Source organism: Mixophyes fleayi, chromosome 8 (genome assembly GCF_038048845.1).
Source record: "Mixophyes fleayi isolate aMixFle1 chromosome 8, aMixFle1.hap1, whole genome shotgun sequence".
Classification (NCBI taxonomy): domain Eukaryota; kingdom Metazoa; phylum Chordata; class Amphibia; order Anura; family Limnodynastidae; genus Mixophyes; species Mixophyes fleayi.
The window spans coordinates 112015191-112159369 of record NC_134409.1 but is presented as its reverse complement, the minus strand read 5'-3'; the positions used below and the strand labels follow the sequence as shown (position 1 = coordinate 112159369).

Here is a 144179-nt window from a genome sequence, read left to right as displayed (position 1 = left end):
ACTAACAGTCATACATGCATGTTTCGGTAAGTCTGCATGAGCCACGTTTGCGTAAAAATGCCTTAGCCAGTTTAAGAAAGGCCCTTTCCTTCCCCTGTCCCGCCTCTTCAGGCGCAGGCAGGAGTAAGTGCCAGATACATGTAAGTCTGCATAGGCACACATGGGGCAGCACGGTGGCTAAGTGGTTAGCACTTCTGCCTCACAGCGCTGGGGTCATGAGTTCAATTCCCGACGATGGCCTTATCTGTGTGGAGTTTGTATGTTCTCCCTGTGTTTGCGTGGGTTTCCTAGGGGTGCTCCGGTTTCCTCCCACACTCCAAAAACATACTAGTAGGATAATTGGCTGCTATCAAAATTGACCCTAGTCTGTCTCTCTGTCTGTGTGTGTCTGTGTGTGTGTGTTAGGGAATTTAGACTGTATGCTCCAATGGGGCAGGGACTGATGTGAGTGAGTTCTCTGTACAGCGCTGAGGAAACAGTGGCGCTATATATTATAGAAATAGACTTATGTGTTCAAATACTTAAACAGCCCTTCACTTATAATTCCTGTGCATGAGCAATGCGAGAACATTGCTTATACCTTGTGAAAGCATCAGTGCAATGTTGTGATCTCATCGGTGTATTCTTGCTGTGTGTATTCCGGCTGTGAATGTCTGACTGACATCTGACCTGTCCACTGACCGCAGTTCTGTGCTGCCTGTACCCACATCTGCACAGTAACTTGCTCCTGTCAGTGCTCTTACTTACCTGCCTTCCGGCAGACTCATTACATTGTACTTGCCAGCAGACTAAACTCTTAGTAAATGTCTTAGTAACCTCACTTTTACCAAACCTAAACATTCAAGATGAATGTTTCAACAAATAAAGTAAATTAGGAAAACAAACGGCACAAATTTCACAAAGGCGATGCAGAAAAAAACATAAGTGTAACATTTAGAACAGGATAACAGGCCCCACAAACCTTCCATTATAGGCCTTATGAGACTCATTAGACATACGTTGTGCTCTTCTAGTCACCTCTTCAAGAGGAATTACAATCACAGGAAAGCTTAACATTTCTTTCCCACAGCAAGTCAACCAACTAAAACCTCACAGCTCTCTTTACAATCAGACGACCACACTCGCTCTTCCTATTCCTATAGATAATATACAGATCCCTACAGGCTTGAGGGGATCTTAGAAACTCCCTTATATTAGATGCCATAATTACTTTGTAAGTTTCATTTAGTAGAGAAACTGAATTACTCTGTATAACATTGTACATGCTGTACACGTTAGTGTGCATGCTATAAAAGAAAATACAATAAAAACCCTCTTGTGCCATCCTGTGCTCTGCAACCGAGCATTTGATACAGACATCTCGCTGTTGCATTTCTTAATACAATATTTATTACAATTGTATTTATTATCTACAATCGGTCCCTGACATTCCCTGATTACAGTGATCCAAAATCACTGCAATCTGTGTTGTCTGACCTAAGCCTGTACTTTCTCCCTGTTGGTCCTGCTGGTCATTTACTAGCTACCTATCTGCTCCTGTTGCAGTCTCTGAAGCTTGCTCAGACCTTAAAATTCACACCTTGTTTTCTTATAGATCAAACAAGTTAAAACAGCTATATCCATTTTGCAGTTACTTTAAGAGCATCAGTAGTCCTAAGTATGTTAAAATAATAATTGTGAATGAATGATTTTAGGTGATAAAAAGAGGACTGTCTTAGGAGACCTTAGAAAGCCCTAAGCACATTTAGCTTTTGACTGATTATGTCCATTTGTACTTATGAATCAGGCCCCGCCTACTTTTGACATATGACCTATTGTGAGCGTGTTCTATAATGAAAAGCACAACTGTCAGTGGTGGCAAACCCTACAGAGATAGATCACCATACAAACTTGGCATCATGAATTTTGTACTCTCATCTGAAATAGTATAGGATAAATCCAATATATGTCTGTGTCAATATGCAATATTTCCCAAGCAGTCACAGTATTAAACATTATAATAATATAAATGCATTTAAAAGATAATTTGTAGACCTATATTAATAATAGAAATGCATTAAAGGACAGCAGTTCTATGGAGAATCTCAAACAGAAAAGAATTCCTTAGGCAAGAACAATTTCCACCATGCTGTACTGTCCTTTCAACCCTTATAGGACTAAATATTTCTATATAAATAATTGACTTCATATTCTCTACCGCATAAAATAAATTCTGGACATGAACCATTTTAGTCATTTACATTTTGGCACTATTCATTAAAAACAATAAACATGTTATACCCCTAAATATTGTAGTGCATATACTATATAAAATTATTTATTTTATTTTTAAGTAGTAGACATAAATACCATTGCACAACAAAACATAATTCACCAAATGCTGTTTGTAATTTACATAGTTTTCTTAATAATATTAATTATATAGAATTTTTTTGGGAGATATATCTGTATATACATATATTTGTTATACTCATTTTGATGGTCCCTGCTATTGTTATCTTTTGTTTATAAAGTTCCAAAAATGACACATCTCTGTACGTTTATTTAATACTGTTACAAACAAATCACATGCAATGACATTAAAACAGAATGTAAATAGGATCTTGTACAAACTATCTTAAAATCTAATCAAATATTCACATGACTTAGGTTAAATCATATGAAGATATAAAAGAAAAATAGCAAAATAAATTTTTCATTTTTCCTTGGTTATTACTGTTCTATATAAAATATTAGAAACAATAATCGTTCTGCAATAATCAGTTTATATATTCCTATTTACTTTATGATCTACTGCCATTTTCAATTATCATTTGACTATAAATAAAGTACCTTTAAGTGACTATTTTAAGATAAACACTGATTAGGTTTATATATATGTATTGTGGTATTATTACTTTTATTTATTTATTTATTTATTTTCAGTTTGTAGTGTTAAAACATATTTATAAATGTGGCACATTGTCCTGTGAGATAAAACACAACCGAGAAAGAGCAGTTAGCAATAATGTGTATTTGCAAGCAGTTTGATGAAGCATTTGGCAATTGTGCCCCTGAGCTATGACCCTGACAGGTACTGCAGAAGGGCGATTATCCCGGCCTGTTTTTACTCCCGGTACCTGACCTGCATCTGGATGCAGTTGATACTGACCTTGGTGCTATTTTTGGCCATCCCCAAGCACTGCGGGGCATCTGGAAAGGGAAGTTAGCAGTTTCTAACCATCTTCTGCAATCCTGTGCTCCATTTGTTTCTCGCTTGTTGACTTTGCTCCAAATCTTCCTGCTCTTTTTTTTTCCCCCCCTTACCCTTTTTCCTCGTGGGTTCCCTTCGGAAAAGTGAGGCCTGTATTCACTTTCTAGCTCAGGGCATGTGAAATTCAGGAAACCTCTGTCCTGGACGTGCAAGGTGTTTGGAAAATGTGACAGCAACATTTGTATGAATGGAACATTAATGTTTGGGGAAGCACGGGGGGACTGAACAGTATAGTCGATGTTAAACATTACTTGCACTGTAGTACAGATGCATAGAATTGCTTTAAATACAGACTGTAGCTGTAGAATAGTATTTTGTAAAATAAAAAAAGAAAAAACAACTTCAGCAAAAAAAAAATATTTTCCTTTGTGTTATATGAAATAATCACCAGCTTTATTTTTATATTTGGTAAACATGCATAATTACAGGCACCAAAGATAATATAACTATTTAAAACTTGGGAATAGAATTTAGTCAAATAAAAAAATATTATATGGAGGAAAGAGCTTCTAAATTCAAATCTGGATGCAAAAATAATAATGAAATGCTTTGAATAAAACTGAGAATTAAAACCAAAATGTTGAAGACCTCAGTTCAATTCCTGGGGGTATGTTTTCTAAACTGCGGGTTTGAAAAAGTAGAGATGTTGCCTATAGCAACCAATCAGATTCCAGTTATCATTTTGTAGCATGTAGTAAACAAACGATAACTAGAATCTGATTGCTTGCTATAGGTAACATCTCCATTTTTTCAAACCCGCAGCTTAGTAAATATACCCCTAGTGACAGCAACTTGTGTCCTTGGAGAAGGCACCTTGCTTCTCTTGTGTTCCAGGCACCAGAATCACGATTGTAAACTTGTCTGGGCAGGAAAACTGTGTCTATCAATCTCAGTGTATACAGCACTGTGTAAAAGTTGTATGAGGAAATCAAAATTGAAAACTTTGTTGCATAGTGAACAAAGAACATTTCACCATTCTTTGCAGGATGCACTTTTAATGTAGAAATAGAATGAATGAGGCAGCTGCAATTTGCAGAGCATATTTAAAATGAATAAAGGTTCAGGCAAGTTGTGCCTTACCATCATGCTGGGAGTTGTAGTTCCACAACAATTGGATGCCTGTAGGATACCTACTTCTCATTTAAATCAAGGATTAAAATAAAACAAAAATGCTCGTTTTATATTTTTTCCTGGGATTTTGCCAAGGGGCAGCCGCTCATTATACAGTAAATATGCCAAACCTATTATTAAAGGGGTTTCCCATTCATTCTCAATACCAGTGGTTTAGTTGCCCCCTCCCCCCCTAGGTTCAGCTGCAGAAAATACAGAAAAATAAAATAACTATGAATCTAGGCAAATAAACAATGAAAATGTTCCACTTTGTGAAAGTGTGAAACAGACAACATTGTAATCTTTTGATACGCTACAATGGAGAATGGACCCAACAGTATAAAAATAGCCAAGTGCCTTTATAGCTTTACCACATCTTGTACTGCTACTTTCATTATGGGTTCTGCAAAGTTCTTAGTACAATAGGTTTTGTTTTACCCTATATAATACCATTTTTATTGAAACCAAGCAATGGAGCCATATTTGACATGTAGCATATTAAAAGCGATTATTATTTTTTTATTAATTTTGAAAAAATATTACATTTTAAGGTGAAATAGGTAATATGTGATATTAGTTTAAAAGCAATTCTTTTAAGAACTAATTGCAATCGTCTGACTTGTTGCAAAACTGGATACATTAATTTTTAGAAACTTAATACATTCAAAGAGTTCAACTTAGCCTACAATACATATCAATTTAATGCATTTTTGTCTTTTCTTTTTTTGGAATTTTCTTCAGTACGTTTGTCATTTAACAATGATTTAAGTGTTACATTTTCATTACACATTGTGATGTTTTTTCCAACTAACCCTGTATATTTAATTCCAAAACCAGATAATAAAGGAATTTTAACGGCATTCCAATGAAAATGGGTTCTGCTTACAATATCCGGGATCAAATATCCTTCTATCCCAAAGTTGTTGGTGTAGGTGTCTATATGTATAACCTGCAATCTCTCCCTGATTTTATGTACTTGACCAGTTGTCCTGTATGCTGGGCATGTCCCCAGTGTGTTTCTTGATTTGTATGTACTGCATAATACCAGTTCTTATGTTGTGCATGCTGGATGTAATTGTATGAACAGAATTGTAATTATCTCCATTTGTTATGTTAGGGGCTTCACGCAAGTAATTGATATATATGTTAGGGGGATTCTCATCTCTAGGGGTAGATTCACTAACCTTCTAAACCAAAAAGTGGAGGTGTTGCCCATAGCAACCAATCAGATTCCAGCTATCATTTTCTAAGAGGCACTTAATAAATGATAATCAGAATCTGATTGATATGGTCAACACTTCCTCTTTTCTTTTTAGAAGTTTAGTAAACCTACCCTCTAGACTCCAAGTACTCCAAATAGGTCATAGATTGAGGATTTCATTAATCATGAACGCATGAATTAATATGTTTGATTGGGACAATAGTTATCATGTCTAGAGGTATATCCCCAAACCATGATCTGTTGATCTGTGGGTACTTGAGAACTGGAGTTAAGAAATTGTAGTATATAGTCATCCTTTTAGCAGCAATGCTATATAGCCATCTAGGGGTATATTTACTAAAATGCGGGTTTCAAAAAGTGGAGATGTTGCCTATAGCAACCAATCAGATTCTAGCTGTCATTTATTTAGTACATTCTACAAAATGACAGCTAGAATCTGATTGGTTGCTATAGGCAACATCTCCACGTTTTCAAACCCACAGTTTAGTAAATATACCCCCTAGAGTGCAATGTAGAGTTACCAGTCTGGTAGCAACTTGTCATTGTCAATTGTATTATAATGAGGGGGCAATAAAATTGTCAACTCCTTTCAAGTTGATGTAAGTAGCAATGTAGTGTACAGGAAAATCAATAGCGTATTCATGACATTCAACTAGCAGGTTCCCTGCACTGCTCTTGTTACATTTCCCCATTTGCAGCAAGTCTTTTAACAGAAGTCATTAATTTGAATGAGGACAGCAACTAAATTGTATGCAGACCTGCCAGGGTGGCTGGGACTAGATAGAAGTATCACTGTTTGGTGCACAAGTAAACATTAATGATAACACTGCTCTTATGTCAGTCTTAGCAGGAGAATGATCAATCACACAGGTGCCAGGGATTAGCATAGAACAACAGGGCTCATGCACATCAGGAGCCTGATTCTGTAAGGATCTTAACTTGAGAAACCTCTTATTTCAGTCTCCTGGACAAAACCATGTTACAATGCAAGGGGTGCAATATTAGTATTCTGTTTTGCACATAAGTTAAATACTGACTGTTTTTTCATGTAGCACACAAATATCAACTTTAAATTTCAGTGTACAAATAAGCTATCAAGTATTTGTGTGCTACATGAAAAAACAGTCAGTATTTAACTTATGTGCAAAACAGAATACTAATTTGCACCCCTAGCATTGTAACATTTTTGTTCAGGAGACTGAAATAAGAAGTTTCTCAAGTTAAGATCCTTAATGAATCAGGCCCCAGATACCTATGATTTTTTTGAGCCATGGGGGATTCTATTAAATATTTAGTATCGGTATGAAACTGTCTTTATAGCATTTAGTTACATTATATACTGAAATATAGCAATGAACAATCAAGAAAATGTGAGGTATGAAATGAAATATCTACAAAGTTTGAATAGATTAATGTTGTACAAAACCCATGTACAGTCAAATATTGCAGACATTTGTATTAAATGTTTTGTGTATAGTGAATTGTTCTCCATCAGGTTGTTATTCAATGTTTTACTCCTTTTTTTTTTGCAATTTCTACACTGCAATACGTAGCAATAGATCGCAGTTAAACCATTTAATATTAACTTGGTCCTTTTTAAGATGCAACATATATAAATAATATTTACCAATATTGTGTGTTGTTTTGATAACTAGTATGCAGCAATTATCAGTGTGACTCTTTGACTATACACGTTTGCTAACATGGAATTACCACTTAATCAGAAATATATGTGATGATTTAGTAGCAAAATATGGATTAGCACACTCATTATAACAATAATATTAATTACCATTATTATTACTCTAATCTGTGTTGCACCAAAGAGTGACCTGTCACAGTACATCACATATAATTCTAAACTGATATTTAGTTGTTAACATTGCCTGATTTAGGAGCAAAGCAAAGAAAAGGAGCAAATTTGCACCTGGACAAACCATGTTACAATGCAAGGGGTACAAATTGACTTATTGTTCTGCACACAAGGAATATACTGGCTGTTTTTTCATGTAGCACACAAATACTTGATAGCTTTATTATTACACTGAAATTAAAGTTGATCTAGGACATGCTGTATCCCACCTATAAATCTGTCCCTACATTATAAATTTACCTCCCCCTCCAATGCAACATGGTTTTGCCAAGGTGCTAATTTGTTCCTTTTCTTTGCTTTGCTTCTAACTTAAAATCAGGCCCATAGTATATAAACAGTGCAAAACGATAACATATAATTGATCTGTTCTTTACAATCTCCCATTCTTTATTGCAAATGCAAAATAATTGACTGTTGCTTATAAATCCACCATTTTCACTACACAATTAAGTATAAACCTAAAATGATTATACAATCAATTGTGTTATCTTATGCAATGCTTTTTTTTCTCTCAAATAACAACTTACTGTTGGTCAACGGGACCTTATACAAAACTGTTCCTTTTCTTACTGTAATCACTTCTTACAAAACAAATTCCTATTTTCCACCATATGAAGGGAATAGGTCTCTGCCTTAAGACTATACACTTACACTTGTTAATATTTAAAATACCAGCATCAACCAACACTGGATATATGCTCACGGTATAAGTGTGTGTCACAGTATTAAGAAACTGGTTCAACATTGATTCTGATATTTAGTAAGAGGAACTATACATTCAAGTAACTGTACTGAGAACCCTCCTTGCAGAAGAAGAAATTGCCAACTTAAGGATTTGCAGAACTATCAAGGTTGTGTCATTATGTTCTATTTTCAAAGACTAATGTTATGGCTCCCTCTTGTGGCATTATTGTAAAGAAGCAACAACAACATTGAAATAATGTGCATTTGTTCACTGTATCTTGAAAGGTTTGCTCTGCTGTCACTTTTAATAAACATTTAACTTATTGGACACTGGAGCAGTATTTGCAGACGTGTGCACACCGAATAAATGTATAGACATGTTGCTAAACTACTTTCCTTTATAAATACTGTAAGGTATTAGTTATATTTTTCCTAAAATACACTTTAGTCATTGCACTTAGATTTTTTTTGGCAGCAAAACATGGTTACAACACAAATTCAAACGACTTTCTGCATTTTCTAATAAATGCTTATTCTAACGTCTGTTACTTTTGTTAGAGTTTAGAAATTCTCTGAAATACCACTGGTTAAAACAATAGCTATATAAACACCACAAAACTAAGATTAAAATCAATAAAATATAGTGCAATGTTATTGAATAATTGTTGTTATTCTAAAGAGTATTTTCTATCAACGTTCTAACGATGAAATTGTATCATTGAATTGTAGTCAGTCAATATTTTTTTTTTTTTTAAATCCAGTATTTTTATTGAAATTTTTTAAGATATTGGACACTGGAGCAGTATTTGCAGACGTGTGCACACCGAATAAATGTATAGACATGTTGCTAAACTACTTTCCTTTATAAATACTGTAAGGTATTAGTTATATTTTTCCTAAAATACACTTTAGTCATTGCACTTAGATTTTTTTTGGCAGCAAAACATGGTTACAACACAAATTCAAACGACTTTCTGCATTTTCTAATAAATGCTTATTCTAACGTCTGTTACTTTTGTTAGAGTTTAGAAATTCTCTGAAATACCACTGGTTAAAACAATAGCTATATAAACACCACAAAACTAAGATTAAAATCAATAAAATATAGTGCAATGTTATTGAATAATTGTTGTTATTCTAAAGAGTATTTTCTATCAACGTTCTAACGATGAAATTGTATCATTGAATTGTAGTCAGTCAATATTTTTTTTTTTTTTAAATCCAGTATTTTTATTGAAATTTTTTAAGATATAAACATACTAAACAACAAAAAGAAAAGAAAAACAATCGCATACATATCGGAATTAAATGACGGAATTTACAAGATTACATTAAAGCATAATAATAATAAATGTGCTATATTATTTCAGGATCATACATCGTAAATGCTTATACATAAGTATGTTACACATGCAGGGTTTATTACATGGACTCAGATACTTATTATAAGAACTGCGGTAGCCATACATTTAAGTAGATAGAGCATCTGTACTAGATGACATAGGATAGAATGGAGACTCTAACCATCTGTACCATATATTCTCAAATTCCTTCAGAGCCTGTCTGCTAGTATAAACAAATCTCTCGTGCCTTATGGTAGTATTGACCAGTGCCTTCCAATTTTTAACCGTGGGACTCGTCGGGGCCAACCACAGCCTCGCTATACAGACCTTAGCCAACATCAATAACTGTGAAATGTACATTTTTGTCAGTTAATTAACTTTCCCCTTCATTCGGAGCCCAAAGAGACAAGTGGCCGGTGAACTAAGAGACACTTCAATTCCAGTAACCTGAATACATCTCCTGATCCTTCGCCAGAAGATTTGTATACATGAACACTCCCATAGAAGGTGCCAAAAGTTAGCATTGATCGAATTGCATTTCGGACAGTTAGGGGTAGCATCCGGGCGAAATTTTGCCAATCTAATAGGGGTAAAGTAGGCCCTGTGTAAGATAAACACCTGTATTTGTTGACATTTTAATGATGAAGTATAACCTTTAGTACTGTCTGTAACCATTTCTACATTTCTATAGTCAGTCAATATTTATAGAACTAAGGTAAAATTGAAACTTTATATAGGTTTTTCAACATTGGTTTTATATGCTAATACTACGATTACTGATACCACCTTCTCGTTTACTAAAAATTCCATTTACTGTAATGAAAAATGTTTGTTTTGTTATTTCATTAATTTATTTTTCAACTCCCTTTTCATGGAATATAATGCTTATGTCTAGATTTTTTTATATATAATAAACCCCAAAATGTATTCATATTTTCGAAAAAAGTCTATTTAAATAAATGTTAAATAAAAGTGACTAAAAACACTACAGAATATTTTATATGTTTTGTTCTGATGATGTTGCTCTTTAAAGCTGAACTACCATATATTGTTAAATTTAACCTATTTAATCCTTTTACCCCCTAGAGCCCTGGGAGGACTGCCCTATGCAGCCAGTTTTTCAGGGCTCCATGGTTCAACTCACAGTCAAAAAAATGGGGCTGTGTGACACTGAGGGGTATATTTAATAAACAGCAGGTTTGAAAAAGTGGAGATGTTGCCTATAGCAAGCAATCAGATTCTAGCTGTCATTTTGTAGAATGTACTAAACAAATGATAACTAGAATCTGAAACACTACAGCTTCTGATTGGTCCTCTCACTCACACACGCCCTCCACAACCATTTAAAACTGTCAAATTTCAATGTTTTGCCTGCAAGATGGTAATTAAGCTTTAAAATGTGTTCTTTTATATGGTGGGTATTTAGACACAGTGTAAACTCGTTCATGGATAACAGTAGCAACATTGACACTTCCAAGTTAAAGCATAGTGGGCCTGATTGCGTGTCACATCCTGTGTGAAATTTCTCTGCGCATGGTCAGAGACTGACTTTACGTCAGTGAATACAAGTGCATACAATTCATCTGTGAGCGCAAGCGACACTTCCTTCTGCCTACAACTCGAAAGGCGGAACGGGGGCAGGAAGGGGGTTAAACACGTCGGCTGTGTACAGTAAAGATCGAGCGCACACACATTCATTGGATTCAAGCTCTGGGCATCTCTCAGGTATGTGACTTTTAGCCATATCACTTGCACCAACTATAGGGCAGGTCTAAGTACCAATCTATAGGGATGAAAGATCAGTATGCATGCTAGAGCATGTCAATAGAAATAGAAAAGACTGTCAGCGCTCAGTAATCAATAAAGCTGCCGAATATCGTGGATAGAACAGGGTACACAGACCTATCAGATAGTTTGCAATTAATAGAAAATTCAGATTATCGGCGCTAAATTGTACCCAAGGATCTCAAAAAAATGTTAAAGAAAACTCTAAAAAAACAATATATCAGGATGGGCAAGATATGAATAACAAAAATAACAATAAAAATAATACAATAACCATCTAATTCAGTTCATTATAAACAATCTTCGCTGTTGAATAGTGAAGATTCATTCGTGATGCAGAGGTATAAATGGTTTTCACTTCACCGTCACATTCATATAGAAAAGTAAGAAATCAATTCTTACCAGAAGGTGTTTGATAATAGGCACATAGCAAGTTCTTTATTGCTTTTCTCCGTTTCCTCCTGAATAGTGATGACGAAATCTCTCGCTAATTCATGTTTCCTTCTTCATGATGTCTCTCATAATATTATCATAAAAATAAACAAAAAATGGACATCTAGCATGATAACGTTTAAAAAAGACAATTTTATTGTTGTCCCATATCAAATGTGGCAATGGAATACATGTCGAAATTCATTCATAGATTAGTCTGGACTTCAACGCGTTTCAACCGTTAATACGGTCTTTTTCGAGAAAAGACCGTATTAACGGTTGAAACGCGTTGAAGTCCAGACTAATCTATGAATGTGACGGTGAAGTGAAAACCATTTATACCTCTGCATCACGAATGAATCTTCACTATTCAACAGCGAAGATTGTTTATAATGAACTGAATTAGATGGTTATTGTATTATTTTTATTGTTATTTTTGTTATTCATATCTTGCTCATCCTGATATATTGTTTTTTTAGAGTTTTTTTTAACATTTTTTTGAGATCCTTGGGTACAATTTAGCGCCGATAATCTGGATTTTCTATTAAATGCTAGAACATGTGTTTACAAGTAAGACAAACTGTCAAAATTAATTTTGTGTACAGTAGGCATTAAGAACATCCTGATATATGTATTTCATATATAAACAATCAAATGTATATTTATTAATGATTATAGTATTAAGAGTTGTTAATGTATATGTATTTTATTCTTGTATGCATTCTGATGGAACATTATATTGTACATATGCATTGTGCGTATCCTGCAGTGTGATTCCTTGAGAAAGTCAGGAAACAGACGAAATGCGTCAGGGTTCACATCTACCCTTGTGACAGTTATTGATTATTTTGTTTTTGGATTATTGTCATCCATAGCATGATAACATCATTGTTAATGTAAGTTTAACCTGAAACTAGCATTAAAGCATTGTGTGAACATACTTCACCATGTAGCTGCAATTCCTTTGTTCCAAGCTCCCTAACCCGTACTTGCATGGAAGAAGCACCTACCAACATGAGACCAGGCACCAGCTACTGAAGCAGGAGATCGTGAGCATCTGAATACTGACCCGTACTCTCAACACGCGAACCAACCATCAATAAGGTAATTACAACCCCCGACTATACGCAGGGAAGCTGCTCAAGGTCCACCAGTCCACCCCCAGGAATGTACGGCCAGCAACCCGCGGCCACCATGAGTGACTTACCATATCCACTTGCAGACCTTTACGTTCAGTGCATCTGCTCGGCTACACGGAAATCAGCTGTTCAAATCCGGACACTTGCACTGAGGACCCCTCTGATCGCACCCACAATCACCTGGTATCAGGTCCTGTATACTGTAATCGGGCCCTGATTTACCACTAGTCCTTATATCTTACTGTCACAGCATTTTTCATTGTGTATTTTCCTCATTATTCATTATTTTTCACTATTGTCCATTGATCCCACATCGTCACTGCCATTTATCTACTTCAGTACACTATTTCCATACCTCCAATCAGGTCTGATTGTTATTCGAGCGCTGTGTTCTTTCGAAAATTGTTTCACTAGAGGATTGGTTTACCTCACACACTTGCTGCTCTTACGATACTGGTTCGATACCAATAGTGCATCTACCACTCCATTCTACAGTGTGTTGTCTCTGTCTGCATATGGCAAGTACCCGTATTGAAACTTTTCTTGAGATCTGCTTGTACTTAAATATGGGCGTATGTGCTTGCGTTTTCAATCCGATGTTATAAAACGCATACATACATGTATAGATACACACATTTTTCCAAAATCTATTTTTCTGATTTTGGGTAAGGCTAAAGGGCCTCATCCCCTTCTGCTTCCTGAAGGGACTCTTGTACACTAAATCCTCCTCTCTATAGCGCTGATCACCCGTCACTTACTGCAGGATGAGCAAGCTGACTGACATGGTGAGAGGAGTAACAGCAGAAGAGAATAAGTACGTCCTCTCCTGTCGCTAATACTCTCATGCTCAGTTGCCACACTCGCACCTGCGGTGGTGGGTGAGGTGGGAAGAAGTATGTTTGGTTGCCATGGGCAGAATGGCTCTGGTTAGGACAAGCATTCTACAGCATTCTCACAACATTCAAAATAGCACTATAGGAGCATTTTATGTCAAAGCTATTTTTCTACGTGCATTGACAGACACATAAATACACGGGTGGGGTATGGCATATCGATGCCGAGAACTCCGACAAGACTTACCCCGACCTGAGGATTCCGAAAGGCTCTTTCCCGACTGTCAACGATGACGACTCCTCTTCAAACCGACTTGAGGCAATCACGATGAAGTAAGAAGACGGCTCCAGTTGATGATGTCGTTCAACATGCCAACGGGATTATCACTGTTGTTAAGGGGGTAATGTAAGTATACATCCATGTACAATATAGAAGCCTTTGTAAAGTACATTGTGCATGGATGCATTTTAAATTACCCCATTAACAACAGCGATAATCCCGTTATCATGTTGAATGACGTCATCAACTGGAGCCATCTTCTTACTTCATCGTGATTGGCTGAAGTCGGTTTCAAGAGGAGTCGTCATTGGTGATGGTCGGAAAGGAGCCCTTCGGAATCCTTAGGTCGGGGTAGTCAGCATCGATATGCTGACAACCACCCAAATACACCTCTGCAGACTTTCAGATGAGCTTCTCCATTGTAACTCTCCACTATTCCCCTGGAGAGCTACTTAGAATGCACGCAGGGCCGGACTGGCCATCTGGCTCTTCTGGCTTTTGCCAGAAGGGCCGATGGCTGTATGGGCCGGTCCGGTCCCTGCGCTTCAAGTCCCGCAGCTTTTTCTTCTTTTTTTTTAACTTCCGCACGGCTGCGCGATGTGACGTCACGCAGCCGCCTAGGAGCCGTCGGTCTGTTGAGGTCGCAGGGTGTTGAGGTGAGTTGGTGTGTCTAGGGGATAGTGACAGGTACTGCAAGGGAGGGGGGAGGGGAATGAGTAAAAATAACTGCACGGGAGAAGTGATTGAAAATGTCTGCAGGGGGAAGGGGGGGTTGAGTGACAATGTCTGCAGGGGAAAGGGGGGGTGTGAGTGACAATGTCTGCAGGGGAAGGGGGGGTTGAGTGACAATGTCTGCAGGGGGAAGGGGGGGTTGAGTGACAATGTCTGCAGGGGGAAGGGGGAGGTGTGAGTGACAATGTCTGCAGGGGGAAAGGGGGGTTGAGTGACAATGTCTGCAGGGGGAAGGGGGAGGTGTGAGTGACAATGTCTGCAGGGGGAAAGGGGGGTTGAGTGACAATGTCTGCAGGGGGAAGGGGGGGTTGAGTGACAATGTCTGCAGGGGGAAGGGGGAGGTGTGAGTGACAATGTCTGCAGGGGGAAAGGGGGGTTGAGTGACAATGTCTGCAGGGGAAGGGGGGGTTGAGTGACAATGTCTGCAGGGGGAAGGGGGGGTTTGAGTGACAATATCTGCAGGGAGAAGGGGGGTTTTAGTGACAATGTCTGCAGGGGGAAGGGGGGGTGAGTGACAATGTCTGCATTGGGAAGGGGGGGTCTGAGTGACAATGTCTGCAGGGGGAAGGGGGGGTTAGTGACAATGTCTGCAGGGGGAAGGGGGGTGAGTGACAATGTCTGCAGGGGGAAGGGGGGGTGAGTGACAATGTCTGCAGGGGGAATTGGGGGTGAAAATGTCTGCATGGGGGGCAATGGCTGTAGGAGGGGGAAAATAAAAAATGGCCAATCTGTGTGGGTGGACAGTATATGACTATAATGTGTGTGGGGTGGACAGTATATGACTGTAATGTGTGTGTGGGACAGTATATGACTATAATGTGTGTGGGGGACAGTATATGACTATAATGTGTGTGGGGGACAGTATATGACTATAATGTGTGGGGGGGATAGTATATGACTATAATGTGTGTGGGGGGACAGTATATGACTATAATGTGTGTGAGGGGATAGTATATGATTATAATGTGTGTGGGGGAGGGTATATGACTATAATGTGTGTGGGGGACAGTATATGACTATAATGTGTGTGGGGGGATAGTATATGACTATAATGTGTGTGGGGGGATAGTATATGACTATAATGTGTGTGGGGGACAGTATATGATTATAATGTGTGTGGGGGACAGTATATGACTATAATGTGTGGGGGGGATAGTATATGACTATAATGTGTGTGGGGGGACAGTATATGACTATAATGTGTGTGAGGGGACAGTATATGACTATAATGTGTGTGGGGGGATAGTATATGACTGTAATGTGTGTGGGGGGACAGTATATGACTGTAATGTGTGTGTGGGACAGTATATGACTGTAATGTGTGTGGGGAGGACAGTATATGACTGTAATGTGTGTGGGGGATAGTATATGACTATAATGTGTGTGGGGGACAGTATATGACTATAATGTGTGTGGGGGGATAGTATATGACTATAATGTGTGTGGGGGGATAGTATATGACTATAATGTGTGTGGGGGACAGTATATGATTATAATGTGTGTGGGGGACAGTATATGACTATAATGTGTGGGGGGGATAGTATATGACTATAATGTGTGTGGGGGGACAGTATATGACTATAATGTGTGTGAGGGGATAGTATATGATTATAATGTGTGTGGGGGAGGGTATATGACTATAATGTGTGTGGGGGACAGTATATGACTATAATGTGTGTGGGGGGATAGTATATGACTATAATGTGTGTGGGGGGATAGTATATGACTATAATGTGTGTGGGGGACAGTATATGATTATAATGTGTGTGGGGGACAGTATATGACTATAATGTGTGGGGGGGATAGTATATGACTATAATGTGTGTGGGGGGACAGTATATGACTATAATGTGTGTGAGGGGATAGTATATGATTATAATGTGTGTGGGGGAGGGTATATGACTATAATGTGTGTGGGGGACAGTATATGACTATAATGTGTGTGGGGGGATAGTATATGACTATAATGTGTGTGGGGGGATAGTATATGACTATAATGTGTGTGGGGGACAGTATATGATTATAATGTGTGCTATTAAGTGAATGCGGGGCTGTTTGGGGAAAATTAGGTATATTTATTAAATGAAATTATGAATTATTTAATGCCTGAGATGGTTGTGGGAAATGGTTATTTTTATTAAATATAAATGCTATTTAATTTCTTGCTGGGGTTGCTTGGAGGGAGGGAAAGCGGTTTATTTATTAAATGGGAATACTATTAATTTAATATTGGGGCTGGTTATAGGGAAATAGGTCTATTTATTAAATGTATATGCTATTTAATGTCAGGGCTAGTTGGAGGGAAATAGATGTATTTATCAAATGTGAATACTATCATTTTAATGTTGGGGCTGGAGTAAGGCCTAATTTTAAAACGTGGGTGTTATATTGATTTAACACCGCGGCTGGTTGGAGTTTTCTAAATTTCATGTAACCATTTTTTTTCCAAATAGGGCCCCCAACATTACAGGATCCAGACAAGCTGCAACTCATCTAAAGACACCAGCAGCCACAAGTGGAGACAATGACAAGACAGGTAGGAGAGACCAGGACATTCTGCCAACTGTCCTGAATTTGGTGGGTGACTGTCCCGCTTAGTCAGGATTTGGTCTGACTACAGGGACAGTTGGAAGGTATGTCCTACTTCACATTGTACTGCTTGTGAAGGCAGAACTGTGTGCACCTAATAGTAGTGCTCACAGTATTGCCTGTGTATTTGTTGAAAATGTGTCTAATAACCATATTACATCATAGGAATCCCCCTATCTTAAGTGCCTAGGGCCCCCCGAGCCTTAATCCAGCTCTGGTTAGCAGGAGGGAGCGGATAGCTACTCCCAGTTCCTGGATAGGACACAGCCTGCAGAGCAAGCCGAGGAGCTCTAAGTCTCATGAGATTTATTAATCTTGTGAGACTAAGGGGGGTATTCAATTGTTAGCGTTAACAAAAAAAAACAAGCGCTCAAAAAATATTACCGTTTATACGGTAATATTGCGCGCGAAAAGCGTTAATACGGTAGTTTACCCGCGGAATTTCAGCTCGCCGATCAGGGAGCTGCGAGCTGAAATTCCGCGAGTAATTACCGTATTACCGCAGCGGCACACAGTTTTGTCCTGCTCATCAACAGAGATGGGCCTGTATGCTTGAAATGCCAGGGCTGATTTTTAGTCCCAGTCCGGCCCTGAATGCACGTATTTAAGCTTTGCGTGCTGACAAATCTATCAAGGCACGGATCTCAAGATACGTGCACTGTTGAATTCGGGTGTTGGTCTGCTGTGCTCTACTACATAAGATGCTGCAGGATACTTCCAATACCTATGTGGATTATAAATTATAAAAAAGAATGAACAGGAAAATTAAAAAAATATTGAATTAATGTCACCTGGTAATAAGAAAGGCATTAAAGATAAAACAGTTAAAAAAGTGTATTTTTTTTATTTATTTTTAAAAAAAACATTTTTCTTTTCTATGAAATACATTTATTAGAATGTTGTTAATGTCTACTGAACATAGAAATACATTTTACATTAGCATGCATACGGTAATGTCATCACTACTGATAAGAACTTAATCTAGCGGAGTGATTTTGCATACTAGCATACTATACGCTCAATATCACCAAATACGTGAAGTTGAAACAAATTTCAAAGATAACAACAAATTGAAAACATATATATTATAAATAACTTTTTATACGTTAACATGTTTTTAAACCACCACTTCTGTTTTAATTATTTCAATTTTAAGAGAGAAATCGATTTGGCAAAAACTGGACACTGGGTTTGACATTGTGAATTTATCTAAAAACTGAAACACACGGGTGGGTCTTGCTCATCACTGTGCAAAGTATTTGGCTCTGCCCTAAGTATAATGTCCCTGTCTTTTTCTAAAGTACAGAGGGTTGATCAGCAAACTGAGTACACTGTTAGTGCCTGATCTCCAATTCTGTATATATGGGGCTATGTCCTGGATATACCGCTAAGTGCATAGTACAGGGTTTCCCAAACCCAGTCCTCAGGGCTCCCTAACAGTGCAGGTTTTCCATATCTCCTTGCTGGAGCACAGGTGTATTCATTACTGACTGACACATTGTAACAGATCCACAGGTGGTCCTAATTATGTCACATGTGATCCAGAAAACCTGCACTGTTGGGGAGCCCTGAGGACTGGGTTTGGGAAACCCTGGCATAGTATATGGTTGACCAGCGGAAGCTGTTCATGTTTCTTGCCCAGGTATGGAGAGGTACCATCTGCACCCTGAGTGTAATGTTGCAGTGTGTACCCCAGGTCTACAGCTCATATGAACAGTTTCAGTCTATTAAATCTTAAGATCACATTTTAACCTCAAGCTACGTTCGGGTCTCTTGTCTGTACAACCAACTACAGCAGATTATGGTTTATATGTTTATAAATTCCAATCACCAATCAAAAAACATGGAATTTTCTCTAAGCAATCATTGAATAGATGAATTATGAATTTCAAATCTAACATTTTTTAAATGTACATATTGTTTTTCTGCATGCCAGGTTATGAATAGCTTGTTGAGAATATTGAGCTATTCTTCTACAGTCATGCATGGAAATCACACCAAGGACACTCTCAAGGCCTCGTAGATTTACTTTGTGTTCATTGAAGGAGAAACAAAGAGTGTGACTGTACCATTAATCAATGGACACAACACATTCATTCCAGGCTGACATGGAAATCAAATCTGGTAATAAAATACTTCCACACCTGCAGTGACTGTTTTCTCATCCCAGCTGTAATGTTTTACAGCTTGAGAGCAGAAATGTTGAACATATAGTGAAATTGAAAACAAGGTAAATCCATCCGCATGCAGCAGCAGAGCTTGCTCACCTTCCCCTTCCTTACCTAAGTGTATATATATATATATATATATATATATATATATATTATATTAATTTACAATCTATTTGTACATATGATTTCAATATTTCAATGCTTCCTTGTAGGGGTTCCTCCGGTTGGGATGCAATATGATGTAGCACTTGCCCTTGTGTTTCAAACTCCCATTGTTCCATAGATTGTAAGCTTGCGAGCAGGGTATTCTCACCTCTCTGTATGTATTACCCAGTACTGTTTTATTAATGCTTGTTACCAATTGTAAAGCGCTACAGAATATGCTGGCGCTATATAAATAAATGATGATGATGAGAATAGAGGTTTGTCTTGTTGCCGGGTCCTGAGCAGATGAACTGTCCACGTAAGAAGCACAGATTCTTCCAGTTGATCTCGGTCTACTTTGAAGGACTGACCCTCACTCAGAATTGTTGATGGTGATGGCAAAGTGGTGAATGCGGATCTGCAGGCACTTGAACTCAAAGGAGTAATCGCTAGACATGAGTCATATGGGTGGTATGAAAACACACCGCCCTTTAGCACAATCTGCTTGGAGACCTCTATGACATGGCGTTTCAAGCGGCACACTTCACTCCATTGCAGAGTTGTGTGGCGTCGAGGTTCTGCAGCAACATAGACGGGACTACAGTGTTCAATATATGTTTGTGATAAGGTGTGAGGACAGCGGAGTAGAAACCATAGTTCTCTAGGTTCACAGATCACACAAGGAGGCAAGAGATAATAACCTCTCTTTATTTATCAAATGTGTACACACAAAGTAGAGGCAACAGTGTCCCCCAAGGAGAAATTCATTCCCCCACCAAATATAATAAAGTGTCAGTAACTTCACCAGTGTCAGCAAAAACCCCAACAGGCTACAGCTCAGAGTCCAAACAGTCACAAACTCCTGGCAGCAAAGACCTCAGTTGAATAATCAAGGTGGGCCAGGGGTTCCGATCTGGTCGGTGGGTCTGTGTACTTGCTGATCCCGGCCCACTCTCCACCTGCTTGGTGGAACTCTGGGTATCAGTCTACTCTCCATACGGATGTAGGTTCACTAATTCCCCATGGTCTACGAAAAATCAGTGCCAAAGATACAGCACCTGATCTGACTGATCAGGTTCTTAGTTGAAATGATCTCCCCTAGCACTGATAGAGTATGACGACTCAACATCATTCCAAGTCCTTCTCCAAGAAAATCCCTCAGCAACATCCATGATGTCCCTCCAGGGTTCTCTTTTTAATGCCTTTCAAAATCCCCCTGTCCTTGCTCCATCCCTGGGCCATGATCCCTTTTCATTGGCTGGGTGTCAACGGGGTGGAGGTAGAATATGACCTTAGTAGTAGCCCACCTGCTGTTTCCTTGCTATCAAGTCTGGTTTTGGAACATGCTGGGACAATGGCCAGTCAATAATCAAGTCCCACCTCCTGATCTTAGATAGAGTGCAGACCCTCTCGTGCTTAACCCCTTCCACTACTTTGTGATGTGTCAGGGTCCCCAGCTGTTTCATACTTCCTGTGGGCAGCCTTCCCCTTCTTATTCTGTCACAAAGCAATGCTGGATCCAACCACCGGGCGGCATTTAATAAACTGGGTGGGCAAATGTAGCCCAATTGGCCCACTGTCTGACAGACTGGATTGGCCCAATATTCCCACTGTGGTGCCCGCTCCCAACACATAATGTATTCCTGGAGGATTAAGAGAGTTCAGGAATCCCACTGGGTTATTGACTGAGTCGTCATCATTTGTTGTGCTGTCCACTCCACTGACCCCCCCCCTCTGGTGGTGTTGAGTTTAGCTCCACTAGACTAGTATGTTGTACTTCCTCTACTTATAAAACCTTTTTTAATATTTAAGCCAGTTGAATTTTTTAAGGCTGTTGTAATATTCTTTATCTTTATCTATGATATTCCATTTTCTAACTCTATTGAGCTGTATCCAAACTGTGCCCCCATTAACCACCACACTCATATCACCTTATGTTCTGCTATGCTTAGTCTTGTTGCCATGCATATTTATTCTGTATGTTGCATCAGTGATTATGTACTTGTTTCTTGCGTGTTATTCTGTGTGAAATATATTAGACATTTCTGGACATTATGTTCATAACACCGAATAACAACACACAGTCATTCTGTAATTCTGAATAACCATTTATGCTTTAAAGCAGTTTGTAATTATAATTTACTCATTAGTTGTACTGGCATAAAAAGCGTAATTAGCATGTATTTAAATTTGATGGGAAAGTGCCAGGGAACACAGTATTCAATGTGCTAATGACTTTAATTTTACCAGTTAAATTATTCTATTTACACAGATAATAGACACAGCAAGTTTTGTAATGTTTTGAGTTTAAAAGGGAAGTGTAACATTTGTAAGCGATATCTGTTTAGTCTTGTATACTGTATTTAATAGGCATGCTGCAAGGTTCTGCTGAGGATTGAGCCCAGGAACTCTGAGCTTCAGTGCTTTTAAGCTATTGGAGTTGGTGCTACGGTATTATCCCTGTTTATAGTCTCTTGTTGTGTTTCTCCATTCTAAGGGCTAGATTTACTAAACTGCGGTTTTGTAAAAGTGGAGATGTTGCCTATAGCAACCAATCAGATTCTAGCTATCATTTATTTAGTGCACTCTACAAAATGACAGTTAGAATTTGATTGGTTGCTAGAGGGAACAGCTCCACTTTTTCAAACCCGCAGTTTAATAAATATATCCCCAAGTCTGTTTTCTCCGACCTAACAAGCTCACCTGTAGCTAGTTTCCAGCAACCTCCAGGAGTATAAAAGGTAAGTAAGAACACTGGAGATTGCTGGAGTCCTTAAGCCTGATTCATTAAGGTAAGTAAGCCAAAAAATTGAGTAAGTTTTTTCCAGGACAAAACCATGTTACAATGCATATAAGTTTATTATTTTGCACATAAGTTAAATACTGGATGTTTTTTCATGTAGCTTTATTTTTACACTGACATTTAAAGTTGATCTAGGACATGCCTTATCCCAACTATAAAACTGTCCCCACATTTTAAATTGACCTCCCCCTCCAATGCAACAAGGTTTTGCCAAGGTGCAAAGTTACTAAATTTTTTTTGCTTGTGTCCATCCTTACTTTGTATCTTGATCTGTACTCACCGTGTGTCACTCTTAGGAGGGAATTCAATTAGCCACGATGTTCCTCAGAACATCGCTGCTGCGCATTTTTACCGTTACTATCGTCAATTTCCCTTGAAGAAAAATCAGCGATTTCTGTAAAAATCCTGCGGCCAGGATTGAATTCCCCCCTAGATTGTTGCCTTGTGCCTTCTGTTTTGGTTATCCTGTATCCCTTGTCCATTGTTTAGCTTGTGTCTACCCTGATCTACTGCTGTTGCTAGGATTGCTTTCTTCAAATGTCTCTCTGTCTCCATTCTGTCACCCTCAGTTAGCCCTGCTGTAGTTCCCAAGCTCCTTGTGCTATCCAAGTACGGGTGCAAGCTGTTAGAAATCACTGTGGACCTGATTCAAGTTTTAAAAAAGTGCACAGAACTTGAGTGTAGTTTCAACCGTATTCAAATCCAAGTGTATCACAAGATATGTTTCGAGTTGAATCTGGCTGGAAATGCATTATGCCTAAACAGTACTTGCCGTATGTAGACACACCCAACAGACGACAGTATACGTACCTGCGTACAATAAAAGGTCACATCAGGACGCTTACAATTTTGATATAAAATAACTGTTAGCAGTATAATCATTTATATAAATATGTTTTAACATTAAATAAAGATGCTTGCAATGTGTACTGTACATACATTGTGGTTTTGTAGTCTATCTTACTTGCATGCAGTTGTCCTGTGATATCTAGTGGCACAGATACATGTACTTTTTACATCAAAGACAATGCTGTGACAGTTATCACTATCATTCAGCACTTACACCTGCCCTGTAGTGGGTGCAAATGATACGCTCAGAACAAGAGCACTTATCATCACCATTTATTTATATAGCGCCGCTGATTCCGCAGCGCTGTACAGAGAACTCATTCACATCAGTCCCTGCCCCATTGGAGCTTACAATCTAAATTCCCTAACATACACAGAGACACACACGCGCACACACACACACACACACACACACAGACACAGAGACACAGACTAGGGTCAATTTAATAGCTGCCAATTAACCTACCAGTATGATTTTGGAGTGTGGGAGGAAACCGGAGCACCCGGAGGAAACCCACGCAAACACGGTAAGAACATACAAACTCCACACAGATAAGGCCATGGTCGGGAATTGAACCCATGACCCCAGTGCTGTGAGGCAGAAGTGATAACCACTGAGCCACCGTGCTGCCCACTTATGAGAAACCCAGGACTTGAATAGTCCGCATCTGTGTCGGAACCCCTTTACTGTACATGGTCTACGGTAGTCTGCCCTTTCTCTCTTTGGTTACAACTCTTAAGTCATAGACAGTTGCAAATGTCATTTGCGTTCGAACAATGAATTGCACTCAATTGCGTTCTTTGTTGCAAGATTCGTTTCTGAGAACGTGCAGAGCTATTTCACAAAAGATACGCTAAGCAAATGGACGGACGTCTAACATGAATCAGGCCCTGTGTGTTCAGCTGAACAATTGAAAGAGGAGCCAAAGTAGGCGAAATATTGATGAAGTTTATTATGTTCAACACATGTGATGACAGGTTAGCAGAGCTCTAATGGGTGGAGAGTAAAACACAGCAAACAATAGTGCACAGAAAACAGTCCAGGATATGGAACAAAATGATAGCAGAGCCATAAAGTAACAGTAGTGCAGGTAAAATAACATCTTTTAATAATAATATAACGTAACCAGGCTTACAGAAAAACAACTTGGCAGGCTTGCATGAAAAGATGAAACTCTCTGAGAATCAGATTTGGAGCCCAGCACGTATTGTTTTGTGGGTAACTACATAGATGAAAGAGCTAGAAGGTGCTATGGCAGTGGTTCCCAAACTGTGCGCCTAGGCTCCCTGGGGTGTCTTGGAGCCCTCACAGGGGTACCTCGGCCAGGGCCTGTTGTAAGCAAGGCGGGGGACTACTTGGTTATTATTTTGGAGACCCTAAGGGTGTACTGAAAAAGTTTAGAATCCTCTGTGCTATGGTATAACAGTCCTGGGAAATCATAGATATAGAACAAAGCTGAAATCAAACAGAAAGTAGCCAGAATTAGGACCCCAAAGAGATGCAGGGTACCAGAATACAAACTGCTAGAACACTGGAACAAAGGATTGATATGCTGGAGTTTAGGGCAGCAGTCTGTACAAAGGAACAATGACCAACAATGAGCAATGCAACTGGGAGGAATATAAAGACAGGTAGGTTAGTTAACTACTAACAAACTGACTCTTCTGTGTGTGTGAATTTAGACTGTAAGCTCCAATGGGGCAGGGACTGATGTGAATGGCAAAATATTCTCTGTACAGCGCTGTGGAATTGATGGCCCTACATAAATAAATGATGATGATGATGCAAGCAGGTAATCAGGTAGCGAGAGGTGATTTAACCCCTCACAGGTAAAGTCCCCAGGTAAGGCACACAAAGTCCAAAACAGCAGCACCTCTGTTGGAACAGATTTTATTAACCGTATTATGAAAAGTCAGTTGGTTCGGCAAAAGGCCTGGAAGTGATGGTAACTGAAGAGAGATGTAGATGCCCTAGAACAGTATGAAGTGGCAGTACAGATCTGATATATTACCCTTTGGGTTTGTACATTTATTTTTAATTAACAAGGAATGAGGACCCACCTTAGAATATAGTCAACAAATTCCAACAGAGAGGACATGCAGGTCTTTATGACAGACTAGATTAGACAAATAGCACAGGCAGACGTATATACCAAGTACATACCCCTACATTAGTCCCACGTACATGTAGCAGGGGGTACAGGTACCACGTGTCCTGGTTTCCTAGGACAATCCTGGCTTTTGCCATTGGAGCTCTGTAACTTAGAAAGATTATTCATCCAAAAATCAGATTCATGATGCATCAGAATAAACAGATTTTTTTTTTCCTGGGTATACAAAATAAAGGAAACTATAACTGAGCCACTGAAGTCTGTCTCTGCTAGCACACAATTGTTGCATAAAGCAATCTCCATACAACAAGTATATTCTGGTTTTCTGTTTAGAAAACTAAACTATTATGTCTTATTAAGGTTTATTGAATAACATGGTACAGCAGAAACCATAGCAACCAATTAGGTATTAGCTTTAAACTAGAGAGGACAAAGTATAAAGTAGTATGCTCTTTAATGTACCCGCTGTGTAGAAAAATGAGTGGATTTATTTTCTTCATTACTTGAATCTTTATAATAGAATAATTATGTCATCACAATTATTTGGTGGGTTTTAGAACAAGTAGCTATTTGTGCTAGTGAATTTAAATGGCACAAAACTGGGTGCAGGGCATATGCAGAGGGACATTGAAGAAGCAGACTCTGAACTAGGTAGCCAGTTAGATACAATTTGCTTTACAGTATATCTAACCAACAGATATGGTAGATATTTTATTTACAAAACAGATCCCTTGGTTTATTTTATACATTCCTACATATATATTTTTTCTTTTAAATAAAAGGTTGTGATCCATTAACACAAATAACCCTAAATATGATACATAAATATATACCATATAATCCCATCTGGCTGAGTTGATTGGTGTATTTATAAAGGACTAGATATGTTTAAACTTCTTTTGTGATACAGCAGTAATGCCTGCAGTGTTTTATTTTATTTACAACATTTCACTATTAACGAACAGTCTTGACCAAGGTTGAATTCCTCTTCCAACATTATTGGTTTGTCTTTACGAACGTGTATCAAAGAACATCATCTGTGCAGATCAAAGGGGACGATGGGATGTAAAACTGCATATTTATTTTTAAAAGATAATTAGTCTTTATTTTTATGATGTAATTCACCTTTAAACTACCACCAACTTTGTGCATTGCAAAATACATACTGTACAGAGTTCTTTCTTACAGCTGTTTATTTCTTTTGAAATAGTTTCTCTGTACATCTATCAATAAATCAAAAAAATAATCCTCATTTAGCCAATGCAGAGGGAGAACTAAGTATCTTTCTAAAAAGTTCTAAAGATCTCGAAACTTTGCAATTAGAGTAAGTGAAGGTTTAATTGTAACATCCTTGACATTTTCAGATACTGAGAGATGCTGTATGTATTCTGGACTGCGTTCAATTCAATTTCCTTAAGATCTCTCACAAAATGATCATCGGTTCTTACAGGTTGAATAACTTAATTTGGTTGTGTAATTTTACAGTCTAAAGTGATTAGTCTTGAGTGATATGAATGTGCCACATCTCACTTGTCGTTAACCTATCATAGACTGCAATCAGGATTTAGTTACTTGGGGTCTAATCAGCGCAGAACACCAGCATTGACTGACAATATTATTTTAGTAATGTGCTTGGTTCTTTGCCAAATTTAGCACACGCCACTAATATAAATAATCTAATTTGACTTGTGCTGGAGAGGTTTTAGTAACAATGAACTTCAACCTTCCATGTAATATAAAAAGGAAAGGTTAAACCTGCCCTAGACACAATCTTAAGGCACTATTCATTAAATAAAACACTGGGCAATAATAATAATAAATAAAAACACACTTGTGAAAGTACTTAAATACAGGTTGGCTTACAATAAAAAACTACTAATAACACTAATATATATATATATATATACATATATATATATATATATATATATATATATATATATATATATATATATATATATATATGTGTAAAAGGTTCATAATGAAAGATATTTTAGATAAGGTTGTGGAGGAAGATATTTTTCTACACACAGCAGACATCCTGTCAGTGAACCCAATAAAGCAATCTGAATAGTATAATACCATAGAATAGGTAGCACTCCATTGCATAATGTAAATATAAGGCCTCACTTAGAATTGGATGTACATCTATTTATGAGGCATTAATATATACATTTCCGTACTGTACATGCATAGCAAAATGCATCCATAATTATATTTGATTTTGTCTTAGATTTATGGCCCCTTACGCCTTGAGAGGTGGAACGGGACCGTACACAGGGCCGGTGCAAGCTTTCTCAGCTCCCTAGGCAAAGTGTCAAACCCCCACTACATCACACTATTCTACTGCATCACACTGCTCCCCCTACATCACACTGTTCTCCTGCATCACACTTCTCCCCCTACATCACACTGTTCTCCTGCATCACACTGCTCCCCCTACATCACACTGCTCCCCCCTACATCACATTGTTCTCCTGCATCACACTGCTCCCTCTACATCACACTGTTCTCCTGCATTACACTGCTCCCACTTCATTACACTGCTGCCACTACATCACATTGCTCTCCCTTCATCACACTGCCCCCTACATCACACTGCTGCGCCTTCAACACACTGCTCCCCCTACATCACACTGCTGCCCCTGCATCACACTGCTCCCCCTACATCACACTGCTCCCCCTATATCACACTGCTCCCCCTTCATCACACTGTTCTTCTGCATCACATTGCTGCCCCCTGCTATACAATGTCTCCCCTAAATCACACTGTTCTCCTGCATCACACTGCTCCCCCTTCATCACACTGCTCCCCCTACATCACACTGCTCCCCCTACATCACACTGCTCCCCTTTCATCACACTGCTCCCCCTACATCACACTGCTCCCCCTACATCACACTGCTCCCCCTGCATCACACTGTTCTTCTGCATCACACTGCTGCCCCTGCTATACAATGTCCCCCGTAAATCACACTGCCACCCCTGCACCACACTGTTCCCCTTTCATCACAATGTCCCTGTGCATCACATTGACCCTCCTTCATCACAATCTCCCCCTGCATCACACTGTTCCCCCTTGATCTCAATATCCCTCTTCTTTACACTGCCTCCCCCTTCATCACAATGCCCCCCTGCATCACAATGTCTCCCAGGCATCACACTACTGCCACTTCATCACAATGTCCCCCTGCAGAACACTGCCCACCGCATCACATTTTCCCCCTCTGCATCCTCTATGTCTGGCTCTTCACTGGGAGTGTCGGGACGTGATGATGACGTCATGCTCGACAGTCAATGAAAGAGGAGGAAGGAGAATGTAGGAGGGAGCAGGGATAGTGTGCCTTATGGCGGGGGCGGGCAGGCCAATCAAACAAATCTTTTGCGGTTACTGATCATGATGATGACGCCAGCAACACTATTTAGCTGCTTCTGGTTGGTTGTATGCTATTAGTACTGCATTCATTAGCATTACAGCTATATTATGTTAAGTTCCGTTCATCTATTCACATTTTTTTATGGACTAGACATGCTGGTGTTTACATTTAATCACATTTCTCCTCCTGCACAGAAATAATGCTGTGGTTTGGGATGTAAATATTGTGAGACACATACGACTCTGTCAGGCGCCATCCCTTTCGTCTCCAGGTGGTGTGTGGCTTGTTGCTAGGCAACAGAATGCAGCTTTCAAAAAAATTATCGGCAGTCAGTGTGATGTCACTGACCACTGGAAATGCTTTTAGCACAGCCTATTTAAGGCAGCCTGTGGCACTGTTACAGTGCCAGAATGTTGGATCACTCCTATTTCTGTTCTCGGTTCCTGCCTGTCAGTGTCTGCACCTTTGATCCCTTCATTTTGTACTTCCTTTTACCGATTTGCTTGTTCCTGACCATTCTTCAACTTCTCGATTCTGGTTCCGTGTGGATCCCTTGTTTGACCTGGGGAATCCTGAGTATTCTTCTACCACTGGATTCTGGCCAAGTTTAGATTCATGGCTTGACCTAGGCTACCTCAACTATCCTTCTGCATCACATTTCTGGCTTCACTTGGATTCCCTAGTATTGACTCAGCTAGCCCACAATGACTTCAGCTAACTCGCTAGCGAATGGCTCTGAGTCCCGCGACCTGCATGTTCCACGCAGCTAAGACTAAATCTCTCTGCATTGGTCCCTGGTGAAAACTGGGAGTGTTTTACACTATGCGCCTCTTTGCTCAATAGCACCAACTTCTAGCAGGTGTTCGTTCACTTTACCAGTGTGATTTGTGACAGACTCAATATACAAACTTAAGTTGCAAAATAGAATCTCTCAACATGCTGTACTGTAACATCAGAAACATATGCAACAATGTTTATATCGTTTTAGGCGCATTAATCTAGGAGACCAGAACCTCTTGTATTCTATGCATTTCTGTTGCGCTCTCTGCGCCGTTTTACTCACTGTCCAGGACTCTACAAAACTGCATTGGGAGGGAGGGAAATTTATATAATACCAGACCTGCCGTACTAAAGGATCAATTTAGTTTGCTGCAGTTTTACTTTAGCATTGTTTTGCATAAAATGAAGGTATTTATCATCATCACCATTTATTTATATAGCGCCACTGATTCTGCAGCGCTGTACAGAGAACTCATTCACATCAGTCCCTGTCCCATTGGAGCTACAGTCTAAATTCCCTAACATACACACACAGATAGACTAGGGTCAATTGATAGCAGCCAATAAACCTACTTGTATGTTTTTGGAGTGTGGGAGGAAACCGGAGCACCCAGAGGAAACCAATGCAAACACGGGGAGAACATACAAACTCCTCACAGATAAGGCCATGGTCGGGAATTGAACTCATGACCCCAGTGCTGTAAGGCAGAAGTGCTAACCACTTAGCCATCGTGCTGCTCATTGAATTGGCATCAATTCTATGCCATTAGAGCAAAAATTATATATGTAGTAAATGGTACACTAACATGAATCTACATCTACTAATGTGTTATGGTGCATGAAACATGCTGCCAAAATTTTACATTAGTATGTTACTACAGCAAAGATTAAACTGCATTGTACACTTGTGTACTATTGTGGAAAAAATATATCTGACATGCATGGTTTGACAAACACAAGATTTACTTATTGCAGCATAGATAATGAATGTAATTTAACTTTGTTTTATTCTATTATAAAATAAGCGTAAATCTGAATATGTTTATTGTTCCTCAGTATTAGCTTATTATTTTTTATTTTTTTTTTAGGGTTTTATTTTTGAAAGGTCACAAACAAGCATCAGTCCAATACAGTATCCGTAACAATCAAGTCAAACAAGTTCAAGGACCTATACATTCAGTGTATATCATACAGAACATAAACATGATATTGACCAAATTTTAACTGTAAGGAGAGAAGAGAGAGGAAACAGAGAAAAGAGAAGTTGGTCAGAGAGAGATAAACCAGATAGACTAGGGGGGCGGTGTGGCTAAACCGCCAATAGAAGAAAAAGAGGGGCAAAGCAGGAGAAAGGAAGAAGAAAGAGAGAAGGGGAAGGCAAGGGAGGGGAGGCGGTAAAGAATTGAGGAAGGATATCAAGTGGAGTGTTGTAGGGGAGTCAAATGGCAAAAGGAGTTTGGACTTGAAAAAATGACATCCACGGTGCCCAAATTTTGTCAGTATTAGCTTTTTAACGGAGTTCTAGCTCTTCTTTTACCCATTAGATGTGATAGGTCGATTTGGGTGCAAAACAGAGACAGTTAAGAGATGTATCTGTGCAGTAAGTGTTAAACTGGAGGACATATGGGGGAAATTTACTAGAGAGCGGATCAGTTAAACCGCTGTTTATACAGCAATTTCTTGGTGGCTTTCAAACTGCTAGATTTACTAAAGTCCAAATTGGTCCAAAAACGCTATCCCAATTTAATTACACGCTAAGAATACAAAGCATGACATTTGCCAGTAAAAAATAAATGGTTGTGAGAGGCAAGACAGCTGAACCCGCTTCCTGTTTGAGCTATATGGACATTCAGAACAAACGAGGGGGCACAATATTTATTAATTAAGCGTACCCATGTGCATTCTGACATCTGTAGTGACACAAGTGTGTACTATAAATGGTGCCCACATCAGGAAATAATAAATTATTATTGCCCCGGCTATAAATCAAATAGTATTGCCCCCCATAATAATTATAAAATAATATTGCCCCAAAAAATATAATGTTAAAATATAATGTTAAAATATTGCCCTCTTAATATAATTCTACATTATATTGTCATCATCATCAACATTTATTTATATAGCGCCAGCAAATTCCGTAGCGCTTTACAATTGGGATATTGTTGCAACAAATATATTCATAAAATAATTTTGTTACCCTAAGATCAATATAAATTATTTCCCCTCCCCTTAATCAACAAATAACAAATTAAACTCATAATTAATAAATGTTTTGTGCCTCCTCTTATGTTCTGACGTTTTGTCTGAACATTTTGTTTCCAACATATTTTTCTGACAGTAATATCTGTTTTGGGACAATTCAAACCGCTACACAATGCTGGCGATTTGAGTTTCCACCCACCAAACTGCTTGAAAGTAAATCCTGTGGATTAGAGATGAAAACCGCTGGTGATGTGTGGCGGTTTTAAAACCACCAAAACAGTGCTTGCTGCTTCGTAAATCTCCCCCATGAAGTTATTTTACTCTAACATTGGTAAATATGGCTGCTAAAATAGGATATATCATCGAATAATACATGCAGGGTAACTAAGTATATACATCATTTGTAACCGTGTTGCATTAAGCGATAAAATGATTTAAGTCATTTAAAATAGTTCTCAAGAATTAATTTATATTTTAATCTCAGGGAGCTGCAAAGCAAATATTTATTTTACGACTAGTGATTTAGTCCATCTCGAACAAAAAGATCAGTGTTTTCCATATCACTCAACTTTGCAAGCTATCAATAAGTCATAGACCAACAAACAGATAGGAGCAATGAAAGATAAACACCGTCTAACAAAACAACCTTTCTAACAGTCAGTGACTTGTACAGAACCAGCTTTTAGGCAAACATTATTCAAACTCAATTGCAACATAATAACCTTCCTGGTAGTTGTTTCAATATCTTTTGTTATTATGCACTTTAAATTTCAAGGTCTTCTCCTGCTCTTTTAATACATATGTACTATATATATATATATATATATATATATATATATATATATATATATATATATATATATATATATATATATATATACACACATATATATATATATACACACATATATATATATATATATATACACACACACAAGTAATTTAGTTCACCTCTCACATACCTTGCAGCATATAGCATCTTAATAGTTAGGTCCAGCTGAGGGTACGGTCCACAGTGTATAGCTCTGTGTGGATTTACAGTACATTGTGGAACCAAAGTGAAAGACTGACCTATAAACTTATTTTAATAGTCCCCTTTGTCCACTAGGAGGAGATATAACACCCTCGGTGACAAGATGTTGGCAAGGAATATGTAATTTATATTTTAATATTTTTTCTTGACTTTCAGAAAGTAGGAAAAGCCAACACTTATATAGATTATGAGAATAATGTGGGGTCTCCATAAATCTCCTAGGGAGGTCTGATGAGGACAAATATTGTATCAGCTGTCAGCATGGAAGTTTCATTCACTTTTATAAAGTTAATTTCTGATAGCAATGCATTACATGGTATTAAACTATGCCTTTATCTCTCAAATTCACATAGGAAAAAATGGAACCCCCCCAGAAAAAATAAAAATGAAATGTGATCGAAAACCTGAGACAGTATAACATTTGAATCATAACAAAAAAAACAGGTATGATATGGAAACGGAATGCTCGGGGTGACGTATATAATAATGTATGACAATAATCTAGGGGTCTTAAACTGGCAGCTGCCTCAACATATGTAATGCCCATTGCTCAGCCCACTAAAGTCATCCCTTGGTTTCTGTTCAATTTTATATGTATTAAAACACTTATAAGCGCCTTTATTTATTAAGATTTCCAGTGGCAATATTTGGGACTGTACGGGGAGCCTTACACATGGGAAATGTGAATCCAGCTGCATATGCCAGACAGAATTAATAAAACAATACTGAATTGAATGTAAATAATAAACTTTGTCTATTACTGCTTACAATAGGGGAGCTGACCTATTGGAACTAATTGTTATTACCAAAATATCAATATGGGGCACAAAAGTTAGAAAGTAAGACATATCTCTGTAGTAGAGGAAGAGTCAAATATTTATTACTAACAATTATTAATGAATATAATATTTTTTTACAGAATGTGCATGATTAGTACTTTAAGTGGGAGAGTGAATTAGCTGCTAGACACCTTGTAGTGGAGATTTGTCAGAAATCTCCACTCATTTTTCCTTGCACCTCTAGATGAGCGGAGATTTCTACCGTAATTGTCTTCAATATGTGCGGTGTGATATCCACGCGCCACCTCGACACCGTTTGAATCTCCCCCTAAATCATACTTGTCTACTTTCAGGCAGTGCAGTCCGGGAGAGGGGCGTGACTAGAGGGCGAGAGGGGGCAAGGCGCTGCCAATTCCATAATTTTGGCTGCGCCCCCCACTGCAAAAATGCCATTTTGATGCGGGGGGTGGGGCCAACATGACGCGATTCACTGTGAATCGCGTTATTTTGACCAGGGAATTGTGGGATGCAGGAGACTTGCCTGCTGTCCCGGGAGTCCGGGAGACCGACCCGAATTTCAGGAGTCTCCTGGACATTCCGGGAGAGTTGGCAAGTATGCTCTAAATATAGGATTGGCAAAGTTTCTGCTGTAAAGAAAAAACACGCACAGAAACCCTGTAGTTATAAATATTCATGCAATTATGAGTACTATAAAAAATTATGTTATACCAGCATAAATAGATATAAATAAACTTTAATATTTGTAATGCACATATCAGATGTGTTCCTAAATAGGTGCTTTGGACATCTGGTATTATGACACTCCGCAACAGATTAATTAATATTCTGGTGGAAATTGAGGGAAGTTACCACTTGTACCATAAGACGTTCCAGCAACAACATGCAAAGCATATATAAAATAAATATGAAAGGAAAGGAAAGGGGCCTTTTGTTAAGTTTAAAATGTGTCTGTGCAAATCGGTATCCAAAAGTAACAGCAGCTGCTGTACACAAACAGTAGTAACATTCTGGCACTGGATACGTCAGCATAGACTCACCTGGCACGTCTGAGGACACAGCCTGGCAGAGACTGCCACATGCATAGGACAGAAAATAGATTAAACAACTCCACAAAATAAAGCTCATAGACAGTATCAGGACAAGGAGAAAGCATAGAATCACACTACAAGCATATTGGTTTACTGACCTTGTGATCTCTTTCTGTAGACTTGGGACTAGATTTACTAAACTGCGGGTTTGAAAAAGTGGAGATGTTGCCTATAGCAACCAATCAGATTCTAGCTGTCATTTATTTAGTACATTCTACAAGATGACAGCTAGAATTTGATTGGTTGCTACAGGCAACATCTCCACTTTTTCAAACCCGCAGTTTAGTAAATGTAGCCCTTGGTCTTATTCCCAAAGCGAACTGAGAAAGCAACATTCTTATCTCACTACATAACTATGCTGGGGATTCTCTTCACATCCCATGCCAATTGGCGATTTTTTTGCCAGATACCTGTTGTCCAAGTCAGGGGCGTTGCCAAGCCCAAACACCAGCAACCTAGGATCTGGGTCTCATGCACACGGCTCTTTTCCATTATTAGATTATTATGAATGAATTTAGGGGTCTAATTTAATATAATAAACAGACATTTCCTATTTATCTGTGTCACTTGTAACTTTATACAAAAGAGCATTTCTGAACTTGGGGGTTTGTACTGTGGTTTTTCAGAATCTACCAATGCCTCTGGTCAGTGTTTCAAATGCCTGACAATAGTTCTAATTTTGGCATGAAGATCTAGGTTAGTAAAACCCAAAGGGGTGGAGCTTACTGTGGAAGTGAGCATCAATTACATCAAATCTGGTTGTTGTTGGACACATTGGGTGAGTGGTAAAGAGTGGAATATGAGTAGATCAGAGGAGTGGCTTATTTTTGTCCAAATGTTGTACTATTAAAAGTTGGAAGGTGTGGTTTCATAGAGTCAATCTGGCTGGCTACGTATTAAACAATAAATGTTATCAACAGAGGCTACTAATGCATGTAAGAAGCCCTGTAGGATCATATTTGGCCGTAGCAGCAAGCTGGTCTGACCTAGGGTTCACCATATACAATGTGTAAAGACCTGCAAGAACCGTGACCCAAATTCACATCTCACACTTTAAATTGTACCTCTCCATCTTGCATAAATATTTAATTTTTTTTAGTTCTATATACAGTTTTTTGTATGACCACAGCCACCTGCAGCTCAGCGGGGAGCTATAGTTTCAGTTGGAGACAGACAAGAGTTCTGTCCCAGGAGACCTGGATTCACCTAGGCAGAGTGTTGCAACCAAAACGCAGTTTATTCAGTAGATGGCAATACAGACAGGTGGACATACAATCACCAGACAGAGGAGAATATTTGCAGCTACAGCATACACATGTGACCAGGGCCGGTGCTAGGGTCCTTGGCGCCCTAGGCGCACTGTCTAGATAGGCACCTCCCCCCCCCCGGCATACTGTCAAAATCGCCGCCCCCCCCCCCCCCCGCAGGCACACTTTAAAAATCGTTGCCCCCCCTCGCCGCAGGCACACTTTAAAAATCGGCGCCCTCCTCCCTTCTCCCCACGTCTTTCCTTACCTTGCCTCAACACCGCCGCCTCTCTGCTCCGTCTCCTCCCCTCCACTCCACTCACTGACACTGTCGTGCCCTGATGATCATGTCACGCCCGACAGTCAGTGAGTGGAGGGGAGGAGACGGAGCAGAGAGGCGGCGGTGTTGATCAATAGCCCCTTCCCTCTTCCCCGTTGATTTATCTGAACGCTGTGCGGCGGCCGTGGAAGGTATGGTCAGCGGTCACCGTACAGTTTTAAAGTAATTTTATTTCTAAGGTGCCCTCCAGAGCTCAGCGCCCTAGGGAAGTGCCTAAAGGGAGTGCCAGGCCTGCATGTGACGGAAGCACAGTTCCTAGTTACCAATGCACAATCACACCAGTCAAAAACACAGGTTATTTCCCTTTCAGTATTCCCACAGTGATGGGCTAGTGATGGGCGTATTAGGGGTGGTAGCCAGATTGTGATAGGTGGGAAAATTAAAAATGTAACTCTGAGTGTTCTCTCCCATGGTGGTTGGAGACCATTGGCTGCCTGTGGGGAAAGTGCCTAGGAGGCTAATCCAGGGTACTGTATAACCATGACCTTGTTGGCTAAACATGAAAAGGTTGATAGTAGTATATCAACATACACCGATACTGAGTAGTTGAGATCTAATTACTGGGAATAGCCTGTGAAGGGGAAAAAATGTAGTAAGGTTTTAATCTTGACATATTCTCATGGTTAAGGCTGAAGACAATGAGTCATCTTTGGGCGGGCATTTGAAGATCATCATCATCATTAATTTGTACAGCACCAGCATATTCCATAGCGCTTTACAATTGGGAACAAACAATACTCGGTTATACAGTCAGACAGACGGGTAAGAGGGCCCTTACAAGCTATAGACAAAGCGAGTAGGAGAGACATGGGCACGACATCCCCACATCTATCTTAAACATGAGCAATGCTCCTTCATGCTACGTTCCGCTATGCTGGATTTGAATGAAAACGAAACGAGTGACAGAAGTTTGATACAATAGAAAAGTTTGATGAGAACTGGTACTTGGTTCAGAGCATTTCATTGCACATTTTAAATGAAAACTATTCACTGTAAGCTCTTCAATGAAGTGTTCTAGCCCGATAGCGGCTTCACGTGTTATACAAACTATTAAACAGTGAGGTTGACGACTATATTTATTTTATTATTTCATACTATTAATCTATGTTTCTATAGCACTGAAGGCCGTAAAGGAAATTAAACATTAGAATAAAAATCCAATTTGTATCAGCAATTAATAATCTTATCTGTAGTCATATGTGTAGGTTACAAATACTACATCTATAGCAAGCACACATTATACTTAACCTGCCCTAGGAGGCTCTAAAATTAATTCTTACCCACAAAAAGGAGCCTTTGCAGTTTTTCAGTGCTAGAAATTAGCATGCATCATATTTTATGCTTCATAGGCCTTTTTTAAAAAAATTATTTAGTATTTAGAACCAACAGTTATACTAGACAAATATTGTCACCCCCTTGATATTGATTATGCATTTTAAAACCTAGCGTACGGCTTGAATGCATTACTATCCATGTCAGGAACAATTATTTAGCTGTAACTGTGCTTTATATTTTCCAAAGGGATGATATATATATATATACCTAAATGTACACATTCTCTTGGCAGCTCACAGCAAATGACTGTTGTGTTTACATTTAACATAATCCGTCTCTTGGCAACTTTGTTGGTCCATAAATTTGTCTGAAAAGGAAACTTAGGTTTTAATTATCTGCTTATTTAGGCATATGAGAACTGGCAGCTGAGTTCACTTCAGTATCTTTGCAGTTAAGCATCTGCTTATTCAGAAAGATGGAATTGTTGAGATTTTATAGAACTTGCTAGAATACATAGCTTTTACGATTGCTTCTTTTTGGATCTGTGTGGAGTTTGTATGTTCTCGACAGTGGAGCACGCAGGGGGGTTTCTGGGTCTCCAGAAACCCCTCCCCTCCTCTAAAAAAGTGCCCTATATAGCGGCACTGTACTATACAGCAGCCGCGGTGCTGTCAAAGAAGCGTCCGCGGCGATGCTGCCTAAACGGAGCTGCTGTGCATGCGCGGCAGCTCTCATGCTTTTTATTTTTTCCGGTGGAAGGGAAACCCCCCCTTAAAAATGCTCCGTGCGCCCCTGCTCCCCGTGTTTGCGTGGGTTTCCTCCGGGTGCTCCAGTTTCCTCCCACACTCCAAAAAAAACCATACTGATAGGTTATTTGGCTGCTATCAAAATTGCCCCTAGTCTCTCTCTCTCTGCATGTGTGTGTGTATATTAGGGAATTTAGACTGTAAGCTCCAATGGGGAAGGGACTGATGTGAATGAGTTCTCTGTACAGCGCTGCAGAATCAGTGGCGCTATATAAATAAATGGTGAGGATGATAATAACAAAAAATATAATGTGAACTATTTTATTCTAATAGGTCAACTATTGGCCAGTAAATCGGTGGCAGTTGTTACAGGTTTTGTGTGGTCCTCAACTCCTTTAAAAAGCTCCATAACTTTCTCCAAGCCATTCAGGATTTCCACCATAACCCATCATCTTTGGTCTTGACAAATGGCCCGTATCCCTCCATGTTTGGTATAACCAATGGGACTAGACAACGATGCCCCCTTCCTAATTTATGCACTATGTACTGAACCGCTCTCCGCGAGGATTAGACTGAACCCAGATGTAAAGAGAATCCAAATGTAAAACCGACAATATAAAATCTCTTTGCGGATTATGTACTTTTAACTTGGGCCTCACCTCATGTTTCTCTCCCTAATTTGTTTTGTAGAACTTAAGAAATTTGGTTTACTCTCCAGTTATAAAGTGAACTCCAAAACTGAGGGGCTTGGTCTTCACCACCCTCCTCACACTAAGGGCTAGAGTTACTAAGCTGCGGGTTTGAAAAAGTGGGGATGTTGCCTATAGCAACCAATCAGATTCTAGCTTTCATTTATTTAGTACCTTCTACAAAATGACAGCTAGAATCTGATTGGTTGCTATAGGCAACATCCCCACTTTTTCAAACCCGCAGCTTAGTAAATCTAGCCCTAAGTAATTATTGGAAACCACTTTTGACTTTCTTTGGCATCCCCTAGCAATCTGATATTTAGGCGTTTAAAACTTATGACCAATTTTTCCAAGCTAACTACCCTCCTTTACTGCCACATATTAACCGTGAGCTGCACAATTGGAATTAAGGTGAATGTGTTGCCCAAGCTGATGTACGTGTTTCAACTTTGCGAGTAAAAGTCCCGGATTCTTTCCTTCACTCCCTCCAATCCCTATGAAACAAATTCATTTGGAATGGCATAAAGCCTACACTTAGTAACGCTTGCATAGCTAAATTCAATCATAATGGTGGTGTTGGACTTAGAGCAGCCTCGGTTTGCACTGTACCCTCTGTCCGGTTCACACTGGAGATTTAGGATAAATTAAACATTTTGAGCTGACTCAATATCCATAATCTTTTATGCCACACATTCTCTTTTTCCTTTGCCGTGTACTGCAACTTTTGCCCAACCTAGGCTATCAGTGGGATTGGACAGATTTATCCACATAATGGATAAAATGCTCAACACTCCTTTTCGGAACTGCACGACAAATATAACCTCCCCCATTACCTTCAATTTTATTATATCCAAATAAAAAGCTACATAGAGGCCCAGATACAATTATCCAAGCTCAAATCCCCAACACCTATCTGTATCTAGTCGTTGAGGGTATATCTCACTACTATATAGTTTTCCTTTGTCTTCCTCTTCCCCACTTGTGGAGCCATTTGAACAGGCATGGGAGTGGGACCTTGGAATCACTCTTGGTGAGGAAGGACAGTCACTCAATCGCCAACCAATCCAACCTTCAATGGCATAACTGCAGGCAAAGAGGAACCTTCCTACCTGTCAGGTGGGATTGTTCACTCATATCTCGAGTCCATATTACTCTGCCAACCAGTCAGTCTGATAGCACTAGGGCTCCTCCCACACCCTTGGGCAGTGGGGTAATATAATTGCTTTAATAATAAAAAACATTTTGTCCCTTGTGCACTACAAGTCCTAGGATGCCCAGGCTGCCAATAACTTGCAGTATATAGTTATAGAGAGCCCACGGTTGGTCTATTTCCTACAGCTGCGCAGACAGTGACACAAGATAGTTAGTGCACTTTCACCTGTGATAAACAATACCAGGCTGCCATTAAGTCTTTGGGCATGCCAGCACTTGTAGTACTACCAGCCAGCACCAGCATACCCACGGCTACCAGGGCATGCTGGCACAAGGGGAACCACAAGTGCCAGCATGCCCCGGGACCTGTAGTGCACCAAGAAAAATGTAAATAAAACGCATGAGCAGACCCGTATTTTATAGATTTTCCAGGTCAGCCATTGGCTGATCCTGGTATCCAGCACTATATACTTCTCAGCTAATCCTGGTATCGTGCATTCGTTCTTATTCAGCAGATCCTGGTATTAACACTGAAATGTATTTTGATCATATGTATAATTATTATGCACATTAACATTTTCTTTTGTTGTGTTATAATCTGAGATTGCTGGACCTGAAGCAAAAGTTAAATTCTGATAACATATCACAGGGGCCTATTTATCAAAGATTGAAGAGCCCTATATGGTTTTCGATGACGATAGGGCATTTTATCACTAAGTGGGAGAGAAAGGGAAGTGCGGTGGGAGTGCCATGTTATTGTCACGTCCCAGGTGCCATACTTATATGCCTTCTGCTACTGCATAATATCCACTGCTGGACCCAAGAATCAAATGTATACCTGCCAACATTCCCAAATGGAAAATCTAGACTTGCCACAAAGCTACCCATGCCCGGCTGAGCCCAAACCAGGTTCATTTTGGACAATGTCACGATCATATTCTGAGAAGTCATACCAATTCTGCTATAAATGAGGACTGTTAGCATGTATTATAAAGTCACTACACAATAAGCTCTGTTGATTTTAATACAATGGGATATTTACAAAAAGTTCTTCATGGGAAAATATGAAGAGAAGGTAGGGTTAGCCACAACCACCAATCAGATATTTGATTTAATTTTGTAAACTGTATCTGCTATGGCCAACACCAGCTTTTCTATACTGTTACCAGTGGAATGGTTTTCATAAAGTCCCCCCAATGTAATTTATGACGTACCAACATAGTATAATCTAAATCAGTGGTCGAATTGGAATTTTCGAAGTGGCGGTATGAAAAATGAAATGGGAATGTAAGTGAATGGAATGTGATAGTGTTACAATGAAGGCAGTAGTAGAAGTGTTGGTACGGCATACCACCATATACACCCCCACTTCCACCACTAATCTAAATACAATTAAGCAGCACAGTGGCCTAGTGGTTAGCACTTCTGCCTCACAGCACTGGGGTCACAAGTTCAATTTCCGACCATGGCCTTATCTGTGTGGAGTTTGTGTGTTCTCCCTGTGTTTGCGTGTTTCCTCCGAGTGCTCTGGTTTCCTCCTCCTAGTCTGTCTGTCTGTATGTGTATATGTTACGGAATTTAGACTGTAAGCTCCAATGGGGTAGGGACTGATGTCAATGAGTTCTCTGTACAGCGCTCTGGAATTAGTGGCGCTATATAAATAACTGATGATGATGATGAACATACAATATCAATTTGATTATTGAATGGTTTACCAAGCATTAAAGATAATGTAATAGGAAATGTTTTACAAATAGATCTCATTGAAAATACAACTTATACTTATTTTAGAGTAGAGTCTGTCTGATTTAAAAATTTACAAGACCATGCTAAATTGATGACTTTCTATCGCTGCTAATAAAATCATCATCGTCTACTTATATAGCGCCACTAATTCCGCAGCGCTGTACAGAGAACTCACTCACATCAGTCCCTGCCCCATAGGAGCTTACAGTCTAAATTCCCTAATATGGACACACACACAGAGAGGGAGAGACTAGGGTCAATTTTAATAGCAGCCAATTAACCTACCAGTATGTTTTTGGAGTGTGGGAGGAAACCGGAGCACCTGGAGGAAACCCACGCAAACACAGGGAGAACATACAAACTCCACACAGATAAGACCATGGTCAGGAATTGAACTCATGACCCCAGTGCTGTGAGGCAGAAGTGCTAACCACTAGGCCACTGTGCTGCCCATAAATAAAATCATTGTCTGCACAATTTATCATTAAAATATCACGGGGCAGCAGTGAAAGGCTCAGCCCTCTGGTGACAATGGCCGACAACAGTGAGGGGAGTTTTACCGATCACCAGGCCAGGGTTCCTCTGCGCTTACGTGAGCCGGCACGATGGCTCGCGCATATGCACTGGAACAGGATTCACGAACTTTGGCTTTCAATTCCAGATTCAATCAAAAAATAAATAATAAAGTTAAAAAAAGAAAAAATAGAAAAGTTTATTAAAAAAGAAAAAATACTTTATATAACTAAAAAAGTGTATTTTATTGTGTACTGGTGCTGCTATCGCCATACTGAGATGGCGCTAACTATGGGAGGACAGCAGTGGAATTGTATTGTAAGATTTGCAACAGAATTTACCCAGTCTATATGACCATCACTGGGATCACATATTTCTGCCTTGTTAATCTGGATTCAACAGGAGTTTAAATTATGGGAAAATATGTATTGTAAGTAAAAGATTTTGGGTGAGGATACTGGGACACTGGGCTGTATCTAAATGTACTTGTGTGTGAACCTAAAGGGCCTGATGCTGAATTGGACGTATGCTCATTTGCACACAGTAAAATCTGCAAGCTTATTAGGCGCACACCCACAGAAAAAGCTGCATGCATAGGCACGTATATCAGGGCCATCTTTCTGACTGGGCACGATGGGCAGGTGCCCGGGGGCACAGCGGGCAAGGGGGCCCAAGGCTGGATGAAAATAAAAAATCCTAAAAAACATTAAAAAAGGTCGGGCGTGATGACGTCATCACGCCCGACATTCACTGCGAGTGCAGCACGGAAGAGGAGAGAACACCGACAGCGACGACTCAGAAAAAAGAAGAGAAGGGGATCGAACTCAGAGAACAAGGCGATTGAAAGGTCAGTTAAGGGGGATTTGATTCTCTAGCCGAGGGGACGCTGAGTGAGCACATGTAAAAAAATAGTGAGATATATCAAATATATAAAAGCCTAGCGGCGTGTGTGTAAAAAACTACCGGGTGACAGAGTGCTCAAGCTGCAGTGCCACCTGCTGGGCGGAGTTATATACTACACTGACCTACTAAATTCTTAGCATTATCTTCTAATATATAAAGGCCTAGTGGCGTGTGTTAGTGTGTGTGGAAAAAACTATTTTCTCAGAAAGGGCTCATCCAATTGACCTGAAATTTGGTATAGTGACATTATTTGACAAAAAAATTATAATAGTGAAGTCAGTTAACTTCCATCATCCCCCCTTCCCCCCGTGGGAGGGGTAGTAAAGGCTAAATTTACAAGTTGAGGGCTCAAACTCATTTTTGTGAGGTAATTTTACCTCATGAACACACATGCTGTGTTAGTGTGTGTGTGTGTGTGTGTGTAGAAAAAAACTACCGGGTGACAGAGTGCTCAAGCTGCAGCGCCACCTGCTGGGCGGAGTTATATACTACACTGACCTACTAAATTCTTAGCATTATCTAATATATAAAAGCCTAGCGGCGTGTGTGTGTGGCGATAAAAATGACGAGAACTTTTCTAACACCTTAAGTAGCTTGATTTGACTAGAATGCATGAGTATCATGCACGGGTTAACTTGTATATATATATATATATATATATATAGGGGTATGTACCTTGTTGTTTGATCTAATAATGCTTAAAAACACAATACTTGCCCTTTAAAGTGCACACAGCTCATACACAAATTGTGTTAGTAGTTTGTGTTTTGGCTGCGATGAGTGATGTTTCAGTTGCAATCTTAGGCAGAACAAAATCTAATCACTCCTCTGTTCCTATGTTATTATTCTGCATGGACAGACATGTCATTGTCAGGATATATTTAAGTTTATATCAATAATAAGAGACCTTTTCCGACTACTTTAACATAATATCACTGTAGAAAATTTTAGGGAAAACAATTGCATTAATAAAGCACTGCGTGTATTATCTCAGTAATGCGTTGGGTCCTGTGTTTGGAATGTTATATAATGTGAATAGTCCCATATGATTTACCTGTTGCTAGGATACCAAATGCTTCTTTCCAGGAATAATAATGTCATCATGTGACCAGCTGTCATGTTACATTGCTGTATCAGTTTGTTTGTTGGTGATACAGTAGTTGAGCAATAGCATGCTAAAGTTGCTCAATATGCTGCTACTTACTTTTCAGATTTAAAAGGGGAAGACTGGACACTAATATATAAAAGGCTGTGTATTTTAATGAGATTAATAATATACATGAACTAACTGGTGAGTTTATACTTAACTAAATATCTCTGGTATGCTCTCTTTCACTAATCTGCAGCAGGTTGTCATGTTAGGAGGAAGGTGTTGCTGTAAGTGAATACGCACACAGTATTGTGTACGTATTCTGACAGCTTCCTTGCATTGTGGGTTAGTTAGTTCATGTACATTCAATTTTTTACCTAAATCAGATCCCATCAAGACACAGTCCTAAAGATATGGGAGTATTTGCAGCTGTCTTCAATGGAGTGAGAAGTTGATAGTTTACTTTTTAACAGACATGCAGTGGAATGTCAGGTTAACTTTGCTCAATGTATTGTACTGTCATGGTTCATATCAATTTTGGGTTCTAGTCCACACTTTCCACTCTTCGCCTCCAGGAGGTCCTGGAGGGGAGGTAAAGTGTGAGGACGTAGGGGCATGGAAGTCCTCATCCTGCCCATTTCACTAGGAAATGGGCAGGATAAGGGAAAATAGCCTACTCTACCGGGAGTGCTGGAAACCTACCCAGAATTCGGGAGTCTGATGGGCATTCCGGGACAGTGGGGAGTATGGTCTAGTGGTCCTTTTAAAATGTTTGCATGACACTCACTTGTAATAATGAAATCTAGCCCTTCTATAGAACACACAAATTAATTAATATTTACAAATGACATACAATATTTAGCTCTAGATAGGTTACATAGCTGCAGTTGGGAAATAGGTTGAAAAACAGTGATTGACCATTGTCTTATGGGTAAAACTGGTCACATTTGAAGTAACGAATTCACAGTATGTATTATTATATTATATGATATTCATTTACTGCACAAACAAACCTCCAAAGAAAGAGACAGGTAAAACAAAAAAAAGAAAATGCCTGTGCCCACCTTAGATGCCAGACAGCCTTGGGTGCCTGGTGAGCTGGGTTTGTGAGTGTGCACACCAATGACCTCATTGAGAGTCGGACGCAAAGTCTGTTTTAGGCGCATCCAACAAAAAAACCACTACCACGCATGTGCAGAAAGCACCAAATCCGCCTGCATCTTGGACGCAATTAACACTTGCGACAGCTTGCGACTCACTGCAAGAGAATGGGAGGAACACGGAATTGTGGAGGCGTGAGCATGTAAATATATCCTAGTCGCAGTGAGGCGCAGTCGCAACACACGTCAAAACAGGGCTAAAACTGTGCGGCAGGAATTAGGTGGCGCAAGCGTTAGGTAGCTGCAGGAACTGCTGGCAGCTCCATAAGGTATTAAGAACTGGGGTTGCTTGTCACTCGTAATACCCTACCAAGCTGCGGCACACTCCCACTCCTACACTTTTTAAACGGACTTTGCGTCCGACTCTAAATGAGGTCTAGAATGTATTAGTGACCTGCATGCAGGCTTTCACGCAACACATTTTCAGGATTTCTCTCTGCAAAAACAGGTGACCCAGCCAATAGATTAACTCACCTGATTAAAGAAATCCTGAAAACATGACTTGTTGGTCTGGACTTGGGACATCTCTGCTCTACACCCATGGTTGTCAACTGTCTGTAAATTTACTGACAGTCAGTAAAGCAGTAGTGAAACCTTTGCTGTCATTTAGAAAAATATAGATATCAGTAAAAATAATTTGACAGCACTAAATTTCACAGGGCATTCATCATACCAATGTTATGTGTGAATACAAGGTTATCAGTCCCCTGTACACTCTAGAACAGGCCTGTCCAACCTGCGGCCCTCCAGATGTTTGTGAAACTACAAGTCCCAGCATGCCCTTCCAGCTATCAACAGGTTATCTACTGGCAAAGCATGCTGGGGCTTGTAGTTTCACAACACCTGGGGGGCCGCAGGTTGGACAGGCCTGCTCTAAAATTACATAATGTATCAGTAAACATATTGACCTTACACAGCTACACAGTAGCCCCTACAGTCCATTCCTAGTAGTGCTGGCTGAGGTCTGGGCAGCTGCAGACACTGCTGGCAGTCTGGGGACGGCCATGACGTTTGGATCACGTGACTGGCGCGCCGACAGGCAGGGTACGTGGTGTTTGTCCAGAGCCGCTCAGCCTCACTTAACACACAGCGAGAGGGCGGAGACAGCAGGTAGCCCCGCCTACCCGCACATGGCAATCTCCTGCAGGCAGGAAGACAGAGGAAGAGAGCCGCCCGCTGTGTGTCAGGTAATCCGCTTCCCCTGGATCAGCAGCGGTGTTATCAGCACTGTATGATTGACAGCCGGCTGGAGGCTGCTGCCCTCACCCCGGTGGACCTGTAGTGGGCAGTTCTCCCGTGCTGTCCCCGGCTCTTTTACTGCAGGCCCCTCTGTGCACAAAGATAAGAGCCCTACAATGCAGATCTGGGGAGGGAGGGCACCATGGGGGGCAGCAGGGAACGTGCCCATATCCTGCTGCTTATCGCACGCTGCTAAAATTACTATTACATTGATCGTGCTAAATGCACAATCTCTAGATATATAATGGTTAAGTTGCCCCCTCTGTTGTGTTCTCTGGTCGCATGTGTGTGTTCCTGCTTCAGGGAGAGCCTGCAGTGTACAACCCGTGCTTTTACTCTGTATATAAATGTGCACTGTGAGAAACTTCTCATTGTTCTACTCATTTAGTGATTTTTACATTACATGTACCCTTTATAGCTGCTATAAATAGACTTGTGTTGTCTGTGTATAGTACCTGTTTCCATGTAATTATGGTACATTGTACTATCTAATCAGGGGCGCACACAGGGGGGGTTTCTGGGTCTCCAGACACCCCTCCCCTCCACTAAAGAAGTGCCCCCCACATAGCGGCACTGTACTATATAGCAGCCGCAACGCTGTTAAAGAAGCGTCCGGGCGGTGCTGTATTGTATACACCACCGCCGCAGACGCTTTTTTGACAGCGCCGCGGCTGCTGTATAGTACGGAGCTGCTGTGCATGCGCAGGCTCTTTCTGGGTTTTTTTTTGGGGGTTCCCCCTTAAAAATCCTGCGTGCGCCCCTGCTGGTTATGTCCTGTGACTTGAAGTTTCCGCCAATAATGGAGCTAAAATGGCATTATCATATAACCTAAAACATAAATTTTTTTATTTTTTTTTAATGATCAATGGTTCATAGATCTATTTTAATCCTTTTATATGGCACCAACAATTCCTTTACATAGAATGTACACTCCTCTCATCAGTCCCAGCCCCAATGGAGTGTATAGTCTAATTTCTCTGCCACACAGTTTCACCAGAAGCCAGTTATTCTCCCAGTATGTTTATGCACTGTGGGAGGAAATCCACATGAAGAACATGCAAACTCCACACCGTGCCCCTGGTTGGAATGGAACACAATTTACCCAGCAATGCTAATCATTATGCTTTCTGTATTTACATATAACAATTTAAAACAACATTTGAGGGCTGTATTTGTATATGCAGCTTTGGTGATGTAATTTGGGTTTTATTTATTTTATCAAACAGAATAAACCAGCAGAAGATATTTGGGTGGAAATGTTAGATACTCGGCTAATTTCCACTAAATTCTCAGTCGTGAACCTTTGGTTTGCAAGGATTTCTCTGTAGTGTAAATCTGTTTAAGGGATTCATTTTGGGATATGAGAATGGGTTGTGCTGGTCTCTGGGGTTTATCTGAACAGCCTATTTCTCCTTTCTCTTGCTGACACTAGGCAGCGTTGGAGGCCTTTGTCCTGTTCAGGGCTGATCTGTTGCTTTGACTACCAGTAACTCTCTTCGGATGTGGAATGTCTTCTGACCTGCTAGTTCTCACTGTTGGTGGATGCTGTACGTGGTGTTAGGTAAGCCTTTATCCTTCTTTTTATTTTTGGTAATATCTAAGCCATGCTCAAGATGCCTTCAAACTTATTGCACAATCTGAATGTCCTGCTGACTACGATATTTTATCTCAGTATCACAAGCAACATATTGTGTATTTTTAATCTGCTGAATATGGTACATGTCATGTAACGTTGCAATGCATACTATATGTTAGTGACTATTTTTCCCACTTATTTTTTTTGATCTGTCATCTGCCTTAACAATATTAGTATCTGTACTGGGTGTTTTTTTTATTTACCTTTCAGATTACTGTTTGTAAAGCTATTGGATAAATCTGATCTAGACCACTTTTTAGAACTTAATTTATAACATGGGGGGAAAAGAGCATTGATTCGTGGTTACCAATAGCAACCTATCAGATATACTTCACAGGCTACTATAGTAAACCAGCATGGTATTGTTTGCTATGGGTTGCAGCTTTAGTGTATTCTGTTCGTATTATTTTATTAATGTTTGTGTCTACACTGTTAGATAAGATGCACACAAATGTATATGCTAAGTCTCCTGTACCTTGAGAGTGCGTCACAATTTTACATTTTGGCCCACTTTTAGAATTAGGAGTAATACCAGCTAGAAAGTACAATTTTGTACCTTGGCAAAGAGTTGGGAGGATGGGGGGGGGGGGGAATTGAGTCTATCCTAGCTTGACTTTAAATTTCATGTGTTGAACTATAGTCACCCAGTATTTTGCCTGCAGGCAAAAAACCAACAAAAAAAATATTGCATTTTCAACCCTTGCATAGCAACATTATTTGTCCAGGTGTAAATGTGCGACCTTTAGCCGGATTTGCTGTTAATACTAAAGGAGGCCTTTTATGAGTTCTTGTGTAGCCAAGCAACTCTGTCATCTTCTGCTGTATAATGCTGCCTGCAGTGGTTTGCAGATGGGGAAGTATGTGGCGTGGTTTTATTTTTTTTATCCATGATCAAAGCCTTATAGTTAAGTTAATTATGTTGTTAAGTTTCTGTATATATTAATTCTATATTTGAGAATGCTACTAAAAGGCATTTAAAAACAAATACAAATTAAACCACAAGCAAATATTTGCACTGTAAATTGTGGCCTATAAGTGACTGCAGAATAACTAGAATGCCAGGTATAATTACGTGTGAACCATTTTTTAATATGTTTGCACTTCATTGTCACATTGTAACTCATTGTTTGCTCTCAATGGTGATTTTGTTGGTTTGAAGGAGGGAGTTATCAGTATGCATCTTGAAGACTATATATGTTTGAACAGTGTGCACACATATATATATATATATATATATCTAGCAATCTGGATCTAATTGTCTCTCGTTTTAATTGGTTAACTGATTATCCTATTTGTTAAGCTGGGTACACACTACACTGTTTTCATCTAATAATCGTTCAAAAGTCGGGTCAGTGTGTGCAGTGACACGATGGTCGAAAGTCTGCCCAAATGGACGATTATCGCCTCATTTGGTCGGTCGTACCGTTTAATATTTTCGTTCCAATCTCGTTTCCGCTGTGTAATGTGTATAAACTTCCGACCAATCCACAACAGTGAGTACGAAATTACAGTCCTTGCTCACGACAACATGGCTGTAAAAAGTTGCTAAAGGGACGTCCGCTCTTCCCTTTATCGTCCTAAACAAGGCCAGTGTGTATGCAGTCCATGGACCGAACGATCGGATCATCGATCGCATGTAAAATCGCTCTGCATAAAAAGTTGGTCGAAATTTCTGTAGTGTGTACCCAGCTTAAGCCAGGAAATGATGAACAATTGTTCTCCCCAGATTTTGCCAGCTGATTTTCTGCAAGAAGTAGCCGGGTGGGGGAATTCACAATAAGTAAATAATGAAATCCTGAACCTATTTTGATTTAGCATTTAATATCATTTTGGTTATGGCTGTCTGTACTGAAAACTCATGAAAAACAGGATATGATTGCCATATCTGGAAATCTTGTTCACAGTTTGTTAATAACGGCAGAAGTCCCTGCCTTTAGGCCTTGTCACAGTGAGTGTCGGGCGGCTGGGGCAGAGCCGGATTAACATATTGGTCTTTCTGGGCTATCTGGACCCATTCATTCAAGTTAGGCAGGTGCAGCTAACAGCAAAACTGATGCTGTTAGCTGCCCTGTTGTCAGTGCGGGCGCGGTATGTAGCGCGCTGCTTAGTGAAGAGGTCTTGTGAGACTATGATATAGTCTCCCAATACCTCTTCACTGATCAGCACACTGCACACCGTGCCCTCACTGACAACAGGGCAAGAAGAAGGAAGTGGTGCCGCCTGAAGGCTGCAGCGTAGAGGACCAGGTAAGTTTCTATGTATGGGGGGGGGGGGGGGGGGGGCGAAGGTGATACTCTGGGGCAGAGGGGGAGCCTTTACAAATTACTGGGGCCCTACATTGGCTTAATCTGGCCCTGGGCAGGGGTCACTGCTCTTGGCTACGTTACAGTGAGTGCTGGGTGCTTTACAGCAGGGGATTTTTGCCTGGCAGAGCGGCCGGCAAATAAGTTACCAGTGTTCTCCCCTCATTTTAAGATCAAGAAAAAGCTGCACTGAATTTTTTTTTTTTTTTTTTACATTTTCCTTCACAATTTTAAACTAGCTATTAAGGGGGGGGATGCGAGCACCAAATGGAAGCTGCAATGTAGGAGATTGCAGCTTCAGGCTGGTACTCCCGCTCACACAGACCAGTGTTCTGGCTGCTGTTGGCATACCATGGAGCCTCTGGGAAAATGGCTGCAGGAAGATGGATAATTGGCTTCAGATGGTAAATCAGTTTGAAATCTTTGGCGTGTGTGATTTGTCCATTCGCACGCACCAAAATGAAATTTTTTATTCATTTGTTTATGTATCTTTCTTTTTTTTTTTTTTTTTTTATAGATCATTGTAGTTCAGGTCCGTGGTGCAGTAATATCTTTATCCTTGTTCTTAGTGTATCTGTGATGGAAGAAAAAGAGACAGAGATGGGGAGTGGGGGTGATGAGATTGTGTACATACTTACGGTGTGTTTTTCCTGGGTTATTTTGTTCCCCAATGGTGGGTTTGACTTTTGTGGTGCATTGCTTATCCTTGTAGGTATGCAGCTGTTTTCCTTGGTGTGTGTGTACCTTTGTCCTTTAAAATTTCTCGTTTTTTTTTTTTTTTGTTCTGTTGTTGATTATTATTATTATTATTATTATATTCCTTTCCGGGAGAGGAAAAAAAAAGGAATAATAAGAGAAGACAAAGGTATAGGAAAGTTGTTGGAAGGGTGATATGGATGGTTTATAGCGCCAATGCTATGTTCCGGAATCTTAAAAATATAGTCCGATGTGGTTCTTTGGGGGTGTCTTGTTGTGGTGGTTTTTTTTTTTTTTCATTTTTTTTATTTTTTTTTTATGTTTAACGAAAACCACAAACACAGGAAGGGAAAATGAAGAGTACTTCATTCTCCATACTTCTGGTTGCGTGACACGAGACTGCACCCAATTGGACACAACCTTTGAGTGGTATCCAATGCTTACAACTTTCTGTTTTAGACCCAAATTCACAATCTTTCTTTAAAATTTGTCCCTCTTTTGGCTAAAATGTATATATGTATGGATAAAACCCTCTATGACTCAGAAGTATCTGCTTCTCTCAAAGATACTACCCATCCTGCATGGTATGTGTATAATAAACGTTTTTTTTTTTTTTTGTTTATGATAGTTTGCATCTGCAAATCTATTGGTGTGTGTTTGTTTTTGAACGCAAGGCAAATAACATTTTTGTTTTATAACAAAATTGTCCTGGAACAGTGTAACATGATCTGGGTGGCAAGTTATTGCTCCCACCAGAGCCAAATACAGCCCTATACTTTTAGCTTGGGAGAGGCCTTTGGGGCGGGACAGAAGAGATACAGGGGGACACGGAACGTTCAGATCGCTGTGTTCCAGTCTCCAGGGTGTATTATCTAGTCGCCATGACGACCAAGTGATCAGATTTTAAGCCCTGCTTCAATGTCCTCTTGCAGAAAGTCACACTGTACTAAAAAAAAAAAATGACATACGCATACATTACAATGTTTGTTATACTTCACACCTGCCAAGTTGCAGGATAGTTTTTTTTTTTTTAGTCCGATTTTGTAAAATGTACCAATGATTATAGTTTAATCATGTTGAGATAATTGCATCTTAGTGTAGAATTGTAGTGTCTAGATTATTTAGCTCAGTGTGCCACTCTAGGATTGTTTTATGTAGTAGTCTGATCAAAGTGGTCAATAAAATAATTTTTATTTTTGTGGTTATTAAAATAAATTTTGTTTTGAAATTTACAAGTTTATTAATAGGGTTTAAGACAATTCTGTCCATTACTCAGGTTCATAAGCCAAGCGCTTGTCCTGTCTCTTGCTCACTAACCTGTTATTAGCATATCTAATCTGTGTCGGTCTTTGGAGATATACAACTGAAAGGTTGCTTCACAGAAAGCTTTAGTCACGTGGCGTCATTGTTGAGTCCTGTATCGAGGGTAGCTGATGGGATTAAGTGCATGTCTTGAAAGCTTTTTCACTCTTGATGAGACAGAGATCTTGTGCCGTGGAGTAACAGGTGCAGGTTCTGATCTTGACCGAAGAGGTGGCTTTTCGTGCTGCTGTTCCCTCTGATGTGTAAGTGATCTATCCTGAAAGAGAAATGACATTTATTAGAAGTGTGTTTTACAATCTCCCGGTCTGTGAGTTTTAGATGTCTTAGAACGGGCTTATATAGCTACAGTAATGCATCTAAGTAAGGTAATCTCCCAGTCACATCAGTGTGGATATATTATAAAGTGTGTAGCCATGACGAGAGTAGAATAAATTGCAGGAACCAAGTTGCTGATCGACCTGGGGGGAAAAAAAATACTCCTGAAAGCGACACACCTCTTCCTTAGGTGCTTAAAAGATCCAGCTAGTTTTGGGGTTGTGCAGATGGCTCATTAATCAACATTTTGATATGTAAATGAAAGAACAACTGCATATACAAAGTGTAGAGAGATCGTTATATTATTGAGGTCCACTCTAATGACTATTTATGCGTGTTTTGTTTCAAATGACTACCGGTATACAGTACTTATATATAAATGAACAGATGTATGTTTGGAAAAAACCAAAGAATTACATTCCATGTGGTAAGATAACTAATTATTGCAAATCATATGTTCTAAGGGGCTCCACGGGTGGTTTCACTGTACCCATTGCAAAGCCGTCTCATGTTGTATAACATTGAGCAATGCTTTATAAAACTCCTGGCTGGTGAAATTGCACGTGTTCTGTAATATTGGGGGGATATGGGGCCAACTGGTGTCTTAATACAATATCTTGGAACAGGCAGGAATTCAGATCACACACACACACACACACACACACACTGAAAGATTCTAGCACAGCCAACATAGTCATATTAGCAGATATAGAGATGTTGTGGTGTTTAAGGCTCACCTGCTTTTTGTCATCATGCACAAACCGATGGTGTGGTTTGTTTTGTTATTTTTATTTTATTTATTTTTTTTCACTATTGCGCAGTTTAAAAATTGTGTGTGCTGAATTTTTATTTTTTCTTGCTGCTTCATAAATGTCGCCTGTACATGGTCTTTGGAAATGGATCAAAGTCTGTTCATTAGGCCGGATCTCTTGGCTGGAGATAAGAGGATCACAGCAGGAGTTTTATCTGGTAATGAGCTACTCGCGTATCCGAGTGTTACAGTATCCGTTTCGTCATGATCTTTCATGTGTCATTACATGATCTTATAATATGATGAATAAAAGATAAAATATGTTATAATTGCAGCTCGCAGGTCTGTTTTGGCTGCCCTCTGGCGAGAACCCGGCCATCACACACTTTCATTTTTTTACAGTTTATTTACTCGCAAGCAACAGATGCTGCCAGAGGGTACTTGCTAACTATCAGAAATATAAGGATATATTATTATTAATAATATAATAATAATTTAATATTATTATTTATTGTGTGCATATTATAAAACTTGTTAATAAACATTTTTATTAAAAGTTTACAGTAGTCTTTCAATTTTTACCACAGACGACATTGACAGAAAGTTATTGAATTACCAACTTGTTTTATTATAGTTTAACTTTAAATAGCTTGTTTTTTTTTCCTGTTAATATATAAAACAAATGCCTGGCTTATAAATAAACTCTCAATTTAAAAAACACATATGTATGGCCCAAATATATGGGACTCTCATTGTTTAGAGTTAGGACCACCCTATTAGCAAAAGCACCGTGGAGAGGCGGGTGGCTTAAACATACATTTGCAAATGTGTGTAACTGAGACTTTTGCATTCTTATCTACAGTAGAAATAGCAGATCTGTTGCTGGCTATAGCAGTGTGCTGGGGGAGCTCTTTTCGTGTGTCTGTTCCTTTTAGGATAACCCCACCCTTTCACGCACCTGCTATAGCTTATAAATTGATTGAGCAACTTTCATTTCTTTAAATAAACTATAAGTACAGAAATAATTACTGTAGCTTATAAACAGTAAAACTTTTACCTCAGACGTATGTGCAGAGGGGAGTGAATTACAGGTGGGGATGGACCTGTTTAGAACTCGATGGTTGGGATTCTTTAGGTAAAAATGTTAATAAAATTCTCCATTACCAATAAAGGGGAAATAAAAATAAACGCCAACTGTATTTATTGCCATGATCATTTCTGTGCTGAAAGTAAATCCATCACTTAGATTTTTAAAAATGAATCTTTATAAAGAAAAACTCCTTAATCGGTCCTTGTAAATAATGAGTTTGCCAGCATCAAATAGATGTTTGATTAGTGTATTTATCAAACAATGGCCTCTGTCTTGCCATTTGTGAGACTTTTGTCTATTTCGATTGACAATGAAAGAAATCTCACAATTAATTCCCTACATACTGTATCTTTTATCCCCCAGGAATAGATATATATTTTTAAGATGTGGATTTGGCACATTCCACATAAGGAATGTTTAATCACGTTTTTGAAAATGCCTTCCTTTTATTTTAATTTTTTTTTATATTTTGATTATTAGATTATTTGGACAAATTACTTTTAAAATGCGTTTCCTCACATTCAAACAAAAATCATTTTAAATATGTCTATTAACTTGCATGGGAACTTTGTATTGAAATATCAAAGCTTCTTTCTTAATAATTCAGCATCTTGGAATAGAACTCTTAATTACCGGTTATTAACTGATCACTGAAGGGCTTAAACAACGGGATGGTGTCACACTTATACCTAGGGGAAAAACAGACTATATGTATTATACAGTAAGACTGCAGTGCTTGCTTTGTATCATAGTAACAAGGCAAATTGTGTGGTTGCTTTAATTGGCTTTGTAATTAGACTGGAAAAGGAGTGTTAGAATATGTATAGATGAGTTTTCAGCATAGAAATCTGTGATATTGTTTGTTTTAAAAAAACTAATTATAATAGCAGTTAAATGGTTATTGTGCATCTTTCAGTTCATTGTGACATATTTTTTTTTGATTTGAGCTCCTAATTTCCCTGCTTGTCAAAACGACTTCAATTGTCGTTACACCCAGCTGTCATCTCAACCCAGCTCTGTTGTTGTGGATTATAATGTGGCATGCTACATTATAATAATTAAATTCTGTGTCACACTTTGAAGATAAGTGATATAAAATCACTTACTGGACAAATTAAATAGCAAAGCTGATGAAAATAAAATATTTGGCTTGTGAATGCAATGCAAAAGCTGCAAATCAAGGTGATGCCTATATAACTATAATCATCCTAGTCCTATTTATAAAGTAATACAGAATCAACAAAATATAAACACAATATGCAAATAAGTAAAGGGCAAGAGAAACAAAATAATTAGTGAAGATCAATACAAGGAGACAGTAGAGAAAGCAACTACATTAAGACACAACTAGAGGTGAAGGTCATTGACAGAACGTAGTGGGTGAGTGTTAGAGCAATATCGGAAGGGATTATGAACCACTAGATCCTCACTAGGGGCCTGATTCATTAAGGATCTTAACTCAAGAAACTTCTTATTTCAGTCTCCTGGACAAAACCATGTTACAATGCAAGGGGTGCAAATTAGTATTCTGTTTTGCACATAAGTTAAATACTGACTGTTCTTTCATGTAGCACACACATATCAACTTTAAATTTCAGTGTACAAATAAGCTATCAAATATTTGTGTGCTACATGAAAAAACAGTCAGTATTTAACTTACGGTATGTGCAAAACAGAATCCTAATTTTCACCCCTTGCATTGTAACATGGTTTTGTCCAGGAGACTGAAATAAGAAGTTTTTTAAGTTAAGATACAGAAAGCAGGCAGTGGTCGAGGACAGGAGAAAACCAAAGTGAAACCCATGGTACGGTCAGGGTCGCAATAATGTCAATTCAGATTAGTATTTGCAACGCTCTAATTCAGAATAAACTATCACCAGCTCAACTGATAGACAGGAAGGGGTTTTATATAGAGTGGGACCAGCCTAATTAGCTGCACTAGCGCAGCAGGCACTAATGAATAGGATTAGCTAGGTGACCGCGGCTGTCGCCCAGCAACCGGTCAGACACGGGCAGTACATACTCAAGTCTGTGCAGGTGACATGGAGGCATTCACAACGACTAGAACAAAGGCATTTCCACCAACAACTAAATACAGTGGAGTTCTAGGGCAGACTCCTTTAAGTTCATATTATGTTAAGCTGCATTGAAGTTTTGAGACATGTTTATGAACACTCTTTTAAACACAAGGTGAAATACATGATTTTGCTTATGCTTTAACGAACACATCTTTTCGAGGTCTGTGTGTGGCCCCTATTATATGATGGTGACGTGAAGCCCTGTCCTCGGTAACAGTCTGGACATGCCTCAAAGCAAGACCAGCGCACTCATCTGCTGCTCTGAACATTCCAATGATCTAGCTGTCTACTTAGAAAGTGAGGGCAACCCTAAGGGAGCAGGAGTTGAAGAGTGAATATAATAATGCAGTGTTTTCCCCAGAAAAATTTGCCAGCTGGGGTGGCATTAAGCAGCTGGGTGGAGGCAGTTGTAATACTTTGCAATAATAATGAAAAATGTTGGAGGTTATTGCCTACACCTGCCAGAACTAGTCCGAATGGTGGTCGGTGGTCTAACAGATACCACTAGCTGTAGTGCTCACATAGTGCCGGTTATAACGGGAGAAACGATGGTTTATTATATCATTGTGTTGGGCTCCAAAACCGGGTGGCAAGTAAAAGCAGCTGGGTGTAGCGCCCGGGAAATAGGTGCTGGGGAGACCACTGAAAAGGTGCTCAGATCTTTGACAAACACACCTTAAAATAGTGTGACTACCTTTTTAGGGCTTGTTCAGAAGGTGGTGCCGAGGTGTGACCTCACACTAAGGACCAGGGTGGTTTTGAAGATCTACTGGAATACCATTTTGGTTCAACTGTCAATACTGTTGCCATCTCCATCTTCTGAGGATATATTTGGCTTCCTTGATGATGGTAGCTATTTCCACAGCTTCTTTCAATGTGGGTACAAGTGTCCTGGTTCTGTGTCCAGCATGAAGTGAAAGCCTTTTTCAGAACCAGAAGAGAGATGCGATTTAGTTCAGATATGTTGCAGGACAATCATGTTTGCCAACAACTGACAGTCTTCGCGTTCCTTCAGTGTTCCTCTTCCTGTCTCCACTTTCCACTGTCTCTGCTCATTTGAACCGTAGCGGCACATAACTGTCAGTCGTTAGTGGCTGCTTTAATATTGGTGGCTGTTAAAGCTCCTGCCTTAAACAAGCCACGCATGTTCCCCAACACCAGCTTCAAGTGTGCCGCAAACCTCTTGGATTGTAAGCTCGTTTGTGCAGGGCCATCTTTTACTGTCTCATGTCGTATGTTATTAATTTGTATCATGATCCTATCAATGTACAGCACTATGTCATATGTTGGAGGCTTATAAATAAAAGATATTAAGAATAATACATTTTCCATGTATGGGTCAGAGCAGAAGTCATTGTTTTTCCCTCCCATGAGGCCAAACTTGCAGCTATTTTTGCTGGGCGTTTTTGTTTTTGCCTTCCTAATTTATCAAGTTTATGCTTTATTCTTTGTCACATTGCTGGATACCAGAGACTTCTTTCCGGCTTCTTTGATAATGGTGTGTGTGTGCAGTATATTAATGTATATTTATATGGTCAGCATGGTGGTTTAGTGGTTAGCACTTCTGTCTCACAGCACTGGGGTCATGATTCGAACTCCACTCGGTGTGGAGTTTGTATGTTCTCCCCGTGTTTACGTGGGTTTCCTCTGGGTGCTCTGGTTTCCTCTCGCACTCCAAAAACATACTATTAGGTTAATTGACTATCAAATTGACCCTATCAATTCTGTGTGTTTGTGTGAGGGAATTTAGACTGTAAGCGCCATTGGGGGCAGGGACTGATGTGAGTTCTCTGTACAGCGCTGCGGATTTAGTGGCGCTATATAAATTGATATAATAGCGAGACCGAAATAGGAGACCCTCACAGGTTTTGTTAAATGAGGTTGAGGGAATCATGACCAGTACTTTGTAGGACTCTGACATACAGTGTTGAATGATACTGCAAGTGTTTAAACTGACTTTTAGGTTATTTTGGATTGTTAATCCTTTTTGTTTTAAAGGCTAATTCTACATTCTAAAATGTGGTTTAAAAAAAAATTAAATAAAAATAATAATTCCACCACCACATCTGAGTACTTTGGAGATCATCCTCCTTTCACTTACTTTTCCTGGGGAGCTTTGCCTTTTTTAAAAGGGGTCTGATTTCTAGTTCTCCTAGCAGCTAAGTAGGCCAAAATAACATCATAGAGTTAACCTTTAATCAGTCAAAAATAAACTACATTGAATTAATTATATATGAAAACATTAAATGTACCTTGTTGCACAGGTAGGACTTAGGAATTCTGCTTTTCCCAGTTCTTGTATATTTCCATACATTTCTTTTTTTTAATCTTAGGACAGGCTGAGAAGTAGTTAATTCACTGTTTGTTGCCCCTTTCCTCTTACAGTAATAATGTCATTTTGTTCAGTCTTTGACCTCTACTGATCATCTTTAAATCATTCACTGTGGCTAATTGTAAGCTCGCTCATGGTCAGTCCATCTCGTCAAAAAATAACTACATTAGCTGACCAAATTTGCACATAGATCTAAAATATATGCTTGTAGTGGAAGCATGTGTAGTGTTTGTTTATAAGCGTTAAACTAGTCTTATATTTACAAACGCAGCTTGTGCAAAGGACAGAGCTGTTTTCTGTGTTTTCTTCACTCTTCTCATGAAACGTCTGTATAGGAATAGATTTCTGCAAACAAGCGTCTCTCCACCAGCGCTGTGGATGCTGCTTCCGGCCAGTCATTTGTCCCCACTCTCTTCCAGATTTCAGCATGTCTCCTGGAGTGCTCAGTTTAGAGGAACACTGAGCCCACTTCATAGTCAAGAACACACTGCTGGGGTCACGCCTTTTATTTACAGGTGAGTAAGAATCCTGATGGCAATTACTGGAGACATGGGGCAGATTCAATGAGCCATGAGGTGTCTTCGGAAAACAATCGGCAGAAACGCATTGAATCTGGGTTTTTAGCAGTCTCCACTCCTTTCCGTTCGCATAGACATGCAATGGAAAATTGGTGGAGGTTTCTGTACCGTATTAGCCACAGCCGGACAAGGTGGCACAGCGTGGCTAATTGAATCTGCCCCATAATGTGTCCTGCATCTGTAATAAAGGTCATTCATGAAAGCTCTTGTGCATAAAAGGTGATGATGCCCTTAGCAACCAATCAAAAGCATGCTTTCATTTTCAAACCTTTACAGGAAAAAATCTGTTTCATTGCTATGGGCAACGTCTATACTACACAAATACTCAACATTTCCATAAATTACTCCAATATAGTATTCTCCCCAGAAAATTTTGCCGGCCGGGTGGCCTTAAAAAGTAGCCGGGTGGGGGCAGTGTAATGCTTTGCAATACTATTTGAAAATTTTGTAGGTTATTGCCCACACCTGCCAGGACTGGTCAGACTGGTGGTCAGTGGTCTAACACATACTGCTGGCTGTAGTGCTCACATAGTGCCTGTTCTAAAAGGAGAAACTGGTTTATTTTATTATAATAGGACTCTCTGTTGGGCTCCAAGAGTCAGGTGGCAAGTAAAAGCAGCCGGGTGGAGCATCGGGGATATCGGTACAGGAGGGAACACTGCCACTATGTGTTGCCCATTCCTACATGAATAATGTTTTACTAGAAATGCTTGCAGAATGCTGGAGTGGCTTTGTAAAGCAATAACCTTTAAACAATATTTATTATATATTATCCACGAAATTAAGCAGATGGCTTTGTATCAAATCTGTCACCTATTGGCAAATGCTCCATAAATAACATTAATTATAGGCAAAGCATTCCCATCAAGGTTCTCAAGGAGCTCTCACTGGGATTCAAACCTTTTATGTTAATGTAATCAGTAACCATTCTCATGTACAGTGAGTATGGACCTTACTGACCTACTCTTACATGTAACGAGACTGGGTATGACTGGCGTATCCCTACCATATTGCGGAGTGCATGTTATGGGCATAGATCTAAAGATAGCGAGATTGAATGTGACTGGCGTATCACTACATATAGCTATCCTTTTTATGGACAAGTGATGCAAATTATTAACTGAGCTACTTTAGCTGATTAAATTGGGCTTTTTCGTGTGCCCTCCCCATGACTAGTCAAATAGTAGAGCTTTCATTATGCCCTTACACCAGTTGGTAATCACCTCAGAATAGCAGTATATTGTTTCACTCTTTTTCTCTTTTTAAATTCATGGAAAATGTTGGGTCATTCTTGAAGTAATCACTATTTCCAACATCTGAACTGTTCTGCCACCATTTATAGACATTAATATATCGGAATAAACAGAATAAAAAAATGATGGTAACTTGTTGATTGTATGCTTTTTTTTTTTTTTTTTTTTTTTTTTTTTTTTTTGCTTGATGGTCCTTTTTGTGTCTGCTGTAAAGTTGTTTGTATGTATTTTTAAATAGAAATATTTGGTCAGAATACATTGGGCCTACAAGTTGATCAAAGATCAATACTCAGTCCATGAGTATAAACCAGGTCTTTTAACAGAGAGTTTGTGGTACATAGGTTTTTTTTTTGTTTTTTTTGTGGATTGTTGAAACTTTGAGACTTGTCGTTGTGTAAAAAAATATAACTTTGAATCATGAACTCTACCCTCTAATTGGGTTGGCCAGCAAGGATTTCTACTTCATAATGTAGACATCCACTGGACATTATGTTGATAAGAGGGGGGAAATAGAATGAGATAGTGGGACTCCAGGAAGGGCGTATATTGTGTATTGTTTTTTTGTTTTTCTTTTTTTGCGCATTTATTAATGTTGTAAATTTAACAGTGCAGGTCCTATTAACCCAGGGTCAGTGATTAGCTAGCAGGAGCTGGCCATGTTATTTCTGTGAGGCTACTACTCTTAGAATGTACTATACCTTTCTATATAAATGGACAGGATACAGAGACTGCTCGATTGATGGATATTTTTTATGAGACTCATTGCTGGTGTCTACTTTAAAATGCTGTCCTGCAATAATCAACCATTCAGCATCCACTTCTTATAATACAAGTTCTATGATTCCATCTGAATAATTAATAGCTTGTCCGTGGTAATTCTCCAATTTGATGTTATTGGCAAATATCATTCTGTAGATTGAGCAGGTGATATACTCACTGTCTGGTGAAGCCCCTTTTTACAGTTTTCAAGCCCCCAAGTAAACCTGGCTACCAACATGGCTGGAAATATTGTTGCCCATTTACTTAATTGAAATCACAGCAGTTATCTAATATATGAGCAACGAGGTTGACAAACAGGACGAGAGCATATCGCTATTTTTGGAATGGGAGCAATTTGATTGTTGCATTAGCCTCAGCTGTCCTATACAGTCCTAATGCTGCTCAATGATAGAGCTAAGCAGAGATTTGGGTAAGGAAGGGAAGGGGTGTGTTGTTAAAACTTGCTTCTAATGTCATGTTAAGAAGATATTTTCTACTCGCAAATCTAATAGCTGCTTGTATTTAAAAATTCACTTTGCAAAATTACGTAAAATGCTATATGAAAATAAAAATATAATATACTGGAACACAATTTCATTATATTACGGCAATAAATGCTGAACAAAGGATATACATTTATTATATAGTGTATATACATGTTTTTTATTTGGTACTATCAAGTATGAGCATACTTTTTTTTTCTCTACAATTTGCTGCTGAAAATATTCTTAATGCATTTGTAGCCCTATTTTAATAGTTTACTTTTTCCCCATCTCTTCTAGGTAACCAATCCGGTTTACAAAAGTTACAGAACTAAGCACTTACTACTTCATCAGGTAGGGTGGATGTTAAGTCACATTTTACAGATGTGTGCTCAGTACGCTATAAATTATTACAGTAAATGTGAAAATATCTTAACCATAGTGTTCTTTGTTCCTAGGTAAAATAGAAAAATCTGACCGGGCTGGTCAAAGCCATGGCTGAGAGTGGTAGTGGTACAAGTGCCTCATCCTCCGTGGGGGGTGTCACAAACGTGGCCTCTCTTCCCCCTGGTGATGCCCATCTCATTGCTTTGATTGTTGAGCAACTCAAGAGCCGCGGCCACTTTGATGGATTCAGAAGAGATTGCTTGGCCGACGTTGACACAAAGCCAGCTTACCAGAACCTACGGCAGAAAGTGGACAACTTTGTCTCCACCCACCTAGACAAACAGGAGTGGAATGCTGGAATGAACAAAAACCAGCTCCGCAACGGACTGAGGCAAAGTGTCGTTCAGTCCGGGATGCTGGAAGCTGGAGTCGATAGAATTATTTCACAGGTGGTAGATCCCAAACTGAATCATATATTCCGACCACAGATAGAAAAGGCTATCCAAGAGTACTTGGAGGCCCAGACAAAAGAGGAAGTTGTACCAGCTCCACCACAGCGTCCACCTCTTCCTGAGCCAGAAGAACAAGACCCCCCTGTGCCCACTCAAAGTGCCTCTTAGAGAGTATTCTCTGTATAAAAGATTTCAAAGCTGCATCTGCAATGCCAATAAGCTATATATAGCTACATACAGCAGTGTGCACGGTAGCTTACGTAAAATTAAGGGCATAAGAGATCAGGAAGATGAGCATAGATCATGGGTGTTCATCATTGGTAGCATTAGATATGTAGTCTAGAGTTTGAGGTCACACACAGGTAGGACAGGGTTGAGCATTGGTTCATTCTAATGCCATATGAACTATTAGTCGTTGTGGGTTGTGTGTGGTTTGGTTTTTTACTTTTTCGCATGTGACAATATTTACTGTATTAAGGGAGGCGGCCAATTGTGAAATCACGCATTCTCTTAATGATTAGTGTTTGTCTCTGTACGATAGACCTAAAGTATCTGTCGAATGTACAGGTGTCGCCATTTCAGATCGCCAAAATGTGCTGAGCTTTTTATTTCTGAATTTATTTTTGTTTTCTCCTTGTTGCTCTCAATTTTGAATAAAGTTTTTATTGTAGGCTAACAATAAATTTTTGTTATATAATGGAAAATGTTTTTTTTGGGTTATTGATTTTCTTAACTTTATTTCTACTTGCACGCTCACCCTTGTGGCATTTTTCTTACACGAAGGCTAAAACTGAACATACATGGAATTAATTCAATCAAACAGTATGGCATGATTATAGCTGATACCAGTTGTGATGCTATATTTATTGCATACAACTTGCTGTAGATTATCCCATGGTGGTACAATTACGCTACATATTTAGCCAGTGACAAGAATGTACTGATTGTAGTGCAGGGTCTTGTACACAAACTAATATATAGGTGTAGATGCATTTGAAAAAAACTATATAACGTAATTCTGCCATGCTTCAGTTCTGATGTATCTGGTTTGGTCATACAATCTTAGTGGGCAGTGTCGTGGTATGTTGGGGAACAAATTCTATGGTAATGGAAATGCGTTGCTCAGATTTTCTAATTCGCGAAAACGTGAGGTAAACTTTCTTCTGTGGCGCATGTTGCCAATGTTGTAGAGGACGTTGAACTGTGGCACCAATATTCTTAAATATTAGACCAGCTGTTTAGTAAAAAAAACAAAAATCATCCAGTTTTTATTTGGGTGTTGCCATGTTTCTGAGGAAGTTCGTGACACAACCTGGTTTAAAATAAATAAAATGCCCTGTTCCTAGCAAATATTCTGCCTTCAGTCGTTTACATATAACACTTTTGTAAACTTCCGAGGCAAATGTTGTCAGTTATCATATAATTTTTTGCTTGTTTTCTTAATTTTATACAGCATAGTGTTTCTTATTATTATTATTATATTAAAATTTATTTATATAGCGGCACTAATTCCGCAGCACTGTACAGAGAACTCGCAGGAGGAAACCCACGCAAACATGGGGAGAACATACAAACTCCTCACAGATAAGGCCATGGTTGGGAATTGAACTCATGACCCCAGTGCTGTAAGGCAGAAGTGCTAACCCCTTAGCCACCGTGCTGCCACTATATAAGAAAAATGCGTTTTACTGTATTGATCACTTTCACATAGTTTTTACAGGTTTATTTTATTTTGTGTTTTTCTCACTTATAGCATGTCTTATTTCATTTTTACCATGCGGGTGTGGTTTAAGAAGATACCTGAAGCATCTCCCACATATTTAGAGGTGTCCTGATGTCAGAAAGCTGAGACTGCTGTCACTTGAGCTGTTGTGACACTGCAGGATTACATGTACAATTTGCAATGCCCCACTGCATTTTTTGCAAAGCAAGTCTGTCAAGCTGTCAGTCACTCTATGCTTTGTTAGAGAAGTTCCCTCCTATAATGGCAATCTGCTGAAAGGAGTGCGAGAGAGAGCAGAGACGATATTCTTGGTGAAGTATTCTCCAGTTATATTGTTTAGCTCAGGAATACACAGTGTTTGTAATGGATGTAACATAACAATATACTAATGTCTGTCATACTGTCTTCCATTCTGCAGCAGATTGCATGTTTGGGAGGTTATTCACGAACAGATGAGACTGACTAATAGACTTGCAATTTGTTCTGCAGAAATGCTCTGTGTTGATTTGATGAATAATACAGATGGTCAAGGCCAGTGATATCACAGCAGACTAACGGATTGCAGTCTCTGCTGTTTGTTTTTGACCTCTTGAGTTCCTACTAGGACAGTTGTCTCTAATAATTGAGGTTGGGAAGGAAGAAATTATATTTTAGTTTAGACTGTCCACCTAAAGTAAAAAGTAAAGTCAGGTTAACACTGAAACAATCTACAAATTAAAAAAACAAAACCATCATCAAAAAACTTGCGCAGTCACAGTATTTCAAAGTGGTAAAGAGGCACTGAATCCTATGGGGAAAGTAATATTCCACATGAAACTAACCTTCTGAACACAATCGGACACTTCAATAGTTACAGCAAGGTACAGCATGTTTCATCATTTATTTAAATAGCGCCACTAATTCCACAGCGCTGTACAGAGAACTTATTTACATCAGTCCCCCTGCCCCATTGAAGTTTACAGTCTAAATTCCCTAACATACACCCACACAGATTAGGGTCATTTTGATAGCAGCCAATTAACCTACCAGTATGTGGTTTGGCGTGTGGGAGGAAACTGGAGGAAGCCCACGCAAACATGGGGAGAACATACAAACTGCACACAGATAAGGCCATGGTCGAGAATTGAACCCATGACCCCAGTGCTGTGAAGCAGAAGTGCTAACCACTTAGTCACTGTGTGTACTGTTTCTCTTGTCTGTTCAGTTTTATGCATGGATTCTCCTTTCAGTCTATGGATCAATTAACCCTTTTTATATATATATATATATATATATATATGTTTATATATATGTTTACTTGTGTTCCAAGAGATTGCGTCAATACACCCCACCACGTACCCACACTTTAAAGGTAATATTGTATTGCCCCCCCCCCCCCCCCCCCACTCGGGGGGGGGGGGGCAAATTTATTAAGCTGCGGGTTTGAAAAAGTGGGGATGTTGCCTATAACAACTAATTGGGTTTTAGTTATCACTTATTTAGTACATTCTACAAAATGACAGCTAGAATCTATGGGCAACATCTCCTCCTCTTTTTCAAACCCGCAGCTCGATAAATGTCCCCGTCCCCCCCCCCCCCCAGAGTGGGATTTTGTTACTGTATTGTGTTGATCAATGGACACTTCATATATACATAAACATGGTACACAAATAGGAGACTACTAGTGGGCACTTAAGTAGTCCTATCTTTTAATGCACGCTCAGGTCTGTATACTATTGTCTCCGAAACTTGTCATTCTCTGTGAACTTGAAATCTGTTCTTTCATTTCACCTAATTTCTCTATTTATTGGAAAGCATTGGGGTCAGTTGTTCTGTGCAAAACAGCCTTCCTTATTTGCTGCTTGCATTTATTAACATTAATTGAAACCAGCACATTTCTTTATTAGATGAGATAAAGTGAGACACCATAGACTCCTAGTGGCAAGACTCTAAATTATCACTGTAAATGGTAAAATGATTGCAAACAGTAATTTTTTTCAAGCTGTAACATTTTACTAAAAACATAAATGTTGCTCATTTTTATTTTATTCTGCAAGAAAATGTTTTGTGTAAATATTATTTTAGAGGTATATAATGTACAGTGTCCTTTTAACGTCCCTTTAAATCAGTGATGGGCAACAGGCAGTCCTGGGGCTGCATGTGGCCCTGAGAGAGAGCCTTCACCTGCGGCCCCCAGCTGCTTCCTGCTTTGTTAGATTTGTTTGTTATAGCTTGTATAAAATACCTGCTAAAATGTAATTACAGATAGGTGTCTCTTTATTTGATTAAATATAGTGGTTTAACTTATTACTGAGGCGACTGCTATCGCCTTTCTCCCCTCCTCTTGCTAGCTCACCCTCCTTCTGTTCCTTCACTCCGGTATCTGCAGATGAAGTCCATACCCTTCTCTCTTCCTCACCTGCCCACAGGACCCCAATCCCCTCCTACCTCCTCCGCTCCCTCTCTCCTGAAGCCGGCTCCCACCATGCCCATCTCCTCAACCGATCCCTCTCCTCTGGAATCTTCCTCCTCCCTTAAACATGCTCTTGTCTCCCCCATACTCAAGAAACCCTCCCTTGATCCCTCCTCTCTCTAATTACCGCCCTATTTCGATTCTTCCTTTTGCCTCCAAACTCCTTGAACAGGAGTTTGCCTCCTTTCTCTCCTCACTCGCTCCTTGATCCCCTCCCCTCCGGTATTCGCCCCCTCCACTCCACTGAAACTGCCCTCACTAAGGTCACTAATGACCTCCTCGCTAAATCCAAAAGACACTACTCCCTTCTTAGCCTTCTTGCCCTCTCTGCTGCCTTATATACCGTTGACCACACACTCCTTTTGCAAACTCTCAATTCTATAGGCCTTTGTAACACTATCCTCTCCTGGTTTTCCTCTTACCTCACCAATGGCTCCTTCTCAGTCTCTACACATGACTCCACATTCCCTCCTCTTCCCTTACCTATTTGCGTTCCTCAAGGTTCCGTTGGCCCCCTGCATTTCTCCCTCTACACTGCCTCCCTAGGTGTCCTCATCCGCTCCTTTGGCCTCCAGTACTACCTCTATGCTGATGATACCCAATTCTATCTTTTATCCCCTGACCTCTCTCCTTCCCTTCTGTCCCGTGACTCCTGCAGTCTCTCGGCCATCTCATCTTTGATGTCCCAACACTTCCTTAAACTAAATATTTCCAAGCCTGAACTTATCATCTTCCTCCCCTTTCCAGGACTTTCCCACCACCCCCCGTCTCTATTTCTATTAATAACACTACCCTCGATTCTGTCCCTCAAGTCCAATGCTTTGGGGTCATCCTTGATTCCTCCCTCTCCTTCAAGCCTCACATTCTGTCCCTCTCAAAATCCTGCTACTTCCACATTTGGAATATATCCAAGATTCGCCCCTTTCTCACCACGGAAGCTATGAAAACCCTCGTTCACTCGCTTGTAATCTCTCGCCTTGACTACTGTAACCTCCTTCTCTGTGGCCTACCTGATTCTCACCTTGACTCTCAAGTATTTCCTCAATGTTGCTGCCTGTCTAATTTTTTTCTCTCCCACCGCGCTCTCTCTGCGATTTCCCTCCAACAGTCACTACATTGGCTCCCCATGGCCTACAGAATTAAAATTAAACTCCTCACCCTTAAAACTATTAATCAATCTTCCCCTCCCTACATCTCCAATCTCATCTCTACCTACACTCCGCTCTACCTGTGACCGCCACCTCACTGCTTCACTGATCACCTCTTCTCACTTCCGTATATCCAGGACTTTGCCTGGGCTGCCCCCTAGCTGTGGAACGATCTTCTACGTTCCATCAGGTTAGCACCTACTCTCAAAGTCTTCAAGCGTGCCCTTAAGACTCATTTCTTTTATTCATGTCTATCAGTCCTCCTCCTAACTCTCTCCCCCAGTTAGTACCACCCTATTTGTGTCTCCCCTTTTCTTTAGGATGTAAGCTCTTTTAGGAGCAGGGCCCTCTTTCCTTGTGTGCTCCTTCTATTCCATCACCCTCTGTACCTCTTGTCCTACTTCCCTAGCCCTATTTTCTTAAGCTTCAGCCTACGTCTTGCTGATTTCTACCATCACGTTCACTCATTTTTCCCAGTAATAATTTGATTTGCATTAGCATATTACCTGTGTCTGTGTATATATTTTTGTTCATTTTTTGTTCTTTCTGTATCATGTTGGGCCATAGCTCACTGTTTTTTGTATGTCATGTACAGCGCTGCGGACCCTTTGTGGCGCCTTATAAATTAAAGATAATTAAGGGTAATGTTCTAAGCTTTTAGGGCCGCAACATGCGGCCTCCGATGTGTATCAGATTGCAGGTTTATAATATTATGAACGTTAACAGTAAAATTCTGCGTAAATGTTATAGTTGTAAAATGTAGAGTTGAAGCGCTGACTAGTGACGGACATTATTTTTCCATAAACCGTAACAGTACTAGCTGTTGTAGTGTAAGCAGAGATATATGCCTTTAAGAAAGGTTATTAATAATGTACTTACTGCTGCTAAGGTATCATGTCCTACACGCAGACATAATCACTGAGTGTTTGCTCCTACAGTTACTGGGACTGAGTCATTAAGGAAAGTAAAGCATAAAAAAATTAGTAACTTTGCATCTGCGCAAAACCATGTTGCATTGCGGGGACAGGTACATTTTAAAATGTGAGGACAGATTTATAGTTGGGGTAGGGCATGTCCTAAATCAATTTTAGTGTAAAGATAAAGCTATCAAGTATTTGTGTACTAGATTAAAAACAGACAGTATTTAAGATATGTGCAAATTAATAAACTAATTTACACCCCTTGCATTGTAACACGAGAAGTTGGTTTGTCCAAGAGAAAACTTACTAATGTGTTTGCCTTACTTTCCTTAATTACTCAGGCCCACAAAATGTAAAAATGGAAAGTGGACGTCCAACCAACCAGATTGTAGTCGTAATGTACTAGACAAAAATGACAGCTACAATCGGATTGGTTGATATAGGCAACACCTCCACTTTTCCTTTTTAGGATGGTTTGATAAATCTACCAGTCAGTGTTTACAGAGGTGGATGAGGCTTGCTGTATTTGAGTTCGGAAAAGTAGGCAAGTATGCTTAAACAGGCCAGTGCTGGATAAAAGGTTGCACAAGTGTATGTACATGGATATACACTCTTTAAAGTAAATGCATTGGTTGTGGTGAATAAATGAAACTTCTACCCTTCAATTTTCAAGCCACAGCACACCTTGAGGCTTATAATAAATACCATACTGCTAAAGTCTACCTGTCATCAAAAAGGAGCTTGAGGTTTTATATGATTATTGAAAACATGACTTTATTTAGAAGTTCTTCATGAGAAAACCATAACCCCCACCCATTCACTCAGGAGAGGGAATGTAGCACATTCAGTTTACACAACTGGGATCATTGGAAGGCCTCAAGTGCAGGATGGAGCTCTGCAGAGGTCAATCAACTTTTATACTGAGGAGTTTTCTACACCTTTAAAGTGCAGTGTGTAATTGCCAAACATTGAAAACCTTTACATTTAATCATTAAAATATAGAGTATCACACTAGCACTTTAATCTGTTTTCAAAACTCTTATGGCAGCCTTTTGGACAACTGACCAACTTGCTTGATCATAAAGCTCTCAAATTGAATGCCTCTATATTTGAGCAGATCCTGTTATACATAGCGTTATAAGTGCTAATTATAACCGGTCGACCTCCTGCGTGCAGGTCGGGCCTTTTACAGGTCAGGAGAGTGAGGCAGGTGGAAAATTGTTTAGTGTATTGGGTGGATGCATTACAATGAGGTCAATAAATACATCCCATGACATTTGTGATAGATCCTCCTTAAGTTACTGCCAGGTATTGGTTTGCAAAACTAAACCTAGCTTTGTACAATCATTTGTTCAGCAACGCAAACTATGGTTTAAACCTGTTGGGCTTAGAGTAGCTTATTGACGTTCGGTTCAATTGCTTACATAGAACTAGCTTACTTAGATATAACACTTGTGAAATACTAGAACAATAAACAGTTTCTCCACTGAGAGTGAAAAACATTGATTTGTTGCAGCAGAAGGAGATCTGTTATAAAGAAAATATATCAATACTGTAAATATTACTCTCCAGCTCAGTCAATATGGCGTGTGGGATGTACGTCACAGAACACGTCAAGCTGTGGCACGTATGCAGAGTCGTGGCTTAGAGAATAATACTGCTTTTCTCAGCTGAAAGGGCTGATGAACAAAAAGCTGATTGTTTGCAGCCGATGCTAAAAGCTTGCCTCAGATATCTGAATTGAAGATGCAGTTATGTGCTCTGAACATACAACGTTGCACCATGTCGTATAAACTTTCAGCCTCCAAACACTCAACAAAAAGACGACCATTGGGTGAGAAATATGCAGAAAAAGAACAGTTGGAGTATTATTAGTCGTCGTTTTCAGTATTGTAGAAGAAATTTATCCGGCTACTTATTAGGTTGTTTGTCACGAGCTGCCTACAGTAGTAAATTAGTGCAATTTAATGAAGTACTAAACCTAAAATGCAAGTTTTATAAAAGAGCTACTAATAGAAATATGTAATCTCATATCAGGCTACTTTTTGTATTTTTTTATTCCTTGTTTACGGGAGATGTGAAAGCAAGGTATGAACAGTGGAAATGGGTGTGGCTTGAGAGCGCATTATGCAATATCAAGTGGGTGTGGCAAATCATATGATGACGCAGATTGCGTGATCATGCCCCTGCCAATTGGTGGTCACCTAATTGGGTGTGGCTTGAATAAATGATTCTCCGCATCAGTTACGGTCATTCCAGGAGAATTGTCTGCACTCTCGAGAGTCCAGGAGTTCTTTCCCCAATATGGCAGTCCACCGGACATGGCGGGAGACTAAGCAACTATGATAGGTGTTCTTATCAGATCAGGAAATTTACAATTGTGATTATGGGGGAAGGTTTTTTTTCTATAAACATACTTCTTGTAAGTAATCTCATTGAAGTACACTGTAGTTAATCTTTTAGTCCTCTCTTGAATAAAATTGCTGATCGCAGCTTGGGCTCAGCTTCACAGCAAATTTGAATAAAATTTCAAGGTCTGTCAAAGTATGGACAGTTATTCACATATATTTGTGAATATTATTAGTAGCTCTTTTATATAAGGCAAAGATATAGGGCAGTTCTGTCAATATTTTTCTGCATGTTGTTTGTATTTAATGTTTTTTGGTTTTATTAGGTAATATATGTTTTAAGTTATATTAATATGGTAAAAATTATTTTTTTGACTTCGTGAATTTATTATGATCTAGGCATCATTTGTGCAGTTCAAGTTTGTCTTTTAATTTGTTATTTTTAAAGAGGACTTACACTACCTCTGCTGAACAGCTGCATCCGATGCCTCTTTTATTGTTTATTTTGGTTTAATCCAGCACATGTACCTATTTCTATCGCCCGAGATTAAGCGGTGTCTTCTATATAAGGCAAAAGGTATTTTAAAAATTCAGTTTCTGGTGGAAGAGACCAAGAAAACCCAGTCCCAAAAGATGACTTACCTGGGGTCTGACATCACACAATACTATAGATCCCCCTGACTTTTCGGTGGTATCCACTGTTGCTTATCTAGTCCCGCTGACAGTGTTGTGTTGGCGTGAGCAGAGTATGTTCAAGATACATACTTACCCAAGGTAAGTAATTTTTTGGGGCCATAATTAACTTTGGCTTTTCCACCCAAAACTAAAATTTCAGTTTTTGGTAGAATTATCTTTTAAGTGTAAATAGGTGAACATAAATCAAGACGTGGTTGTTCTCCACAAATAACTTACTGAAGAGAAGATGTATCAGAATGAATCGCATGAAATATACCGAATAATCAAAACTAAACAAGTACTTTTTAATGCAATAATATACCTAAAATTTGATTATCATTTTTAAAACAAGGTATTTATTTTCTGTAGTCTTTATACTGCTTATTGCAGCTTGCATTTATTGATAACAAAAGAATTAAAATAATGTGAAGGGAGAGATTTTTGTTTTAAGGTATGACCTTATTTGAGCATTCTCCTAAGCTGTCGTGCTGTAAATAACTTATAACATTTAGTCATTCTATGATGACATTTACTCAATTTATTTTCCTTAGGACATCTTTTATATCTGTTCCTTTTTTTTTAAACAAATTCATATAATGAACATAATCATTTGATCTCAAAGATACAGGAAAATTAGCTTTATAACTGCTAAATGTAAAATTCACTTACCAAAAAGGGAAGTAAGAGAAACCATGCTAATGTTAAATGTGGTTTAACATTTATTATTTTTGGGTGCATTAATCTACAGCTGAAAACTTTTAAGGGGCTATTACCCAAAAATATTATTTACGATTTCCCGTTGTCTTCCCTTATTTTTCTACTATGCTCTTATTTCCTCCGATTTAAATGAAAAATCAAATTAACTAGAAACAAAATAAAATTGCTGTAAAAATCGCTGCATTCGACAGCAGTTGGGCCTGGAGGCAGTATGGGATTGGACCAAAGACATGGCTAACCAGTCATGTGCCACCACCTCCACAAGATGAGGGTCCCATGATTTATTTATTTTTTAACGTCCCACATTTTAAGAGAAAGAACAATGACATCATAATAGTGACCATCATCGAATTACTTAAAGAAAGAAAAGCATGATCTCTTACAGCTCTCCCCTGCCATTAGATCCAGTGTAACCTGAATATTTCAGCACCAGAAGTCCACATTAAATGTATTGAGGTGTTGCAGATTTGTTGGGTGCAGGCTTGGGAGTGGTTTATATTTTAGGATAACACGCCAGAACATGTATCTTTGCAGGGGCTGGCTGGGCATCTGCTCCCTAGGGCGTCCCCATTATTGGGATAACTTGGCTGGGTCACTGGGTCGACTGCATTTTTTCCAATTAAAATAGGCTGCTGAGTCAAGTCTTGCCCATAGTTGCCTAGTCTCCCGGACATTCTGGGAGACTCCCAGAATTTTTAGGAGTTCTCCCGGACTCCCGAGAAAGCAGGTAAAAATCCCGGATCCAGCCACCTCCGTTGTTGTTGTGGGGGTGGGTCTAAATGTGCAATCATGGCCCCGCCCCTCTGCTGGGATTGGCCAAAATTGTCTAAGATTGCCAGGGACCGGGTCTAACAGCGCACCACGCGGGGCCACCCTTCCCCCCCTTCCCCTCGATGGACCCCCTCCTGGACAGCTGCCTTCAAAACTAGGCAAGTATGGTCTTGCCCCCCGGGCTAAAATTTGCTAGCCCTAGTATCTATGTATTTCAGTGTTTAGTTAATATTTGTACCAATGTACTTTGATTATTGTATAAACATGTCAACAGCACTTATGAATTCCTTATTTATCTTTTCTTTAAAGACTAAGAGATGTGTCAGGTAGAACAAAATACAAAGCTGTTACTAATGTTTTGCATAATTTGCAACGTTTTAAAACAATTCCCAGGGTTAATTAGCTGCTGAGCAGAGGAACACTCTTGATCGCTCATGGTGTACTTTTATGCCCATGTAGACAATGTTTTTCTACAATAAATTATTGTCTTTTAATTGAGTAGTATAAAATATTACCGTTACACCATGCTTTCTTTATCTTCCAGGACTTACTACATTTTTAATGATTTATTTGTCTTCTCCTTTTAATTAAACACTTAGGACCTGAGTCATTAAGGAGAGCTAAGCATGAAAAAATAGTAAATTTTGCACCTTGGCAAAAACATGTTGCATTGGAGGAAGAGTTAAATTTAAAATGTGGGGACAGATTTATAGTTGGTATAGTGCATGTCCTAGATCAACTTTAAATTTCAGTATAAAAATAAAGCTAACAAATGTTTGTGTGCTGCATGAAAAAGCTGACCGTATTTTCCTTATTTGCAAAATAATAAACTAATTTGAACCCTTGGATTGTAACATGGTTTGTTCAAATTAACTCCTTTTTATTTTTTGCTTTGCTCTTCTTAATGACTCAGGCCCTTAATTTCTGGTTTTGCTATACAGTTTAATAGAGAGAGAGAGTTTTTTTAAGGTTCTAAATACACCAGAGAGGTTGTAAGCATGGATTACCTGTTATTTGTCCCATCTCCTTGGTAAAAGCTGACATGTGTAATGTTGTGTAGAGTGGCACAGTATTCCATGGAACCACTCTGCAAGGGGAAAGTAGGAGCAACAGTGTGCAAAAGCATAATATTTCATGGAACTGAGTGATTTCCTTTCAGTCTCCTAGGTTACAGAATGCTCAGTATACTTGGGTGGATTTTCGCATATATCGTTTATCTGCCACTAATGTTCTCACTGTTCATTTTTTCTGCAGTGGTTGCAATGACGTCTGGGGTCCTGATGCAAAATGATTTGCTGTGTTGTACCACTGCAAGGAACACCCGTCAAGCAGCAATGAACTCAGGTAATCTCATCTGCCAAGCTAAATTCCCCCCCCCCCTCCCTTATTCTGATGGTGTTATAAAATCACTATATATATTGAGCTGATCAGTGCTGGTGGTTATTTAACTTAAAGTGGACCTAAGACTTACACACAGTTTGAGGCAACTGTTTTATGGGATTAATTATTATTCAACCCATCCTTTCACTGAAATATAGTGACATCATCAGGGATGCGTGACGCACTTCATCTCTTTCCTCATTGGCTACCTGCTCTGTGTGTTTATGAAGGATCCACTAACATTCTAAGTTCCATTGTATGATGAACATTTCAGCTTATGTGAAAACCTTGTCTCATATTTGTTGTAGCCAACAAGCTTTGTGTGAGAGACAATATTTGTCTGTAGTTTGTTTGGTTGTGTCTTAATGACTATTTTCTCTCAGTGTTTTGAGATTAAAATGAAAGTGAATTTCGCAATACTTAGAAATCTTAGCTTACAAGTTGTCCTTTTAAAATGCTCTCTAAAATGTTTTCTTAGTGATTTCAGCTGAAAAGTGTAACAGCCGGACATATAAGTCCATTTATTTTTATGAAACAGTACTTGGCAAGAAAATCGCTTTAATTGACACTCAATGGGGGCCTAATACAGAGGTTCTGAATATTAGTTGGTTCCTGTTAAAGTCATACACTATCTTGGTCCAGTGACAGTTCAATATGTAGTGGAGTACCGCTAGCAGTTCTGGAAACATTAAGCAGACATGTCATCAAGTCCTATGATATTGTTTTATTTTCTGTACTAGATGCAGGTCATCTTTCATCACTAGCGATCCATATAATCTGTTTGCTATAAACTAAATTACTACAATTTTTTATGGTTACAATTTTTATGATATAATGGCAATACAATACAAGTAAGAACACACACATACACATATTTACAAAACTGAGACCTAAATATAAAACTAGACTGTAAAATAACTATGCAATTATATTTAGATTAGATTAATTATAATACACAATATAAACATATCAAACATTTTATATGAGAGCTACGTGGATGTTGAAACCATAATTGGCAGGTTTTGAGACTCTTGTCTTCTGAAATAGACATTAATTTTTCCAGTAGACACACTAGTTAATACATGTGATTACTGTATTCAAACATGGGATGTTCTTTGTCCAAGTACATGTAAGAAAATTCCCAATTGAAATGCGACAGGATCAAATTTATTTCACTTTTAGGGAAACTTGGAACTTTCAAATTGATTACAACCATGTGATATATTAAGATGATGGTTTATAATTAAAGTGCTGAAAGTTTGTGTAAAATAATTTTTACCTTAGGACATAATCGCCACATATGTGTAATGTCCTTAGTTGCATGAATATAGTATATAGATTATTGTAGTCGTAAAACCTCAGCCGTTTGTAGCGGTGATCATGACGACCTACTAGTTGGCCGTGGTCGAGGTGGAAATTTAGAAGCACTGGCATGGAAAATGTAAGTGAATGACTGGGGGCAGTTTACGCTCCCCAGAAGCATTAGGGAATTTGATAGTTTGAATTAATTTTAGATGCTTTTGAACACCATATAGTAGAACAAAAAGACATATTTCGGGGATAATTCAATTGGCCACGTTAAACATTACCATAATATTGGGCAGCACAGTGACCTAGTGGTTAGCACTTCTGCCTCACAGCATCGGGGTCATGAGTACGATTCCTGACCATGGCCTTATCTGTGTGGAGTTTGTATGTTCTCCCCGTGTTTGCGTGGGTTTCCTCCGTGTACTCCAGTTTCCTCCCACACTCCAAAAACATACTAGTAGTAATTGGCTGCTATTAAATTGACCTTAGTCTCTCTCTGTCTGTGTGTCTAAGTTAGGGGAGTTAGACTGTAAGCTCCAGTGAGGCAGGGACTGATGTGAATGTGTTCTCTGTACAGCGCTGCGAATTAGTGGCGCTATATACATCGATGATGATGATATTGGTAATAATGTGTACTATTACCGTTTGTAACGGTAATAGTGTCCATGCCACATTACTTTCGGCAGTGACGCGGCCAATTGAATTCCCCGCATTAAGTAATGCAAGGCTATCCTCGTGTCCACCTGTTTTCTCTTTTCCATTCCACTTTTTTCTGTTCCTTGATACATTCACAACCAACCTCTCATTCCTGCCTTTGTCTTGTCTGTTTTCTCCCCCCACTCCCTCAACCTGTGTGTGGCGATTGCTTTGTGTTTAGAACAAATATATTTATTCCCACACAGCAAACTATTGTATTTGCAGACAACCATGAGTATAAATAAAATGTTTACTCACTCAGGATGACTTCATGTCTCCCGATACTAGGGAGCTTAAGTGGTTATATTGCCTTTGGCTGATCAGGATATGAGTACAGTCAAAAGGATAATGTGGAGAAGCGGAATATTTCTGGTCCTGACCCAGGAAGAGCCCTAAGTGCTACTACTCGCTGACAGTCACTCATATATCAAATACCATAACTCCTTCCAATATACAATATAAAAGCAGCCATCCATATGGCCCATTTAGGGGGCAGATACAAGTGGTCTTTACCTCTAAAGTTCTTGAGGACTGACTTCCTAGCAGATCCTGGCTTGCTGTTGCCAAAACTGGGCATAGGTGAGGGTCCAATGAGCCCTTTAGCATGATTTCCAGCAGCCCCTGGAGAAAATTTAACTTTTCAGTGGCTGTATCTGCCCCCTAAGTGGGATAGAAGAAGAGCGAGAAGAGGAGGGAGACTCCTCAGCTTACTCTACATTGAGTCCTCTAAAGTCCAGAATATCATCAAATCTCTGTTTCATCTGGATATGGTTGATGGAGGAAATAGAGAATTTAAGTGGCGACATGGAGATGAAATTGTTATTACACCACTACTGTTGTGCAACACTCGCTTGTTGGAGCTGCTGTTTCCCTTTGACTTGACCTCCTGAGCTGGAGAGTTGGTGGATGATAAACCTGAGGGTAACATGAAGACACCATACATATGATATCCGTGCTGCAGTAATGAGTGAGGTTTTGGGCCTTAATGTATACAACCCCATGTTGCCAGTCTCTTGCTCCAACACTCTTCTCGGAGTAGGTCTGGGCTGGTAGTACTGGATATTCCACTTTTGGCTTGTTTATTGCCAGCAGAAATATCTGGTCACTTCCTCTCTCAAGGCTACCAGTGACCAGATCGTCCCCACCACCAGTCACACATGCCTCTCACCAAATGGAAGGGCTAGTGTCAAGGTTTTTCATAATGGCAGAGTGAGCGGGCCTCATCCATCCTCTTTTTCTTGAAGAGCTGCCGTTCTGATTATCTGATTGGTCCAGGCTAAGAATTGGGATGGAAAAAGAGAAAGCAGAGATCCCGGGGCACCAGGGCAGAGCCACACTAAGACATCTCGCTAACTGGATTAGGACAGCACAACGCAGGAGAAGCCACTTATTGATTTAACCCACCTGACAAGTTGCACAGTAGACTTAGAACGACTTTCGCTGTGCAAAGGACGTAGCAGTTGCCTCAAAATCACCAACACAATCAGTCGGGAGCAATTCAGTATGGACTCCTGTCAGCCGTAAAGTAGTTAGGAACAGTGTCCATACAATACAGCATGCCTGCCGTATATCGGCCCACTTCGACCACTGCTATTTGCTCTTTAAAAGGTCACATAACTTAAAATACAAGTAGCTTTATATAAAAGAAACAATTGATAATACTTGTACTATATGTAATTGTTTAGGAAGCTTCCCAAGGCTAAAGTCATCAGAGATGTCTGGCTGCGTGGGAAGTATTATTCTCTGTGCACGTCTACTGACTGCAACGAGCCTCTCTGAGCCTATATCTGGTAATGATTAACTTTAACTTCTAGCTACATAGCGAGGATACATACAATATTAAAATTTCTGTAGGGCTAAGACAACCTTTACATACATGTTTGTGGACGGTACCAAATGCCCTTTCTTTTTAAATTTTGCTCTCTGTATACTGTTGTGAATGATTACTTAGAATCTGTACAGAACTGCATAATATGACCAGCACTCTGTAAATAAACAATACTGTAGAAATAATACATCGCTCTCTTTGCTTTATGTAACGATGTAAAAAAAATCCAGCGGTCCCGAAACTGTGCGCCGTGGCTCCCTGGGGTGCCATGGCCAGGGCCGGTGGTAAGCAAGGCGGGGGACTGGTTGGTAATTATTTTGGTTTAGGGGTGCCTTGAGAAAATTGCGGAGTCCCTAAGGGTGCCTCGAACTGAGAAAGTTAGGGATTCACTGGCTTAACCTGACAACTGGTGAGTTTTACAGTATGCAAGTGTCTTCGTTACATATCTGCACAGTGCACAACTGCTCTGAGGTTTATGATCCTCTATTAGAAATGAAGATAAACCCTCCAGATTCTGTAAACTACGGGGTTCTTCTAAGGGTCTAAACTTACTGAGCTTCTTCGGCACAGGTATATAACTGCTCTTTGAGCAACACGAGTGATTCAAGCTGTTTGTTTCTATAGAAACCTCTCAGCCTATCCTGAAGTACAGTCAGATGCTATAAATCCATCCACACATGTCTCCGTAACTTGTTCAGTCCCCCAGCACTCGGATGATAGGTCAATGCACAGCTGACTACTGGCAGGACACCATGCAGGGATCACCTCGGAGGTTCTCAGCCGTGAACATTGTTAGCAACTTTGTGCACGGCCGCAGACATTCCACCTCTGCTGCAGTCTTGCGCCTTCAGCATCGACGCAGCTCAGCCATTGAGGTGCTGTCCTCATCAAGTCACAGAGTCATGGTGGCGGTGTCCTCCGTCACCACAGGAGAGGTCAACTCAGGCGTCCTTCAGACGAAAAGTTAAGTTTTTAAGATTATTCTATGTCTGAGTTTCCCTTTAAATTGATGCAGAAAATATTGGGAATATAAAGTGTAAATTAAGGATTGAGATTGATATTTTCTTTCTCTCTTTATGCTGATTTTGTTCATTGATCTTAAATTGATTTATTTGCTGTATCGACGTGTTTTGTAGACAAACAGCACTGTGCAGTTTCTGGTTTATAATCTCCATCACGTTGTGAATGATAACCATGCCTTGATATATTGTATTGTGTTGAAAACACAGTAAGTGTTACATGTGTGGGAAGGCTTTTGTTTCCTGCTAAAAGTCATTTCTTGCTGTTTTCAAAGCAAGATGCAAAGCAGGTGACTTTAATATGGATACATTTAAAGGAAACAAGGTTGAACAAAAGAGCACTCTGGTCCTTTTTCGGAGAGAGTACTATTAAAATTAATCTTAATTATTGGTTTTTAAAAAGCACTCAAAAAATACTATAGTAGGCAAATTATCTTAAAAACAGGTGAGAAAGAAGAGAGAAATATTAAGTGAATAAAATGTAGACCCTGGGAGGGGACTGTTCTATTAAAGTCAAAATTGATTAGTACATGGGACAACAGTCTAATTCAGTGTTGGCTAGCCTGTGACACTCCAGGTGTGGTGAAACTACAAGTCCCAGCATGCTTTGCCAACATATAGCAGCTTATTGCTGAAAGGGTATGCTGGGACTTGTAGTTTCACAAACACACTGGTCTAATTCATAGTATTGAAGCTTGGAAATTGTGCAGAAATAATCCTTATGACTCCTGGTATCTCAATATAGGAGTCATAAGGATTATTATTGGAATTATTATGAAGTCATACGTTTCTCATCGTAATATCTTAAAAAATTGTGTGTGTGTGTGTGTGTGTGTGTGTGTGTGTGTGTGTGTGTGTGTGTGTGTGTGCTGTGTACGTATAGATATATATATAATTTTTTTCTTTATGCCAGATCACTTCATATGTCTATATGTACACAGTAAACCTGCTCCATAGAATACACAACAGAATACAGGCTGAGCACACCTAGCTTATGAGACCATATCTTAAACTGTATTCATAGTTTTTTTTTTTAATGGGAGAATGTTTTGTAATCAAGATAATTTAAAATAGATGCTTTAATATATAGCGCTGTTCCACACTAGCCACCCACTGTCTTCAGAGTTTATTTTAAAATACTTCTTCTTTGGCACTTTCTGGTTCCCTGTTAAGAACATAAGAACAGCAATGTGCCGGTTATATAACTACTGATCTATCACATCAAAGTCATATACCGAGTACCGAATGTAATAATAGTGTCCTTTGTAATAAATTATACTTTCTGAAGCCTAGAAAACAAGAATTGATTGTAAGAATCTGCATCTAACATGCAGAAAAATAGGGATTGTACAGTTGGTACTAAAAATACAGGGACGTTTCCAACGGCAAAATTTTAAGACCTTGGACTGTACCTGGAAATCAGGCACAGTTGGCAGTTTTACTAAACAATGACTCCTTTTTTCGAGAAAGTGACTCTATTAGTACCACTGCTGGATCACAGCTTGGGTGGCAAGTGCTGGGCTCAGAACTCACCGTTTTGTTCTTAGCCCTGTGATTAGGGCACAAACCGTTCAGAAGGTACAATGTGTGACACAGGCCAAAACTGGAAAGGATGTCATTATAAGGCGGGTGACATATATAATAATAATAATAATAATATACCTGTTTGTATTGAAGCGTGGTTTTAAAAAAGGAAATTACTGTACATAGAGAATACGGTGGAGAACCCCTTTAGACATTTTTTATCTACTTGTTTCACAAAGCAGACCATGACACCTGCAGGCTATCCGGAGGTACTACATGTCATCGAAAATTATACCCGAATACAAGTAATATACCTGTTCTGAGCTTTTGACTGTTCCAACCAATAACAAGAGTTGCATAAACTGGTACCATAAGGAACGTCACAGTTACACATTCTAGTTCGTAAATTACCCATTTATTGAACTCTCTGAACATTGCTCTGGTCCCAAAAACATATTAGTAGGTTAATTGGTTGTTATCAAATTGTCCCTAGTCTGTGTGTTAGGGAAATTAGACTGTAAGCTCTATTAGGGCAGGGACTGATGTGACTCATAAAGATAATATAATACATTTACCGAACATTTTAATTCCCCTCTGAACTCCACAGTACACAGGTGTATCATGTGACTGTGGATTATATGAATATTTGCTTTGCTAACCTTCATCCACCATTGCTCTTCCCCTCTGCCTAAGAAACCTCATCTGTAACTATTATACCAGACCCATACTGTGTTCCTCCCAGGAACTGGTGTTTAAAAAACATGTTCTGTGAACTCCAGACTCTCTTCCAGTTCCTCAATTATTAAAGCAGTTACAAACAAATCATCTTTTCAGAGAAGCCTTCCCTGATTCATCTCTGCTATCTGTCCTGTACATCATTAATGTTTTTCAAAAGGTAAGTTGACCAGGGTCCAAGCTTCATCTCCTGCTTGTCTGTGTATACCCAGTTTTGACCTGCTCCATAGGATACACAACAGAACCCAGTTTTGACATGGACGGGGATAGAACAGCCCGTAGCCAATCGGATCATCTGAATGCTCACAGCAGCAATAGATGAATTAGCTGATCTTCTAAGAAGCTGTGACCTGTTCACTCAGGATTGAGGACAGACTTGCTGTGATGTCTTGATGTGTGGAGGGGGAATGGAGGCAAGAAGGAAGCCATAGACTGAGAGTTACATAGTAAATGGAGCAGTGTCCCTTTTAGGAGTGATGAGAGCCTCCTGCCACACTCATACTCAGAGATTGTAGTGTCAATCTATATGGAACACATCAAGTTCATACATCCAACTTGTGTTTAAACCAAAACACTTTCAAACCGTTCTACTCAAACAGCCGGATGCCATTTGTCTCTTAAGCTGGGTACACACTACTGTGTTTTCAGCTGATTATAAGGCCAATCAAACAATAAACGACCGGTTGGCCGGACATCACAGTAGTGTGCCCGTTGCAGCGATGAACGATTATCGTTCCCCATCATATCGTTGAACAATATTTTTAAATTGAACTAAAAATCTCATTCAATGATGGAAGGATGTTGTTGCAATTCTGTAGTGTGTATGCACTGAGGACCGGCAGTGTTCATGGATCTCTATGGGGTGTGCAGAGTCAGGATCTCTTCAGCCGACGGTTATGACCGATAAATAGCACAGATCTGAAGATAAATCGGGTAAAACTTCAATAGTGTGTACACAGGAATCGGCATGCTGATCGGGACTTTTTTTTTTTCCAGTCGCTGGTAAAATATTCCATCATTAGATTTTTTCTATTGTTTCAAATTGTTCTTGTAGGTAGTGTATGTACTGACTGCATATTTATAAATACTGTAATCAGTCCTGTCTTAAAGTAGTCCTGATCACCTCCATATCCTTTCTGCAAGACCATTAATCAGCAATCATGATAATTCTCTCTTCCAAGGATGACTCTGTTCTCTACGAACTGCATTTACTGTATGTAGGAGCCTCTTTCTTTAACAGCATTAAAAGGCCTCTTTAATAAGATGGTGCATATAGCAGAAAGCACGGAATCAGTCAGATATTCCTTCTGATCAGTTCTAAGGCAAGTTATACTAACTAAAGCTAATATAATATTTGATTAGTTGCTATGAGTTACAGTACCTTTGTGATTTGTGCAATGTTTTATTAATAGGGCTTTAAGTTGACAATTGGGCAGCTGAATAAATTCTATTTGTGTTGTGATAGCTAAATCCTTCATACCAATAATTTACGTATAAAATACATGTATTCATTTTTCTGATTTAGGAAGTGGTAGACGCCCAACTTCAAAATACACCAAAGTAGGGGAACGTCTGCGTCATGTCATCCCGGGCCACATGCAGTGTTCAATGACGTGTGGGGGTCGTGCTTGTAAATACGAAAACCCCACTCGATGGAGCGATGAGGAGCAAGCTATAAAGGGACTTTACTCTTCGTGGTAAGTACATCTGTTATTTGTCATTGCTCATATTGGGTGAGATGTAGCAATTTCTTACGGCTCTACTTTAATTATTTCCACATCTACGTCTGGACAAGTGTGAACAGTTTGATCCGGGAATATAGGTTACATACAGCATGATGTATTATTTTCTGGTGTAAAGTTTGGCTTTCTAACTAAAGAATGGTGAACTCTGCGTTATAACTATTGTGGTGTGTTGAGAGAACTAAAGAGCCACAGGGACACATGAAACACATACCAAAATATTCCTATTATCCCAGTTGGTTGTTACGGGTTTTGTTGTTTAATACGTTTATATCCCTAGCAGGCAGGCGAATTTTGAATATCACCGCTACATACACCATATGTGTTGATAGCACTGATTGGGCAGCAATCTTCAGCTGTGTTTGACAATGGATAAATACTTTGGGAATGTAATGAATTGGTGGCATGGTGCACAATTGTTTGGATAAGAATTGACTGAACACACAAAGAAACTCGAGAAAATAAACTAATTTTATTTTAAAAAAAATTTACAATTTATTTTAATGAATTTCTTTTTCAGGATCACTGACAACATACTTGCAATGGCAAGACCATCAAAAGAAATAATTGAGAAATATAACATTATTGAACAGTTCCAGAGGTAATTTTATAATGAGCAAATTGACCAGATTTATACTCTCTTCGGTTGGTAGATACAGACATCTTTACACCAATAAACCACATGCTAGGTCAAGGTCACACTGTCTGTAATTTAAATGCTTGCTTTTAACTATCAGCAAGAATACATTGTTTTAATATATGATATGATATGATATATATATATCATCAGATATTTATATAGTGCCACTAATTCCGCAGCGCTGTACAGAGAACTCACTCACATCAGTCCCTGCCCCATTGGAGCTTACATTCTAAATTCCTTAACATACCATGGTCTGGAATCGAACTCATGACCCCAGGGCTATTTTGTTTCACTTTCCCTTTAGTTAATTCCGTGGTTTGTAAGGACATATAAGTAGATACATCTTGGGGCATATTCAATTGTCCACGTTACTCATAAAAGTAACGCAGCGTTAAAAGTATTACCATTATTACGGTAATTCTAACCTGGATTTCACCCGAGCTGCGAGCTAAAAGCCGGCGGTAAAGGTACTGTAATGACGCTAATTACGCGCACTATTATTGTAATAACGGTAATAGTGCGCAAGCCGCGTTAACTTTGCGAGTAATGCGGACAATTGAATATGCCCCCTATTTTCACAGAAAAGCAAAGGGATCTGGCTATAGTGTATTTATTTACTTTATGGCCACAAGATCTTAAGTGGTAATTGCGAATGTGTATTTTACCATTTTTTTGTCCGAAAACTATCTGAGATGTACACATTAAAACAGGCTCCTGTGATGATAAATATCACTTTTAGAGAATTTAAAGAAGGTGTTCTGATAATAGTCCTCCAGTTCTCCTTTAACATCCCCTGGCATATGTTAAAGCAAAACGGCCAACTGGCGGCCTTCCCAAGGTTTTTGGGCTCCCCATCTTTCCTGTAAGCTGAATAAACTCTGTTGGATGACCTCATTTTTGGACTAGTATTTGCCTATAAACATATACTTGTGAAAGAAAGTGTCCCTCTTCATGGAAGTATGGTAAAAGCACTCTGTTATTTTTTTTAAAAAATTTCCCTGATTGTCCTTACCTATTTATAGCTTCAAATAAGAAATGACCTATTTTATTTATGCAATGTATATAGGACAATCCATTGTTATTAAATATGCTCTCGTTTTCCTCTATTTCTGAAGCTGTGGAGTAAAAACAGTAATTAACCTGCAGCGTCCCGGGGAGCACGCAAGCTGTGGTAATCCTTTAGAGCAAGAAAGTGGGTTCACATATCTTCCAGAGGCCTTTATGGAAGCTGAAAGTAAGTCACGTCCTGCTGTTTGTTCTCATTAATTATGAAAGCGCATCAATTTTTGCTGCTGGGAGGCGGGGTCAAAGGCCGTTGTGTAAGACCCGACCCTCCGCTCCGCCGCGCATCGCTAGATGTAATTGGAAAGAAGCTTCACGCTGAGCTGTCACTGATTTTCTAGAACATCCTGACTATCACACATTACTTTTCTTGCTGTAATATTTGCAGTCATTTCTTGTATCTGTTGGTTTAGTTGCTATTCACATATATGTACTTTTTAAAGCACAGGTTAGGCTGAGGTTGACCAAAAGGAGCCAAAATGCTTTTTTATAACAGGGACTTTTGTTTACTGTATTTTATTGAACGTTGAGTGCTTCTTGCCTCTTTTCAGCCCTCCTCACCCTAACCTTACTGTATAATGACAGCAAAGATTTGTCTGACATCACAAGGCTCGGCTCAGATATTTAAGGATATAGGGACAAAGTTTCTTATAGACACACTTGACATATATTTTTGTTGCTATTTACACTATTTTCAGCTTCAGAGAGATTACTTATTTAACAAGGACAGGGGAGTAATTATTGAAGGTGGGCATAGGGTGGGTATTTGTACTTGGTAAGTGCAGGGGAGCGGGTGTGAGTACCTTTCACAGAGAAAAGCCACATTTCTACCTACTGCTTGTTTAATCATCTCACCCCACCCACTACTAACTAATTCTAAAATATATTCGATACCACCAATAAAGGTATTTTTATAGCATATCTGCTATGGAGCTAATCGGTTCACTAGGAACCAGTGACACCTTCCTGACCACACTGGGCTTGAGTCATTAAGGAGCGAATCTGACGGTTTTGTGCGTTTCGTTCACAAAAAACACGCTGCGCGTGCTCGGAACCGGGCGATACGCAACAGACCGTATCCACGTCCAAGTCGGCTTTGAGCGCACACAACACTTACTACAGCCTACTATTTAGGGGAGTGAACGGGGTGGGGAATGGGGTGGATGCACGTAGGCTGTATAGGGTATGGGGGTTCCCAGGCAGCCACGTCCAAGTCGGGCACACACAGAAGTATGCTGGTTATCTGCCGTATCTCTTGCTCTAACTGGGGGGGGCTAGTTTAAGTTCCAAATAGTAATGCCGATGGCTGAGTATGTGTGCGAAAACGGTGTGTAATCAGGAGCAACTGTAAAAATGTATGGACCTTTTATATGCACCTAAAGCCACATTCATGTCTTATTGGAATGCTCTTTCTCTTTTTATCGGGTATAGTACCTATTAGCGGTACTGACTACCCCGACAGAGAAGACAACGACATGAGAAGTCCGATTCAATAGTACACTGACCTGCCAAAAAAAGGACTTACCGGAATGCAGATTACTTCATATCACGACTCGCTCTGTTGCCGACTGAAGAAAATGACGTCACCACCACCCGCGACTTGGCTTAAAGCGGCGATGGACGGTTAGGAGTTAGGGTTAACCATACTCCTAACCCTAACCTTAACCACTAAAATAATACTTACATTACATTAATGACAGGCGGGTCTGTCCATCGCCGCTTTAAGCCAAGTCGCGGGTGGTGGTGACGTCATTTTCTCCAGTCGGCAACAGAGCGAGTCGTGATATGACGTAATCTGCATTCCGGTAAGTCCTTTTTTTGGCAGGTCGTTGTACTAAATCGGACTAATCATGTCGTTGTCTTCTCAGTCGGGGTAGTCAGTACCGTGAAACTGACTACCACCGATTTTATCTGGCTGGCCCTTAGCCTTCACTGGTTTAAGGTGTTCCTGAAAGATCATCTCCTCAGATCAGTATATCACATTTCCTAACTACTGTTATAACTTTCTGTCCCTTCACACTAGGCCCACACTACTCGTAACTCACTATGGGGTCTATTTAATATAGGGTGAAAAAAGCCCCAACCCCGCCACAATCCTTCTGTTGCTATCGCCATCTCAGGATGGTGATAGCAAGAAATATTAATAGAAAAATGCTTTATTTAAATATTTTTTTCGTATTCTCAGTGGCTCCAAAATAATAATATTTTTAGAAAAAAAATTGTATGTTTTTTTTTTTTATAACATTTCCCTCCCCCCAAGTGGAACCAGAAGCCCAACTCCGGGCTTCCAGTTCCACTGCGTCTGTGTGAACCGGTAAGCTGGGCCATCATGTGCAGATGGGCCCAAGACTGATGAAGAGGTACCAGTACTCTTACCGCTGCCAGTATCACCAGGTAGCTGAGCATGACTTAGCTGCTCCGGCGGTATTTTATTGGTATGTTGTGGAGAGAGGAGTTTTTCTGTTGCAGCGATAAGTGACAATAGAAAACCAGCCCTGTCACCACTTAATAATAAATAGACCGGTATTTCACTTATGTTGTATCGAATACCCTCTCCAAAACAGTTTATTTCTGTATATTGACAGAAACCAGCTATCTGTCTGATCCTTACAACACTCCTGAGCACTTGCAATTTTATAGCCCTATGCATAATTAATAATAACAGTACTAATAATTTAAACCTCCCAATATATCAACATTGAAGTTATTCAACTCTCTCCTTAAGTACATCCAACAGGACATGTTTTGTGGGCTTAATTTATCATGCACATGTGATCTAATTTGACTTGACCAGATGGTGGGTATTTAAGGAGTGGGTTGGTCTAGGGGCCTGATTCATTAAGGATCTGAACTTAAGAAACTTCTTATTTCAGTCTCCTGGACAAAACCATGTTACAATGCAAGGGGTGCAAATTAGTATTCTGTTTTGCACATAAGTTAAATACTGACTGTTTTTCCATGTAGCACACAAATATTTGATAACTTATTTGTACACAGAAATTTAAAGTTGATATTTGTGTGCTACATGAAAAAACAGTCAGTATTTAACTTATGTGCAAAACAGAATGCTAATTTGCACCCCTTACATTGTAACATGGTTTTGTCCAGGAGACTGAAATAAGAAGTTTCTTAAGTTCAGATCCTTAATGAATCAGGCCCAAGATGACTAATTATTGACTACAGAAATGTACATTTGTAATTACTGTCTTGCCGTCCCCATCATTATTTTACCCTACTAGAATGTTTGCTGAATCTGTCCCCTCTTTCTAATTTACATACTGGAGCCACTGGCATTAGTGAACAAGACAAAAAAATGAAATGATTCCTGGCACAAACACCAGTATTACATGTGTTATTTCATACTCCCCACTTACTGTTCACACCATTTCCCTGGTGACACTTTTCACACCTTCCTTGTGACTAGATTACTTGTATGAATAGATAGATGCAGCTGTTCTCAATCACCAAGGCTTTTCTGTTATTGTGGTTTCTTTGTCATAGATGGTGTCATATTCTTAACTACTAATTAATGTGACAACAAGCTTCATACTAAGTTAAACAGATTGTGCCGAAATTCAGTTTGTTATTCTATCATACACTTAAGTCATCTGTTTCTGGACTTATCTGAAATAAAATATGTTTCTTTTTTTTTAGTATACTTTTATAATTTTGGATGGAAAGATTATGGTGTTGCTTCCCTGACGACAATTCTCGACATGGTTAAAGTTATGTCCTTTGCCTTACAAGAGGGAAAAGTAGCCGTTCACTGCCATGCGGGACTCGGGCGAACAGGTAACCTACCAATTTATTATTTCACAAACCAATTGGTATTGGTAAAATCAAAAAGCAACTTTTACATCGATCTTTTCAGTTCTTTCCTTAAAGCTGCAGTTTCATTTTTTACACTAGAATATTGACTGCTCAGTCTGTCTCTGTCGTATTTCCATGGGATAGAAGTTATATTAGGGAGAGGTTGTCGGTAACTTAGGGTGGAAAACGTGACAAGTATTCTTAATTAAATACCTCTATTTTCAGAGAGATCTGACATCTTGTACGTGTAGATTTGATATTAATATGCCCTTGTTTATTTTCCAGGTGTTTTAATTGCATGCTATTTAATATATGCCACAAGAATGACTGCAGATCAAGCAATTCTGTTTGTGCGGGCCAAGCGCCACAATGCAATCCAGACCCGGGTCCAGCTCTTGTGCGTCCGCGAGTTCACCCAGTTCTTGACACCACTACACAACGTCTTCTCCTGCTGTGACCCGAAAGCCCACGCAGTCACGTTACCACAGTACTTGATCCGGCAACAGCACTTACTTCACGGGTATGAAGCTCGCCATCTTAAATACGTGCCAAAAATTGTCCACTTAGTTTGCAAGTTGCTGATCGATATGGTGGAAAACAGACAGGTGTTGGAGGAGGAGATATTGGACATCCCAGATCTCACTGCTGAAATCGAGAAGACGGTTTCTCAGCTTTCCACTGAGCAGCTCGATAAAGTATTGGGCAGGAATATTGGAACGGAGGATCAGTTACCACATTCGGTTACCACGGCCGCTTGTTATATAGTTCATGACTCAGTATTATCCAGTGAACAGGAGTTTGACCCTTTGTGGAAGAGGAGAAACGTAGAATGTCTGCAGCCTTTGTCTCATCTAAAGAAGCGTTTAAGCTACAGCGACTCTGATCTAAAAAAGGCCGAAATTCTTCTAGAGCAAGGTGAAACTCCATGGACAGAACCTGCGCAGATGTCTTTCTTAAACCAACTAAATGAGCATATGAGAGTGAAGCACTGTTTTGTCGCTGGAAATCATGAAGTTGTCCAGCCTGTACCCACGCCAAATTTAAAGAGGGAGTCGTATGTGCAAACTGCCTTCTCTTTCTGGAGTCATAGTAAAGTCGGTAGCATGGAAGCACCCCGAGACGGTTCTCCACTTTTCCATAGACGAAAGTTCCCCAAGGAGATACAGCGCAGCCGCACTTTCTCCTTAGGATACACTTCACCGTTAAGCAGCGGCCAACCGTCATTAGCGGACTCAGATTTCTTAATGCCAAACGTAACTTTTCAGGACATTGCACACTGTTGTGCCACGGGGGACAGCAAACTACCGGAGGATGAAAGCACCTCTGTTTTTCAGGAAATTGATAGCACTTCTCCAAAGGGGATTTTTTATATTGGAAGTAATCAGGCGGGTGATGCCGGCCCACATACCGTTGTCCAAACTGAGTTAAACCTCAGTGCTCGGAGATTGCTGGCCGCAAAAGCTCTTGCGAATCTGAATTGCGATGGCGCTGAAGAGGTTGCGGAAAAAGTCAGCATTTGGCAGGTAGGCATGTCTAAAGTGACACCTCTGCTTGTTAAACAGAATCTTGAGGTTTAAATTGATTTCTACTGCCCTCATTTATACATTATATTCAGTGTTTGTTGTCAAGAGGAATTGGCAGAAACTCTCACATTAGATGTCTTTAAACATCTGTTGGGGTTCTTTGATCTGACCAATTAGAATTCACAAGTGACCTGACCTATTCAAGGGTACAATGCAATGCTGTGTGCGTTTAGATACACTGTACTTTGATACTAGTGTGCATTATTTTAAAGATTATATTATTTAACTATTTTTTTTTTTTTTTTTTAAATCAAGTAAATTTTTTATTGGTTTTGATACAAAAAAAATAATATACAAAAACAGACTAGACAAAAAGAAAAGTAAGAACAGAACAGAAGTTGGCCGTCAATAAATGTTTACAGTGGGATCACTACTAAAGAGTTTTTATTTTTTCAAGAACATTGGATAATCACATTGAAGCGGTTGTAGATTATAAGTAACTAAGTACATACAGCGCCAGAGGTCATGGAACTTATGGAAGCAAAATTGGTAACACACACAGCAAGCAATATTCAGATATTACATTGCTCGTCGGCACACGGATAAAGAGAGAGAAGTGGAAAAAACAAAACTAAACTGAGGTAAAGGGGGTGACTGGGGTCAGAACCCGTCGCATTTTATCTGTGACTTGATTCATACCAAAGAGACCAAATTTTGTGATATTTGTGTTCCGCCCGTCACTCAGTCTACATGTATCTCTCATGCAGGGCCGCCTTCAGAAATAATCATGCCCAGTACGGGCCCCCTGTGTCCCCCCCCCCCCCCCGATGAGCGCCTCCCCATGAGCAACAGCAACATATACTTACCTGGGGGCCCGCCTCCGGTCTCCGCTACTGTGTCTTCAGCCTGGCTGTCACCGTGACAGCCAGGCACCAGGATGCGATCGCAGGGGTGGAGGATTCATTCCCCCTGCGATCATGTGGTCTGCCTGTGACAGAAGACACAGTAGCGGAGACCAGCGGCGGGCCCCCAGGTAAGTAAATGTTGCGCTGTTGTACCGGGCCCCCTGGTGAGCCCGGGCCCGGTACAACAGTACCCCCCGTACCCCCCTGATGGCGGCCCTGCTCTCATGATTCATAGTGTCATTTACCAGAGTCTTCCATTTAAAGAAATCTGGTTTTACATTTGCGAGCCAGTTACGCGCTATGATAACTTTTGCTAGGATTATAGCGATAAAAACAAATTTATAAAGAGGTACACTTAAGCTGTCCTCTAGTGATATACCGAATAGACAGGTCTTAGGTGCCAAGGGGGGGGTCCCCCCGGTGGGGGGGGTCCCCCAGGGACAACCTCCCCAATACACTCCCATACTTTAATCCAGAAAGCATGTACCCCCTGACACTCCCACAACAGATGCCAGAAATCACATCTTGACAACCCACATTTGGGGCATTCTGCGCTCTGTCTCCCACCAATTGTAACCAGTGATGGTGTGTAGAATATAGAAATTAATTTGTTGGAAGCGGACACATGATGTGGCATCTCTTATGCTTTTTAGGATATGACACCAATCCCCCTCTACAAGTATACCAACTTGGATCCCCACTTAGCTTTAAGGGGTAACAAACTATTACTAGCTTGATGGTAGTTAAGTTCCATATACACCGTGGAAATAACTTTGTGACCTCCTATATTATCCAAAAGTGATCTAATGGGAGAAGTTAGTGTGAGAGGTGTGTTACTAAATTGCGACAGGGTGACATGCCTAATTTGCAAGTATCGAAAGAATGAGGGATCTGAAAGTCTCCCTGGAGCTGCGCTAAGAACTTACACAGGTTCGCTTCATAGAGGCGACCCAACGAAGACACCCCAAGGCGGCGCCAAAAGCAGTCATCGCTCAATTTACTTAGTTCGGGCAGTGCAGCATTGTGCCAGATCGGGGTGTCCGCGTCCAGCCCACCCCCACCAAGAATTTTGTGCGCCATATTCCAGACCTTAATTGCCTGAGCAATGATAGGTGTATTTGATCTAAGAGACCAACCCATCAAAAGCATCTGCAATGGAGTAAACAGAGGCCCCGTCCGCTCACCACCGAAACCCGTCGTGGCACTATTGCTACAAGCACACAGCCATTCAAGTAAATGCGATAACTGAGCCGCCATATAATAGAAATTCAGATTGGGTAATATCAAGCCGCCAGCAGATTTACATTTACACAGAGTACTTATCCTAGCCCTTTTGTCTCCCCAGACGAATGAAGAGAGTATGGAGTTTGTGAGCTGGAAAATTCTATTGGGAGTATGGATAGGTGAATGTTGCATTATATATAGATATTTAGGTTTCACTATCATTTCAAAGAGGTTAATCCTTCCAGTCACAGTTGGTGGAAGACGCTTCCAAGTATGGGATCTTAGCTTAAAATCAGTGATCAGGTCAACATTTAATTTAACATTATCTGTTGGTTATGGGGAAATCCATATATCGAGGTACTTGAAACGGAGCGTCCGTTTGAGAGGGTGACCGGAAGAGGGCTGGGTAGGGAGGATACCATGGACTGGCAAAATATTGGATTTGTCCCAATTAATTTTAACTCCAGAATAATGCCCGAAATTATCAACTGTCTCCAGGAGGTTATTGAGAGACCCATCCGCCTCTGACAGGAACAGCAGCATATCGTCCGCGTATAAGGCAATAGTGTCTGTGGCCCCACCTGCAGGGAGGCCCCGAATACCCGGATGGGGGCGGATCAGATAAGCCAGTGGCTCGATGGTACTCGCAAATAGTGCCGGGGATAGCGGGCAGCCCTGACGGGTACCCCTATCCAAACCAAACTGGGTTGATGTGTACCCATTCTCACACACCAGCACCGCAGGCGCACGGATTTAATGTTTTTTTTAATTAAACGTATTATTTTTATAGTAAATATTATTTAAGTGACACTTCTTTGCGCACTGTTTCTTAATTATCGCCATAGGTAATTAGTAGTCTATTACCAGCGCTGCTTTTTTGATTATTTTTTTTTTAATGGTTACATTTGAGATAGCAGATAGTCTAAGCAAGAGCCATATAGGCTTCTTTATAATTACCTGTAATTCTATTTATATTTTTTTACTGCTGATTGTTTGTTGGTTCCAGCGGATCATGCAGGTTCCTGTATATGTGATGTGAGGCTCAAGGAGATCAAGGTCTCATTTAGCTTTACACCTTGGCAAAACCATGTTGTGTTGCGGGGGGAGCAAATTTAAAATGTATGCTCTTAGAGTTGGTAAGGGGATACACCTAGCTCAACTATAATAAATTGCAGTAATAAAGTTGCCCATATCCTGCATGCAAAAGAAAAATTGCACGTGCACCCCTTGGATCTTTCATGGTTTGTCCATTTTCAAATATGATTATGTATCTAAACTTTTTATCTGTTCTGCCTCAATCACCTTCCCTGCACCTGAGAGATGACCAACGTTCTAATTGTTTGGGAGAAGAGGGGATTTGTGTAACCCCCTTCCCTGTGTAACCACTGCAGTAAAATACATAAGATATAAACAGGTTAAAGAGGTAATTACTGCACAGAGCCGTTCTCTCCAAATCACAACACAATATTTTTATTTTAGATTTAACTTCTCTGTAACACAAGATATTTTTTGTAAAGATCCAGGTATCCAAACCTGTTGTCTAAAAAGTAAACAACGTGATATTTAGATTTTCTAATTATTATTACTATTAATGCAAGAATGGCTTAGTACTGTCTTCCTATTCACCCATTCCATTAGAAAGAACTGAACTCTCGAGAAGCGGCGTGGGATCGGATCTGCGCAGAGAAAAACCCCTACATCCTCAGCAGTTTAATGTGGTCCTGGATTGAACAGCTTAAAGAGCCAGCAATTACAAAAGAGGACATTCATTTGCTAGCAAGTTACAGCAGTGACCTGGACAGCGCCCTCTACCTGCTACAAAAGGTCAGTACAGTGCCATCCATGTCTACGTTTGGGGTTAGGAGAACGCAAGTGTGATTTGTAAAGAGTAAAGTTCAAATTCACACAAAATGAAAAGAATAGTTTTTGAATATAGTAATTAAACAGGATATATTACCCTTGTTTGTACCTACTATTTATTACTGTAAAGTAATAGCTTTAGTTTTAGTTAGTCCTGCACCATTAGCTTCCTTCTTTGGTTGCCAGTTAAATGGGGGAGCTAAACATTACCTTACATATCTTCTCCAGGTGTGTTTTCTGCAGTTGTACTATGTGAAAACGGATTTGCATTTGGTTGCAAAGTTTGTTGCCATCTGAAAACTAGACAGTAATAGCCCTGCCACCAGTGGTGTGTGGTAATACTGGCCTCTACACACAGTGGAGGAGACCACCATTTTTTCTGCGGTTCCAATATTCATTATGAATGTAGCCTATCAATTCAATAGGATCCAGTGGCATCACTTTGGCAAGGGCCATGAGGTACATAATATTCACTTTTAAAAAATCAAAGTAGCATGTGCAGATTTGCAAACGGCGGGCCACAGCTAGCCTGCGGGCTACCATTTGAACATTAGTACCTTACGGTTTGGAATTGTCAGGCTTCAGCCGAAAACTAGAGGCCACTAACCGGTATTAGCACTACTGAACTAGCAGGTGCGAAGTCTAACATGACCCTGGCGCTCGCCAGGGACCCTCGCAAGGAGGTTTGGACTTCGCTGCTCAAGGCACGCAGGTCGCGGTCCTACTAGCTAGTTGCCGGTGTAGCGGTAAGGAAGGTCAGACGGTCCGGGTCGAAAGCCAATCGGGAGGCGAGGTACAATAGGATGATCAGAGTGGATAGTCAAGCAGGCCAAGGTCACGGTACAATGTGGGGCAGGCAGAATGTAAAATGGTCGACAAGCCGGGCCACAACTGGAGAGCACAGAGACGAGAGAATGGTTAGGAGAACCGGGTCAAACAGGGAATATCACAGGGAAAATGCTGGAGTCAGGAAACTGTTCCTCTGGCATCTTAATGGCACCAGAGCCAGGTTTAAATAGAGGCAGAGGAACAGGGATTGGAGGAGACTGGGGAGAGGCACGCTAGTGCAAGGGAAGCGTCCCGTTGATAGGCAACGGGACGAACCAGGGCGACTGCGCCCGACAGCCAGGTCCGGCTGGAACCCGCGGGGCACCTGTTGCTAGGCAACAGGGCGCCCCGGCCGTAGTCACCAGGCGTCCGTCCCCGCATAGCAGAGGAACAGCGGGGATGGCGCCTGACAGGAATACAATTCATGCGGTTACTCACATGTAAATGTTAATGTGTGGAAACAGGTAGTAAGATATTTGTGACAAAATGGTCTTTTTTGCAATCTATAGCCTGCATAGAAGTTTTATTTCATGTCAATTAAAGAATTGTTTTGTCATAATTTTACACTATTGTCTATTTATTAACATTTTTTGTTTGTTTCACATACGATTGGCAGAACTGTGCAAAGATTTTAGCAATTAAAAAGTTGACAAAACCTTTTTTGTGAGCATCTCCAAGTTCTCATACCTCCGTAATTTAATTATAGGGTCAGCATCAGACCATCCTGTGCATTTTGCAATGTGTGAGTAACCTGCGACTGATTCCCCCTGACGTAGAGGACGCTATACTGGCACGAATGATCAGAGCATTCACAGTGGTATGTACTATGGTGGGAGTATTAGTGTATTACTCGAAATTCATACTGGTCCTTTTGTTTATTTGTGTTCGTTGTGCCATAAAATCCAACAATCATTTAAACAGCAACAGAATAATTTCTAAACACCAGAGTTTCAAAATGATTTTTCATTTTTTTCCCCTCTAGAAATAGACGCCTTCTATACCCACTTATTACTAACATTTTGGGAAGTCATTGGTTTCTCTAAACAGGAACTAAACAATTAAGGTTTTTTTAGAATCACCATGGGCTATAACACAAACCTAGCAACAGTCTAATTATCAGCTTCATGGAAAAGGCTTTCTATCCATTCTTTCATGATCAAATGCACCAAAATGAGTCATGTGACACAAGTGGTTAGCACTTCTGCTTCACAGCACTGGGGTCATGAGTTCAATTCCCGACCATGGCCTTATCTGTGTGGAGTTTATATGTTCTTCCCGTGTTTGCGTGGGTTTCCTCCGGGTGTTCCGGTTTCCTCCTTCAATCCAAAAACATGCTAGTAGGTTAATTGGCTGCTATTAAATCAACCTTATTCTCTCTCGGTCTGTGTATGTGTATGTTAGGGAATTTAGACTGTAAGCTCCAATGGGGCAGGGACTGATGTGAGCGAGTTCTCTGTACAGCACTACGGCATTAGTAGCGCTATATAAATAGCTGATGATGAAGTGGCCGGGGCCTGTTCATTTAATAAACACAGGTGAATACTGAAGGTACTTTTTGCTTGTGTGTCATACAATTAAATTGATTGATGTGTTCTGAAAAGCTGCAGGTAACAAAAGACTGTGGGACATCGGTTGAACAGCACCATTATAAAGAGTGCAATTCAGCTGGCCCAAGTACATCTGCTCTAACTAGCAGCCCTCTCATAAGGAAATGGTTAAATCTCTTGATCTGTATGCATTACATTACTCTGTTGTCATGCAGCAAGTTCTATGAGCCTTAAGAAATTGGTAGAATATAATGGAGGTTGGAGTACAAACATGATGGTCCACAAGTCCAAAGGGCAATAAATTATGAATACAGTAAATAATGGCCCAATCTACAGTCATGGCCAAAAGTTTTGAGAATGACACAAATATTATTTTTCACAAAGTCTGCTGCCTCAGTTTTTATGATGGCAATTTGCATATACTCCAGAATGTCATGAAGAGTGATCAGATAAATTGCAATTAATTTCAAAGTCCCTCTTTGCCATGACAATGAACTTTATCCCAAACCAAACATTTCCACTGCATTTCAGCCCTGCCACAAAAGGAGCAACTGACATCAGGTCAGTGATTGAGTTAGTTACAGACTGGGAGCTTTAAAAGGAGGGTGGTGCATTGAATCATTGTTCTTCCTCTGTTAACCATGGTTATCTGCAAGGATACCTGTGCAGTCATCATTGCTTTGCACAAAAAGGGCTTCACAGGCAAGTATATTGCTGCTAGTAAGATTGCACCTAAATCAGCCATTTATCGGATCGTCAAGGAGAGAGGTTCAGTAGTTGTGAAGAAGGCTTCAGGGCACCCAAGAACGTCCGGCAAGCGCCAGGACTGTGTCCTAAAGTTGATTCAGCTGCGGGATCGGGGCACTACCAGTGAAGAGTTTGCTCAGGAAGGGCAGCAGGCAGGTGTGAGTGCATCTGCATGCACAGTGAGGCAAAGACTTTTGGAGGATGACCTGGTGTCAGCAATGCCAGCAAAGAAGCCACTTCTCTCCAGGAAAAACATCAGAGACAGACTGATATTCTGCAAAAGGTACAGGGATTGGACTGCTGAGAACTGGGGTAAAGTCATTTTCTCTGATGAATCCCCTTTCAGATTGTTTTGGGCATCTGGAAAAACACTTGTCCGAAGAAGGAAAAAATAGTATTTGGATCAGCTGGTTTCTGTGCAATAACAGGTATTGGTGGAGGGTGTAATCGTGACAGTAGTATGTAGGAATAATGCTAAGTTTTCTTATGAAGAAGTAAAGATGTTGTGAAGAAGCAGGGTTTGTTAATAGAGGATAGAGTTACCCACATGGGAACGAAGACTGACAATTTCATGTTTTCCTATAGAGAGGTGATTATTTTCAGCTTTGAAGAGTAGTCTAATTAGTTGAGGCAGTGATTTCACAGCATGGGAGAAGTTTATGACGCCAGAATGTGAGGTGGTAGCACGGGAGAATGATAAAAGTAGGTGCTGGGCAGATCAGAAAGCATTAATGGTAGATTTATAAAGACTACAGAAAAGAAAATCAATGAAACAGCAGTACAAACATGATGGTCCACAAGTCCAAAGGGCAATATGATATGAATACAGCTAATAGCTCAATCTGTAATTGTTCCTGTGTACACAGCAGGTAGTGTGTTTATTTATACTTAACCAAATAGGTAAGAAAATGATTTAAAGTTGTTTGATGATGAAAGGCACTCAATTTAATGTCTGAGTGCTGGAGCATTAAGGTAACAGAACATGGCCAAATACAGGCACTTAACACATGTGGTCAAACCAGAAAGCTCCAGCCATTTGGTGTTCACCGGCCATAGTAATTGTGGTGGCGCATGTCGGATGTGGTCATCAGCCAAACACATTTTCTGCTATTCCTAATCAATATCTGAAAGATCTCAATTAGATGTTGATTGGAATCAATCTTCCTTTTGGAAAGATAAACTCGTGATCTGCAGCCAATTACTGTAGGTACAAAATACATTTAATTGGCTGCAGGAATCACACCATGTATGGGTACCTTTATTAAAACAGTTATTGGAAATCAGTTTGGCAAATGTCAGTCAGTAGATGGTACAGTGATGAAGCCAGGAATGATAAGTGCATGGATTGAATATAGGAAGTGATGGACATAGCAAAATGAGGTATGGCCTCTAGACAAGCTTTTTGGAGTGATGGTGGTGTTGCTCACACAAATACAAATTGCATATGCAGATAATGTAGGTGAGTAGTATTAGGTATAATGCACAGAGCATTTCAGTGACCTCTATAAAATACAGAGAGCATTCTTGTGACCTCTATACAGCACAGAGGACATTCTAGTGACCTCTATACAACACAGAGGGCATTCCAGTTACCTCTATAAAATACAGAGAGCATTCTTGTGACCTCTATACAGCACAGAGGACATTCTAGTGACCTCTATACAATACATAGAGCATTCTAGTTACCTCTATACAGAACAGAGGACATTCTAGTGACCTCTATACAACATAGGGCATTCTAGTTACCTCTATAAAATACAGAGAGCATTCTTGTGACCTCTATACAGCACAGAGGACATTCTAGTGACCTCTATACAGCACAGAGGACATTCTAGTGACCTCTATACAACACAGAGGACATTCTAGTGACCTCTATACAACACAGAGGGCATTCTAGTTACCTCTATACAATACAGAGAGCATTCTAGTGATGCCTGTTCAATACAGAGAGCATTATAGCGAGCTCTGAACAATATAGAGAGGAATTGCCATGACAACTAGTTAAAACACAATGCATACTGGTTACTACTATTTGATGCTAATCCTGTTTTGTAGGCAACTATAAAATGCAGACACCCAAATATCTTGTGGCTTTATAATACAGGCCACCTCAAATATCTTGTTGCTTTATAATGCAGCCCCCAATCTGTGCTCATGATAAAATGCAGACCACAAATATCTGGTGGTCTTTATTATACAGAACCCAGACCTATGGTAGCTTTACTACATGGACCACAGTCCTTGGTAGCTTTACTATACAGACCCCAGGCCTGTGGTGGCTTTACTATACAGACCCCACATCTCGGGTCTCTTTGTAATGCAGCCCTTCCCCCTATGTTTGCTTTATTTTACAGACCTCAGATCTCTGCCTCCCCAGCCAGTCCCTGAGAATAAAATACAGACCCCAGAGCTCTGGTGGTGATCCAAATGAATTCCTTACCCTTTCTGTGGTCTAACACTGTCTCTTGCACTCTGATTGGTGAATAGTTCCAACCATTCACCAATCAGTGTGTAGAGACCTCTCATCGCTCCGATTGGTGAATCAACCATTCACCAATCAGTGTGTAGAGACCTCTAATCGCTCCGATTGGTGAATCAGAGCGATAGACAGTGCCATCTATCAGTTAGCTTACTAGGTGCCATATATTGGATATGGCAGAAATCTAGCAAGATAGAACAGAAGATAGTCTGAATATAATAAGGTACAGTCCTAAAATGTGAACGAATTGTTAACTTTTACTATTAACATTATGGGATAAGAGCAAATATTCCTAAAATGCAAGTTATGTGGTCACACTTTCTATAAGTAAATCTTATTATTTAAGGATAAATGTATAAGCTGTCTAAATAGTTAAGTACTATCTGTTATATTAGGGACTTGCATAAAGTGATTTCAAACTGTGACTAAGCAAAACTACCAACAAGTGCTGTCAGTCCATGGCAGATGAACAGTAATAGTTTTCCTACCTTTTAAAACACTAAATTCCATACCCCCCTTTTTCCGATAGGCTGAATATAAACATCCTAATACCATGTTTATACTGATGTGGGTTCTCCCAAGTTCTAAGTCTCTTGTAGTCTGCAGTAGGGTTTGCTTCAAGATTTGTCTATTTGCTCCATTTATGTCCCCATCTATATTGACAAGTTTCCCAGTCCCTGAAGCAGAGAAGCACCTCTCTAGTATTATGCATCCACCAGCATGCATCACGATAAGGATAATGCTATTGGGATGATGTGCTTGCACCAGACATAGACCCTAGCGTATTGGCCAAAAAATGCTAATCGTGGCCTCTCCCATAAAGCATAGATTTATATAGCACCAGGCTATTGTTGTCCCTTGGACAGTTTCTCCCAAGTCTGCCATGGAACACTGTAACTCTGCCAGAGTTGCCTTAGTCCTCTTGGTGAGCTCACTTACAATGGCCCTTCTCGACCAGATGTTCAGTTTTGGAGGACGGCCTTTTCTAGACAAGTTGTGCCATATTCTCTCTATTTCTTTATGGTGTACTTGACAATACTCTGGGAATGTGAAATATCTAATCGCCTTCCCTGGAATTGGTTCTTTTAAATAACCTTTTCTTGAATTTGCTTTGGATAGTCTTTGATCTTCACTATGAAGCTTTTGTTTGCAAATACACCAACCAACTATGGGACCACTCACAGATATGTGTATTTATCTTGAAATCAGTTAATCAATTACATTGTAAACAGGTGGTCTCCAATCAATTAATAAAGTGGAAAAAAATTGATTGCCCAATCCAGTTGCTTAAAGGGAATCTAAATACATTTATTAATACAACATTAATTTAAATATGGTATTACGCAGGCACACCCAACGTTAGCTTGACAGTTTCAATACTGAAATCTCTCACCATAGTAAGTCAGACTGAAGTTTTATACTATTTGAACAAAGGGATCAGTTCACAGATATACATAAGTAATTACAATGTTCCGAAAGGAAGTTAATTATTATATGCAGTAAATTCTGTCTCCCTGGGTGGATGAAATGGCGTCTTTGTTTTGGTCTTTCAGGCAATGTTGACATCTGAAACTTTGGTCAAGTAATCACAGGTAATTCGTAAACATAAATATTACAATTAGAGAAGTCATACTTAGTTTTACAGTAATAAGGATTCAACAACAGATATGATAGTGGCAAGACTCTAAACCTTTTACTTAATACTTATCTTATTATTACGATATTTGAACATAAATGCCAGTCTATCTCAGAATGTTAATCGGGGCCTGGTTCCCATAATCAATGTGTGTTGTCTCAGTGTGGAAACCTGTTTAAATCTGTGTTTACATATGACTTGTGAATACAACAATGGGTTTATACTAAATATATGTGCAAATCTAGTTTTTACATGTAGATTAAGTTTTACATATAATAAATGAGATTCTAATTAATATTCAAAGTAGCTTAAGACAGAGAGAGAGACTGTCTGAATGAAAGATATTTTATTTAATATAGTAATCTTAGTTTTGTGTCTTTGAGGAAAAGTTATAGTGTAAAATGCAATGAACTGATGATTAAAGATATACGCATATCAATTTATTAAAAATTACACTTTAACACAAATAATTATGTGATTTTTTGAGATGACTTACTGAAACTATAAGTGTATCTTATCAAAATTAGTGAATAGTTATATAATGAATTATTTTGTTTTATTTATTCATAATTAACCTTTTAAAACATTTACTTGACATTTCAGAGTATGTTGTGCTATTTTGTGTTAAGAATTCCTGAATAATGGATTTGTGTAGATGTCTGTTCTTAAGCGAAAGTACAATATTGATGTCAGCCAGGTACAAATGTATAATTCTAATAGATTCCAAAAGTGTGACATTAAATACACTACAGTCTGCTTGGACTATTTTGTGTGTGAGCAGCTTTTTCGGTCTTATTTAAAGTTATTTCCATGCTGTATTATATTTTTAATGCAACATTTTAGGCCAAAAAGTTACAAAGTTAGAATTATTCAAGTTCCATTTTATGGTGGAAGCAATGAAGGAAGTGTATGTCAGGCTGCTGGCTCGGTCCACAGACCACACACAAAATGAACTAGACTCTCAGCTGTAGTAAAATGCTGGATGTAATACTGACAGCTTAGTTATATTACTCCAGCCTGGGGTCACAGGAAAATACATAGGGGTAAATAAAAAACGCTACACTGTTTTTAGAGAACGATCAATGCGTGTCAGTAAGCATACAAATATACATAACTGTCAGGAGTAAGTGAGGGATACAAAGTATATTGAAAGTATTTCTACATAGTCCCCAAGTTACTTATATTTTTAATCTTTATTTATAGGACACCATATAAGGTCCACAACACCATACAGAGGGCAGACAATAAGACAGTACAGGCTATAACCGTAAAATACAGTAAACAAACGCTCAACACAGCTACTGGGGTGCAAGCGCTATATTCAGCGCAGACTGATACCTGTGCTCATTAGCGTGGGCTCAACCAACAGATTTAGAGACACTGAAAGAGGTGCAAAGACAATGGAGGAGTAGAGTCAATGGGGAGGGGTGGTGGTGAGCAGTATAGCTGGTGAGCAAAAGTTATAGGTAATGAGCAATTAATCTCCTATAATGTTTAGGGTCAGGCAGGCCTTGTTTCCCAATATTTTGTCTACCATGGCTAGAAGAAGAAGCATCAATTACTTTAAAAGAAGCATGTTTGTTGGGGCACTTTTGATAGGATCTGCAGTAGAAGACTGTTCAACTTACTGATGTTTCGTGAGCAACAGTGACTGCAATATTGGAATGGAAGTCTTAGGAAAGAACATTAAATGGGTGATTAAAAACAGGTGTTACTCTACCGTGTATTGGTTGGACATGTAATGTAAAAGGGATGTGCTCTGAAATAGTTAGATTCAAATATCAATTTAGTGGTGAAACAGGCACTATTCAAGTACAGACTTTTAAAGCTGCAATACCACTTAGTAAAAGGTGGTAGTACAGCCCACCCACCCCATCAGCTGGAGCTGTTTCCTTTATCACCTGCGCTGAGACAGTTGTGTGTAAGCGGCAGGACCAATCACACGTTGCCATTGTTGCTCCCAGTCACACACTCCTTCCGCTGCCTTTTACTAGGTGGTTTAAGAACCTCGCAGAGAGAGGTAGTTGTCTGGCTGCACTATTGTGAGAAGTACGGCAAAGGACAAATATAGTAATTTATTAAGTGAAGCGCACAGATCAGATTAATCCTCCTTCATGCTGTTTCCAACAAGTGCGAGCTTAATACACCCCAAAGAATCCTACAGGCTGTAGGTGCATGCTTCCCATGGAGAAACATTCTGGCAGACCTACTGTGGTACGTGTATCGTTTACTTGGCATGATTTTGTTCTATTTATCTGATTAATTCTGAATAATACAAAGCCTCTCTGGCCGATAACTTCCATTGGTGAGGCATAATCACTAAATATGAGCATGAAAACGAAATAAGCCGCGCCGTGGCCATCCCAGTGGCCTGATTTTACTTACGCAACATTCAGGAGCAGCATCTGAGACTGTGGTTTATACCTCCATAAACAACACATTAACTGACGGAATGGTCTTATCATCATCATCATTATCTATTTATAAATCTACATTTACATCTCTCCCATAGAGTTTTACACACATGGTATTGACTGACAGCCATTAGTGGTGATGTTGATGATTACCTGAGCCTCTTGTGAATCTCTATAATAATGCAGTAACTATATAAGATCTCTGGTGCTTAAATCCTCTTTCAACCAGCACTTCCAAACTCTAATGGTTACAAAATGTTACTGTCAAACTTTAAACACTGCACCTGAGAGAGCTGTTACCCTGTTGCTCCTTCATTCCGTATCACCTCAGCTGAGATTCCGCGCAATTTCCTCTTTCGGGGCCTGATTCATCACCGAACGGAAATCTGGTTGCATAACGTATCTTGCATGAAATTACTCTACGCACGCTCAGAAACAGACCTTACACCAGTGACCACAGTTGCATCCAATTCTAGTCCGAACACAAATGACTATGTCTATGACTTAAAGGGCGTAACGGGTCTGGGAAGGAGCGGGCGCAGGTAGGCAATGTACAGTAAGGCCGTGCCAAGGTTGAGCGCACACACATTCGGCCGATTCTAGCTCTGGGAATCTTAGCTACGTATTTTTTAGCCCTATCGCTTGCACCAGCTACAGGGCAGGTTTAAGTGCTGACTGACAACCTACTGTGTGTTTGCAAGTAAGAGAAACTATAAAAAATGTTTCTACAGTACACACTAAGAGCATCCTGATATATGTATTGCATGTAATGAAGAAAAAAAATGTTTTTGCATATATATTATTGATTATAGTATTAATAGTTGTAAATTAAATTTATAAAAAATCTTTTTGGCATGCGTTCTGATGGGACTTCATATTGCACAGATGCATGTTGTATCCTGCAGCCTGTTCTGTCTGTCTGTATGTATGCAGAAAGTAATGTATAGACAGAGCGTACTTATACCCATATTCAAATGGAAACGTTTCTTGAGATCCCCTTGTATTTGAATATGGGCGTATGTACAAGTTACGTCCGATTTTGTTAAATGCAAGTTGCGTTCACATAGCGTTAGAAGATGAATCAGGCCCTAAGTTTGTGCTCAAATTTGCTTCAAAGCATCAGAACAGACTGACATAGTGAAGTCTGGTTATTAAACTCAACTCCCAGTGCACTACAGAATACTTATAATATAAAACAATATGTAGAGCTTAATAAAAAACCTGATGCCCAGACATCCTGTGTCTGCTCAACTTTTGTTTGTGTGATGATGTCGGCCACAGTAACTTCACCCTACCTCTCAGGGCTCTCCAACTGTTATGAAACTACAAGCCACAGCATGCTTTGCCAGTAGATAGCCAGCTGCTTAGCAGACATGGCATGCTGGGACTTGTAGTTTCATAACACCTGGAGAGAGTCACAGGTTGGCCAGCCCTTTAATAAGCTGTGTTCGGGGAATTGCTGGTGGTAACATCTGGAAATGTTGTATGAAAAAGGGGTTTGACCGCTGGAGATCTTGTACTTTTACTACATACTTTATAAAGCCCGAATCGTGCAATCTGATTAAATTAAGAGCTATTAAGACCACTGAAGAATAAAATCTTTGCTGTTTGGAATACAAAACTATACTCAGGAAATAAAAAAAACAAACACTTTAGACAAAGCATACGAGTTACATTAACTAAAGATTCCTCTCTGGCCCAAAGGATCTGGAAGCCAGCCCAGAAGTTTTTGTAGCACACCGACACATTATAAACGATAGTTAGTAAGTTCATTATTCAGTCTCTTCTAAAAAATACATCCAGAGATAATTAGTAGAACAACGAAAACTATTTTAGTCCACATGTTAAACATTTATCAATTATTAAACCTTTCAGCTTGGGAGTTTTATGGTTTTTGTTTTGTGCTGTACTAAAAATAGTATACTCAGAGGCAGACATATTTATCTTTGATATTGAAATTATACCTCCCCACAGTTCCAATTTAAATGGGAGGTATTTCCTGTTCACTGTTGCGGTGAATGCGTGGCGCTGAGTGTTTATTTGGGAGGGGGGTATCTGGCAGCCCAGCACTCCAAAACCGCTAGGGAGGTCCCTTTGTGATGCCCCCATTCATGATGTGTCCAAGAGTCTCTTCGCAAAAATTATATTGAATTAATATTACAACATGTTTCTTGTTTATTTTTTATTTATTATTATTACTACTATTATCAATATTTATTTATATAGTGCCAGCAAGCTTTACAATTGGGAATAATCACAATAATAAAACAAGACAAGCAGACAAAGAGGGTGCTATAGGGACTCTTTGCTTTGTACCATGTCTGGACTACCTGTGGCTCTCCAGTTGTGGAAAACCCGTCAGCCGATAAACAGCCAATAGCTGGCAGACTATAGTGGGACTTGTAGTTTAACAAGAGCTGGGGAGCCACGGGTTGTCCAGGCCTACCTTATAAAAAATATTAAAATTGATCAGTATGGTGCTCCACTGAATGTGCAGCCGACATGTAAGGAGGATCCACTTCCCTCTAACACAGTGAATAGCCTCTAACACAGTGAATAGTAAAAAAAAATATATACACGTACATTGGCGCTAACTCTTTAGCACGCAAGGGATTGAATGAATTCTCCAAAATCACTTGACGTTGTGGAATTCTTCCTCTATATGAAACTGTCTTACAATCTGAAATTCAAGCTCATAACAACAAAGAACATGATAGTGTAATAAGTCACTATAATGAGGTGTAGAGCTCCCAAGCTCATATGGTCCCAAAAAACTCCTCTTTCCACCGTGAAATGTTAATTGGAGACACCTAAGGATCAACACTTCCTCCCTCTATGCCAGCTGGAAACTCCACCAACCATGGAATCAGAGAGAAAAGAGAGGGATCTAGTGCATTATCGTTTTATTGTGCACCAATCACATAAAAAACACTCCACAAATAAAAATGTACATATAAAAACAAAAAATCTAAAATCATCCAGCAATAATGATAATAATGTATGGACTCGTACCGGACTCCTTTGAATGAATGGCATTCAAACAATAAAGATGGGATTCCCAGGAGGTCGGGCCGATATCCAATACCCAACGCGTTTCAACTCTGTTGTGCGAGTCTTTATCAAGGCTAAATGTAAGTCCGAACTTGCCGGCATCTTATAATTGTTTCCCTCATGGGAACGAGGCTTGACTCCGATCAAGCACTTTCGCTTATGCGAATCCCAGAAGTTTCAATAAAGTTATTTTATCCCATTCATAAATACACCTGATCAGATCTTAGTAACCATGGTGAGCATATAAACTTCCCTTTTTTGTGAATCCCGCTGACATTAATAAAGTCTTTCTTCTCATTGGTCATCACATCTATTCAGGTCTTAATATCCGTCATATACATATCATCCGACCTGCCTTCTAAACAAATGTCCTCTACACTATCCTCAATAATAAAACAACAGTGATGTACTTTTACAATAAAATACATAAAAATATATTAAAATCTAACAACGAACTTCCTGTTTGTTGCATTAGTAAGCATTAAACATGATTCCTTAGATAGTGCAGACATAATCCATCTCTATTTCTTCATTGGTCTCGCATCTCAACCATCTTCATAAATTCTCAAATACATGGAAAACAAAAAAAATGAAAGAAAATATAAAAAAAAGGTCTCAATAATAATTCTATGTCCATTACTGATATATACCATTCTCTACAATATAGGGTTCTAGGATAATGTTAATAAGCATCTCTCTTTGTCCATTTAGATCCCCACCTAATGATAACGATCTTTCCCATTAAGGGTACAATTCTATTTCCATATAAAAAAAACATGTTCTAGTTCTCCCTATCTCAACCAATTTAATATATGTTTCCATATACCACACTCCCCCATACATTGTTCTCCTAAATAATGAAGGTCATACAACTACCTCACATACGTTAGAAAGATGATGTTTCACACATGATTATTTGTGTCAAAGTCCACATTAAGACCTTTAGGAACCAAGGTTTTCAATAAAAAGATCCATTTCATTTCTGCTCTGGACAAAGAGCCTTCAATATCTCTATTTTTCCAGCTACTTTCAAACATCTGTATACCCCAGAAATGTTTGATAGTCTCTGGTTTACAGGAGTGATGAGTTTTAAAATGATTAGACACTGAACGGGTCTCCAGTCCCCTACGTATATTATATATATGTTATATATGTGTTCACGTAGTCTGATTTTGAAGGGACGTGTTGCTCTCCCAACGTAGAACTTTCCTACCTTATAGACTAGACACCTTCAGTGAGCATTGCAGTGGCTTTAGCAGCAAATTACAGGCACATCTTGTACTGGTAAGTTTTTGCAGCAAATTGCAGGTAAATAATATAGTGATTAGTCCTTCAAGAATACTATTCATTTGCAGTTAATTTGTAGAAATTGTTATTGCATAACATTAATTCTAACTGTAACATATACTTGTTTTTTGTAGGTTATACAAGATTCCGAGAACAGCTGTGTGGTTTACAATACTCTGAAACCAATCTTTCAACATGTCTTAATGGACATCCGGAAGTAGAGAGAGAAAACTGGGACAGTCCTGGAGTTCACAAGCTTGGCCTTGCAATGTTAAAATTATGTATATTGTCTAAGCATCGTGTGTGTTTCCTGTGAGGTTTGTGTTTACACATTTGCTACACAAAGGGCTCAAACTGCAGAGAATGTAGAAAACTCTAGTGACTCCATGTTGTGAGAGCTATTTTAACATTAATATTTGTTTCTAATAAGCTGTGTTCATTGTGGTTTATATGTCAAGAGGCCAGTTTATTATTTTTAGTTAAAAGTTTGAGATGTATGTGTTGTATGTATTACATTATGAATTGGGCATACTGTTACCACTTGGGAGAACCTGCCCAGGGAATGCACTGTGAAATGTTTATTGTCTTCAATATAGGAACCTTTGTCTACAGCAGAGGTATGACAATATTTGAAGAGAACTACTGCACGTTACATAGAGCCATACATTTGTACAGCTTTCTAGATTACCGAGATACAATACTTAATTCATATAGGGGTGTCAATGGAAGGGGAAGCGTGGAACGCTTCCTTAAAAAAAACAAAAAAAACAAATCAAAGAAATGTTTCTTTAAAAAAATGACTCACTCAGGCCTTGTTGTCACTTTTACTCTTTGATAATCAACTTTTTTTTTTGTAGAGTTGCTAAATTGCTGTCCCTTAACTAATTACACCAAAATGTGTTTCTTCCTTTTATTCCCTTATTGACATGAATTCCGGATCAACGCAATTGTGAATTAATTTACTGTTGACTGATTTTGGATGCTGGGAAGTGGATTAGGACAGGTATTTAATGGAAGAGAATTGGGGGTGACAAGCAATTTAACTTTTACAAGTATTCTGTAACGTTAACTAAGACCCTAATTGCCTAACTATTTAAATGTTTGCATATTTACGTCTTCATTAACTTGTTCTATATATTTCATTTGATGTACTCTTTGCCTGTGAATCAGGTTATATTTGGGCTTGTTACAGTTAGCATAACGTAAGTAATACTAATCCTAAGCGTACCCCTGACTATATACATTCTAAAGATACCATGCACAACAATGTCTTGGCAAAGTGGACACCAATGCTTGCACTATGTGCTGATAGTAAAACCCTACACATTTTGACAAGAGTTGGGTTGTGAACTATTGCATATACAAAAATTGGTACTAAATAACTGGAGGTATATATTTATTTTCTACTTTTTCCCCCCCCATTCTTTTAATGTACACCTTTCCCACATCCATATTTATTTTCCGGGAATTGCAGGGAAAGTCAAGTAACACTTGCAGTAGCAATAACACTTTTCCATGTTATAGCCAAACAAAGGTCAAAAGTTTAAAGGTTAATTCCATGTGTTATACATTATCATGGAATATTCCTTTCTGGCGGTCCACCCAATCTGGCAGGTACGCCAGGGTCTGCCGTGGTCTGATCATGCTTTCCTCACTCCAACTGAGGTTGATTTTTTTTTTCTCATAAAAGCAGCTAGAGTGACAATACACTTTACATTTATAATGTGCAATGGGGCTTTTTTTTTATTATGTGTCACTTTTTTGTGTGTGGAGCTTTTTATTACTTTCTCGAATTGAGCCTACAAATGATTGGTCCAATTAGTCATATAGGGTGAGACTGCAAGACTGTCAGATCTGAGGTGGTGCAAAATGGGAATTACTTGTGGACTAAAAATGGCCATGCGCCCTTCTCCCACTGCGCAGCAAGAAATGTCCTTACAAATGTGCACTATACACCCCTTTATCACATCCTATGGGTTTAGCAGAAATCTTGGTGCACAAATCATGGGCACTGTGAAACCAATACAGATTTTCGGCTGTTTTGCATTTAGTAAATTATCTCCATTGCTGGCAGGAGTGACTAGACAACACCAGACATCGGGAGACATCACAGTGGAATGTTGAAGCAATATTCCCTGTCTTATGCGTAACGTAAATTTAAATTTTAGGTGAATTTACCCTTTAAGTCCTGTAGCCAATGCACATATTCCTCTCCATAAATACCACTTCTTTTAGCATTCACAGTTATGATATGTTGTCTTTCGGCTGTTGTCTGTGCAAGTTGTATGTTGGTGAGTATATTGTGGGTATTCTCTATCGGAGTAATAGTATCTACCCCATAGGATGTCAATTTATGGAACTAGGACTTATCTCTTGTAATAATTGTTTTTCAAGTCTCAATCATTTACATTATAAATGGCATATTCAATATGGCCATTGCATTACTCTATGTCCTTTCATGTGTTAATTAAAGATAGGGAGCATCATCCCCATTTCTGCTAGTAAGCATACAATTACAATCAGTAGAACTTCTAATATTGCACTATGCAATAAGAGATCCAAATATTGCCATTGGTATAGAAACAGCGCCATTATATGTAGGTTGCAAAGTACGGAGTTGCATTGAGACGCGTAATGACATGATCAGCGTAACTGGATGTTATTGATCTTTGTGAAAGCAATGTGGTGCTGCTGTTAGTTAATGGTTAGAGTTTAAGTTCTGGGATTTTGGTGTTATTGATTTGAATCACATGAACAAATGTCAGAGGTCCCTAGTACTTTATTACAGCCATTTTGCTTTTCTCTAAACACAGTGGTGCAATGGAACAGACATAGTTTGCCAGCTCCCATATAATATTATGTACTGCCAATCTTTATACTTCTTTGAAATGATCTTTTGAATACAGGTAGACCCTATTCCTTATTTGCAGAACAATAGAGATCCTACTATTGTTGTTGGACTTTTTCTACCTTTGATCTGAAATATTAGCTTTGTTTAAGGCATCCTTTCTCTACCCTGTGTCAGAAAGGGGGACTCTCTTTTTTTCTGCTATAATTAGTGGGGAAAAACTCATTTTAAAAGGCTATTTTCTTATATATATATATATATATATATATATATATATATATATATATATATATATATATATAAACTGTCATTGCACATTTTTGTGCACTGTGATTTACAGGGATATAGATATTAAATGAAGCTATTGTAACGTTAACATTTAACAATCACTGTGACTCATTTCAAAACCTTATGTGTAACTTGGATGTAATGTGCCTTCAGTCCTTTTTTTTAAAAAAAAAAAAATGTTTTACAAGTTATTGAAAATACAAATAACCATTGTAGCAGCAAGACACATAAATAGTCCGGTAACAATGAGCACAGATTTGGCTCATTGTTATGGTGTGCCTGTCACCTAGACACAATGTAGTGTAGGCAGCCAATTTCTAGACTGAATCAATATTAATGACAATACAGCCTGTGCATTCACTGTTAACTAGCAACGTCATAGGCTCCCACCACTGTGGTGTAGGCGATATGTACACTTTAATTTGCTAATTCCTGTCCAAACAAAGGTGTAAATGCCGTGCTTCTTAGATTACACAGTAGAACACTTGTTAATACATATATGGTGGGTCATATTTTCTAAAGGAATTTTAGAAACCCCTGAATGAAGGGCCGTTTTACTCCCATTTGAGATCTTTCAGACAGTTCATCGGATCATCTCTTATGCTAAGATCTTTAGGTGATGAATGACTAAATTTTGAATGTAAAACACTATACTTTCTACAGACTATGGGTCTGATTCATTAAGGATCTTAACTCAAGAAACTTCTTATTTCAGTCTCCTGTACAAAACCATGTTACAATGCAAGGGCTGCAAATTAGTATTCTGTTTTGCACATAAGTTAAATACTGACTGTTTTTTCATGTAGCACACAAATATCAACCTTACATTTCAGTGTACAAATAAGCTATCAAGTATTTGTGTGCTACATGAAAAAACAGTCAGTATTTAACATATGTGCAAAACAGAATGCTAATTTGCACCCCTTGCATTGTAACATGGTTTTTTCCAGGAGACTGAAATAAGAAGTTTCTTGAGTTAAGATCCTTAATGAATCAGGCCATAGTTCTTTAAACATTGGAAAATGCAGAGAGTTTCCCAGAATTTAACAAGTTAACTACATTATTATATTCCTCATATTTGGGGATATTTTCCACTTTAACAGTCTATAATGCGCACAATTTTGTTTATCTTGATGACAGTCGTCCACTGACTTAACTCCAGACCTCAGGGACTTCTCCTGGTGCACCTTTTCCACGCGTTCTCTCAGTATTACAGGTGAAATAATTAGTACCACTTGCTAATTAATATCCCTGTGCTCGTGGAAGGAGATGTGGAAAACATGAAGTGTTAGCAGATCCAGAGTGAGAAACACTCCGTTGAAAACATGTACACAGATAGAGAGCAGATAACTTATTGGTTCTTCAGCGATTGACATTTTATTTCCAAATACTAGAGTTTTGTACGGTCTTAGGTTTCTGTAAAAAAAAATGTTCTTGTCAAATATAACAATCTGTGTGTATGAACTTGGTTGGATTCAGAAGTGTGTTTAGCATCGCAATCTTTCAGCCTCTGTGTGACAGGAGCCTAACATCACTACTTTATGCTATTTGGGACCCTGTTCCTTCTTGGTTGCCGCCATACCCTTCCACACATTATAACATTACCCCTATCACATGTAGCCCTGTCCTTTTGATCATATTCACACCAGCGGACCAGACACTGCCTCCCATATGATCAGCATCCTTATCTCTTGCTGTGAAAATCTAATCAATGAGCAGGAGATAGATTTAATACAATAATAAGGTGATCAGATCATAGTCAAACATACCATACAAAGCACATTGACTAAATTCTAAGTTTTATCATGTTGTTGTGAGTCTCAAGGAGGAAAATGTAGACTTTACTTCTATTTCACATAGGTTGAATAAGATATATTACAGAGAGGAATCAACAGGGTTATAAACTCTTTTTAAGATGTATGTGTAAAATTTGTAAACCAATAGAAAAAAAAAAAAGCCTTGCTGCTAAAATGACATTTTACAAGGTAAGGCAAGTCAATGTCTTGGGATCTGGGAGAGACATTCATAGGCACATGAAATCACCTCTGTAACAGGGCTTATTTTGTTTAGTACAGGCTATTGGAAGTTCAAGGGGCGTAATGACGCGATTTGGGAAATTACGTCATAGCGGCCCTGCCCACTTTGCAAGATCGGGCAAGATCCAGTAGGTGGCCTACTCTCCTGGGAGTCCTGAAGATCTACCTGAAATTTGTGAGTCATTCAAACATTCTGGGAGGGTAGGCAAGTATGGGCTATTCAAATTGGGCAATAAAAATGTCACGCCCCCGTCTGTATTTCGACAGCATTGCATACCCATCTGCACCTTCCCTAGTGGCCTCTAAAGCTGGGTACACACTACACGGTTTTCGTCCAATAATCAGCTGAATCAGCCGACATACGACCGCTGGTTCAAAAATCGGGTCAGTGTGTGCAGTGACACAATGGTCGAAAGTCTGCCCAAATGGACGATTGTCGCCTCATTTGGTTGGTCGTACCGTTTAATATTTTTGTTCCAATCTCGTTTCCGCTGTGTAGTGTGTATAAACCTCCGATCGATCCACAACAGTGAGTACAAAATTACAGTCATTGCTCACAACAACATGGCTGTAAAAAGTCGCTAAAGGGACGTCCGCTCTTCCCTTTATTGTCCTAAAAAAGGCTAGTGTGTATGCAGTCCATGGACCGAGCGATCGGAACATCGGTCGCATGTAAAATTTCTGTAGTGTGTACCCAGCTTAACCCACTCCAGCATATCTCAGTGTACAGCCCCAACGTGGGTGTTAGTAATAGAGATTTCCAGGCAGGGTAAGCTGTTTAGCTAGGAGCTAAAGAGCCTTCCCTAGGTGACAGAGATGTATAATCAGCTGTTTAGCCTGTACTTAACAAAGGAGGAATTGTGCATAAGCTTTTACCTGTCAAATGTTTACCGATTTATTGATATCTGGTGCCAAATGATTGTATGCATGTCTTACTGTGTATATAAAATTTATAGACATGTGTCTTGTGTCATTTACACACACACAGGTTTTATTTAAGATGGTATTGCAGCTATCAAAATTAGGATTTATGTGTTAGTGCTAGGAAGTAAACTATATTTATATTGTTAATAGAATTATTTATAGACAAAAAAATAGTCATCTAGAAATTGTAATGTTATCAAACTATTTATTTTTACTGGACTTGTAAAGGTATAAAATCCAGTTGTCTTTGGCTATCTAATTCTCTTTTACTCTTTCTATTGCTTTTTGTCATTTTAAAGTTTCATAAATAAAAGCTTTTTATTCATTCTCATATTGCTGTCAACTTATTTTCTCGTATCAGTTGTTTAAAAAGAAAAACTGCACCCTATTGGGCTCATTTGGGAGAACTTTTGAAGGTTGTCATCGGCTGCCTAGTTCTCTTTTAATCTTTCTGTTTATCTTTGTCATTTTAAAAATTCATAAATAAAGTCTTTTTACACCTTTTAATATTGCCGTCAATTTATTTTCAAATATCAGTCATTTAAAAAGAAAGGCTACACCCTATTGGCCCCGTTTTCAGTTTAGTTTGTGCAATAACAAATGTGAACAGCAACTGTTCTGTAAAGAGAGTCGGAGGATATTTATGTAAACCGGTGCAACATAACATTAAGTTGCTGCTCATAGCAGCCAATCAAATTCTATAATTTTCCTATTGCAGTTTAGAAAAGTATAAAAAAAAAAAAAGAAAGAAAGATTGCCACATGCAACACAAAAACAGCAATATAATTTATAAATGTGTCCATGAGATAATTGCCAGAAAACATCTGATGGTTACAATCTCTGTGTTTCAATCAGAATTGCAGGATAGTTATAAATTAAATTGCTTTTTAGCAGTGTATGTCTTACTAATTTAGCAATTGGCCATATGGATTGTAATGGTATCTTACTAAAGGTTTTTATACAAGAGCTCTTGTTACATGTATATTATGTTATTTTGTGAATAAATATAGTATTTTAATCTGTTATCCACGGATCTTTTGAGAATTACATTTGTATAAGTTTAATAGAACTATTTTCATCACGATCTAGTGGTTCTTGTGTGTTTTTTGTCTACATTTTCCAATTTCTGATTAGGGGAGTACAGACCCCAAGCGACTGGCAGCCTCGATTCACTGAATACATGCCCTGCTTTTGTTTTATATTGAAAAGTATAATTCGTCTTTTGTTTTCTGCTAGTTTGTCTTGAATGAAATGCAGAAATTGGGGAGGTACAATATGAGTAGCCCAACAAAGCACCATTTTGCATCAAATGAGGTTACCATGAGTTTATTAAAGCCAGAATAGAGGAGATTTAGGCATCATAACCCCCCTCTCTAGACTTCTTTTAAACTTTCTGTAGTGTAGGGTATTTTTGTCTGATCACCAGACAATAACTACTAAGGGGGCACTTTATTTGAAATAAGGACTCTACTATTTCAAATGAGGATGCCTCTGAAATTTTAGATGTCCGGATGGGGTAGATCTGTGCATTAAAATATCCCTCCTCCATCCTAGGCACCTTAATGTTTTCTGTGGATCCCAAACTTTTTCAGTTTAAGGCACCCTTAGGGTCTCACTAATTTTGTCAAGGCACCCCTAAGCCAAAATAATTACCAAGTAGTTCCCCCATCTTGCTTACCACTGGCCCTGGCACCCCTGTGAGATCGCCGAGGCACCCAAGTGAGCTTAGGCACACAGTTTGGGAACCACCGGTCTAGGGTGTTATTGTCTGGTGACTATATATGATCACCAAACAATTACTACTAACGGGCCTTATCATTTGAAAGAGGGATTGTAAGGTTAGGTTAGTTAGTTATGGATGTGAGTAGAGGAAAGAGAAAGAAATAGGTGATAGTTATGAACAAGAGAGTGACACACAGTTTGGTGGAGCAGCAGGCAATTGGTAGTTGTGACAGAAAAAGAGGCAGTCTGGGCTTTTAAATGAACAGAAGGGAAAGAAGCAGATGAGCTAGAGAGGGAAAAGACAAAGACTGGTTGGAGGTAGAAGAGACAGTAGTTCAGATAAAGGGAAAATATAGGTGGAAAATTAAGATGATGGACAATAAGGGACAGTGGGAGTTCTAAGGAGATAGAAAGATAAGTAAAGTTAGAGCAGGGACAGATTCTTCAGAGACAGCAAGGAGTAGCTTCAATTTACTATGATTCTTTAGGTCCACTGAGAGCTGTGCAAGCATCTGGACCAGCATCTGCCCCTTGTAACATCTGCTCACCAGGAGAAATGGACTATCAGGGCCTTGACAGTCAATCCCCAGCCGTGCAGACAGATAAGTACCAACACACCACACAGTCCAGTTTCATCACAAAACTGAAGTATTTCTTTAAAAGTCCTGGTCAGTTGAATTTAGAAACATTTACTGGGCACAATCTTGTAAAGAAAGTACTCTCTGTACTGCAAAGTCCTCTGCTGAGAACATAGCATCCAGGACTTCTGGACCCTGGGAGCCCACAACTTTGTAACCTGCAATCTTGCCTTTGTTGGGATACGACACCTCTAGCTGCACTGGGGTTACTGTCACAGTCACGCCACACACAAACAAGAAGGAAGTGCCTACACAGGAGAACCCCATCAGACTCCTACATATAGATGGATCAATGCAAGGGCAACAAATTATATGTATGACCCTCACAACAATATACTGCTTCAAAACGTCTGTAAAACATGGAATTATACCACAAAACTACTTCAATGCTCTCATTTTCTCGCAGCACTAAACACACCGCTTCTCGCTCTCTGCTCTGGATTTCGCTACCCGCTTCACCTCCAAAATTGAGGCCATACGTCATGATATCTCCCATCAGTCCTTTCTTGCATCATCCTCTCTTCCCTCCCTATCCACCTTATCGCCAATCCCACCCTCTTCTGTGGATGCTATCTCCACCCCCTGTTCCTCACTGACTGCCACCCCCTCTTGCTAGCCCACCCACTTCCTCTGCTTGGGTATCTGCAGATGAAGTCTTCACGCTTTACCCCCCTCCACCTGTCCACTTAACCTCATCCCATTTCACCTCCCAGCTCCCTCTCTCTCGAGATAGGCCTGCCCACACCTTGTTGAACAAAAAAAGCCATCCCTTGACATTTCCTCTTTCTCTAATTACCACCCTAGCTCCCTTTATCCTTTTGCTTTCAAACTTCTCAAATGGGTTGTCTACAACCATCTCACATCCTTTCTCTCATCTCACTCCCTCCTTGACCTCACTCCAACCTGGATTTTGCTCCCTCTATTCCACTGAAACTGCCCTCACTCAGGTCACTAACAACCTTCTCTTCGCAAAATCTAAGGGACACTTCACTTCTCACTTCTTATCCTACTTGACCTCTCTGCTTCCTTCGATACCGTTGACCAGCAGAGGTAGTGGAGCCTCAGTTTATGAACAACACACAAAAAAGAAAAGAAAGTAAACACTAGTAACTGATTTAGATCACAGTAGTGATAATATATCTCAAAAGATAATAAATATCGCGGAAACTTAAATCTAAAAAGCAAACTATTTATTACACATATGAATATGAGTGGAATGAAGAAATGTTTATCTCTTACCAGTATTCTGGCTTGTTGTTATAAGGAAGAGAAATCTCAATATGTGTAAAAATCTCCAGTCCAATGTTCCACTAACATTTTAGCTTCCTTTTTCCTTATGATCCCAGACTCCATGAGAGACTGACATCATTGATGCTTAGTGAGCCACTTAAATCATATCTATATCTCATTTTGCTGATATTATTTTATCCGATTCCTCATTAAAACAGGCCTGTTGTCTGCATATATTCCTATATATATTTGAATCAAGTGATTGTGGATATTATGGTTTTTCATAATAGTGTTTATTCATACTACTTTTTTAATGTGTAATAATTTGTTTATTTATATCTAAGGTTCTACAATATTTATTAGCTGTTGACATGTTGTATCTGCCACGTATACATAATATTGTACAGAATACACTCTGTGTGTGGCATGTATATATTATATCATACGTCATGTGTATATAATATTATACAGAATATGTCCTGTATCTGCCATGTATATATTATAAGAATACACTGTGTGTGTGTGTGTGTGTGTGGCATATATATTTTTATTGTATAGAAAAGATGCTGTATCTGCCATGTATATATTATAATGTACAGAAGCACGGAACTTTAGCTTAGTTCCAAACCTATTTAAATCCAAGCGTATCCCAAAATACTTTCAATTTGAATCTGGGTGTAAGTACGCACTGCCTAAATGTTATTTGCCAAATGTAGACAGACAGCAGTATATGCACAAGCATCAGTTCAATAAAAGGTCAAATCAAAACACACAAAAAAATGTAAATTATAAAATAAATGAAAAAGTCTTAACAGTATAATCATTAATAAAAATATTAATTTTAAATATTTTTTTTACATTAAATATATAAACATGCTTTTAATGCGTACTGTACATACAATGTGTTTTTAAAGTATAACTTCCTTGCATACACATTTTCTGTGGTAGCTAGTGGCATGCATAAGTGTAATTTTTATTACAAAGACTAAGACATGTCAATTATAACTATCAGTCATCACCTACACCTGCCCTGTAGCTGATGCAAATGATAAGGCAGAAACCAGGCGTACTTACGAGAAAACCAGGACTTGAATTGGCCGCCTCTGTGTTGGTACGCCATAACTGTACACGGCCTATATACATCTGCCCCTTGTTTCCCGTTATGGCTGTCAAGTCGTAGGCAGTCGTAAGTGTAATTTGCGTTCAGACATGAAAAGACTTTCTATTTCTGTCTCACGCAAGGTACAGCACACAAACTTACGTGGGCCTGATTCATGTTCGTACGTAAGTTTGTGTGCTGTACATATATATATATATATATATATATATATATATATATATATATATATATATATATATGAGAGAGAGAGAGGTATGTATGTCGTGGCGTCTCGGCCTATGAACATAACATGACACAAAAAAGGAAAGAAAGTACTACATTAATAATTGATTTAGATTACAATAGTGATAATATATCTCAAAAACTTATAGATATAGCAGAACCTTATATATATATAAAAAACAAACCTATTTCTTACGCACTAAAAAAGCAGTATGAATATGAGTGGAATAAAGAAACATTTGTCTCTCCAACTACCTGTATTCCGTCTTGTAATAAGGAAGAGAAGTCTCACTATATACGTATAAAGTTCCCCAGTCCAATGTTCCACTCATTTTTAGTTGCCTTTTTCCTTATGATCCCAGACACCATGAGAGACTGACATCATTGATGCTTAGTGAGCCACTTAAATCGTATCTATTTCTCGTTTGGCTGACACTATTTTATCCGATTCCTCATTTAAACAGGTAAGTTCTAAACGTGTGCATATATTGCTATATATATTTCAATCAAGTGATTGTGGGTATTAAGATTGTTTTTATAATAGTGTTCATACTGCTTTTTTAATGTGTAATAGTTTGTTTATATCGAAGGTGTTGCAATATTTATTTGTTTTTGATGTGCCATATCTGCCATTTATACATAATATTGTACAGAATACACTCTTTGTGTGGCAAGTATATAGTATATCATACATGTGTATATGATATTATACAGAGTATGTGCTGTATCTGCCATGTATATATTATATTATACAGAATACAAGCTGTATCTTTCATGGATATTATGTTGTGTAGAATAGACACTGTATTTGGTTGGTATATATTGTGCAGAATACATGTTGTATCTGCCATGTATATATTATATGGTAAGAATACACTGTGTGTGGCTTGTATATATGATATTGTATAGACTACACACTGTATTTCTATGTATATATTATATTGTATAGAATACAATAATGTGTGTCATGAATGTGCTCCCAGTGTCCCTGACTTATTATAGTTTACTGTATGGGGTTACACACTATTCCAGCACTCAGTCTTTCACTCATTTATCATACAGGTTACAGATTGCTGAATCACCTATTAAATAAGGGCAATAGGACTAGGGATGTGCACCGGCCACTTTTCGCATTTTGGGTTCTGGTTAGGGATGTGCACCGGCCACTTTTCGCGTTTTGGGTTCTGATTACCTTCAGGTTTTGGGTTCTAATGGGTTTTGCTAAAACACCACCCTCAAGGTTTTGGGTTCTGATTTTTTTTAAAAAAGCATTAAAACTGCTAAAATCCAGATTTTTGTTTTTTTTCTTCTCACTCCTACGCTATTATTAACCTCAATAACATTAATTTCCAGTCTATTCTGAACACCTCACAATACTGTTTTTAGGCCAAAAGGTTGCACCGAGGTAGCTGGATGACTAAGCTAAGCGACACAAGTCACAAGTGGGCGGCACAAACACGTGGCCCATCTAGGAGTGGCACTGCAGTGGCAGACAGGATGGCAGTTTGAAAAACTAGGCCCCAAAGAGCACATAATGGCAAAAAAAGAGGTGCAAGATGGAATTGTCCTTGGGCCCTCCCACCCACCCTTATGTTGGGGAAATAGGACATGCGCACTTTAACAAACCAATCATTTCAGCAACAGGGCCTACAAAACTGTGGCTGAAATTATTGGTTCGTTTGGACCCCCACAAAAACGAGCTGGCAAAGAAAAAAAAGAGGTGCAAGATGGAGTTGTCCTTGGGCCCTCCCACCCTTATGTTGCGGAAAAAGGACATGCACACTTTAACAAACCAATCATTTCAGCGACAGGGCCTACCAAACAACTGTGGCTGAAATGATTGGTTTGTTTGGGCCCCCACACAAAAAAAGCAATTCATCTCTCCCTGTACAAAGTAAACTGGCTCTACTGAGGCAAGATGTCGTCCTCATCCTCTGATTCCTCGCCACCTTCAGTGTGCACTTCCTCATCCTCACACATTATCAATTCGTCCCCGCTGGACTCCACAATCACAGGTCCCTCTGTAGTCTCTGGAGGCCATTGCTGGTCTTCATTGAAGAATTGATAATTCATTTTGATGAACATCATCTCCACATTTTGCGGAAGCAACCTCCTTCGCCGCTCACTGAACAGGTTCCCCGCTGCACTAAAAACTTGTATAGAACACATGCTGTGTCTGTCCTGTATATATTATATAGAACACATGCTGTGTCTGTCCTGTATATATTATATTGTATAGAACACATGCTGTGTCTGCCCTGTGTATATTATATTGTGTACTATACAAGCTGTATCTGCCATGTGTATATCATATTGTGTAGAATACATGCTGTATCTACCATGTATATATTATATAGTACAGAACACATACTGTATCTGTCCTGTATATATTATATAGTACAGAACACATACTGTATCTGTCCTGTATATATTATATAGTACAGAACACATACTGTATCTGTCCTGTATATATTTTATTGTATAGAACACATGCTGTATCTGCCCTGTATATATTATATTGTATAGAACACATGCTGTGTCTGCCCTGTATATATTATATTGTATACAATACATACTGTGTCTGCCCTGTATATATTATATTGTATAGAACACATGCTGTGTATGTCCTGTATATATTATATTGTATAGAACACATGCTGTGTCTGTCCTGTATATATTATATTGTATAGAACACATGCTGTGTCTGTCCTGTATACATTATATTATATAGAACACATGCTGTGTCTGCCCTGTATATATTATATAGAACACATGCTGTCTGTCCTGTATATATTATATTGTATAGAACACATGCTGTGTCTGCCCTGTATATATTATATTATATAGAACACATGCTGTGTCTGTCCTGTATATATTATATAGAACACATGCTGTGTCTGCCCTGTATATATTATATACTATACAAGCTGTATATACCATGTATATAGTATATTGTATAGAATACACGCTGTATCTGCCCTGTGTATATCATATTGTGTAGAATACATGCTGTATCTACCATGTATATATTATATAGTACAGAACATATACTGTATCTGTCCTGTATATATTATATTGTATAGAACACATGCTGTATCTGCCCTGTATATATTATATTGTATAGAACACATGCTGTATCTGCCGTATATATTATATTGTATAGAACACATACTGTATCTGCCCTGTATATATTATATAGGACACATGCTGTATCTGCCATGTATATATTATATTGTATGGAACAGGGTTGTCCAACCCGCGGCCCGCATGCGGCCCAGCATGCCTGTAAATGTGGCCCAGAAGGAGTTTTGGTTGTGGCAAGGGAGCAGCACTGTTAATGGGGAAAAAAAAAATCCTGCAAAAAAAAAAGAAAATAAAATACTTAACTTGCGGTCACGTCAGCTGGTACTCCGGCTCCCTTCTCTCCTCCTCCGTGTGGTACATGCAGTGAATGTCGGGCGTGATGTCATCACGCCCAACATCCATTGCGGAGCGCAGCACAGAGGAGTCACCCGCGCGAGAAGAACAATCAGCAGCACAGAATTGGAGAAAAGAAGAGAAGAGGACAGGAGAACAAGCCGATTAAAAGGTAAGTTAAGGGGGATTTTTTTTTATTATTTCAAGGGACGCTGATCAGTGAATAAAAGTCACATGGTCCTGGAGCATCATGGACCTTATCTCCCTGCTACATACTTCTACTTGTAATACTAATGGGGCATTATATATTATTCTCTTTGGCCCATTATAAGTTGTTATCCCTTAACTAACATAGTGGTGTAATTAGCAAAACAGGTCACAATTTGGGGTCACAGTGATATATATGTCAGGTACCGCAGGCCTGGTCAGGGCACCCTGATATACAATGCCTGGCTTAAATGCACTTTATTGATATTGCATCAAAACAATACAAAAAGTGATTATAGTCTAACAACTAGAGAGGATTTTTTGAACAGGGCGATTGAAAGGTAAGTATAGGGGGATTTGAAAAAAAAGTGATATATATATATATATCACTTTTTTTCTCATATATATATATATATTTATATATGTTAACTATGTTTTCTATGGTTTTTTGGATGATCAGCTATCGTTATTGTTAGTGTATCTTATGTGCGGCCCAAACCAACTGGTCATCTTCCAATGTGGCCCAGGGAAGCTAAAAGGTTGGACAAACCCTGGTATAGAACACATGCTGTATCTGCCATGTATATATTATATTGTATAGAACACATGCTGTATCTGCCCTGTGTATATCATATTGTGTAGAATACATGCTGTATCTACCATGTATATATTATATAGTACAGAACATATACTGTATCTGTCCTGTATATATTATATTGTATAGAACACATACTGTAACCGCCCTGTATATATTATATTGTATAGAACACATGCTGTATCTGCCGTATATATTATATTGTATAGAACACATGCTGTATCTGCCGTATATATTATATTGTATAGGACACATGCTGTATCTGCCATGTATATATTATATTGTATAGAACACATACTGTATCTGCCCTGTATATATTATATTGTATAGAACACATACTGTATCTGCCCTGTATATATTATATTGTATAGAACACATGCTGTATCTGCCATGTATACACATGCTGTATCTGTCCTGTATATATTATATTATAAAGAACACATGCTGTGTCTGTCCTGTATTTATTATATTGTATAGAACACATGCTGTGTCTGCCCTGTGTATATTATATTGTGTACTATACAAGCTGTATCTGCCATGTATATATCATATTGTAGAATACACGCTGTATCTGCCATGTGTATATCATATTGTGTAGAATACATGCTGTATCTACCATGTATATATTATATAGTACAGAACACATACTGTATCTGTCCTGTATATATTGTATTGTATAGAACACATGCTGTATCTGTCCTGTATATATTATATTGTATAGAACACATGCTGTATCTGCCGTATATATTGTATAGAACACATGCTGTATCTGCCCTGTATATATTATATTGAACACTTGCTGTATCTGCCCTGTGTATATTATATTGTATAGAACACATGCTGTATCTGCCCTGTATATATTATATTGTATAGAACACATACTGTATCTGTCCTGTATATATTATATTGTATAGGACACATGCTGTGTCTGTCCTATATATATTATATTGTACTGTATCTATCTTGTATATATTATATTGTACTGTGTCTGTCCTGTATAGCTCATACTGTGTAGAATATACACTGCATGTATCTGGTACACATCGTTATCACGTCAGAGAGCTGGCAGCGCGCGCTAGCTGTGTGACAGTGACATGTAGCCCGGGCAGTGCAGGCTGCGGCAGGACACGATGTATTTGCCCGGTTTTAAGGTCTCTCCCCCTCCGGTGCTGACCGGGTTAAGTGATGAAAACAGAACCACGTGACCGCAGCGCGGGACTCGCACACAAGCTTGACTTCCTGCACTGCAACCACCCTTAACTACCGCGCTCTGATTCGCTGACAATTCACCGCCTCTGTTACTGAATGGTAGGAGAGCTCCCAACTGACATGTGACTGCTCGTCACTACCGGCTTCAACAAGCTTGTCAGACCGGGAGACCTTGTGGCCTGTGACGGAGGAGGTGTGACTGGGAACCACTGTATGGAGGGAGTCAGGGTGGTGGAGGTGTGACTGGCAACCACTGTGTGGTGTGGAGAGAACTGTGATGGGGAAAGCTGGAGTTTATAAAGGGAATTTGGGTGTGGGAGTGTGACTGGGGACCAGTGTGGAGGAATCTGGGATGAGGGGGTGTGACTGGGGACCAGTGTGGAGGAATCTGGGATGAGGGGGTGTGACTGGGGACCCGTGTGGAGGAATCTGGGATGAGGGGGTGTGACTGGGGACCAGTGTGGAGGAATCTGGGATGAGGGGGTGTGACTGGGGACCCGTGTGGAGGAATCTGGGATGAGGGGGTGTGACTGGGGACCAGTGTGGAGGAATCTGCGATGAAGGGGTGTGACTGGGGACCAGTGTGGAGGAATCTGGGATGAGGGGGTGTGACTGGGGACCAGTGTGGAGGAATCTGCGATGAAGGGGTGTGACTGGGGACCAGTGTGGAGGAATCTGGGATGAGGGGGTGTGACTGGGGACCAGTGTGGAGGAATCTGGGATGAGGGGGTGTGACTGGGGACCAGTGTGGAGGAATCTGCGATGAAGGGGTGTGACTGGGGACCAGTGTGGAGGAATCTGGGATGAGGGGGTGTGACTGGGGACCAGTGTGGAGGAATCTGGGATGAGGGGGTGTGACTGGGGACCCGTGTGGAGGAATCTGGGATGAGGGGGTGTGACTGGGGACCCGTGTGGAGGAATCTGGGATGAGGGGGTGTGACTGGGGACCAGTGTAGAGGAATCTGGGATGAGGGGGTGTGACTGGGGACCAGTGTGGAGGAATCTGGGATGAGGGGGTGTGACTGGGGACCAGTGTGGAGGAATCTGGGATGAGGGAGTGTGACTGGGGACCCGTGTGGAGGAATCTGGGATGAGGGGGTGTAACGGGACCAGTGTGGAGGAATCTGGGATGAGGGGGTGTGACTGGGGACCCGTGTGGAGGAATCTGGGATGAGGGGGTGTGACTGGGGACCAGTGTAGAGGAATCTGGGATGAGGGGGTGTGACTGGGGACCAGTGTGGAGGAATCTGGGATGAGGGGGTGTAACGGGACCAGTGTGGAGGAATCTGGGATGAGGGGGTGTGACTGGGGACCCGTGTGGAGGAATCTGGGATGAGGGGGTGTGACTGGGGACCAGTGTAGAGGAATCTGGGATGAGGGGGTGTGACTGGGGACCAGTGTGGAGGAATCTGGGATGAGGGGGTGTGACTGGGGACCAGTGTGGAGGAATCTGGGATGAGGGGGTGTGACTGGGGACCAGTGTGGAGGAATCTGGGATGAGGGGGTGTGATTGGGGACCAGTGTGGAGGAATCTGGGATGAGGGAGTGTGACTGGGGACCCGTGTGGAGGAATCTGGGATGAGGGGGTGTAACGGGACCAGTGTGGAGGAATCTGGGATGAGGGGGTGTGACTGGGGACCCGTGTGGAGGAATCTGGGATGAGGGGGTGTGACTGGGGACCCGTGTAGAGGAATCTGGGATGAGGGGGTGTGACTGGGGACCAGTGTAGAGGAATCTGGGATGAGGGGGTGTGACTGAGGACCAGTGTGGAGGAATCTGGGATGAGGGGGTGTGACTGGGGACCAGTGTGGAGGAATCTGGGATGAGGGGGTGTGACTGGGGACCAGTGTGAAGGAATCTGGGATGAGGGGGTGTGATTGGGGACCAGTGTGAAGGAATCTGGGATGAGGGGGAGTGACCGGGGACCAGTGTGGAGGAATCTGGGATGAGGGGGAGTGACCGGGGACCAGTGTGGAGGAATCTGGGATGAGGGGGTGTGACCGGGGACCAGTGTGGAGGAATCTGGGATGAGGGGGGTGTGACTGGGGACCAGTGTGGATGAATCTGGGATGAAGGAGGGTGACTGGGGACCAGTGTGGAGGAATCTGGGATGAGGGGGTGTGACTGGGGACCAGTGTGGAGGAATCTGGGATGAGGGGGTGTGACTGGGGACCAGTGTGGAGGAATCTGGGTTGAGGGGGTGTGACTGGGGACCAGTGTGGAGGAATCTGGGATGAGGGGGTGTGACTGGGGACCAGTGTGGAGGATACTGGGATGTGGGAGGTGTGACTGATATCTAGTGTTTAGTAATCAGAAATATCTAGGGTGTGACTGGGAGATATGGAAGGAATAGGTATGGGGAACGTCTGACTGGGAAGTAGTGTGGAGGAAATTATGATGGGGAACGTCTAAGTCTAGAGGAAACTGGGATTGGTACAATGAGACAAAAAGTCTACTGAAAGGTGAGTTCTGCCACCAGACCTAGTGACATCCTGTTAAAACAGTGAAGGACAGATGATAACCATATTCTATATTCCAAAATCAAAAAATATTTTAATTTGACTGTTGGGATGCAGTGTGGAGGAAACTGGCTTGGGGAACGCCTGGGAAGCAGTGGGGAGAGAACACGGATGGGTAACTAACTGTGACCAAATAATGGAGCTGGGTTGAAGGAGGTGCATGACAGTTATTATGGATAGAACAGAACATGGTAAGTGTAACAGACAACAATCAGAAAGACAATTAGAATGGATGCAGTTTGTCTGGGAACAGGTGTATAGAGTTATTGAGTATGACAATTATAACTGGGAACCACCTTGAATGAAATGAAGGTTATAAGATTATTCTCTTCCTTTGATCATACTGGCACACAGAAATCATCATACTTCACTATGGTGTGTGTAGACAACTGGTTTGAAAGTGAAGATATACAACTGTCTCTTTCAGTATCTTATTTGCTATGTGAAATTACACTATTGTACGGATTCCTTCTGCGTTGTTGAGGTTCATTTTGACTCCATCACTGTTTACTCCATAAAAATGCATTGTATTTATACATATGATTTTTGTGTCTGTAAATCTCTCGGACAAACCATAGCTAATTTATAATTAATGGTCATAGTATTAATCATTTGCTCAAATAAGGCTGCATCTAGACTTCCGATAACCATGAATAACTGGCAACAAATTTCCTGAAGTGATCTTTAAATAACGTCTTAATTAATGTCCGCAAGAGCTTGTTAACTACATCTTCTGTTTGTTTCAGTTTATGTTTGTTTTACAAGAGGAAGTACCTGAAGTGCTTTATTGCACTTCTGCACCAGTGCTCACAGTTCTTGATCATTCCTGTTATTCTCTCTCCAGTTAGAGTACATTTTGAATGACTTCTCTTTTAAACTAGTGATAATTTTGTTGGATCAGGAACATTATCCATACTCTTAGTTTAAATGTATGTCATTGGATATTCTGATTGAGATTTAAAGTATTTGATCAGAAAAGACAGTAGATGTGCGAGTTGTGTTCTTAGCACTGGTGCCATCTACTGGACAATGAGTTAATTCTATTAGGAAAGCAAAAATGTCATATAAGTAGCATAGCAATATAGTGAATCTGTCCAAAATGTCTGCAGTAATAAATACTTATTTCAATAAAACTTATTCTATTTTGTTTAACAGATTATCTGATGGGACGTCACAGGGACCAAAGCTCATTTTCTGTTGTGTCAAACTGAAGAGGAAGCAATTAGTGAGTTGGTTATCAAACTTTAAAACAACTTTAATTTTAGTGACAGATATTTTAAGTTTATGATGACTAAGAGAGGCTCATTTTAAAACTGGTTTGTGCTATTGGCAGTGGTTGAAGTGGGCTGGTATACGGTGGCATGCCATATCGCCACTGCTTCTGCTTTTATTTTAAAACTGTAAAATTCCATTCACTCACATTTTCCATACTGCCTTTTCTAAATTTTCACTTCGAGCACAGGCTACTGGTATAATTGCAAAGGAGATAGCCCCCCCCCCCCCACCATTTTCTGTGATTAAGTTGTTTGGGCTCCTGTCCAGTTCACTTGGATGAAGTAAAGGCTGAACTATGCAGTCTATGGGTTGTGAACACCAAGTAGATAACCAGAATCTGTTTTGTTGGTCACCAGATTGTCATATATTCTGTATGTTGTGTTTTGAATCACAAATTTGGGGAAAAAGAGCAATTGTATGCTGACACTTGGGATCCCAGCTGCAAAAAAAAATGTTGAGCTTCACTGATTTAGAGAACAGCACATGGGGAAAAAAAATGTTCACATATGTTTCTTGAAGCTATAATGCACTGTTTCCCACTACCCTGATTATTAACTATAGCTTTTTGTAAATAGTGAGTATTCCATCAGCCCTCTGTCCCAAAAGGCACTTGACACAGCTTGAAACCACTGGCTAAAAGTCTTATGTGGGGTCAAATAGCAAATCATGACATATGTGTTATTACCCTCTATCAAAACATTCTCCACTCCTTCATTGCAGATTGACACAATATTAAGAGTCGATAACCATTGGTTCTCCAGGCTTTGGGCTTCTTCCTCTTTAAGTTGATGATCTGGATAAGCTTATTTTGATAAGGATTTACATAGTTGAAACCGAGTTTGACCTGGATTTGGATAGGACCTTGTCCCACTCTCCTGTTTGATGACTCTGCAAGAACTCAATTACTACATCCCCTGTACCTTATTACTCTCTAGTCAACACTTCCACCCATTTCCCCCATATGGTTCCCCACATTATTACTCTGTACTACATGCCCAAGCCTAACCCCTCTATCTAATGTCGCTGACCCCCTACCACACATTACACTGTGCCCCCCAGATATCCAATCCCGCCAAGCTTATTTCCATCCTTTCTCTCGCTCACCTTCACCCGTGCTTTCCACTCTGGAATGCAAGATCAAGGGGTAAATGTATGAACCTCCGGATTCTTCAACTCCGGCGAGTTCAGCGTCTTCAGCACTTAAATATAAAGCAGCGCTTCCTTGTAAAGGGAGACATGCTCCAACGCTGCTGTCTCTCTTTACAACTACACTTTCTGTTGCCCTTGATACTGCAGCCCCAATCACCTAACTTTGTCTCTGCCATTCTAAATCTTAACCCTGGCACTCCCCTCTTACTCGTGCCCTCCAAAAGTGCTTCTGGTCCTTTAAATGCCAAATTAAACCTTTCCTCCTATTATTGTGCCCTTTCCCTTGCCAAACAAACTTATTTCACATCCCTCATCTCCTCCCTGTCCAGCAACCCCTGATGCCTCTTCTCTACCATTAATTCTCTGCTGTGCCATCCCCCTTTCTCCATCACCGCTCTCCACTTTGCCACCTACTTCAAAGACATAATTCACCATCCGCATTGATATCTGTTCCCGACAGATTTGCCTTTCTGCACCTGTCCTCTCTATCACTCCCTCTGCCACCCTTGGCTCCTACTCTCCTGTAACTATGTCTGAGATCCTCACTTTTCTCTCCTCCTCTTCTTCTACAACCTGTCCTTTTGACCCTGACACCTCCAAGTTCCTCCGCCCCCTCTCTCCCAATGCCTGTTTTCTCTTTGCTTACTTTTTAACCTCTCTGTCCACTGGTATCTTCCCCTCGACTTTCAAGCATGCTCTCATCTACCTTATTCTAAAGAAACCCTCCGTTGACCTATCCTCTCTCTCCTACTATCCCCCGTCTGCTTCCACTTGCTTCTAAAATTGTCGACCGACTTGTCTTCAATCATCAAACTCACTTTTTCTCTTCCCAGTCTCTTCTTGACCCTCTCCAGTCTGGCTTCCGTACCCTTCACTCAACTGTAACTGCCCTCAATAAAGCAACAAACGACTTGCTCTCAGCCAAGTTCAAAGGTCACTTCACCCTTCTCGTACTGCTCAATCTCTCTGCTTCTCTAGGTTTGTGAAACTGCTCTCTCCTGGTTTTCCTCCTACCTCTCTGGCTGCTTCTTTAGCATCTCTGCTCCCACCTCTTCCTCTTTCTATTGGCGTCACCTCTCTCAGCGAATGATTAAATCTTTTGACCTCCAATACCATCTCTCTACTATTGACATGCAAATCTGTCTTTCCTCCTCTGACCTCTCTCCCTCCTTTCTAACCCAAGTATTTAGCTGTCTCTCTGCTGTAACTACCTGGATGTCACAGCACTTCCTTAGACTCAACATCTCCAAATCCAAGCTCCCCTCTCCTCCTGCAAATGTTGCTATCCCTCCCAAAATGTACCTCTTGATTGACAAGATAACTCACTCTCCTGTCATCTAAGCCCACTGTGTTGGAGTCACCCTTGACTCTGCCCTCCTCTTTACTCCTCATATCCAGTTCCTCACCAACTCCTGCCACTTCCTGCTCTGTAACATCATCTGTCCCTTCCTCTCTCAGGAAGCAACCAATATCCTGGTCCATTCACTCATCATTTGTCGTCTCGACTATTGCAACCTCTTTCTTACTTTTCACTTTTCTGACCTTCAATCCATACAGAATGCTGTGGCTAGGCTCATCTTCCTCTCCCATCGCTCCTCTTCTGCTACTCATCTGCATAAATGCCTTCATTGGCTTCCTATTCATTTTAGAATTCAGTTCAAGCTCTTTACCCTCACTTACAGAGCCCTCACCAACACTTCTCCCCCATACATCTCTGACCTTGTCTCGAGGTACATACCCACTTAGCTACTCCTCTCTGCCTCTGACCTTTGCCTCAATACTACCGCTCAATATAAAGTTGGGGCCCTGCTGCCCCAAATCTTTGGAACTCCCCACCCTGCTCCACTCAATTCTCCCCTAACCTTTAATCGCTCACAGCTAGTCCATCTAGACTAAGAGGACATGTTTGTCACTCACATGAAAAGTCTTAATAAGCATGAATAGTTTGCTTTCAGACGTTACAAAACAAATTTCCTTGCCTATTGTATCAGAAATCAGTACATTTCTGATAGAAAAATATAGCACAGTATCAAAAATCGGTATATTTGCAATGCTGTAATTTGTAGCTTCTGAAGGCAGACTATTCATGCTATCTAAGTCTTTTCATGTGAGTGACCAACATGTCTTTTAGTCTAGATAGTCAGGAGGTGGTAGGTTAGGCGAGCATTTGAAGGATTGCAGTACATTTCTACGTGATCCAGCCACACGACCTAAAAACTGGAATAACTCCATATAATTTGGTGTTTATCTTTTGTTTACTTTATAATAGCCAGGGAGGATAGGAGTGAGTTCAAGGGACAGGGTGTCAGTTCTGAATATGAGGTACATTAAAAGATAGGGCTTCTGGTTCAGTGGATATTTTTTCGGGGGAATTCACTGCTTGTTTTTGGGTTTTCACATATAAAAACCCCCCATAAAAACTCCCTATAATTTGGTGCTTATGTGTGTCTTTATTTTAAACATGGATACAGGGTCCCGAGGGAAGGAACAGGGTGCCAGAAGACAGGGGATAGGATAATAGGTTGCCAATGTTCCCAAATGCTGTGGCTGGTGCCGGCGACCAGTTTTCAGTCTGTTTCATTATAACTGAAAACGCCAGAAAAGTCCTCGCATCTACCCAGCACACTTCAATTTGCACCCCTGCCCTCCGCTTATGTGAGAAGAGAAGCAGAACAATTTGAAAGAGACCGTGAAAAGTGAATTTCTAACTACCACATTCGTACCAACCCCTTTCAATAAAATAAATTCATCAGTTTTTTTTACCCAAAATATTGCTCGGTTTAACCTCATTTGTGGCTGATAAAGATCGTGGGTGAAGGGGAATTGCGACTGCCTTAGTGGCAGGTGTGTGTGTGAAGCTTTTTATTACATTGCTGAAAGTGCGCCAGCACATGTGTTTCCCTGTTGAAGTGCAAAGTATAGGATGAGACCTGAGGACCACCAACTCTTATCTGGTGTAAATTGAAGTCATTTTGCGGGTGAAAATGGCCATAATAATAAATAAATGAAGTGTCCTTTACCCTCTTACAATAATATCACTCGACAAATTCAAATAATTTTGCACTGCTCCACAAAATGAGATGTATTGTTACGCCTACTGCATACTTACCTTGGGAATGTGTCACTCCTCCCTTCTGCATGTGCATACAGCTGCTCCTCCACAAACTTCACCATCTTTCTACCTACATCTATGCTCCCCAGTGAAAACAAGGTGCACTTACACAGATCTAGGTGCACGCTGGATCCATAGACACATTTGCACCGCAGCGTTCCTTTTTTCCACGTCACAAATGATCTCTCTTTTGCAGTGGTTTCCAAACTGTCTCAGTTCGAGGCACCCTTAACGTCTCCATAATTTTTTCAAGGCACCCCTAAGCCAAAATAATTACAGAGTAGTCCCGTTTTTTAAAAGTAGTTGGGTCAAAATAACGTAATAAGTATTTAGGCCCCTTCACCATCACAATGTGCCCCTTCACCAGTTTTCCTTTTATTACAATGTGCCTTTCATTCCAGTGCTGCCTGGAGGGTGCCAGGCACTACTGCTCCCGTACTGGTAAGTATTATTTTTGTTGGGTTTTTTGGGCCGTTCAGTGGACAAGCGGGGCTGCCAGGCGGATGGAAGCTCTTGTGAGGGTCAGTCCACTGCTGTCTTTTAACATCTCTCCTCTGCAGTCTTCTCTTCTTTCCTACTCCGTCATGGCGATGCTCTCTCAAATTGGTGATACAGCACAATTTTAAAACGTCTATAGGCACATGTGTATTAGGCATTCTAGTATATAATGTAATCCAATGATACACATAACTATATCCCATGGGATCCATGTCCGCCTTCATCCAATCATTCAGACTATGGGGGGTGGGGGGGGGGGGGTGGGTTGGGATTTTCCACACAGCGGAAAATAACAAAAAAAAAACCTACTCTGCCTTTGTGAACAAATACATCGTAAGTAAATCTGCTTCCTAAATAGACTGTCTGAGACTTTGGAGAAACATTTTTTTTTTATAAAAACTGATTTCATTACAAATACCTATTTTTCTTTTTTTTTAAAAAAACAAACTTTTAGAGGATATGTATTTGTTGTTAGCAGCTTGGATTAACAAATATGTGCTTAAAACACTTTAAGTACATGTCAAACATATTTTACAATGTTATACCATAATAGATGTTAAAGTTTTATTGTAAAAATGTTGACTTTCTCAAACCCACTAAGGGGTTAATCGTATTGTATTGGCACTGTCGGTTGTAGACGTAGGGCTGTTTCTGAAATTTATGGTGTTAAATATTTTATAGGTTCTGTATCTTGTTTTCTTTAAGGTGCAGCATGCCAGAGAAACGGATTTCGATTTCCGCATTCATTCTGTTCTGGGAGAGGAAGCAAACGCAGCAGGCTTACGAAGAGTGGGATGAATTACGTTACAGGTATTATGTTCTTGTCTGGGGAGGAAAGGGTGATGAGTACAGAAATGAAAGTCTTGGAATTGATTGGGCAGTGCAGTGACTGGAAACCCCACACATTCTGAAACCACTGGCTGATGGCTGGAAGACTGCAGGAAAGTGTCTTCCGATGATCTCAGAAACCACCAGCTGGCTCTTGTACTGATTTACTATTCAGCCAGCTGAATAATTAATATCTGCAAAGAACCAGCCAGCTCTTTTTGACCTGTTCTCCATGTTATTGTTATGAAAGAGTTACATTGGTTATTTTGGTCAAATTTTGTTTCTTTTCTTTTTTTTGTGTTTTTTTTGTTTTTGTTTTTTACTATAATATTAGGCAGTTTTAAAAGTGTAAATGTTGGGGTCATTGTTTTAAGCTGTTATCTAATCTGCTGTTCACATGTAGAGAAGGGTAAGAAGTCTTGGCAAGAAATTAAATATAGTGAATAGAGAACACAGAGCATTTAACCTCTACATTGCAAGTTTTATGTTTAAGGGCTCATACAAAAAAAAGTGTAAATTGTCTTTGGTCTGCTGCTCTAGCATGTGTTCCAGCTTATGGTGTCAATTAGATAACCATATGTCATCCCTATGGAGAATACTCCCACAGTACAGATAAAGCTGCACTACCGTCTATTAGATACATTTTACAAACCTCATTACCCTAGTCGGAGCCCCAGGGTCTGCTCCATGCAATAATTTTTTCCCGAGACTCTTCCAGTGCATCTCTCGTCTCCTTCGGTGCGTCTGTTTTCTGTGTTACGGAACCAGAGGAGCACCAGAAACAGTGGCTGCCCCCAGTTCTCCAATTAGGTGAAGAAGGTGGTTAGTGAACTTTATTGTGTAAGTGGTAGTGCAGCTTTACGTGTCCATCTGAATGCTGGCGGGCCAAGACAGTGCTTTTATTTCAGTTTTGTACTTTGGCATCCGTGGTCTGTCCAGCTTTCACATGACCGCTTGAGTGTAGTTTTAGCGCTTTTTCTATGGGATCATTGCTCCCTAATCTGAGAAGCATTCAAGGTGCACATGGGAATATGAAGAAAGCCTATAATTTTCAGTGATTTCTAGGCTAATTGTTCAACTTCACTTCCAAATTGAGCTTCAAACTGTGCTATGTTCTCTCAAACCGTCTTCTCTCTCGGATCCCCTGCCTTGAGTGCATCGATCCGGTAACGGTGACTTATTAAGAAAGATGACCTCTTGAAATAAGGATGCATAGCCCAATTTGAAGCGTGACACTATAGCCAAGTGGTGTGGTTGGCATAGTTGGCAAGCTAAACTACAAGTTCAGCCCCAGGTGAATGCGGGGGGATAGTTCCTCTCTAAATCACATTCTCTTTAAATATTTGACTAAAATGTGTCATCTTGCAACCTGTTACATTTTGTTTCCAGGTTTATTTGTATTATGTACTTATAGTATTGGTGTGCTCAAAACTCTACTGTTAGATAATGTTAAAAATCAGCTTTTAATGGCTACACACAGTACAATTGATGCCAGCTCTTCCAATGCTAGTGTAGTAAGTCATTAAGCTGCCCAATGTGAGTAAATGGTGCCACTCCTCCCAATTTCACACACACATTAGATGACTGTAAGGGGCAATTGTTCTTGCAGTTTTCGACATTGAGTTCTGCTTGTTTTGTCATTTCATAAAGGACATCTATAGCCTGGCTAATCTGTGGGCAACCTTATTCAACAAGACTGACCATACATGGACCGATTCGGCCTGAGCGAAAGGATCAGTTTGCATTTTGGCTTCATGTGGGTGGCCCATGTTGGACATATCCTAGCAGGCTGGTTTTAGAACCTTTGCATTTAGTTAAACCTCTGCAGGCCCTTTATGCTCCACTGATTAGGTGACTAGGCCCCTTTTGTTTTGCTTTACCTTGATTTGTACACCATACCATGTGCAATGTAAGAGACACATCTTCAATAAAGTTACCGTAAATGTAATCCTTCAGAAATAGTATAACTGCTACATCATCTGGAATGTGATTCAGTAGGTGTGTGAGTGGGAGATTTGCACTTGATTCTGTATAAACTAATGTGCTGTGATATATCTGTGTAGGCGTGTGTGTAAAACACAAGGTCATGCATTATTTGTTTCCCAGACAACAAACCTCTATACATAAATAACTAAGCAAAACCTAATAATTTCTCTGTCTTAATTACACAAGCCAGGTCTGCTTTCTGTGCATCACCAGCCCTCTATGTAAAATGACACATCCATGAAACAAATGCTTTTATTTTAGGCTTTCAAATGTTGGGTGTTTTTGTAGTCAATGTTACAAAAATAAATAGTTGGGTTGCAGTACAATTGCAGTTTTTAGTCATACATCTAAGTGCATCAGATAGGGGGTAGAACCATCATCATGAGTTATTTATATAGTGCCACTGATTCCGCAGCGCTGTACAGAGAACTCATTCTCATCAGTCTCTGTCCCATTGAAGCTTACAGTCTAAATTACCTAACACACACACACACACAGACAGACTAGGGTCAATTTTGTTGGCAGCCAATTAACCTACTAGTATGTTTTTGGAGTGTGGGAGGAAACCGGAGCACCCGGAGGAAACTAATGCAAACATAGGGAAAACATACAAACTCCACAAAGATAAGAACCTAGTAACAATGGTCTCCAATAGGACCTGTGTCCAGTCACATGACCAGGAGTCTCATTTTGTAGCATGATTCATGACCATAACGACTGCAGACCATTAATGAATAAATTTCACTTAAAGCAAAAAGCATCTTGAGATGCAAATTTTCACTTGCTCGTTTAGTCTGGCTCACCCTATGTAAGTTTTGTAGCAGAATGAATTATAAGAAGCCTTTGAAGACTAAAGCTGGACACACAAGGCAGTATCATTTCACAGCATGTGTCCCCAAAACGCGTGTGATGCTCAAGAGCAATTGCATTAAAACTGACTTCATGTTTACTAGGCATGTCTGTAGAGGCAGTTGGAATATGACCACTGTTGGCCTGTGTGGTTGGGGATCATCCAGTTGCACGAACAGATCATTAAGAAGTCTGGAAGTGATCCAGCCACTCAGCCCGAGCACTGAAAGACTAGATTTTGTCTGTCCAATTTAGCCATGTGTGTTCTAACTGGAAGGTGATCGTCGAGCAGCCAGGGAAACGCTTGTGTGATCATCATAAAAGTACTTACTTGCAGACAGATTAATATTTACTGGTGGTGGTCTGCCATGCAATTGGCAGAAGATGAACGCAGCTCGAGAGCATGTTAAAATGGTGATCAATATGTTAATATGTCAAACGGTGTTGCAAAACTTACCTGGGGTTTGTTAAAACTGGTCTGATGGGCATCTGCCCATGAACATGTATAGTAAGAGAGAAACTGTAAATCACAACCATTGTTCTACAATCAGAGCATGAATTCCAACAAAATAAGAGTGAAACTGTGACTCTTATGTACAACTTCACCATTACAGAATAGATAAATGATTCTCAAACCCATGGTCTGGCCTCCCTGAATCTTGTCTGGATGTCCTAATAGGAGCTCAGCTGGATATATTAGATTAAGATAATTATTTCACAGGACCTCCACAAAACAGACTATTGGCCAGTCACAATGACAAGTTTGAGAACCAGTGCACTTCATAACCACTATTTTGTCTTTAAAGATACAGCTACATTTTGCAGTTTCCATGCATTTTGATCGTATTTTAACTGCATAAAAATAATACGTTATGAAGAATGGAATACTGCGAGGGACATTTCTGAAATCTGTTCCACAGGTAAAGCTGGGTACACACCTTTGCAATCTGACTTCACATGCAATATTTGTAACAACTTCACTAACGATTGAAAGTCACTATGAGCAGACCGATTCATGTGTACATACCTGCACAATTTACCTTCAGATCTGTGCTCTTCATCTCTCATATCCATCTGCTGAAAAGATCGTGTCTCTACACTCTGCAGATATTTGCCTAAGCTGGTCGTGAGTGCGTACACGCTTCCACATGCGATGTGCTTTGGCGCGATAAAACGTGATTGTGGGAACGTACATACTGTTACAATATCTAACAAAATGGTCACAATTCTTGTGATGTGCATAGATGTGTACCCAGCAGAATTCTGTAATAAAGGTGGTGTTACCCATAGCAGCCAATTAAAAGTTTGCTTTCATTTTCTAAACGCCACTAGAAAAAGGACAGAATCTGGTTGCTATTGGCCACACCTGCTTTTTTTTCTACAGTCACCTGTAAAACCATTTTCAGAACTATCCCTAATTGTTTTCTTTAAATGGAACATGTTTTTTAATAGATTTAAAAAGCAAAACAAAACAACCTCTATGAAGAAAACATTTCCGATGTCCTGTTTAAACCAAATATTGTTTGAACATGTATCTTTTTAATCTCACAATTTGGCACTAATTTAATGAAATGTAAATGATACTGCACTTATTACAGGAATATTATTCTGTTCTAAGAACTAAAATTACTTGGACCCATTCATCAAGTTTTGATTATTTTACACCATTCCTTCACCTTTGTTCATTCAATTTCTATTAATCTATTTCCATAAAACGTAATATGTCTACAGTCTGCTCCTGGAAACATTAGCCGGCAGTCAGACTAAATATAATATTTTAATATCCCAAGTTTTTGTCTGGGAACTTTTGTAGCACATGTAAGAATGCAAAGATTTGATTTATTTTTTTTATAGTAGTATTGTGTCTGATGTTTGGTTCATTTCAAACTTATGTACGTGTAGACGTGTTTTAGTGATGATATGCATTGTGCTTTTCCTAATACCATTAGACAACTCTAAATAAAGAGCATGTCATTAATTACCTTCTACAAACGCCATCGAACCCAAACTGCCAGGGCTTGCTGGGACCATTAGTGCCACAGGAAATTTATGCTGCAATCTACCTTTCAAACAAATCTATTGCCCCAACAGCTGCGTGGCATGGGTGTTGGAAGAGCTACCCTAAGAATATCGTTATGTATAGCATCATCATCACCATTTATTTATATAGCGCCACTGATTCCGCAGCGCTGTACAGAGAACTCATTCACATCAGTCCCTGTCCTATTGGAGCTTACTATCTAAATTCCCCAACATACACAGACAGACGGAGATACTAGGGTCAATTTTGATAGCAGCCAATTGACCTCCTAGTATGTTTTGTTTTGGAGTGTGGGAGGAAACCGGAGCACCCGGAGGAAACCCATGCAAACACGGGTAGAACATACAAACTCCACACAGATAAGGCCATGGTCGGGAATTGTACTTATGACCCCAGTGCTGTGAGGCAGAAGTGCTAACCACTTAGCCACCGTATAGCATAAGTATCATACATGAAAAGTGCACTAGTGGGCCTGTAGGAAGAACCATTACTCTTGTTTTTTTGGGATCTTTGTTTACAAGTCTAATGGATGATGTAGATTTTTTTATTTTTAATTAATAAAGCATGCGGCCCACTAACAAATATTTAAAGGTCCTCTTCCTGCAAAAACTTGGACAGCACTAACTACTATATGCCATCCCATGTATAGACAGGCATTTGTTTTTCCAGATTACTACAGATAAATAGCTAGTACTCCATTTCTTCTTAGAGACACATTGCTTTTCAACAAATCTCAATAGAAGAACCAGTGAACCTTGAATCACATTGAGGCTTTTTTCCAATTTATTGTATTTTATATGCAAACAGTTATGATATGGTCAGTTTATTATCCTTAATTTCGCATGTTTATATTCTGAGAAATATGGTTCCCTGTGCAGGATAAGTTATGAGCTTACTTTGAATTGAATATTTAAAAATAAGTTTAGGAGTGAGTAGTTTAGTAAGGTTTACAGCTTTGCACTTCTTTAGTTGCAAAAAAGTGTAGAATTTTATACTAGTGACCAAAAATCTTGAAATGTTGCAACTGGGGAAAAGCTGTATAAAAATACCTTTCATCGCAATAGCAAACATAAGAATTGGTACAGTGATTCTAATGTTCTGTCGTCAAGCTTCAGGTGTTTGTAATGTTCCCAAGAACAGTGTTAACCTTTTGGTAAATGTTGTCCTTTGTGCAGTTTAGTCAGGACAGTAGCGAACAGGAAACTTTACCCTTCTAAATACTCCTGTTTCACAGTGGCATACACTGTAGTCATGAGTACAGTAGCATGCAATAAACTAGGAAGCCCTAGTCAATCCTGTGACAGATTGTCCTGCGTATGGTGCGTTCTCTGTTCGGATCAGCCAGTGACGTACATTGACTCACTGAAGTGATCCAACATCATCAGCAGGTTTCACAAGCGCTCTCCGGACGGCAAGCCTCCTATTTACACAAATACCCCTTATGTCTCAGCTGGTGAAAATTTTCTACGGGAGAGTAAAAAAAAAAAAAAAAAGACAAAAGGGTTCTTGGATTCTGAGCATTTTTTTTTCTCGATTTCCCTGCAGAATATTTTCTCAGTTTGCAATGACCGGAGTCTGATCTCTGAAGGCCTGGTGCCAGCGCCTTTACACGGCTTCAGATTTTTGTCCCGGTGCCATTTTTTTTTTTTTTTTTCTCGCCAGTTTTATCTGTGTTTTGGGCATTTTGGACCAACTGCTTGTACCCATCTGTGTGCTGAATTACTAAAAAAAAAAATGCATTAGATTAGGTTTTGACGATAGGCATACAAGCCAGTGAAAGGCTGTCTGGGATATATGCCAAGCACTGGCAGAATACTAAATGACCGATTCTGTATTAATGTATTGTCAATAGACCTTTTCTGTCTTAAAGGAGATAGTACCAGTAAAAAGCAGGTAGTGCAGCAGCGGATCATTCCATATTAAGCTGTTTCTTTCTGGGGTTTTTTTCATTGCACAAAAAAATGCGTTTTGTCCTCTAGAAACGAGATTGTCCTTTGTGGTGATCTACATCGCAGGATGGGCTTCTGCTAGGCATTAACATTCACTGGATGTGCCCAATGTAGCTGTTTGTGGGCTTTGTTTAGAGATGTCTTCAATCCGCTATATCGAGAACAGCAATTATAGCTTACTGTACTCCATTATAATATTTGTTTCCTACCATGTAATACTTGTGCAACGTTTCTTTGTTCATTATTTTCTTGGTAACCTATTTTCTTTTATCATTCCAGGACTAGCCTCCATTCCAAGGATGTTTCCACGTGTACCCTAAGTGGCAAGTATTCTGGTTTTATTGCTCTGCATTGGTAGAATAGTTGGTAATGCATGGATGTATAATATATATATTTTTTGTTTTTAAAGTAAGTTCACAAATGTGTGTTTTATTATGGAAAATCTGAATTGTACTTCTCCTAGGATTTGTCTCTGTGAGGCTGCAATCTTCTCTGATGTAGACCCAGAAAGGGACATTTTACTTTATATTTTACTTATTTTTAATAAAAAAAAATGTTTTGTATTTTCTCCCATTGCTGCGGAAATCGCAGGCACTGTCTGAGATACTCGTTTCAGAGTTCTGTAACAGATTCCGACTTCTTTCCATGATAACGTGGCCACTGATATTTCGATTTATCTCGGCTGAACAATATGGCAGCTTCCTTCCATGTAAATGAATGCAGCAATACAGAGAAATAAGGATCTGTGTGGAATTATTCTTATGCCCATGTTTTTACTGAATGTTTAGAGAAACACAAATGACATCATCATTTCCCTGTTATGTCGTACCAATCATGTGCAAGGAGGGTAGATACATTTTACTTTTATGTTACAATAATGCCAACGCCTTTGGTCCGCTAAACATTTTCATGTTGGACTTGGCAGCAGCCTTTGATTAGATATAAATAGGAAAAATGATCCAGTCATTAACTGGTTGAAAATTATACGACATGATGGAGAGACTGTTTTTTTGGAGGTTTTAGGTTAAATAGGGCATCAGTTTTTGAATTTCATTTTCTGGGTACATTCTCTAGCAGAGTGTATCTAACACATCCTTTCCAGCAAATTATTCATCTTTGGTGAGCCAGGCGTTAGACAGTCTGCTGTCTGTGCCCGGCAAGATCACAATATCATCTGGGCGACACTCGTGGTGTAAATGCAGAACTCACAGAAGATCAGGGATCTGAAGGAAAGGTAAGTGCTGGATACACTCTGCAGGGTGTACTTAAACCCCAGTCCACGAATGTTACTCTCTTGTGGACCCACTTTGTGACCGGTCTGATGTGTCCCACAGTCACAGAGACCTGCAGGAGAGTAAACGCTGGATATATTTAAATAACGCGGCACAAATAACACAAATCTGCTGCAACCCATTGCTGATATAGGCTGTGATCAATGTATTGTAGGACTCTCCAACTGAAGCTCTGTACAATCTTCAATGAGTTCTAACTATTATAACTTATTAGGGCTCTTTATGGAAATGCTTCAACACTGATGAAAGTAAATGATTACTATAGTCAGTGCCATAGTTTACACTATTTGCACCATTTTATTAAACAAGGAAATATATATTAATTTTTTTTTATCATTCATTCATTCTTTCTATTCCAGGAGTAGTTATTGTGTGTATCACGTAATTGCACATTTTCAAAGGTTTGACTTTTCTGACTGTATAATTTTTAGACGTACACATGTCTAGTGAGTGCTCCACGGATCATGTCCCTCTGAAGATCCCCTGCACTGTGGGATGAGGTAGTAGGTTGTTTAGTTTTAGAATCACACCCACTGCTGGGAGATAACTATACAATCTACTGTCTTTCCTAAAGTGTCAGACATCCCCCTGCATCGTGCCTTCTACAAGTCACAGACCAATGACCTGTAATTGTTGTAAATCACTGTATGTAATAGAGAACTTGGTGGAAAGTGTGTGTTCTGTTCTTTCCTATATTGGAAGAGGTTTTGTAAGAGCCTACAGTATTCTCTGTCAAGGTGAGGTAGTAGATTGTATAGTTGTGGGGTAGTGATTTTTTACCTTGTTTAGGAGATAACTATACAATCTATTGCCTTTCTTGAGGAGTTGCATTGCATCATAGTTTGATGTCGCCCCTTGTTCTGGACATACACAAAGCAGAATGTCTGTCATCTTGCGCCCTCTGCTGCACCAGTGTGGTAATTTATTTTTTTCTTAACTGTACTGTAACTCTGTTTTGATTATTACTGAATTGAGGCATTTGTTTGCTAAAACTGAAGCTCTACTGAAAGAATGGACATATCAACTTCATTAAATAATTTTCTCTTATGTGG

General features: G+C 39.7%; 2 protein-coding genes and 1 long non-coding RNA gene across 6 annotated transcripts; all 3 read left to right on the top strand.

Annotated features, from left to right (window-relative positions):
• Nucleotides 1-48168: 48168 nt before the first annotated feature.
• On the top strand, nt 48169-63875 carry BOD1 (biorientation of chromosomes in cell division 1). 2 transcript variants are annotated; one of them, XM_075183187.1, is made up of 4 exons: nt 48169-48297; nt 59680-59775; nt 62633-62686; nt 62791-63875. In XM_075183187.1, exon 4 carries the CDS (start codon nt 62827-62829, stop codon nt 63337-63339), a length of 513 nt encoding a protein of 170 aa, XP_075039288.1. In that variant the 5' UTR covers nt 48169-48297; nt 59680-59775; nt 62633-62686; nt 62791-62826; the 3' UTR covers nt 63340-63875. The 2 variants fall into 2 exon arrangements, with proteins under 2 accessions (XP_075039288.1, XP_075039289.1); XM_075183188.1 differs by lacking the exon at nt 59680-59775 and having other exon boundaries at nt 48210-48297.
• On the top strand, nt 48200-112283 carry PTPDC1 (protein tyrosine phosphatase domain containing 1). 3 transcript variants are annotated; one of them, XM_075183186.1, is made up of 10 exons: nt 48200-48297; nt 75180-75269; nt 83941-84112; nt 84678-84758; nt 85916-86034; nt 89517-89654; nt 89958-91195; nt 94963-95148; nt 96719-96829; nt 109308-112283. In XM_075183186.1, exons 1-10 carry the CDS (start codon nt 48279-48281, stop codon nt 109392-109394), a joined length of 2241 nt encoding a protein of 746 aa, XP_075039287.1. In that variant the 5' UTR covers nt 48200-48278; the 3' UTR covers nt 109395-112283. The 3 variants fall into 3 exon arrangements, with proteins under 3 accessions (XP_075039287.1, XP_075039286.1, XP_075039285.1); XM_075183185.1 differs by lacking the exon at nt 48200-48297 and adding an exon at nt 71095-71248; XM_075183184.1 differs by lacking the exons at nt 48200-48297; nt 75180-75269 and adding an exon at nt 79858-80100.
• A 15593-nt stretch (nt 112284-127876) lies between these two features.
• Nucleotides 127877-143482, top strand: LOC142100166 (uncharacterized). Its single transcript, XR_012678749.1, has 4 exons — nt 127877-128091; nt 129304-129381; nt 134888-134992; nt 142115-143482. It is a non-coding gene; the product is annotated as an uncharacterized LOC142100166 (long non-coding RNA).
• Nucleotides 143483-144179: the final 697 nt, after the last annotated feature.

Excerpts from the sequence above, each read along its gene's own strand:
- BOD1 (XM_075183187.1), top strand. The coding sequence starts at position 62,827 with ATGGCTGAGAGTGGTAGTGGTACAAGTGCCTCATCCTCCGTGGGGGGT.
- PTPDC1 (XM_075183184.1), top strand. The coding sequence starts at position 79,890 with ATGCAGGGATCACCTCGGAGGTTCTCAGCCGTGAACATTGTTAGCAAC. Across the intron at positions 84,113-84,677 it reads AAGGGACTTTACTCTTCGTG|GATCACTGACAACATACTTG; the intron begins GTAAGTACATCT and ends TTTCTTTTTCAG. Across the intron at positions 84,759-85,915 it reads ATTATTGAACAGTTCCAGAG|CTGTGGAGTAAAAACAGTAA; the intron begins GTAATTTTATAA and ends CTATTTCTGAAG.